The sequence below is a fragment of the Mytilus edulis genome, chromosome 14 (genome assembly GCF_963676685.1).
Source record: "Mytilus edulis chromosome 14, xbMytEdul2.2, whole genome shotgun sequence".
NCBI classification, from domain to species: domain Eukaryota; kingdom Metazoa; phylum Mollusca; class Bivalvia; order Mytilida; family Mytilidae; genus Mytilus; species Mytilus edulis.
The window spans coordinates 59695645-59839823 of record NC_092357.1 but is presented as its reverse complement, the minus strand read 5'-3'; the positions used below and the strand labels follow the sequence as shown (position 1 = coordinate 59839823).

At 32.6% G+C, this 144179-nt stretch overlaps 6 protein-coding genes and 1 long non-coding RNA gene across 11 annotated transcripts in view; 3 read left to right on the top strand and 4 right to left on the bottom strand.

Annotated features, from left to right (window-relative positions):
- Window positions 1-10971, bottom strand: part of LOC139502666 (uncharacterized) — an 11679-nt gene extending 708 nt beyond the window's left edge. Inside the window, exons 1-3 of one of the 2 annotated variants that reach the window (XM_071292194.1) lie at window positions 10866-10971; window positions 3666-4007; window positions 1-1836 (exon numbers count right to left, since the gene is read on the bottom strand). The exon at window positions 1-1836 is cut by the window's left edge and continues 708 nt beyond it. In XM_071292194.1, the coding sequence (XP_071148295.1) occupies window positions 1-1836; window positions 3666-3993 (2164 nt within the window). In that variant the 5' untranslated portion in view covers window positions 3994-4007; window positions 10866-10971. Of the gene's footprint in view, window positions 1837-3665; window positions 4008-10750 lie in introns of both variants that reach the window. The other variant, XM_071292193.1, reaches the window with a different exon arrangement.
- Window positions 10972-17950: 6979 nt separating this feature from the next.
- On the top strand, window positions 17951-40833 carry LOC139504466 (salivary peroxidase/catechol oxidase-like). 2 transcript variants are annotated; one of them, XM_071294567.1, is made up of 15 exons: window positions 17951-18066; window positions 18797-19446; window positions 20595-20771; window positions 21286-21415; window positions 23026-23204; window positions 23822-24001; window positions 26948-26996; window positions 29545-29657; window positions 30386-30487; window positions 33332-33493; window positions 35393-35888; window positions 36856-37083; window positions 37961-38130; window positions 38801-38903; window positions 40489-40833. In XM_071294567.1, exons 2-15 carry the CDS (start codon window positions 18798-18800, stop codon window positions 40610-40612), a joined length of 2862 nt encoding a protein of 953 aa, XP_071150668.1. In that variant the 5' UTR covers window positions 17951-18066; window position 18797; the 3' UTR covers window positions 40613-40833. The 2 variants fall into 2 exon arrangements, with proteins under 2 accessions (XP_071150668.1, XP_071150667.1); XM_071294566.1 differs by having other exon boundaries at window positions 17954-18066; window positions 18720-19446.
- Window positions 40834-55528: 14695 nt separating this feature from the next.
- On the bottom strand, window positions 55529-65770 carry LOC139503559 (ras-related protein Rab5-like). Its single transcript, XM_071293360.1, has 6 exons — window positions 65392-65770; window positions 62116-62301; window positions 61068-61219; window positions 59896-60021; window positions 57589-57682; window positions 55529-56451 (listed from the first exon to the last, which is right to left on the bottom strand). The coding sequence occupies exons 2-6, from the start codon at window positions 62273-62275 to the stop codon at window positions 56357-56359; spliced, it is 627 nt and encodes a 208-aa protein (XP_071149461.1). The 5' UTR covers window positions 62276-62301; window positions 65392-65770; the 3' UTR covers window positions 55529-56356.
- Window positions 65771-71306: 5536 nt separating this feature from the next.
- On the bottom strand, window positions 71307-74827 carry LOC139503203 (uncharacterized). The gene is made up of 2 exons (XR_011659061.1): window positions 74676-74827; window positions 71307-72402 (listed from the first exon to the last, which is right to left on the bottom strand). It is a non-coding gene; the product is annotated as an uncharacterized lncRNA (long non-coding RNA).
- A 2142-nt stretch (window positions 74828-76969) lies between these two features.
- Window positions 76970-81060, top strand: LOC139504347 (uncharacterized). The gene is made up of 3 exons (XM_071294420.1): window positions 76970-77834; window positions 77968-78957; window positions 79256-81060. Exons 1-3 carry the CDS (start codon window positions 76970-76972, stop codon window positions 81058-81060), a joined length of 3660 nt encoding a protein of 1219 aa, XP_071150521.1.
- Window positions 81061-82901: 1841 nt separating this feature from the next.
- Window positions 82902-100996, bottom strand: LOC139503754 (ras-related protein Rab-5B-like). Of its 2 annotated transcripts, XR_011659185.1 has the most exons (7): window positions 100841-100996; window positions 92836-93053; window positions 91787-91938; window positions 89881-90003; window positions 88876-88969; window positions 83940-87180; window positions 82902-83763 (listed from the first exon to the last, which is right to left on the bottom strand). XR_011659185.1 is itself a non-coding variant. In XM_071293608.1 (6 exons), the coding sequence occupies exons 2-6, from the start codon at window positions 92996-92998 to the stop codon at window positions 87065-87067; spliced, it is 648 nt and encodes a 215-aa protein (XP_071149709.1). In that variant the 5' UTR covers window positions 92999-93053; window positions 100841-100991; the 3' UTR covers window positions 82902-87064. The 2 variants fall into 2 exon arrangements, 1 of the variants encoding a protein (XP_071149709.1); XM_071293608.1 differs by having other exon boundaries at window positions 82902-87180; window positions 100841-100991.
- A 4647-nt stretch (window positions 100997-105643) lies between these two features.
- LOC139503062 (ras-related protein Rab-5B-like) lies at window positions 105644-124800 on the top strand. 2 transcript variants are annotated; one of them, XM_071292737.1, is made up of 6 exons: window positions 105644-105704; window positions 114744-114845; window positions 115517-115668; window positions 120616-120741; window positions 122119-122212; window positions 122943-124800. In XM_071292737.1, exons 2-6 carry the CDS (start codon window positions 114791-114793, stop codon window positions 123041-123043), a joined length of 528 nt encoding a protein of 175 aa, XP_071148838.1. In that variant the 5' UTR covers window positions 105644-105704; window positions 114744-114790; the 3' UTR covers window positions 123044-124800. The 2 variants fall into 2 exon arrangements, with proteins under 2 accessions (XP_071148838.1, XP_071148837.1); XM_071292736.1 differs by having other exon boundaries at window positions 114744-114953.
- The last annotated feature ends 19379 nt before the right edge of the window (window positions 124801-144179 follow it).

Sequence of the window (144179 nt, the reverse complement as noted above, 5' to 3'; positions counted from 1 at the left end):
AATTTTCTACAACGAAATATCTTTTCTCTATTGTAACTAGTAGATCTTGTAAAGACTGTTGTCTGTTGTAAATATCATGTAAATGATGGTAGCAGAAAAAACGCAAACAGTGTGACATCACTACAGGTGGAACTATTAAGCTCCGTTTCTGTACCTCATATTGTAATTCTGTTGGTATCAATGCAGAGTTTTTAACATAGTTTATATTCGAATAAGTTAATAATTTCATCCGGTCATTCAATGTCAAACTGTTACATGCAGCAATATTTTTGTAATTACTAGTCTGCTGGGAATTATAAGAGCTCACTAATAAAGATAACATTCCAGGTTCACACCGACTTAGAACATAATCCACAATTTTCAAAGCTGCGGTATATTGTTCTCTTAAGTAATAATATGATGCATAAAACAACCAACCAGACACTGCATCTGACTTCGTACCATCTAGTAACATTTTACGACGTAGATAATAATGAGTTTTGTTTGATTTATAAGAAAATATCTTATGACGAGGACAACGCTCATGATTAGTTCCCAATAATACTTCAGACAAAGGAAAAGACTGTACGGTATGTTGGCTTATGATACTATGAAAAAACTTACAAATTCCGTGTATAAAAGTTGAGGATTCGAACATCAGCAGGTTGTTAATTCTTATTAAACTTTCAAAACCGTCGTTGATATCCATAATTGTAGGCTCCCGATTAACCTTTAAAAACATGAGTTCCAATGTTGAAATCTGACAAACAGAGTTTGTGGCAATTGTCCAATTCAAAAACTCACCAAGTATGATTTCCAAATTCTCATCTCTAATCTTTATAAGTATCTCTAAAAGCTGTGTATTGTTTGAAGCGGTAATTTTTCCTTTAAACATATTTTGTTCCGGAATAAAATAGTTAGGGCAATAACATTTATAAACCCATTCAATAAGTTTATCAAGACATAGCTTTAAGCATTGTGCGATTTTGTATACTTGAAATTGATCTTTAGAACATTCTTCCGATACCCAGAACAATGAAGTCTTCAAAAAGTACGAACATAATAATTCTTTTGTAGTCTCGTTTTTGTCTATTATTGTTTTCAATAAAGATTTCATTGCAGTGTAACACATAAACTGAGTATAATTGAAACTGTGAACTAGCTTTTTTTCTGCTAATGAAAATGAAATTCTCCAGAATAATTCATTGTCAACATATTTTGGGCCAATAGCTACAAGTAAACATCCATCACTAATTATGCTGTCAATCAAAGTTCCACCTGGCCACTGTCTTAGTCTATGCCGATAGATCCAGCCTTTGGCTACGGAAGGCCATTCGTGCAATTGAAAACAGAAGGCTATATCTTGCATCATCTGTTTATCAGACACACACGGACCATGTATTGATAAATCATACACTGAATGTTTGTTCAAAAAGTAATTAAGATATCGACGATTTGAAAAATAAAGTCCATTGTCTGTTTTTAAACAGAATCTTGTGACGTAAACATTATCATTGGAAGTTATCAATTTCAATTTAGTAAATCCATAATGTTGATTATCCTTTTCCATAAGTAATATCAATTTCTGTGAATGTAAATAGATTTTTTTCAAATTTTGCACAATAATAACAGTATTGTCAACAGTCATAGCATCTCTATCACTACCTGGCAGGTCTAACCCTTCTGCTAAACTTCCGCTTGTGATAAAGGTATAATGATTAAGAGTTCTTTGTCGTAAAAGATCAATAACCTTTATTATTTTTTGTCTCATTCTAATAACTTTTTCACTTTTTTGTGAATTATGAAACTGGAGCTTCCTCTGTATGTCGTCTGTTGGAACCCTTGTGCAATTTTCTCCTGTAGTATATGAAAACAGACTTTAATATGTAGATCAATTATAATACAATTTACGAAACATTTTTATTAAAATATGGAAATAAATTGGTTCAATTCAAATATATGTTCTTATAAAGAAGATTTCAGTCTTAACGCCATAAATCTAATCGTGTTACGTGTTTTTCATATTGACTAACGACACACTTTTTAATAACTACCTTTGAACAGGATAGCAGTTCTGGATGTTTTTCTCCGCGTGATTTAAATTGACCAATCATATTGCACTTTGATCCGTTATATCTTATTTCGGTCAAGTTGCATTTATATATGAATATACATGTATACTTTTCAGTTAAATATGTTTTCTTGTGTTGTATTATGTTCATCTTTTTAGATTTTTGTGTTCTTCTTTTATCATCGTTTAATTATAATTTTTAATTTTTTCTTAAAATCACACGGGACCTGAATAAAGTAGCGGGTTTAGTGAACGTGATGTTGAGGAACACGTTGATACCGTGACAGATGCCCGATGTCTAATATATTTTAGAGCTTTATTAAAAGTATTTGATCAAATTTAGGGGATAAAAGTCCATCTGACAATTGAAATCAGGTCATTGACCTAGTTCAAGATATATAACATAGTTTAACGTGATTTGTTATGGATTTTGCGAAATGGTGGTTGCATTTCTAGTGGTGTCGGGAATTTAACCCGGTGCTTCTAACTCAGCCTGTTTCGTGTTATTTATAACCTACCAGAAAAACAAGTTATATTTTTTAAATATGACGTCACTTGAGGTTTTAACTTATTCGGATGTGTCTATATTTTGTCGGGTTATGTTATGTATTTCAGTTGTTTCCTGTAATTAGTTAATACTTCAGTTTTATCATATATCTTTTGTATAGTCATTTTACAAAATTTACTGTTTGCAAAAGAATAAATTATTCTAAATAATAGGGATGTTCTGGTACCTAACAGAAAACTCTGGCCGTTTTTGGCACAACTTTTTTGAACTTTTGGTCCTCGATGCTGTTCAACTTTGTACTTGTTTCGGCTTTCAAACTTTTGTATCTTAGCGTCACTAGTAAGTCTTGTGTGTACAAAATGCACTTCCGGCGTATCAAAATTTTGAACTTGTTGCCTTTTGTTAGCTATTATTCGTGTGTTTCTTTGTCAATTGTGTTCTCCTATTTATTTATTTTGTAGTCATGTAATGTTGTGTTGTCATTTTAGTGTTATATTTCACAATGGCCATAAAAGAGGGAGGTTTGACATGCCACAAAACCAGGTTCAACCCACCATTTTTTCCTTTAAAAATGTCCTGTACCAAGTCAGGAATATGACCATTCTTATATTATAGTTCGTTTCTGTGTGTGTTACATTTTAAGGTTGTGTTTCCGTTGTGTCGTTTGTTTTCTCTTATTTTTGAGTGTGAATTCACATTACTATAAGACGTGTCACGGTACTTATCTATCTCAAATTCATGTATTTGGTTTTGATGTTATATTTGTTATTCTCGTAAGATGTTGTCTGATGCTTAGCCCGTTTCTGTGTGTGTTACATTTCAATGTTGTGTCGTTGTTCTCCTCTTATGTCTAATGCGTTTCCCTCAGTTTTAGTTTGCTACCCCGATTTTGTTTTTTGTCCATGGATTTATGAGTTTTGAACAGCGGTATACTACTGTTGCCTTTATGTTTTAGCAATGACATGTTATTTTGCAATACAAATTGAGAAAAAAAATCTTAGTTCTTCGTTTTGTAGTAAAATAAACTAAATGTTCTTTAATCCTGCAATTTAAACATATTCATATTCAAAATAGAAAAATTATTTTGTATCCTTGGTGATGTCATACCTTGCTCATCACAATTTTCCAAATAGTCTAGATATAGATCAGAGGTTTTGTCAGGATAGCAAATATTGATGATCTGGTCTTGGTGTTGTTTCCTTCGGACGAGGCAGGCCTTGAATTCTTTTTCAAATAGGTTGATTAAAAGTTTTATCAAATTATTTCGTAACACAAGCGTTCCATCAAAAGTTCTATGCAGACAAACACTATGTTTTCCTTTGCCTTGGTATCTTTTTAGGTCATACAAATCCCAAAAGGTTTTTTTCCTCATGTTGATGAAGTCAATTCCATGATCAAATTCCATGTTTTCTGAAACTTTATTTATGGTATCCATTTCAGTGATTTAATCTGTAACAAGACATAACTTATTAAATTTTATGAATCAATAAAATATCTGCAATGCTTAAAAATTTAAAAGTTATTATAGGATTAAACACATTTTTTCTAGAGGTTATTGATGTGTAAACCGGGGCGATTAACTCACAAACTGAATAAAAGTCCGAAGGACTTTTATGTTGAGTTTGTGAGTAAGAGCCCCGGTTTACACATCAATAACCTCTAGAAAAAAATGTGTTTAATCCTTATAATTCTTCAGCCAAACATATTTTTTTTTTGGTGGCTACTGTATATATTTACCATCAAAAGCACAATGGCAAGTCGTAACTAAGGAGTACGCCGCCATCTTGACTTTCTAAAAACCATAAATGTCCGATAAATACAACGGAATCTTAAATGAAACAGTACCTACCTCAAAATATTCATTTTAATTAAATTTTATCCGAATTTGAAGTGTACACGTAACGAAATAATCTTTACCTTGAAAATTACCATTCGTATGACGTCGTGTTTTGCCATGACGTAAATTCGCCAAATCCTTCATGAAATTTCGCGGAATTTTATTAAATTTAATTTTTGTACATTTTCGAAGCTTTAGTGCAATAAATTTATTTCTTTTTTTGTTATATATGCACTAGAATAGTCACAACTGTTATGCAATTGTTTTTTAATCTCAATTTGCTGAAAATCCCGGGATCACTGCAAGCTTGTGTATCGCGCATGAATAGATTACAAAAGTAGTTTCGGAAACATGGTTTATCGAAGTGTAAACTTAGAGAAAAATTCTAATTGACCAATCCAATTCAAGTATTTATAGATATGCAAATCATATAAGAATTATGAATAGCTAGTATCATAAACTAGTAACTTATAAATATATTACTTTTTATCATTTAACATGCACATGTTTGTATGTGCCCCTACTTTTATATGCATGTTGGGTTGATTAAACAATTATTAAAATTTATAGTCGATAATTTGCCATTGAAAATTTTATTTCCGCAAACTAGTTGAGATTTCGACTTTTATTCATACAATCTATCTTTAACAATATTGATCAAATGCAGTATCCTGCTTACCTTTTCAGCGAGTCACAAATATCGATTGTATGTAATATTCCATGACACTTTCCCCATTTTATTTGAATTAATTATCCTCCATAACTTTAGATTGTCAGTAAAATACACCTTTGATTAGCAGTAGATGCATATATAAATTGATTATCTTGGGTAAAAAGGTTTTACCTATGTGAATTAAAAAATAACACACATATGTAAATATGGCGACATCTAATAAAATTGAGAATGGAAATGGGGCAAATGTAAAAGAGACAACATCCTAACCAAAGAGCACACAACAACATGACCAAAGAGCAGACAACAGCCGAATGCCTATGTTCTTAAGCATGGTATACACTCAAAACTACTGAAAAGTAAATATTAAACACAAATAAAACTTTACCTTTCTCATCTGATATCATCCCGATAAAAGGATAGTTAATCGACGTTGTCAAGTGATATAAAATATTGAACGCAATGAAATGGCAATTTCATTTCATTTTTATGTTAGTTATACCTTATATCTAAAAATAAGATATAACATTTTAATTTTATCAAATGACAGTTGTAAATGTGATGTTAATATTACTTCTTTGCTGTATTTGTTTGCACTACTTAATATGAATCTTGCTCACTTAGGAAAGTTTAAATGGCGCGGCAGTATCTTGATATTTTAAAGTTGTTACAGATTCAACCTTTTTCGAGGATTCTGATATAAAAAAAAAGCTGTAATGTATTTGATACTGTCCACTCATTTACACAGATTAAATCACCCATTGTTCAAAGCCAGTAACGGGTTCACATCGAAAAGTGTTGGTACAGGGATTTTGTTGCAGTGTTATTTTATTCATTTCAGAGTTTTTGAAACAAATATTCAACAGGTCGGGACCACTACCATATATGGCCATGCATAAATTAGCATATTTATGTCCTCGCACATGTAATTGTTTATTTACGTATAACGCAATTTATTTTTACCTAGGTTTTTGACCAATCCACTAAATGAGTAGCAATGCATGATGGACTACTACGTGATAACAATCAAACAAGAACACGTGTCATTTACTGAAATACAACACATTTTTTCGTGCAATGCGCGGGATTAACAATTTTGCTTAGTTTTTCATTTTTTGTATCCAGATTAATAGTTCGTGATATAAAGTATTCGTTCCATGCTCAGATTAATGAAGAGTTGTTTCTATGCGAGGAAATAAGTGTTTGAACTATCCGATATATAGCCATATATATCACGGTTTGGTGATGACACGGAGATTTTATGTAGTCGTCCACCAGACAGCAACAAACAACAGTGATACACACAATTACCCCTAAGACAAACTTAGTTTAGTAGATTACGTCTTGGGTGGAAAGAGATCTCATTTGGCACTCATACCTTATCGTCTTCTTTCTATATACAAAGCACGTTTTCAGGAAACTTAGAAGGTAATATAGCATCAAATTTGATCCACAGGGTTTAGATAATTTGAGACATTGCACATACGTCAATAGGACAGCAGCCGAACGATTAAAATACCTCTGAGGTATATTTTAAAACCGACGGACTTTATCAATGGATGAAACAGTACAAAATATGTTTAAGCTATAATTTACCAAGAGACAACAACCCAACCATAGAGCAGACAACAGCCGAAGGCCACCAATGGGTCTTCAATACAGCGAGAATCTCCGCACCTCGAGAAGTCCTTTAGCTGGCACAAATATGCATACTAGTTCAGTGACAATGGACGTCATACTAAACTCCGAATTTTAAACTAACTTCATTTCAACAAGTTTAAATTACATGTTCTAAAATAGAGCTAAGAATTGTTTGCATTGTAGTAAATTTAAGTCTTTGAAATTTTATTCAAATACGCTATTGAACATCACCAAAAGCCAATTAATACAATAATTTTGTGTTTTATAAATTAGTGCCTTCAATAAATAAAAGTGGTCATAGAACAGTCTCATTTTCATACCGGTATTCGAAATGACTCTTTCATTGCTATTAGAACAAATATGTCATAATAACATGACAGAGAATTTTTGTTTCGGAATATTCTAGATAAATATACAAAAATCAAATTTTGAACAAAATGTACCCTCCTAAGCCTGGAAATGGCTAGTCACATATAGTAAACGGCGTTTTTCTCACAATGACGTTCTACCTCCATAAGCCTGGATATGTCGTGGCTGGTCACATATGAGTACACTTTCTACACGTTTTTATGAAATAATAGTGATCTTGTATGGAAAAGATTCAAAAGTTTGATACAAAAATTGAAAAAAAAATTGTCAAATAGGAAAGGCATAAATTATCTGCAAGACGCCTGTATGTGAAACAAATTGGACGTTTGCATGTTGAACAGGTCGAGAACTCTAGATTTCCTGACGTCAGAATATATTTGCATAGTAATTTCCCAAACACAATGCAAATGATGGCCTTGAAAAACTGACCAATCGACTCAATGAACTACAATGCATTGTGGGCTACTACGAGTGTACTATCACTTGACAACACGTGGAATTAATGGAAAAACTGAAAACTAATATAGTGTCTGGGATTCTCTAAATAAATGTTTTTGTTCTGCAAATATGTTTATTGATATATATATAACATAATCTTCAATTTGCATGCTCAGATTAAAAATGTATTGTTTACGGGCTTCACAATTCGACTTTCTTTTTCGGCTTGTAAAAGGTGTTGAACAGGTTTGTTCCATAGTTATGTATTGTACATGTACCTGTGCACTAATTTCACGGCGTGAAACAGTGGAATTTCAGAACGTAAATATTTTGAGCTCTTTAAACCTGTATAATGTCCTTTAAAAACATTTCTGCCTCGAAAACAAGACAACTGGCACAGAAACACGTCTATCTGTACTGGATGTGTAAATTTTTTAATCAAGACCTGAACTATAAGTGAGAACATCATAATATTCACCCATGTTAAAATAAGTGTTATAAAATAGGGTAGGAATTGTGCTTGATATTCGAGGGATGAAGACATAATCTTTCAATCAGTTTACAGCCGATTGCAGGTTAGGTAAACTGCCATCCTATAAGAGTAGACAAGTCCGAGTATATCTAATTTACATGTCTGAAAGTCTAGACTAATTCGAAAGGAGGGAAGTATACCTTACATAATAACGACTTTACGGTTCAGCTAACAAGCAAGCTAACCAAGGATTCTAAATTTTATTACACACTCAATGAAATCGGTTGTAACTGAGGTCTGGAGCTGGCATGTAAGTAACTGCTAGTAGTCCTTTGTTAATTTATGTATTATTGTCATTTTTTTGAGTTTCTTTTGTTACCTATTCATTCTGACTCGGACTTCTCTTTTACTGAGTATAACTGTGCATATTGCTGTGTGTTTGTTTATACTTCATTGGATAGATGTATAAAAGGGGGAAAAGGGGGGGGTTAAGATCTCAAAAACATGTTCAACCTCGCTGCATGTTTGCGCCTGTCCCAAGTCAGGAGCCTTTGGCCTTTGATAGTCTTGACTGATTTTAATCTAAGTTTCTTTTGTATAATTTGTCAAAGTAAGCTTTAAGAATTCCTTTTTTTTTATTTAGATTTATTATGCATATCTCTAAACAGACGCGTAACAGTTTATAAGTAGGTGTTCTCATATATTAATTTGATACGATTATGGATATATTCAGACTTCATTTATGAAGGAAAAACTTTAGAGCAGAGCATTATTTGTTTGTGTGTAGCTCTATTTTACACTTTTAGGAATTTTGGATCTCAATGCTCTTCAACTTTGTACTTTATTTGGCTTTTTTTTAACTTTTTTGGATTCGAGCGTCACTGATGAGTCTTTTGTAGACGAAACGCACGTCTGGCGTATATACAAAATTTATCCCTGGTATCTATGACGAGTTTATTTAGAACATGTAATTTAAACTTGTTGAAATGAAGTTAGTTTAAAATTTAAGAATTCCTTTTTTTGATTTAGATTTATTATGCATGTCTCTATACATAGTATGCGACGCGTAACAGTTTATAAGTAGGTGTTCTCTTATATGCATTTGATACGGTGCATTTATTATGGATATATTTCAGACTTCATTTATGAAAGGAAATCTATAGAGCAGAAATTTGATTTTTTTTTGTATCAATTTAAAATGTAGATTCAAATATTTTTCACTTCAAACGATAAAGTAAAACTTCTTCTAAACTTATATATGATGTATAGTTCGGCGTGCGCAAAAAAGAAGCCAAGGAAAGTGTTTATCTCTTCTTCACAAATACATTGAATCTCGATATTTATCATGTTTATAATTTTTCTAACAATGGCGTTCTACTTCCATAAGCCTGCAAATGTCATGGCGGGTCACATATGTGTAAATCAAATGTGGAGCAGCATCTGATCACCCTTCCGGAGCACCTGAGTTCAACCCAAGATTTGGTGGGGTTCGTGTTGATTAGTCTTTAGTTTTCTATGTTGTGTCTTCTGTACTATTACTTGTCTGTTTGTCTGTTTGTCTGTTTTGAGTCATGGCGTTGTCAGTTTATTTTCAATCTATGAGTTTGACTGTCCCTCTGTTATCTTTCGTCCCTCTTTTATAATTACTGAACGCAACATATAAACAAATTTTAACTTGTGGTGAGCAACACGTCGAAGGTCACTAGTTAACAACAAAAAGAGATCATATTGACAATTCCCGAAAATAGAGTAAATTACATAAGATAAACCATATTCGGCCCGAATTATGAAGTTCAATGTTACAAGATAAAAAATGTTTTAAGTTGACTTAAAGACATATGAGAAAGTTTCGTGTCCAATACTCAATGGGAATTTAGCCATTTTTATAATTTTTCGTGGAAAATCTAAACGGGTCCTATTTGTGACGTCAGTAAGAAAACGCAAGATCGTAGATTGTCAATGAGTAGACTTGTTTCCTATCTAGCTATGATTCATAGTAATACTGGTCAATATATCCTATTTTAAATTTGAGCTAAATAAGGGGGCCATTTTAAGGTATTATCAAACCTTATTCTTTGATCTATAAAAGGAGTTTTATGACTGATGTTAAAAGCTTAAATTGGTATCCAACTTGCATATTTGGGTTTGAAACATAACAACTTTTTTCTGTTTTATATGCGGGATTTTCACGTTGAGTTGAAGACCAACTGGTGGACTTAGGTTGGGGTTTTTTTCTCCTCGGTCGGGTTGCTGTCATTTTGACACCTTCCCAATTTCCATTCTCAATTTTCTACTATATATGGAATAGTTTTACGTAATTAAATTGAAATGAAGCTTGTTAAAATATATTACAAATGTTTCAATAATGTGTGATATCTAGATCCTTAGTTGAAATATTGTTAAGTAATAAAACAAAAGCATAGGTCACTTGATAGGTTGTACTTCTGGTTATATATAAAAGTTAATTTCCCATTAGAACTTACTTTGCAGATAACACATGTGCCACTCTTGCTATGTTGTTCAGAGGAAAAATTTAATTCCAAAAATGGAAAAATGATATGCACTTTTATTCTATTCACATGTTAAAACATAGAGCTGCGCGGCACATTTCAACATTATATGCCTCGAGTTTCTAAGAATTTAAACTTATACTCAATCACTTCTTTTAGGACAATCTTCTTTGCTTAAATTAGCTAGGATTTCCACATTTTGTCATACATTATAGCTTTAACAATACCGATCAAATAAATAATTCTACCTACCGTCAGTGAGTCAAAACGACTAAATTGATCTATGATACTCTCCTTGTTTTTTATGTATATTTGTCCTCCCTATCTTTGGATTGTAAATCATATCTGTACTATTAAATGAGAATACCTCGTTTTGTGTGTCGCTTCTCTTCCTTCCACAATAAATTAATCATTATGCATTTGCGTCATATAGGTATCATGCATGGTCGCATTTGTGATCCTCGCTGATGATTATACCATTTGGGTTATTTTGGGAGAAAAATCGAAAATAAAGGGGTCCGGATATTGTTTCCTACATTGGACAAAGGTTTATGTCATAGACAAGACCTCCGTTTAGGACTGATTTAAATAACACATAACTTTCATAGGTTCTTAAAGGGACAGGATCATTTTTCGCTTTTTCTGTATACAATGAACATACATATTTGATAAAATTAAGTTCACACTGTATTTGATATTTACAAATGAATTCAAAGTTTACTATTAACGGGGGTCATATATATTATATATAGATTAAAGTATATGTCGTTTCACAGTACGTTAACAAATAAAATTGTGAAATTAATAGAAAATATAAAAAAAAAAATAGATTTAGAAAAAAAGGGAAGGGCTGATTTAAATTGTCCTGCCAAAAGTACCTATGACTTTTGATACCTTTCCTGAAATTCTCCAGTCATATATATTTTTTATTCATCCTACAACAGTTGCAGTTTACATACTTTAAACCACAATATAAATGCCCGCGATTTCGCGGGTGTGTTCTAGTACACTATGAATTAACAGTAGAAGCATATATAAGTTGATTCTTTCGGAGATTTTTTTTTACCAATATGACAACCGAATGTGTAGGCATGCATGTCTTTAATTAAATCAATTACATAGATATAGGTAGATGTGGTATGAGTGCCAATGAGACAACTCTTCATCCAAATAACAATTTATAAAAGTAAACCATTATAAGTTAATTTACGGCCTTCAACACGTAGCCTTGGCTCACACCGGACAGCAAGCTATAAAGGGCCCTAAAATGAGTAAAGTGAAACCGTTCAAACGGGAAAACCAACGGTCTTATCTATATAAAAACGAGAAACGAGAAACACGTAAGAACTACATAAACAAACGACAACTACTGTTCATCAGATTCCTATATCACAACAGCTCGGAACAAAACCTTAAGCAAGATGTGTAATTAAAACCAAAAAGCAATGGTCAAATACATATAAACTTTACCTTTCTTACATTTTATTTCACGATAATAAGATAGTTTATATTGGATGAAAAATTATACTAAATAAAGATCATTGTTAAAAAAAAAGTCCTTTCATACTGACAATTTCTATAGTATGAAATATGATCTTATATTTAATCTAAGATATGATAAGACAATTTCATCAGATGACCTATAAAACACATAAATATGTTGAAGTGATATGTTCTGTGTGTTTCAGAAAGATATAAATGTTATTTAAGATTTTTTTATTATTTTTTTCTGTTTCTTTTGAACGTTTGACTTTTGACATGACTCGGTATTAATGCATTTCTTAATCGTTTGGGTTTTTTTTAACTTTAGACGTTCTAGATGCAGGTTGGTCCTGATAACAAAGTTTCAACATTTTTTGTTTCCATTTTGTTTACGCTTTATCTTATACTTACTTTGTACTATCAAATTAATGTATGATATATACGATATATATTATAAACTACAAAAGTTTTCTATCGGCGTCATAGTAGACTTAATTTCAACCACAAACACATTTTGTTGACGCATCTTTGTCAAATTTACTATCAACTCCAGAACATTTTTATGCTGGCGTCTTTTTTTGGATATTGTTTTTATTATTTTGTAATCAGTTGTGGTGTTTGTTCTCTATCCCAAAAACTGACACATAAACCTACTATGACTGTTATGGTCCAATTTATATTGCATAAGGTTACTTGTACACTCTGTAATAAAATCATCATATAAAATCTATCAATTCATAAAACCTGTTTACACAGTTTTGGATGCTATATCCCAAAAACAGGCACATAAACCTATTATAACTGTTTGGGTTGCTCAACCAAATTTGTTAATATAACGGGTATAAAACAAATGCGTACAATTTAGAGGTTAATTTTCGCTCTCAACCCATATGAAATTTACTGACCCCATTTATATCTCATAAGGTTTCTAGTACACTATGTAAGTAAAAAAATCTTCGTAAAATCTTTTAATTTCTAAAACCTTTTTTACGAATTAGAACTTGACGATTTTATTTTTTTATGATTTCATGTTTATTTTAGTTCATGCCTCTTTTTTCGTTGATCTTGCTCATGTTATACAGCATAAGTAACGAACCGTTCAAAACGTTTAGCCATTCGTATTATTAGATTTATCAATAAATCGATAAGTTTTCATCTAGATCTGGACTTGCTACTTTTTTTTCCTTATTGTTCTCTGAACGTATCTTTCAGTGACCTCTAGCTAGAGGACATATTCTTTTTAAATTTTTGACCAATGTCAACCTGCGATATAATTTGATTTAAACTTGGCGCATTTTTTGTAGAACTGTATTATCATACCAGGCTGAACGGTCCTACCAAACTGCTTTGGTTATTAATAGAATGTATGCTTTTTAGGTTAACAAATGATATCGGATATGTTCCTTACGTCGTAACTACAATCCCCTTCCCTTTCATGAATGAGACCTATCGAATTAGACTATTTACCGGATTTGTTATCACATAAGCAACACGACGGGTGCCACATGTGGAGTAGGATCTACTTACACTTCCGGAGCACCTGAGATTACCCCCAGTTTTTGGTGGGGTTCGTGTTGTTTATTATTTAGTTTTCTATGTTGTGTCATGTGTACTATTGTTTGTCTGTTTGTCTTTTTCATTTTTAGCCATGGCGTTGTCAGTATATTTAAGATTTATGAGTCTTTTTTAAGCCAGGAATCTCTATAAACATGATAAATATCATTACAAAAGGAATGCCAAAATGACGCAAGCAACATGAACTTTGGTTGAGTTGTTACCCACCGTTTCAAGTTATGGATATGTTCAGCATTCACATCAATATTACCTCATCTCCGATATTGTTGTTCCTGAGCAAAACACGAAGACTGTTATCCATTAATTGTCGTTCGTTGCTGCCCGTCATAATTGTTGCATAACACGTATAAATCAGTTGTTTTGCTTTCTGTTTTGCACTATTAAACCTCTGATAGTCAGTCCGGGGTCCTGACATAATATTAACAATACCGTTAGCGGACATTCAGTTGAAATATATTTGAAATAAAACTTGCAAAATTGAATATATTTCGTCCCGATTCCAAGTTACTTTGACAGAGTTGTTGCCGTTCTGTTTTAGCCAAAATGTTTTAATTTTAGTTTTTGAAACCTTCCATGCAAAACCTGGTCACTTTTGTACAAGAAAAACGTGTTGGAAGTGTAGTCGGTATCATCTGTGTGAATACGATGTAACATTTGTCGAATAAAACGTATCATCGAATGTAACGTGCTGTAAAAAAAAAAACATCGAACTAGTGGAGAACAATAAAACATCTGAACAGGTTGAAAAATGCTGAAAATGCTTGCTTTGAATACAGGCAATAGTATTATACCATGTATACCTCTGTTGAAGTCATAAATCAATTGGGAGAAGAAAATTCGGGTTACAAAAAAATGGTGTTATAAAGAGACTCATAAAGGATGGGAGAAACATAACATTTCACGTAACAAAAGCACTAAAGTAAATATTGAATACAAAAATAGTTTACCTTTTTTATATAGTATTATCACGATAATAGGTTAGTTTCTGTTATATTCAAGGGACAAAAATATTGATCGCAATGAAATGGAAATTTCCTTTCATATTTATGGTAATATAAGTATTTAATAAAATTTAGTATCCTAACTAAGGTGAATATTTCAATTTCATCATAAGTTATTGTAAAAATGACATTGACCTTTTAAAAGTTTGTTTACACCACTTTAATAAATCTAGGTACAAATCATATCTGCACATGAAAAGGTTATCATTACGTAGGACCTTAATAGGTAACTGTTATAAATACTGTGTTTCAGAAAGAAAAATGCATAATTTTAGATTTATAAGTTGTTGTTCTCTTAAATAAAGATGCTAAATAAAACATACACTTTGATACTTATCACTCATTTACACACCTAGTACAGTGGTTTAGCTGCAGTGGGTTATGAATTATTTCAGTGTTTTGTGGTTAAAATAATACAAAATCTGGACATTCGAATTTTTTTTTAGAAAAAGCGTTATGAAATAGATTCGCATGGAAATTAGTCTTGTGTATATCTTGTGTATGTTCATGCATGCATATTTAATACATATGTTCCAGACCATATGAGAACTTAAACCGTACGCGTACGGGATGGACCGTATGCGTACTTTAACGAAATAAGCATACGGTCTACCTAATTCTAAGAAGCTAGTCAAGTTTATTAGATACAAATGTATATTACAAATCAACATAACTGAAATTCTAATTTTATATAAAAAGTTCAATTGTAATTGAAATAAAAACTTAAAATATTAGCTATTTAAAAAAGTCACGTTAATTTATTATGTTAATCTCTTGAAAAAAAAGGGACGAAAGATACCAGATGGACAGTCAAACTCATAGATTGAAAATAAACTGACAACGCCACGGCTAAAAATAAAATGACAAACAGACAAATAACAATACAGAAGACACAAACTAGAAAACAAAAGACTAAGCAAGACGAACCCAACAAAAAGGTGGGGGTGATCTCAGGTGCTGTGAAAGGGTAAGCAGATCCAGCTCCAGATGTGGATATTTACTTTATTCATCTTATTGTTATAATATTCGTAAAACTCATTAAAAACTTTCGATAAATATTTGTCCTAATACTACCTGTGTGGTCCAAATACATGCATGTATTGTCCAGCTCGTATCAGACCGCACGCGTATGGTCAAACCGTACAAGTTTACGTATACGGTCCGAACTGTACGCATACGGTCCAAATATTCATATGGTCTGGAACACATATATAAGACTCCGATCGCCGTTCGGTCTCAACTGTCAAGTTTTCGTCTAAGTTTTCGTCATTGTTATTCAAAACTTTGAATTTTTCGAAAATAACTAAGGATTTTCTTATCCCAGGCATAGATTACCTTAGCAGTATTTGGCTCTTCAACGTGTACTTGTTTTGCTTTATAAATATTTTGATATGCGCGTCATTGATGAGTCTTATGTAGACGAAACGCGCGTCTGGCGTACAAAATTATAATCCTGGTACCTTTGATAACTATTTAAAAAAAAGAAAACAGGTATCCTTGATATTTATGTACATAATGGGTTTTTTTTCTTTTCTATATTATTTATTTTTTATTCGATTAAAAGTCTAAGACTACAGGTCAACTCCTATTAAATTATGGATTTTCATGGAAATTTATACATGGTAGGCTACGCCATCAAATATTATAAATACAATTGATTCTTGAAAAAGAAACCATGAATTAACGCGTATCCATTGTGTCTCTAACTAAAAGTTTAGCCTATATCGCCTCTCTTTTAAAAGGTAACTTTTTTTAAATCAATGCCATAAGTGAACATTAATTGGTAAATTGTCCAATTAAAATTTGAAGAAATTTTCCACAAAAAGAAAACAATAAAATAAAACATATTCTAGAAAAAAGAAACTACGGTTAATGACTATGCTGAAAATGGTTTAAGTTTTATCAATTTCTTTACAAAAGGAATGCGATGATGACATCAACAAGCATTATTTTAGCTGCTCCACACTGTTACGGATGTGTTTTGCATTCACATCAATATTTATTCCCGCTCTTATATTGGTGTTCCTGTTAATTACTATCACTAATAAACTCATCATAGATACCAGGGTTGAAACCTTGTTTTTGCACCAGATGCGCGTTTTGATCACAAAAGACTTACCAGCGACATCTGACTACATCAAGCGCTTGACGTTGTCCGTAATAATAGTTTTATTAAATCAGTGTGTTTTCTTTTATTTTGAACTTTTATACCCTGTATCCCGCCACAATATTTTCAATACATACGCAGACCTCCGGTTCGAATATATTTTAATGAAATTATGCGAAGTCAAAAATATTTCATCAGGTCTAAAGTTTACTTGATTAAATGCCATTGAAATTGTTTAAAAAATAATAAGTTGTATTTAAACAGGCATAAACAAACACGTAATACAGATTTATTTAGTAGAGGCGAAAGATAACAATTTATTTTCAAACTTATTAGTATAAGTATAAGAAAATAAACTAACAAGGACATGCATGGTAAAAAAGAAAAATAAACTAACAAGGACATGCATGGTAAAAAAGAAAAATAAACTAACAAGGACATGCATGGTAAAAAAGAAAAATAAACTAACAAGGACATGCATGGTAAAAAAGAAAAATAAACTACAAAATGACAAAACAACAGTATATAGAAAAGTAGAGGCTAAATACTTAGGAACACGAACATCGGAAAAAAACATCCTGCCCTTCAAGGCTACATGTGGAGCCCATCGTGTTGATCATACAAGTACAAACCCGATATGTGTAAAAATAAAAAAGAAGGAAAATCACCAAAGTACTGAACTCAGAGGAAAATCTAATCGGAAAGTCCATTATTACATGGCAAAATCAAATGACAAAACCCATCAAAATCAAATGGACAAGAACTGTCATATTCCTGACTCGGTACAGGCATTTCCAAATGTAGGAAATGGTGGATTAAACCTGGTTTTATAGCGTTAAACCTTTCACTTTGATGACAGTCTCATGAAATTCCGTTATATTTACAATGATGCGTGGACAAAACAGACAAAATAAATAAAATAGTCAAAATATGGGTACAGCAGTCATCATCGTGTAACAATTTTGAAAGGAACTATTTAACAGAACACAAAAACATCTATAAATGATGATTTATTGTATGTACTTAAAAGGTGCATAAGAGAAACAGTATAAAATCAACATTAATAAGTCATACGATTCAATTACATTAATCATATGATTTAGTTATTGTTTTATAGATAAGGTATTTAAATGCCATTATGTTGACCACAAAACAAAAGCTATGCATATGTGTGTCTTTTTCCTTTAAATATCTAAAGTACATGCAATATTTGGTAAAGGTACTAGAAACATTTTGCGTTTGTATTTAAATAATTTACATCGCTGACTAGAAATATGCCAAGTGAATACATGTGCATTTGGTTGACATTTAGTGTCGTTTGAATAACATAAACTGGCAGATAACCCGTTAACCAGTATAGCATTACAGTTGATAGCGTTAACATAAGAATAAGAGTCTCACAGGTATTTCATAATTAATTGTATATTTAAAAGATATGAGGTGATGACTATTCCATTAGAAATTTTATAACAAAATCGCTCGAATATTAATTTTTAAGGTTGGATTTTTTCTGGTTTTTTTCTTCTTTCTATTTTCTGCATTAAAGGGGGAGATTATTAATTTTTAAAAGTCCCTTTAGCAATATCATGTATTTGTTTATTTTGTGATTATTATTATTTTATGTTTGTATTATTTTTTTCAATTGTTTGTCTTATCTCAAATAGATTTACGATGTTTGTAGTTTTACTTTTACTAATCTTATGCTCAAATTATGTTTTCAATCTCAAGTAGGTATAAAAAAAAATTAAAAGAACAAAACCAGTAATGCGGAAAATTAACATTTGTTTTTCGTTTTGTTATTTTCCATCAAATCCTTCTATGAAATCTGATGTTGGATTATTTGCGTGTGTATATTACTATTTAAATATGGTAAAAAATTCCAGAATGTAACGAAAATTTATGAGAATTTTATTTTAGGACAGAAATGCATTGTATAAACCTAAGCTGTATTTCACAAACTTTAACATAATGTTTGACCTCAATGCTGTTTAATTGCTTACTCTGTCTTGGCCTTTTCATTTTTTTCATTCGAGCATCACTGATGATTCTTTTGTAGACAAAATGCTCGTCTACAATTCTAAATCATAAGCCAAGTATCTTTGGTGAGTTTATTTCTTTAAAAATATTTGACAGAATGGTGATTTCACTGAAACCTTTGCTAGTGGTGCTCGTTTTTACTGTCGTGTTTGAATGTCACAAGTGGGAAACTTTTGCGAAAAGAAACAAGCATAACATTCAAGCACTTGATTTTGCGAAACTTCTGCAGATAAAGGAAGATGCATACAGACCAGAAAATAAGCGGAATATTTGGGAAGATACAAATGACCTTTCAGAACGACAACCGGATGAACGTCCAGTTGTTGAAACACGTTTTACAAGTCCTGACGAAAATCCGACTTTTTATTCAAATTCACTTCATTCTATAAAAAAGAAATTGAATGGAGAAATAATTGATTATCTACAAAAACGTCATCCTGCTAAACATCTAGGCGCTTATTCAAGTGCAAATTCAGCTTCCAATAATTATAGACAAAGGAAAGAGAAACTAAATAGACAGAATGATTTTTATTCCTTTCCACCAATCGAATCATATACTTTGGACAATCTGAACAGACAAAAACGGCACAAGCGCTCTGCGTTCAATATAAATGCACTGGTAGCTAATCTGAAAAAGCTAAAACAGCAGTCATCGCAACAGAAAACTTCACCTTCACATCTAAAGTCAGATGCGCAGAACGAAAGAAATGATTACGACAGAGATCGAAAAACTGGTTACCTGTTTGGTAAGATAAAGTTTTTTTTAGCATTTTGAATCGTGATTGACTTTGTTATCATAAACATTCTTAATGTGTAGGTAAAGGACTTCATAGAACGATTGTCAGGAATTTCCTGGACAAAATTAAGGTAGAATTTAGTATGCTTTCTTTAGTTTGGTAATTTTTTTTTTTATTTTTCCGCTATGTGCATTTGCTACATTATCTTCAATATTTGAAATATTGAAAGGCGGGTACGACCTTTCGTTTTAAAGTTTCGAAAATAGATCACTAATATGATACATATGTTAATAAACACATATAGTATCTACGTAACATTTTTTGTATTATATTGATCAAAATATTTCTCTCCATCAAGAAAGGGACAATTTTATATTATAACTACTAAACAATATAAAACATTTGTGTGTACGACTGGATCGATGCCAATGCAAGTAGTTTTCCTCCATGGTTGCTCAAGGGTATCACCAGTCCAGTTGTCTGATAAAGGAGTTAGCTATATATATTTGAGATAGAAGTGAAATGGTCTATCCCTATACAACTGTTATACGAAATTTATAACATGTGCGAGTTTTTGTCAGAACTACCCTGTTCGATCTCAACACTTTCATTTCATTATAAAGGCTTATTCCTCTAGCTAGTTTAGTCATTTTTAAAGTGTTGTATCCCCACTGTTTCTCATTCATGTTCATGTTGTTAAATAATTAATATCAAAATTATCTTATTAGCACTCGATTATATCGTTTCATGGTTTGAAGTCTGTCTATGATAAATTTTGAGCAAATCAAGTTGTTTTCTGTCCTTTGGTCGGGTTGGTGTCTCTTCGAGACATTCCCCCATTTCCATTCTTAATCTTATTTGGTTCGGTAAATTACAAGGTTTGAAAGCAATCCCATGGTCTATCTCTCATTTAAATATAGGTAAGTTTTACTGAAATGTCCGAAAAAGGAGATGCCCTATCTATCTAAATTTTACGTGTCTATAAAGAAAAACAATCGAGCAAAGAGTTAATCTTTATTATAATTATACCGGGGTGTTTAACGTTTAATGGCATAATATGCATAAAAGGATGATATGTGAATGCAATATAAATGCAATAAAAAGTATGAACTTTGAACGACACGCTCAGTCTGCCTTTTTACGTTCTTTTTCACAAGGTAACAGTCCGCAGGATGACATGCCACCGTACTGGGATATAAATGAACTGGTAGCTAATCTGAAAAATCTAAATCAGCAGTCATCACAACAGAGAACTTCAACTTCAGATTTTACGTCCGATGTGCAGACAGACAAGGATAGTTACGACAGAGATCGAAAAACTAGATTTCTTTTTGGTAAGATAATTTTTTATTAACAATTTGAAACGTGAATGCCTTTGTCATCTTAAATGACCTAGATGTAGGTACATAATTCATAATAAGATTTTTAAGAACTTCCGGGAAAAACATTAACGTAGATTTTAGTTTGCTTTTTAAAGTTTGGTAAAGTTGATATTTTCCGTGTTTGATTAATTTGTTTGTTTATTATTTTCTGTTTTGTGCATTTACTACATTATCTTCAATACTTTTTCTTCGTTATAACCATGTCGATTGCTTTGAAAAATCAGATGCAATGATTTGGATTTAAACAACTAACACTCAAGTACCACGTGAAAATTGCAGTATAAAAAGAGATATATAAAAAGTGTAATGTTCGTACAAATAAATGGTATATTTTCAAACAATGTCCATATATCGTATATATATATTTGCCGATGATAGTTAAGCGGCCATCCATGCATCATTCATATAAGTGATTGTTGTTTTAGAAAATATGAATTGAATTAATTCCGAATAACATTATTTGTAGGAGCACATATTCCAGTCTCGGGTGACATATTCCGTCAGGGATTTCTTTTAGGAAAGCCAAACAGAAATTCTGTCAGTACAGAAAGATGTTCAAATGCCTCTACATTCTTTTCAAAGGCGTTTGGTGGAAAGTAAGTATTATACCACTAGGAAGTTTCAGAACCTAAAGGTTTCTGAGTAATTACAAAAAATGGTAGAAAACGTTACACAATTGGTCAATGTGAAATGTTAAAGACGTCGTTAGCTAATCACAACACGTTTTAGTATAGGCTTTTAAAAAACATTACCCACAATGTATTTTATCTTACCTCCTATACATTTCTAATAATATTGGTTAAAAGCGTCCGCGTGGAGACCGTGAATATTCCATATTAGGTTAGTAGAGAGACGGGGCTTATTTCAATACACGGTTAGTAGTGGAGTTACGACTTTGGCACTATTTGATTATTTAAATGATTGAAAGTTCTGTTTAATATTGTTATATCAAGGTTGTGATATTAAATTGTTAGTGTTGCCATTCGTTCTTTGTTGTACAAATCAATAGAAGTAGATTCTTAGAATTCAACACTTGAACACTTTAATATAAAAGTAAGAAGATGTGGTATGATTGCAAATGAGACAACTCTGGTTTAAACTCAACAAATAAAATTGACGGTAAGATAAATTCGTTACATAGTGCGCCCTCTCATCCCATATGGAATTTACTGACCCCGTATATATCGTATTAGGTCACTAACACACTTATAATATTCTGAGACGACAAATTGTTTTCTACAAACAAGCATTTAACAAAATAATATTTTTGCACAAGTATTGTACATTGAAAAAGAGGGACGAAAGATACCAGAGGGACAGTCAAACTCATAAATCGAAAATAAACTGACAACGCCATGGCTAAATATGAAAAATACAAACAGACAAACAATCGTACACATGACACAACATATAAAACTAAAGAATAAGCAACACGAACTTCACCAAAAACTTGGGTTGATAACATGTGCTTCAGAAGGGTAAACATATCCTGCTCCACATCAATAGTAGACAATACAAACCAACAAATTAACCAAATTTTAAACAGTTCAATGAGTTCGATAAAAACGACCAGGTGGGTTTTAGCGTTCCCGATGAAGGTAATTCTAGTACGAACCCAAGAAATTTATGACGTGCTTATTTTGTTAACTTACACAATTTGTTAACAATACTGCTTCTGATGAACTGAGTATCCCCAAGGAAATCATCAGCTCAGTGGTCAGTGTTAGGGTACTGACATGATTCATTCTACGCTTTTTAAATTTTCCAATAAATTAAAATTATTTAAAAACTGATGTTTTAACTCCCTCAGGCAAAGTTGACCTAATATTGCTATACTTTTTTGGTTCCTTTAGGCTATACAGCTGCTCGTATTTTTATGTATGTATACATCCTTGGTTTTCACATGTTTGCGTTCTAGCGTTTTTTTATGAAGATAAATATGGAAAATCGTTTCTGAAGCACGAAATTTACAAAGTGGTATTTTTGTTTCGTATCTATTATGCATTCTGCTAAATCTTTTTCCTGTAAAATTGAGTAAAACTTTGAACCTTTGGTTTAATGAAAAGACAACTTGTTTACATTATGGCAATTCCTATAAAGTATGATTTATTTTCTGTCATTGAAATTCATTCTTAAAATATATCTTCCTGAAAATGCAAAAAACGTAATGACGGTAGGTGAATAATAATCAATCTTTGTTTTATAGGACTGATGTGATGCTTTCTGAGATCTGGAAAGATTGGTACCGGAAACATTGCAATCAGAAATGCGATGACAACAAACGTTACGCCTCAGCAGACGGTTCTTGTAACAACTTAGATCATCCATCTTGGGGCGTGGCTAACAGTAACCAAGGGAGATACGTCCCAGCAGAGTACAATGATGGTTGCATATTTATTTATCATGTTTCATAGACAAATATAAATTGCATATTAATTAGTTAGGTGCAGGTTCAAGAATATGATCGATAAGAAAATTTACTTTTGATTGATCAATTTGATACTTAACATATATTTAAAGGGTTATAAGGTTTTTAATTTTGTTTAATACAGTTCCCTTTAATTCCCATTTTCTTTATTTGTATGAAACGAAGCCAACACGATATGTCTTTTTTCAGTGTTCAAGGCTTTACAGTTAACTATCGTTGCTTTTTCTTCGGCATTTGAACTCTTGTGGATAGTTGTATCATAGACAATCGAAACCACATATTCTTATTTTTTTATATAGTCATATTGATTAAATTTTATGATTGCAAGCATTGGTTGTATAATTTTCGTTTGCCCAAAATGAATCTGACTAAATTAACCAATGAGCCCAAACACCAAATGATAAGTTTTCATGTCGAGGTCTTTAATAGCCGACCACACAGTATGGGTTTTCTCAATGTTGAAGGGCGTACGGTGGTCTATTATAACTTATAACTACTTCGTTCATGCTTGGTAGAAAGTTGTCTTATTGGCAATTATCGTGTCTTAGGCATATATTTTTATACTTTATCGTAGGGTTTAACGAGCCACGAATTTATGGAAAATATGGTACCAAGCTACCAGAGCCAAGAATAATAAGTAATATGCTATTCAGACCACAAAAATCAACGAAACTCTCGCAGGATCTCACGATACTTCATATGGCATGGGGGCAGTTTATGATACATGATGTGATAAAGACACCTATTACAAAAGGTACGACAAATAAAGTAGTAAACCTTTTTTATTTCAATCTTTTGTCATTTTTTAATCTAAAATGTTTTTACATATATGGCAGATTTAAAGCCATTTTGGATTGCATAAACCTATAAAAAAATCACAAGACGTGGATTAAATGTATTGCACTGTATAGACCTTTCAGAAAGGAGTAAATTGACAAAGGGTCTTCGTTGCCTTACATGATACAGACAATAAATCAAATTAAAGTCTGAAAACATTTGTGTACTTTATTTGGACTTTTTAACTTTTTTGGATTTGAGCGTCATTGATGAGTCTTTTGCAGACGAAACGCGCGTCTGGCGTAAATATAAAATTTAGTCCTGGTATCTATGATGAGTTTATTCGATACTTATAATTATTATTTTTAACAACGTCAACTTTAATGTTAACAGTTTTTCTTCAATGTCAATGGTCAGATGTAAGGATAAACAAAATGTAATGTTAGAATGTTCTTGTCACAAGGATGCAATGGATGACCAATTTATTTTGGAAGGAAATAGACTGTTGTACTTACGTGGTTGAACCCCATTTAATAGTTTAGGGGTTAAAGTTTATAGACCAAACAACAGTAGTACACTGCTTTCTAAAATATCAGAGTTTAAAGTTTATTGACCAAGAAACAAATATACACTGCGTTCTTAATAATTCACGGGTTAAAGGTTATAGACCAAAAAACAGTAGTACACTGCTTTCTAAAATATCAGAGTTTAAAGGTTATTGACCAAGAAACAAATATACACTGCTTTCTTAATAGTTCACAGGTAAAAGGTTATAGACCGAAAAACAGTAGTACACTGCTTTCTAAAATATCAGAGTTTAAAGGTTATTGACCAAGAAACAAATATACATTGCTTTCTTAATGATTCACGGGTTAAAGGTTATAGACCAAAAACAGTAATACACTGCTTTCTAAAATATCAGAGTTTAAAGGTTATTGACCAAGAACCAAATATACACTGCTTTCTTAATAATTTACGGGTTAAAGGTTATAGACCAAAAAACAGTAGTACACTGCTTTCTAAAATATCAGAGTTTAAAGGTTATTGACCAAGAAACAAATATACATTGCTTTCTTAATAATTCACGGGTTAAAGGTTATAGACCAAAAAACAGTAGTACACTGCTTTCTAAAATATCAGAGTTTAAAGGTTATTGACCAAGAAACAAATATACACTGCTTTCTTAATAATTCACGAGTTAAATGTTATCGATCAGAGACAATGATATACTGCTTTCTTAATAATTCACGGGTTAAATGTTATCTATCAAAGACAATGATATACTGCATTCTTAATAATTCACGGGTTAAATGTTATCGATCAAAGACAATGATATAATGCTTTCTTAATAATTCACGGGTTAAATGTTATCGATCAGAGACAATGATATACTGCTTTCTTAATAATTCACGGGTTAAATGTTATCGATCAGAGACAATGATATACTGCTTTCTTAATAATTCACGGGTTAAATGTTATCGATCAGAGACAATGATGTACTGCTTTCTTAATAATTCACGAGTTAAATGTTATCGATCAAAGACAATGATATACTGCTTTCTTAATAATTCACGGGTTAAATGTTATCGATCAGAGACAATGATATACTGCTTTCTTAATAATTCACGAGTTAAATGTTATCGACCAAAGACAATGATATACTGCTTTCTTAATAATTTACGAGTTAGATGTTATCGATCAAAGACAATGATATACTGCTTTCTTAATAATTCACGGGTTAAATGTTATCGATCAAAGACAATGATATACTGCTTTCTTAATAATTCACGGGTTAAATGTTATCGATCAGAGACAATGATATACTGCTTTCTTAATAATTCAAGGGTTAAATGTTATCGATCAAAGACAATGATGTCCTGCTTTCTTAATAATTCACGAGTTAAATGTTATCGATCAGAAACAATGATATACTGCTTTCTTAATAATTCACGGGTTAAAAGTTATCGATCAAAGACAATGATATACTGCTTTCTTAATAATTCACGGGTTAGATGTTATCGATCAAAGACAATGATATACTGCTTTCTTAATAATTCACGGGTTAAATGTTATCGATCAGAGACAATGATATACTGCTTTCTTAATAATTCAAGGGTTAAATGTTATCGATCAAAGACAATGATATACTGCTTTCTTAATAATTCACGGGTTAAATGTTATCGATCAGAGACAATGATATACTGCTTTCTTAATAATTCACGGGTTAAATGTTATCGATCAGAGACAATGATATACTGCTTTCTTAATAATTCACGGGTTAAAGGTTATCGATCAAAGACAATGATATACTGCTTTCTTAATATTTTCACGGGTTAAATGTTATCGATCAAAGACAATGATATACTGCTTTCTTAATAATTCACGGGTTAAATGTTATCGATCAGAGACAATGATATACTGCTTTCTTAATAATTCAAGGGTTAAATGTTATCGATCAAAGACAATGATATACTGCTTTCTTAATAATTCACGGGTTAAATGTTATCGATCAGAGACAATGATATACTGCTTTCTTAATAATTCAAGGGTTAAATGTTATCGATCAAAGACAATGATATACTGCTTTCTTAATAATTCACGGGTTAAATGTTATCGATCAAAGACAATGATATACTGCTTTGTTAATAATTCACGAGTTAAATGTTATCGATCAAAGACAATGATGTACTGCTTTCTTAATAATTCACGGGTTAAATGTTATCGATCAAAGACAATGATATACTGCTTTGTTAATAATTCACGGGTTAAATGTTATCGATCAAAGACAATGATATACTGCTTTCTTAATAATTCACGGGTTAAATGTTATCGATCAAAGACAATGATATACTGCTTTCTTAATAATTCAAGGGTTAAATGTTATCGATCAAAGACAATGATATACTGCTTTCTTATATTTTAGGGGTGAAAGGGTCAGATATACAATGTTGCGATGAAAACGAGGTCAACAGGTAACACATTTATTAACATTAAAAAAAAATAGGCGAAAGATACCAGGGTAGCATTCAAAACTCCAAACTTTCAAACTCAGAAATACGCTTAACGCACATACATTTAATCTTTGAGCTGCAAATAGGGAAAACCATAGTCATTGAAATGAATTTAACTGAAGTAATATGTTTTTCAGACCACAAAAGCCAACTTAACTTTCACGATACTTCAAATGGCATACGGACAGTTTATGACATTGCATGGGTATATTTTTAGGAAGGATAACCATAAAGACCTTTTTATAATTTGTCACCAGAAATCACTTTATTACTATATATATATACATGTGTTGTTTTAAAGCCAATTTCTGTTTGAGATGATACTTCAAAGTTTAAAAATCCACATGATATTTACTGACATATTAATTTCACAGTACGGATATTCTTTGACTCACCTATTTTACAGTATTGATTTGTAATCATATTACAGTCCCGATTGCTTAATCATTTTACAGCACCGATTGCTTAATCATTTTACAGTCCCGATTACTTAATAATTTTACGGTCCCGGTTGCTTAATCATTTTAAAGTCCCGATTACTTAATCATTTTAACGTCCCGTTTGCTTAATTATTTTACAGTCCCGATCGCTTAATCATTTAACAGTCATGATTGCCTTCATCATTTTAAAGTCATGATTGCTCTATCATTTTACAGCCCCGGTTGCTTAATCATTTTATAGTCCCGATTGCTTAATCATTTTACAGTCCCGATTGCTTTATCATTTTACAGTCCCGATTGCTTAATCATTTCACAGTCCCGATTGCTTAATCATTTTACAGCCCCGATTGCTTAATCATTTTACAGTCACGATTGCTAAATCATTTTACAGTCCCGATTGCTTAATCATTTTACAGTCCCGATTGCTAAATCATTTTACAGTCCCGAATGCTTAATCATTTTACAGTCCTGATTGCTTAACCATTTCACAGTCCTGATTGCTTAATCATTTTACGATCCCGGTTGCTTAATCATTTTACAGTCCCAATCGCTTAAAATCAATAAATGTGTTCGTAGATAGTAGATGTGTTTGTGTTTTGTTAAATTGTTCCTTTTAAAATTGTTAAACGATGATGACTGATGTACCCATATTTTGACTATTATATTTATTGTGTCTGTTTATTTAACGCATCAATGTAGAAATATCGAAAATTGATGAGACTGTCATTAAAGTGATATAGAACCAGGTTAAATCCACCATTTTCTACATTTGAAAATGCCTGTACCAAGTCGGGAATATGACAGTTCTTGTCCATTCGTTTTTGATGCGTTTTGTTATTTGATTTTGCCATGTGATTATGGACTTTCCCAATTGATCTTCCTCTAAGTTCAGTATTTTTGTGATTTTACTTTTTAATCATTTTACAGTCCTGATTTCTTCATCATTTTAAAGTCATGATTGCTTCATCATTTTAAAGTCATGATTGCTCTGTCATTTTACAGCCCCGATTGCCTAATCATTTTACAGTCCCGGTTGCTAAATAATTTTACAGTCCCGATTGCTTAATCATTTTACAGTCCTGATTGCTTAACCATTTCACAGTCCCGATTGCTTAATCATTCTACGATCCCGGTTGCTTTATCATTTTACAGTCCCAATCGCTTAATCATTTTACAGTCCTGATTTCTTCATCATTTTAAAGTCATGATTGCTTCATCATTTTAAAGTCATGATTGCTCTGTCATTTTACAGCTCCGATTGCCTAATCATTTTTCAGTCCCGATTGCCTAATCATTTTACAGTCCCGGTTGCTAAATAATTTTACAGTCCTGATTGCTTAATCATTTTACAGTCCTGAATGCTTAATCATTTTACAGTCCTGATTGCTTAATCATTTTACAGTCCCGATTGCTAAATAATTGTACAGCCCCGGTTGCCTAATTATTTTACAGTACCAATTGAGTAATCATTTTTAATCATTTTACAGTCCCGATTACTTAATCAATTTACAGTCCCGATTGCTTAATAATCATTTCACAGTACCGATTGCTTAATCATTTCACAGTACCGATTGCTTAATCATTTCACAGTACCGATTGCTTAATCATTTCACAGTACCGATTGCTTAATCATTTCACAGTCCCGATCGCTTAATCATTTAACAGTCATGATTGCCTTCATCATTTTAAAGTCATGATTGCTCTGTCATTTTACAGCTCCGATTGCCTAATCATTTTTCAGTCCCGATTGCTTAATCATTTTACAGTCCCGATTGCTTAATCATTTTACAGTCCCGATTGCTTAATCATTTCACAGTCCCGATTGCTTAATCATTTTACAGCCCCGATTGCTTAATCATTTTACAGTCACGATTGCTTAATAATCATTTCACAGTACCGATTGCTTAATCATTTCACAGTACCGATTGCTTAATCATTTCACAGTACCGATTGCTTAATCATTTCACAGTACCGATTGCTTAATCATTTCACAGTACCGATTGCTTAATCATTTTACAGTCCCGATCGTTAAATCATTTTACAGTCCCGATTGCTTAATCATTTTACAGTCCTGATTGCTTCAGTTTATCGATTCCATCAAATGATCCTTACTTCAGCAATGATCGTCGATGTCTGAATTTTGTCAGATCGCTTCCAGGAAAACCAGACGAAGATTTGCCAGGTTAGTTTAGGGTTTGTTGTTTTATGCCCAGCCTACCGTAGAATAAGGCTTACAATTGTCCTGTCTGGTTTCTCGTCAGTCCGTCAGTTCTTTGTGTTCAAATAAATTGGCTAAGAATGTTTACCATGAAACAAATCGCAACAACTTGAATCGTAGTACACTTGTCCATAATGAAGTGAATGGGTTTTTTTTTGTTAGATTAAAGATTGTAACCTACATTGCATGGTTCACTGAAAATAGAAATGTCATAGCGGAGATTTTCGTTTTTAATTAATCCTTAAATTTTGATACCGAATTACAATTTTGACCTGGCTTAAACGGAATAGAAACAGAAAAAAGTAAAGGGCAATCCGGGCTTTGTTCCATTTGAAAACATATTGTTCATCTGTTAAAACGTGTATAAAAAAGGAGATATGGTATGATTGCCCATGAGACAACTATCCACAAGTGACCAAAATGACACAGAAATTAACACCTATAAGTCACCGTTCGGCCTTCAAAAATGAACAAAGCCCATACTGCATATTCAGCTATGAAAGGCAATGAAATGACAAATGTAAAACTCATTAAACGAGAAAACTAACGGTCTAATTTAGGTACAATAAAAATAACGAAAGCCAAATATGTAACACATAAACAAAATTCAACAACATATTCCTTCATATTGAAATTTACAAATGTTATCAAAATATTAATCGTGTTATATCAATTTATTTTCGCCATGTTAGGTATAAGAGAACAAATAAATGAAGTAACATCATTTTTGGATGGTTCTGTTATATATGGCTCTAGTGAAGAGCAGATGAAGGATTTGAAGATGGGTTATAAAGGTAATAAAAATGTTAACCATATATAAAGACACAGTTCATAAATGAGAAAAACTAACGGCCTAATGTATGTACAAAAAATGAACGAAAACCAAATATGCAACACATAAACAAACGACAACCAATTAATTACAGGTTCCTGACTTGGGATAGGCACATGCATACAGAATGTAGCGGTGTTAAACATGAAAGCGGGACCAAACACTCTCCCAACCAGGGACAGTGGAGTAACAGTACAACATAAGAACGAACTACAGAAATCAGTTTAAAGTTAAGTTAACTATCGATGTGGGTAGAATATAGTATCGACTTAGTTTATCCATCCTGATTTTTTTAAATGCAATCATTCCGTTTTGTATGATGCAATAATTAATAAATTCATTTATGGTTTTATTATAATGAAAAGTTGTACAATGTTTTACCATGTTTTACCATGTCAACAATGTATATAGATGCTGGACATTCACTTTCCGTTTAAGGATTCTTCGAATTTCTATTAATATATATGCATTGATATTAAAATAAGAACACATGATTGCTAATACGACAACTCTTTACCAAAAACAAGTGACATACAAGTTATTAGAAACTATGGTTCATAGTATGGCCTTCAAATTTGCAAACATTAGCAAAACCAATATCACATAAGAAAATAGGCAATGTAACAAATGCAAAGCAATTCAAGTATCAAAGGTACCAGGTTTATAATTTGATACGTCAGACGCGCGTGTCGTCTTTACAAGACTCGTCAGTGATACTTAGATCAAAATAGTTATAAAGCCAAACAAGTACAAAATTGAAAGCATTGAGAACCCAAAGTCCTAAATTTCGTGCCAAATACGGCTTACGAAATATATGCCTGGGATTAGGCAATCCTTAGTATTTCGAAAAAATCATATTTATGTAGACAGGAAATTTATGAAAAATTATCATATGATTAATATTCAATTCAACACCGAAGTGTGACTACTGAGCTGGTGATACTCGAGGGTATCACCTCAAACAAGAAACCAAAGGATACATTCATATACTAGTATGTACAAAAATTATTAAAAAAAACCAACCATATATGCAAAAACAGACGACAACCACTGATTTACAGGTTCAAGACTTGAAGTTTGGTCAGGTACAGACATAATAAGGCGGTTTTTTTTTAAATGATTTTATTACTTGGCATGAAACTTTATAATGTTACTTCGTACGCATTTTGGGCATCTTCAACAGCCATTTCCGGTTGGATAATATTTTGACTTGTTCGGCATTCTCACGTAATGAACTAAAATATATTTTTCACATAACTTCTATTTGATAAAATACATAAATAGCCAATATACATTTTGATAAATATATTTGGATAATGTCTAAAGTAGAGCTCCTTCTGTTGGGTTTTTTTGTGTTTTTTTTTATATTTTTTATAGATAAAGGAAGATGTGGTGTGAGTGCTAATAAGACAACTCTCCATCCAAATAACAATTTAAAAAAATAAACCATTATAGGTCAATGTACGGCCATCAACACGGAGCCTTGGCTCACACCGAACAACAAGCTATAAAGGGCTCCAAAATTACTAGTGTAAAACCATTCAAACCGGAAAACCAACGGTCTAATCTATATATAAGAAACGAGAAACGAGAAACACGTTTAAATTACATAAACAAAGGACAACTACTGTTCATCAGATTCCTGACTTAGGACAGGTGCAAACATTTGCAGCGGGATTAAGCGTTTTAATGGTACCAAACGTTCTCCCTTTTTCTGAAAAATGCATTTAAATTATAAATCTGTAAACTGTCATCTGAGTGTTCATTTGGTTACCCGGCCGGATAGGGCAAACCAAGATATATCTGACACTATAATTTGTTTTTGTTGATAAAATAGTTTAAACCAGTACAAAAAGTTTCTGTACTAATATGAAGTATTTTACTTTCAAGTTTTAAAAAAATTGGGAGAGGTGGTGTTTATTGTCAATGAGTCAATTTTCCAACAGAGTTCAATGAAGTGGATATAACAATTATAGGCAACAATGAAAAAAGCAAAAATCATTTAGTCTAAACGTCCCCGACAGGAATATTATGAAACTATTCAAACAGCCTGAAAATGTTCAAAACACTAAATGAAAACAATGATTGATAATAAATTGCAAATATAACAACCACTTATTTACAGGCTCATAACTTGAGACAGCTAAAAATAGAATAAAATATTACATGAAGTATGTGGATAAAGTTGTTATTTATGTGAATACAGTGTAGCCTGCCTAAACCGACACCTAAGTATTGCAACATCCTGCTTTAACAGACACTTTTTTATGGTCCCCAAAATATACCTATCCTTGTAGAAAAAAAACTAAGTAGTCCGACAATCTGCTTTATCCAACATTTATTCTGTTCCCCAAGTGTGTCGGATTAGACAGGTGACACTGTATTAACAATAACCTTATCCAGAATAGGAGATTTAGGAATTATGATTGCCCATATGTTCCTCGTTCCTGTTTAGCACTTATAATGAGATGAAAGGGACTTTATATGAAGATATGGATGAGTTTCAGTAAATTGCAAAAAGGGGTCAATACTACGCAAAAATGGTTCGATAAATAACGATAGGGGGGATCAAAGAATAAAAAATAATGGGAAGCTGAAATATAAAAAAGATAGAGAAAAATAGCAAAAATATAGAAGAGAGAAAAATGTCTAACAAATAAAGACTATAGAACGATCCCAATCCAACCCTCACATGTTTTTTTTTCTTTCAAATTAGCCTTATCGGTGATATGTGAACTAATATGAAAGTCTGCTAAAACATAATATTAAAATATCTTCTTCATATAAGTATGCATGTGTTTTACAGGTCTGCTAGCAACAAAAGAGTGTCCATTTTCACAGAGAGTCTCTAATTTTATGCGAAAACCGCCAATTGAAACAGAGGGTTGTAGGACTTTAGCAAAAGGACCTGACACGCCTTGCCTGGTGCTTTCTAAAGGAGATTACCATGATTACTGTCAAAAATCAGGTTAGACTATTTTACAAGTGAGACTAGACTGCGCTAGCTTTAAAACCAGGTTTAATCCACCATTTTCTACATAGAAAATGCCTGCACAAATTCAGATATATAACAATTGTTATCCATTCATATGATGTGTTTGAGCTTTTGATTTTGCTATTTGTACAATAACACATGACGGGATGTATAGAGCCTAATTACACCTTATATAAGAATGCCATCTTTTGATTGGCTGATAGCCAGTGTATTTTTCGCATATTCTAACATTTTTTCCTCATTTCGAACGAATCTGACTGTTTTTCACCACTGCCGGTGAATATGCCTCAAATACCATGGTATTTGCCATTTTGGATATTCTTTTTTTACCCTCGCGAGCATGTTCCCGCCAATTTTTTTCAGATATGACGTTACATAAAGACAGCGCGAACGCGTATAAGTACATGTATAGTTCCCGCGGTATATTTTATGATAGTACTTGTCCTCAAATAAATATTTCCTTTTCCTAGTACAGAGAGTTTAAATTAAAATTAATTCGGTGTAATTAAACAGGTATATCATGTTATGGAGGAGTATTTGCAAAAAATACAAGTCTTGGGACAAAATTTCCCTTGCCTAGCGGCTCGGGAAATTTAAGTCCCTCGACTTGTATTTTTCGCAAGTACCCCTCCATAACATGATATATCTGTTCAACATCATATATGTAACAAAGAAACATAAACAGGCATATAGACAAAGCACATAGCAAAAATGAAAGACAAACAACAAACACGTTTTCGAAGTTACACCAAAAGGCATATAAACGAAGCACATTAGCAAAAATGAAAGACGAAAATACAAAAATAACATAAACAATAGTGACAGGATGTACTAGTACCTCAAGTATCTTAATAACAGTAAAAACAAATGAGGGCCCTCATTGGGTTTTTGATTATGTGATTACTTGGCCGTTTTTTTAATGATTATTTGATTATTAAGCCAAATATTTCATGATTATTTGATTACCTAGGACTGTATTTTTAGTTTATGATTATTTGATTACTAAAGATAAGCAAATATTTAATGATTATGTGATTATATTGGCAAAAAAATGGTGATTATGTGATTACTAGGACCCCCCCCCCCCCCCATGAGGGGCCTCACAAATTAACTAAGAAGCATAAAATGGTATTTATCATATTTAACATTGCTTTCGTATTTTTTAATTATATTTATGTATGTTAAATCCACTCATAAATGATTGAAAGATTTTAAACATTGGGACCGAATGACCAGATCAACATGGCTCTAAAGTATAATCGCGCGTTTTCCGTCATAATGTAAACGTTACATAGTTAAATATATAAAATGATTTTGTCGTTCAAAGTATGAACAAAATATAGTTCTTATTTCTTTATTCACACCTCCTGGTGCAGGATTTTTTCACTGCATCGAAGACCCATCGGTGGCCTTCGGCTGTTATCTGTTCTTTGGTCGGGTTGTTGTGTCTTTGACACGTTCCTCCATTTCCATTCTTTTATTTTATATCATCTGCAGAATGTAAATTAAAAGTTTACATTTCTTTCTTGCCGCTTGTTTATAGGTTACTAGTAATTGAGTATTTCTTCTAATAAAAGAGCCAGGTAAGTGGGGAGTTGAGAGGCCTTTTATATAAAAAAAAATCAAATATCAAAGGAAATATTATCACTCTATTTAAAAAAACAAATCAGGACAGTATAACAAAAATACAACAATGAAAGGACAGAAAGTACAGTATGTGATAGGAATGTTGAATAGTGTTGGGGGGAGCTTTTTCTCGTGTATTTGTTACTTTCTTAATAGTGTAAGTTTTTATGTTACTAGTTTCATATGAAATTTGAGACACCAGTATTTACAATTATTTTACTTAATGGTTTATATATTGAATTGTAGGTGATAAGCGAGTTAACGTTGTCCCAAATCTATGCGCTTTACACAATCTTTTCATGAGATATCACAACAGAATCGCTGAGAGGCTTGCACAAGCTAATTTCATATCGTGGTCTTCAGATCAATTATTTGAAGAGACAAGAAAAATTGTTACCGCCATTTTACAACATGTAACATATAACGAATACTTACCATTGGTTATTGGTAAAAAGAACATGATAAAATACGAACTATTTTCTGCGGAAACCGGTTTTGACACTGTCTACAACAAAATGGTGGATGCCACAGTCAAAAACAGTTTAGGAGCAGCTGCTTTCAGATTTGGACATTCTCAAATTACTAATTTCCAGTCAAGGATGAATTCTCAATACCACCGTTACTCCGAAACACCGATTGAACAGACATTTAACAGACCTAGAATGTGCACAGCACAACACGGGGAAAATATTCCTGATCTTCTAAGATGGCTGTTCACTGACAAGTCTGCAGAGGCTGATAGGTACTATTATTTATCAACATACAGTGAAACCTGTTTTAGGAGACCACCTAAGGGAAAGCAGAAAAGTAGTCTCTTAAGACAGGTGGTCTTTTGGTATAAGTTAAATGAACTTCAGCGGGATCAACATTTACTGGTCTTATAACATTGGTTTTTGCTTAATGGAGGTGGTCTCTTAAGGAGGGTTGACTGTACTTTAAAAATAAACGAATGGCCCTCGATTGATTTTGTTTGTCCTTACTAGTCTTATGTTTCAACCATCAAACCCTGCGTGATTGTGTGTTTCAACATCTGGAGCTCATCCAAATTTGGCGTGGTTGGGTATTTACTAATTAAACCTCTTGACTCTGAAACTGACGTGGTTGTGTATCTGTACATCCTGCATTCAAAAGAACGGCATTTGTTAAAATTCTGCCACAAATGTATTTTATTTTGACTGAGTGTCCCCAGTCGGTCAAAACTTAGTGTATATTCGTGTACCCCGCACAGCCAAGTGCAACTCAATTGTTATTGGTAGTCGTTTAGGTATTGTGAAATTATTAGCGTTCATTGGATTAATATGTTCATGGAAACCACGAATTTAAATGTTCAACGACTTGCAATTTGCTGTATGAATAAATTCAAACTTTTGAAAACCACGAAATCAAATATCCGTGAAATTGCAAGTTTTCCTCAATCCACGAAAATTCCTACCCAAGAAAATAAATGAATCCACAGTATACTTTTTCAAACACGTCATTTTTATTGTTTTACATTGTAGTTAGATTACTGATGCTGGTTTGCACAACAACTATCTAAAACATGAATGAAGAAGAAAATATAAATCCTCAGTTGTTTCGTAAATGCATATTAGAAAAGACTCTTCGTTTTAAAACGAACCTTGACAGTTTCAAGTTACCATGAAAATCACGAAACCATAATAAATAACATATGTTTGACTTTACAGATTATTATTGTAATTTTATTCCAGATACTTTGAATCTGGAGTGAGGGATAAATTATTTTCTAAACAACAAGGGAAAACCCTAGATTTGCCTGCTATAAACATTCAACGAGGACGGGACCATGGACTCCCTGGTTACAACGCTTTCCGAAGATGGTGCAATCTTGCTGTGGGCTACAGTTTTGGAAGAAGAAATACATGGTCACTGTCCGACCATTCGTATTCAAATACACGACTTTTAAGGAAAATATATAGGTAAAGATAGTTTCTTTCGACGTTTTTGAATCAACTCACTTCTAAAAAGGACGTGTTATATTTTTTTCAGGACAAACGCAATATCAATTGTTATGAGAGGCAAAAGATACCATGTGAATATTCAAACTCAAACTCAAAGTCGAAAAAAAACTGACAATAACAGGGCACAAAACGATCAAAAATTAAAAAAAAACTCAGCATGCAAACAACAGAGAATATAAAACTAGAGCAACAGGAATCTAACCCCAAAACCGGGTTAACATTTGAAAATGATTGTTGCATTATGAACGTTAGCAGGCTCTACTTTAAAAGTATAGATGTATTCTCATTCGGTCATCAATTGACACACTTCCTTAATTTTTCAAACTATTTATTTTATTTTTTTTGTAAAATATGTAAACATAATAAAGGTATTCCCGTAACAGTTTGGACAACCGCAAAACTCATGTTGATAATAGTAATGAGTCATCTACTTTGACTTGTTTGTCACCGTCTATTCATAATATTGATTTTACGCTCACTCAGTCTGTTCATCCAGTACGGATTTTAATAGAATAATAGAGTAAAGTTCATATATGTTCATGAGAAGAAAAACAATAATGTTTAAGCATTCAACATAAAATCAACAACAAGGTTCCGTCCTCTGCTAGTTATTAGTATAATTTAATTTATCCTTTCAGAACCTTTGGCGACCCCACATTCAAATTTCTATAACAAGTACGATAATCTATAGTTACCAAGGAACATTCACCTAGTTTGACCTAGTCAATTGATAGTCTCAGCGCGTAAAGAAACTGTCTCATCCATACTGTTTTGAAAACGATCCTATCTTAATATCAATTATAATGTAAAGTAGTATATTTTTTTTTCTCGACAGACATCCGGATGATATTGACCTCTTTGTTGGTGGAATATCTGAAAATCACTTAACAGATGGAGTGGTTGGGCCAACATTTGCGTGTATCATTGGTCGGCAATTTAGAGATATTAAACTTGGAGACCGGTTTTGGTATGAGAATAAGTTTGCAGTTACAGGTTTTACTTTGGGTAAGTCAATTTAAAATATGGCTTTTGGATTGATTACGAAATTCAAATTATGATGTTACTGTATTGTATTTGAAATTTTGTGCACGTCTATCGGTAGTTTTACTGTCGCAATTGAATTGACATTTCGAGGTTCTGTGTTTTCGTCGTAATGATACACGCTTTTAATACATAAACGCAGCAATGACACTTGCTAATGTTATTGTTAACAGAACAGAACCGAGCGTTGGTATGTCCTTGTAAGCGAAGCGTAGACACGTGGTCCAATATCAATTTCAATTTTCAATTTCAAATATTAATTGCCGTATAAACTTTAAACATAAAGTTTGTGACATACAAAATAAGTAAACAATATAACTATAATTCACACATAACATATATGTATATATATACAATCATTCAATGTCCTCTGTACTCAGTTCTCATTACTTTTTGATGTAGGACCCTAATTTATTTACTTGTGATGGTGTTGATGGATTGAGCGTAAAAATATACTTTTCTTCATCAGATAAATCTTTAACAGAAAAGTATAACTCAAAATCGTTGTTTCTTAGTTCCCTTTTTAATTTACAATCTGATATAAAATGTCAATCCGAAAAGATTTCTGATATCTATCTCTAATAGACATTAATACAATCATGTAGGTGTAACATAATTTGTTTTATGAATGTAGATCAAGTGAACGAGATCAAAAAGGTGAAATTATCTCAGGTTATTTGCGAAGGAAGCGATGTAAATAGTGTCCAGGAAAACGCACTTAAAGCACCGTCATCCGAGTAAGTAATTTGAAGTGGAAGTACTTCCTTAATATACAACTGATCTTCAAATTTTTATGAGATGTTTGTGTGTCGAATATCCGTTCCGAAATTATCTACATAAACATTTTTAAGACTAATTTTATACAAGATGTATATATATATATTGATAGAGCGTATTTTATTTAGTAAAATTGAGAATGGAAATGGGGAATGTGTCAAAGAGACAACAACCCGACCAAATAAAAAACAACAGCAGAGGGTCACCAACAGGTCTTAAATGTAGCGAGAAATTCCCGCACCCGGAGGCGTCCTTCAGCTGGCCCCTAAACAAAAGTGTTTCCTATATTCTACCTAACCAGCCACAATGACAACAGTAAATAAAGACAACAGTAGTATACCGCTCTTCAAAAGTCATAAATCCATGGACAAAAAAAACAAAATCGGGGTAACAAACTAAAACTGAGGGAAACGCATTAAATATAAGAGAACAACGACACAACATTAAAATGTAACACGCACACACACACAGAAACGGACCAAGCACTAGACAAAATCCTTTGAGAATAACAAATATAACATCAAAACCAAATACATGAATTCGGGATAGATAAGTACCGTAATGTGAATTTACACTCAAAAATAAGAGAAAACAAACGACACAACGGAAACACGACGTTAAAATGTAACACACACAGAAACGAACTATAATATAACAATGGCCATATTCCTGACTTGGAACACATGCAATTTCCTTGTTGTCGTGATTTAAATTTATAAAGCTTAGTATTGCTGCTTACCTGCTTACCTGCTTACCTGCTCAGCATGCGGCACTGTTATTATAGACTGTTGAAATAGAATCCAGCATCACGTGATGATATATTTTTCTTTACTGTGATGATCCCGTAAAGTGATATATTTTTCTTTACTTCATTATGAAGAGGCACTTAACAAATTCGAATTCTCGTGTCGTTCAAGTACAGCTAGCATGCAATATCTCTTTTGTCGTATGCTTTGAACTTATCAAATGTGTTCCGCTTTTTAAAGCTATAATTTAAGAGTTATTAGCAGAACCTGCTTCACATGCATTATCCGTTGTGTTTTTCGTGACGAGTAAAATTTCGATTAAAAAAGTCTATGAATGGTCAGCGCCTTGTTTCACAAACAAAAACTTACGCATCACAAACATTTCAGTATTACAAGCGATCAATTTTAGTCAAATTATTGTGTTGGTGAAAAGTGCACTAAAACAATAAAATCAGTTCTTGTCAATCTCTTTGACCTGTCAGCGTATCAGAATGTACTAAAAAGTAAACAACAAAAAGTATACCGAATTCCACAGATATTCTAAACGTAAAGTCCCTAAGCAAATTGGAAATTCCACTACGCTCAAACACATCAAACTAATGGAAAACAACTGTCAAATTCCTGACTTAATACAGACATTTAGAAGATTGTGGATTAAATATTGTTTTAAAGATAGCTAGACATGTCATTTGTATAAGAGTCGCAAATAATTCTAGTCTATTGACACGATTTGTGAAGAACACAAACAAAGGTTACAAAACATTATCTCATCAATGAAAAAAAGAAACATTTCTTACAGGAACCCTCGGCGTGAATGCAGTGATTTTCCAAACATCGACTTAAACAAATGGAAAGTGCCTGCTAATGGAGAATCATTCACTATATTTGGAAAGACTTATCAAAAGAATGGCGGCATTGTGTGAACCTTCAGGACATGCAAGATCGTCTGATTCCGAAAAAAAACAAGATACTGAATAAGACCTGTTTATTTATATTTATATTTTTATAGATAGATAAATATATATTCTGCGTGATGTTTGGAAATAACTTATCCTCGTAGTTTCATATTATTCGAATCATTTTCCTGACAAAATATATTGTAAGCTTATAGTTATGGCATTTGTAATAGAAATTTAAATTTAGACCATGATAATTTTTTTGTTTTTTTGTTTTTTTGGGTTTTTTTTCTTGTTTTCTTCATTGTAATCAACAATTTTAACTCAATATTAATCATATGTATATATCATAATTTATATTATTGCATATAAAGCTATTCTTATTCTAATTTAAATTCTATAATTCATTGATTTTTTTTATGTCGTCCCTAAAATGTAGTTAAACCAGGATGTTGACAAAAAAACAACCTTCCGCAAAGTATGTTTAAATATTATTAACACGATACCAACACTATCAATTTGAAGCACACCAAACCATGCACTTACTTACAGGATATTAAAATGACAATTAAAAACGAGAAAACAAGAATTTTTTTTCACAATTTGTTTCTTTTTATGTAAATGCAATGCAATCATCTTTCCTGCCTAGGCTGCTGCATCTTTGCTAGCCAAGGGTCTGGAGGGAAGTGGACCGTAACCCTTGGCTAGCGAAGATGAGGTTTCTGCATAAATGTAAAGGAAAGGACGAACTATTAGAGAAATTTTAGTCAAATATATTTAATATGATTTTTACCACTCTTTACATTCAGCAGGGTAAAACCTGAAAATTAAGGCAGTACATACCTAGAGAATATTCAAATACATGAAGATATAGTTTCTTTTCTACATTGGTTAGAGGTATAGGGGGGGGGGGGTTGAGATCTCATAAAAATGTTTAACCCCGCCGCATTCTTGCGCCTATCCCAATTCAGGAGCCTCTGCATTGAAGACCTATTGGTGACCTTCTGCTGTTGTCTGTTATATGGTCGGGTTGTTGTCTCTTTGACACATTCCCCATTTTCATTCTCAATGTTGTGTAGATATAACATGTATAAGATGTGGTAAGAGTGCCCATGATACATCTCTTCATCCAAGTCACAATTTGTAAAAAGTAAACCATTATAGATCAAAGTACAGCTTTCAACACAGAACATCGAACATCAATCTACAAAGGGCCCGAAAATAACTATTGTTCAACCATTCAAACAGAAAACCCAACGGTCTAAACGAGATAAACTGACAAAGCCAGGGCCAAACCAAAATACAATCAAGGTCTCAAAACCATAGAAAAACTTAGCAACAAGATCATAACACAATCTAAAATCTCTGACTACCTATTTCGCAAAAACAATCTGTAAATTTAAACATCCTCTAATACTTCCATACTAAAATACAATTAATAGAACATGAAAAATATCGAATGATATCAAAAGACCTAGCAATATTAAAACTATATCCGGATACGGTCCTCTCATATCAATGTTTGGACCTAAAGACTCCAGATCATTCTTAATTACCTGTATTTGAATTCCTACGGTAACAATTAAATATGAGGGTGTGAAGGGGATTTACAAAAAAAAAGAAATATGGACAAAAGAAAAATAAAGATTGCAGACATAAAGAACACCTATATATCCTGACACTTCCATAAGAGCAATTTAAGGGGGTAGACCTTGGTTCAGGGAGATAACTCTATAAATCAGTAATGCGTTTGTAAAAGCCAAGTTTCATCAATGTTTTTTAAGCATTTTTCTGAAACAGAGTGGAAATAATCTATGTTACCTAGAAGCTTAGAAGATATTTATGAAAGTGGTTGACACAAACATACTGATGATTTTATGAGTTATCTCCCTTAACCTAGGTCTACCTCCTTAATTTGTATGTCACTAAGTTTAAGATTTATGGTAAGGATGGCGGAGAATTAATTCATAGTTTATATTTTGTGATTCGCCTTTTTGTATTTAAAACTTCCATCCGAATACTTTTTAACTTAAATATATATATATAGAAAGTCAAACCTTGAAAACGTAGCTACAATTTTAAAAAAGGTTATAAAAATATCAAAAATAAGTACCTTGCCTGCTGAAAAGATTTCGGTATTGAGGCTACAACCTAGATTCGCATTGGAAGTTAGTTAATAAAAATAGTGGTCAAACTGTCCGATTTTCTACAGCATGAAATTTATTTGCGTAAACCATCTGCCAGTGTATAATGTAGTTCTATTCAAGCAATTCAACGATGAGAATAATCCCACAACTTTGTTTAGAATAAGAAAGAAAAAACGAAAATAGCACTTTACAATGGTCATGTATCCGAAACTTTCCTCTTGATTTACTTTATTTGGTCAAAGCCACATATTTGAAAGCCTAGGTTGCACACAAAAATCGAAAAAGTTGAAGTGCTTTAAGACAGAAAGCGACATTAAAATAGCTTCTTTGGAAGAAAAGAAAGAAACGAATTTAGTATTATCTTTTTACTTCACTATCCGCTATATACATGATGTTCTCTCACTACATAATTCAAAGCTCGACGCATTTATCCCATCGATTTTTAGATAAAGAATACAACAGATACTATAAAGTCTGCATATCTTGAGATCTCATAAACATGTTTAACCCAGCCTCAATTTTGCGCCTGTCCCAAGTCAGGAGCCTCTGGCCTTTGCTAGTCTTGTATGATTTTTAATTTTAGTTTATTGTGTATAATTCAGAGTTTAGAATGACGTCCATTATTACTGTACTGGTATAGATATTTTTAAGGGGCCAGCTGACGGACGCCTACGGGTGCGGAAATTTCTCGCTACATTGAAGACCCATTGGTGGCCTTCAGTTGTTGTCTGCTCTATGGTCGGGTTGTTGTCGCTTTGATACATTCCCCATTTCCTTTCTCAATTTTATATTTTATATCTTGACTTACATCTAGAAATTGAATTGAGGGTCGGTTGAAAACAAAACTTTTCAAATTCTATATTGCAATATTCCAGCTGGTCATGATCTTATTGATACTGAGAGGGTTGATGGTCACTAGGAAGCTATAAAATCACGAGTCCAAATAGTGAAATCATCTGTTCCAAAATTTTGCAAACGCCAACACGAGTTGATTGTTACGGAACATTTGTTTAATATAAACATTGAACGACATCATTTCTTCCTATGTGACGTATAAATTTTCTGATGTCAGACACGCGAAGCAATGATAGTTATCAAAGGTACCATGATTATAATTTAGGACGCCAGACGCGCGTTTCGTCTACATAAGACTCATCAGTGACGCTCATATCAAAATATTTATAAAGCCAAACAATTACAAAGTTGAAGAGCATTGAGGATTCAAAATTCAAAAAAGTTGTGCCAAATACGGCCAAGGAAATCTATGCCTGGAATAAGAAAATCCTTAGTTTTTCGAAAAATTTAAACTTTTGTTAACAGGAATGTGTTTTTAATTTGATAGATGCTTTTGTCTTTTTTATAAAATTGTTTTTTTTTAAATTATAACACAGTGATGACTGCAGTACCCATATATTTGACTATTTTATTTATTATGTCTGTTTTGATCACGCATCGTTGTAAATATAACGGAATTCAATGAGACTGTTGTCCAAGTGAGAGGTTTAGCGATATAGGTCCAATCAACCATTTTCTACATTTGAAAATTCCTGTACCAATAAAGGCAACAGAGGTATACCGATGTTCAAAACTCATAAATCGATAGACAAAAACAAATCCGGGTCATAAACCAAAACCGAGGGAAACGCATTAAATACAAGAAAATGACGACACAACATTAAAATGTAACACACACAGAAACGAACTAAGCATTAGACAAAATCCGATGAGAATAACAAATATAACATCAAAACTAAATACATGAATTTGGGATAGAAAAGCACTGGGACACGTCTAATAATAATGTGAATTCACACTCAAATATAAGAGGAAACAAACGACACAAAAGAAACACAACGTTAAAATGTAACACACACAGAAACGAACTATAATATAACAATGGCCATATTCCTGACTTTGTACAGGACATTTTTTAAAGAAAAAAATAGTGGGTTGAACCTGGTTTTGTGGTATACCAAACCTCCCTCTTTCATGGCCATGTGAAATATAACATTATAAGTCAGGAATATGACAGTTGTTGTCCATTCGTTTTTTATGTGTTTTGTTCAGAATTTTAGTGATTTTACTTTTTGTTTTACAGATGAGGATGGATGGGTCGTTACTACAATCCCGTCATCTTTTCCCCGAATGTGATCTTCAGATTAAACTTATCATAGAGTGTGTTCTAATAGTTATCAAAGGTACCAGGACTATAACTTAATACATGTAATACGCCAGACCGCGTGTTTCGTCTACATAAGATTCATCAGTGACGCTCAGTTCAAAAAAAATATAAAGCCGAAAAGTAGAAAGTTGAAGAGCATTGAGGACCCAATATTTCAAAAGAAGTTGTGCCAAATACGACTAATGTAACCTATTCCTCGGATCAGAAAATGCGTAGTTTTTTGGAAAATTTTAAGCAAAATGGCTTGTGCCACATGTGGAGTAGAATCTACTTAACCTGAGATTACCACGGTTATTTTTATGGGTTCGTGTTGCTCAGTTTGAAGTTTTCTAAAATGTGTGTTTTGTACTGTTGTTTGTCTTTTTGTCTTTTTCTTTTATGACATCACGATTCAGTTTATTTTTTAGTTATGAGTTTGAGTGTTCCACTGGTATGTTTCGCCTCTCTTCTGCCTTAAAGAGTTGAAACCTAAGTATCTGTTTAATTTTTAAACATGGTAGCATGGTGTCTGAAATAAACCCATCCTTATTTTCAATAAAGGCAACAGTATTATACCGTTGTTCGAAATTCATAAATCGATAGAGAAAAAATAAATCCGGGTTACAAACTCAAACTGAGGGAAACGTATCAATTATAAGAGAAATACGACACAACAGAAATACAACATTGAATGTAACACACACAGAAACGAACTATAATATAACAATTGCCTTTTTCCTGACTTGGTACAGGGCATTTTAAGGGAAAATGGTGGGTTGGACCTGGGTTTGTGGCATTCCAAACCTCCCGCTTTAATGGCAATGTTAATTATACATCAAAATGACAAATTCAGCATTATCTAAATAAATGCATATTTGACACTAAATATATTGGTTTCATGGGAATCGAATACATTTTCGCTTAAAATGAAACATGTAATGTTATTTAAGGAATGACTATTATTTTTCATGTCCATTCAAAATAACATAAAACATGTGGTGCAATGCTGGTTATTATTAAAGTGTGCACTACATTTTTTTAGGTTATTTTGAATAGAAGAAACGATATTACAGTCATTCCTTATCATTAAATTCCAGATTCCATTTTTTATAAACAAACAAAAAAACGTTGATGACGTAACGGCCACATGAAAAGATTATGTCTTTGAGCCAAACAAAAGTCTAAATCATATACATTGTAACGAGTTGACTGCATACGACGTCATGATATTTTATTACAATTAAGTTTATAAATATGCTCTTGGTTTGATATCTATCTTATAGTTTATAAAAACAATATGTACATTATTTATAACACAATCAAAATTTGTTTCTCATAGCAAAAAAAAATATATTTAAAAAATTAATTAGGATTACAGGTAAAGCTAAAAACAAATTATTATTCAAAACGCATGATGAAAATTCATTAAACTTCTTTGATTAATGTGCTTTTTAAAAACATTTTTTGAAATTACACATGGCAGTTAGTAGTCTACCTTAATTTTTAATCAACAACCATTTATACTGGCTAATTTTCTAAAAACAAAATTCACACAAGATCTAAGGAAATCAAAATGAATTATAACTGTAAATAAAGATTAGCAATTGTTTTCTGTCAAACTTCAAAAAAATAGAAAATAACTTTATTTTTTTTCTATTGAATATTAATCAGAAATCATTTTCAAAATCTACGTGAATTGACTTTTTTTAAACAGAAATGACTGCTCTCTCTTTACCTGAAATATTAAATTATAAAAATGGCCAACTCATAAAAATAAATAGAGTATTTTGATGAAGTCTGTTTTTTGTAACAGTGCACAAATACAAATGTACGTATTGCCATTTATCCCCTACATATCCGTATTCCGCATAATGTTAGGAAATGATAAAAAGTCAATAATAACTTTCCAAAATGACTGACAAGTGTAATGAAGGTCAAGGCAAGGTTAATATTTTAAAAACAAAGTTGATATCACAGTAGGAATGTTTGCCTGTACCACGTAACCTGTACCACGTGGCCTGTACTAACAACATCCACCCTTCTTGCCTGATTCTTCTAATCGGACATTTTCTTCTATGTCGTTGCCAGGTGACATCGTTGTGGCAACAATTTTGGCAGCTAGAAGTGAAAATACAAATATGTAAGTACTAAAAACATTGAGTAACAAAATTCTTTATAAACTTATGGTAAAGTTGATCTATGGGAAGATAACTACAAGGGATTTTGTTTTTGAAAGATCTATTTTATGCAGTGGTTCAAGCGACAAAGTCGTCAAATTGCATGTATTAATAAACAACTCTCGAGTTCGATGCGTTTCCGTCAAAAACTCTGGTTTTAATCATCATTCGAGCGTTTAGGGGCATCGTAACTTCCGTTCCAATGTTGATCGAGCTAGTGGTTGGAAAACTATAATACTATATTGCACGAATTATTCGGCAAATTAAATTCTCATAATTGACAATCAGCGCTGCTGTCATTAGGGAATTGTGGTTAGGTACTTACAAAACAAACATTATTTCTTATTGATTCTGCACAATAACGATCACTCAGACGCTTGATGAACGTTAATAGTGCAGGGATCCTGCCGGTAAATGACGTCATAAAAGCGCGCATAATTGACCAGTTTTTTCCCGGTGACGGATGAATTCAAAAGTGGTCTATTTGCTCATTATTACACAAAAAAATCATCAAGTTATATTTAATTGCTCTGAAGGTCACCTGGGAAACTAAATGAAAGATCAAATCACTTCTTTCCATTTGTATGTTTGGCACTGTACTCTTCAAAATACAGTGAAACCTGTTTAACCCGAACCTCATCGGGACTTACTAGGATTTGGTTCGGTTTTGGTCGATGTTCGGGTTCACAACGCACATAATTTGATATGACGGTGCTTACGAACATGTTTGGTTTATACAGGTTTTCGGTTTATACAGGATTCTGTTTAGTCAGGTTTCACTGTACTAATAGTTTCAACAGTAGTGGACACAGGAAAGAGCTCATGCGTCAGACAACCCCTTTTTAATAGTAAAACAATACAATTCATGTTTCTTTCGATTTACATGATTTTTATACCATAAAATCGTCCAAAATAATTTTCGCCTTGCTCCATTAAATTTTCTGCAATTCTGAATTCCCGAATTACGATGACCTCATAATAACAAGAGTCGACTGTATATCATTTTTGCCAACCCCATGTATCAAGTAATAAGTTCTAAGACCGTGAAGTGGTATAAATGATATAAATAACAATTTACCTAAATTAATAAACATATCCTCTACATTCAATCCAGTTTTGGCAGACGTCTCTGTGAACAATAAACCATGTTCTTCCGCGTGATCTTTTCCTTCCTGAAACAAAATAGTTCAAATAATAGTAAATGGAAATATATCAACATAATTTCATTCACAAAATAAATAAATAATATATTAGTATGTTATCTATGATAGATGCGCTGTAGCAAAGTGGAACGTAAATTCAGAAATTATTGCATGCAATTTATCATTGCGATTTTTAAAGAATGGACAAACATGCGAGATACATTATTGCCATTTTAGGTAAAGTTGAATACATGTTTATATATGTTGTGTAAGTTTGTACAAATAATAATTTGTACAGGATTTTTGTACAAGTTATAAGTTTTTTGATACACACCTTCTTGCACCAGGTGATAAAAGTTTATCTTCTAAAATGTATCGATTAAATGTCTTAATTTCAAATTTATATACTTCACCCTAACATTAAGTGCTATTCTCCTTGTCCTAAAACAGTGAATAAGGATACCTGAATGATTTAAGTTCTTACATTATTTTCTTCGTTATACCAAAATCATATACGTAAAAAGTCTGTTTGTGTTCATATAATGTGTTTGTATCAATGCTCAGTTTTAGACTGTACAATGAAGTTGTGGAAATATGACAGAAATATACAATACAACACACACAGAAACGGACCAAGCACTAGACAAAATCCTTTGAGAATAACAAATATAACATCAAAACCAAATACATGAATTCGGGATAGATAAGTACCGTAATGTGAATTTACACTCAAAAATAAGAGAAAACAAACGACACAACGGAAACACGACGTTAAAATGTAACACACACAGAAACGAACTATAATATAACAATGGCCATATTCCTGACTTGGAACACATGCAATTTCCTTGTTGTCGTGATTTAAATTTATAAAGCTTAGTATTGCTGCTTACCTGCTTACCTGCTTACCTGCTCAGCATGCGGCACTGTTATTATAGACTGTTGAAATAGAATCCAGCATCACGTGATGATATATTTTTCTTTACTGTGATGATCCCGTAAAGTGATATATTTTTCTTTACTTCATTATGAAGAGGCACTTAACAAATTCGAATTCTCGTGTCGTTCAAGTACAGCTAGCATGCAATATCTCTTTTGTCGTATGCTTTGAACTTATCAAATGTGTTCCGCTTTTTAAAGCTATAATTTAAGAGTTATTAGCAGAACCTGCTTCACATGCATTATCCGTTGTGTTTTTCGTGACGAGTAAAATTTCGATTAAAAAAGTCTATGAATGGTCAGCGCCTTGTTTCACAAACAAAAACTTACGCATCACAAACATTTCAGTATTACAAGCGATCAATTTTAGTCAAATTATTGTGTTGGTGAAAAGTGCACTAAAACAATAAAATCAGTTCTTGTCAATCTCTTTGACCTGTCAGCGTATCAGAATGTACTAAAAAGTAAACAACAAAAAGTATACCGAATTCCACAGATATTCTAAACGTAAAGTCCCTAAGCAAATTGGAAATTCCACTACGCTCAAACACATCAAACTAATGGAAAACAACTGTCAAATTCCTGACTTAATACAGACATTTAGAAGATTGTGGATTAAATATTGTTTTAAAGATAGCTAGACATGTCATTTGTATAAGAGTCGCAAATAATTCTAGTCTATTGACACGATTTGTGAAGAACACAAACAAAGGTTACAAAACATTATCTCATCAATGAAAAAAAGAAACATTTCTTACAGGAACCCTCGGCGTGAATGCAGTGATTTTCCAAACATCGACTTAAACAAATGGAAAGTGCCTGCTAATGGAGAATCATTCACTATATTTGGAAAGACTTATCAAAAGAATGGCGGCATTGTGTGAACCTTCAGGACATGCAAGATCGTCTGATTCCGAAAAAAAACAAGATACTGAATAAGACCTGTTTATTTATATTTATATTTTTATAGATAGATAAATATATATTCTGCGTGATGTTTGGAAATAACTTATCCTCGTAGTTTCATATTATTCGAATCATTTTCCTGACAAAATATATTGTAAGCTTATAGTTATGGCATTTGTAATAGAAATTTAAATTTAGACCATGATAATTTTTTTGTTTTTTTGTTTTTTTGGGTTTTTTTTCTTGTTTTCTTCATTGTAATCAACAATTTTAACTCAATATTAATCATATGTATATATCATAATTTATATTATTGCATATAAAGCTATTCTTATTCTAATTTAAATTCTATAATTCATTGATTTTTTTTATGTCGTCCCTAAAATGTAGTTAAACCAGGATGTTGACAAAAAAACAACCTTCCGCAAAGTATGTTTAAATATTATTAACACGATACCAACACTATCAATTTGAAGCACACCAAACCATGCACTTACTTACAGGATATTAAAATGACAATTAAAAACGAGAAAACAAGAATTTTTTTTCACAATTTGTTTCTTTTTATGTAAATGCAATGCAATCATCTTTCCTGCCTAGGCTGCTGCATCTTTGCTAGCCAAGGGTCTGGAGGGAAGTGGACCGTAACCCTTGGCTAGCGAAGATGAGGTTTCTGCATAAATGTAAAGGAAAGGACGAACTATTAGAGAAATTTTAGTCAAATATATTTAATATGATTTTTACCACTCTTTACATTCAGCAGGGTAAAACCTGAAAATTAAGGCAGTACATACCTAGAGAATATTCAAATACATGAAGATATAGTTTCTTTTCTACATTGGTTAGAGGTATAGGGGGGGGTTGAGATCTCATAAAAATGTTTAACCCCGCCGCATTCTTGCGCCTATCCCAATTCAGGAGCCTCTGCATTGAAGACCTATTGGTGACCTTCTGCTGTTGTCTGTTATATGGTCGGGTTGTTGTCTCTTTGACACATTCCCCATTTTCATTCTCAATGTTATGTAGATATAACATGTATAAGATGTGGTAAGAGTGCCCATGATACATCTCTTCATCCAAGTCACAATTTGTAAAAAGTAAACCATTATAGATCAAAGTACAGCTTTCAACACAGAACATCGAACATCAATCTACAAAGGGCCCGAAAATAACTATTGTTCAACCATTCAAACAGAAAACCCAACGGTCTAAACGAGATAAACTGACAAAGCCAGGGCCAAACCAAAATACAATCAAGGTCTCAAAACCATAGAAAAACTTAGCAACAAGATCATAACACAATCTAAAATCTCTGACTACCTATTTCGCAAAAACAATCTGTAAATTTAAACATCCTCTAATACTTCCATACTAAAATACAATTAATAGAACATGAAAAATATCGAATGATATCAAAAGACCTAGCAATATTAAAACTATATCCGGATACGGTCCTCTCATATCAATGTTTGGACCTAAAGACTCCAGATCATTCTTAATTACCTGTATTTGAATTCCTACGGTAACAATTAAATATGAGGGTGTGAAGGGGATTTACAAAAAAAAAGAAATATGGACAAAAGAAAAATAAAGATTGCAGACATAAAGAACACCTATATATCCTGACACTTCCATAAGAGCAATTTAAGGGGGTAGACCTTGGTTCAGGGAGATAACTCTATAAATCAGTAATGCGTTTGTAAAAGCCAAGTTTCATCAATGTTTTTTAAGCATTTTTCTGAAACAGAGTGGAAATAATCTATGTTACCTAGAAGCTTAGAAGATATTTATGAAAGTGGTTGACACAAACATACTGATGATTTTATGAGTTATCTCCCTTAACCTAGGTCTACCTCCTTAATTTGTATGTCACTAAGTTTAAGATTTATGGTAAGGATGGCGGAGAATTAATTCATAGTTTATATTTTGTGATTCGCCTTTTTGTATTTAAAACTTCCATCCGAATACTTTTTAACTTAAATATATATATATAGAAAGTCAAACCTTGAAAACGTAGCTACAATTTTAAAAAAGGTTATAAAAATATCAAAAATAAGTACCTTGCCTGCTGAAAAGATTTCGGTATTGAGGCTACAACCTAGATTCGCATTGGAAGTTAGTTAATAAAAATAGTGGTCAAACTGTCCGATTTTCTACAGCATGAAATTTATTTGCGTAAACCATCTGCCAGTGTATAATGTAGTTCTATTCAAGCAATTCAACGATGAGAATAATCCCACAACTTTGTTTAGAATAAGAAAGAAAAAACGAAAATAGCACTTTACAATGGTCATGTATCCGAAACTTTCCTCTTGATTTACTTTATTTGGTCAAAGCCACATATTTGAAAGCCTAGGTTGCACACAAAAATCGAAAAAGTTGAAGTGCTTTAAGACAGAAAGCGACATTAAAATAGCTTCTTTGGAAGAAAAGAAAGAAACGAATTTAGTATTATCTTTTTACTTCACTATCCGCTATATACATGATGTTCTCTCACTACATAATTCAAAGCTCGACGCATTTATCCCATCGATTTTTAGATAAAGAATACAACAGATACTATAAAGTCTGCATATCTTGAGATCTCATAAACATGTTTAACCCAGCCTCAATTTTGCGCCTGTCCCAAGTCAGGAGCCTCTGGCCTTTGCTAGTCTTGTATGATTTTTAATTTTAGTTTATTGTGTATAATTCAGAGTTTAGAATGACGTCCATTATTACTGTACTGGTATAGATATTTTTAAGGGGCCAGCTGACGGACGCCTACGGGTGCGGAAATTTCTCGCTACATTGAAGACCCATTGGTGGCCTTCAGTTGTTGTCTGCTCTATGGTCGGGTTGTTGTCGCTTTGATACATTCCCCATTTCCTTTCTCAATTTTATATTTTATATCTTGACTTACATCTAGAAATTGAATTGAGGGTCGGTTGAAAACAAAACTTTTCAAATTCTATATTGCAATATTCCAGCTGGTCATGATCTTATTGATACTGAGAGGGTTGATGGTCACTAGGAAGCTATAAAATCACGAGTCCAAATAGTGAAATCATCTGTTCCAAAATTTTGCAAACGCCAACACGAGTTGATTGTTACGGAACATTTGTTTAATATAAACATTGAACGACATCATTTCTTCCTATGTGACGTATAAATTTTCTGATGTCAGACACGCGAAGCAATGATAGTTATCAAAGGTACCATGATTATAATTTAGGACGCCAGACGCGCGTTTCGTCTACATAAGACTCATCAGTGACGCTCATATCAAAATATTTATAAAGCCAAACAATTACAAAGTTGAAGAGCATTGAGGATTCAAAATTCAAAAAAGTTGTGCCAAATACGGCCAAGGAAATCTATGCCTGGAATAAGAAAATCCTTAGTTTTTCGAAAAATTTAAACTTTTGTTAACAGGAATGTGTTTTTAATTTGATAGATGCTTTTGTCTTTTTTATAAAATTGTTTTTTTTTTTAAATTATAACACAGTGATGACTGCAGTACCCATATATTTGACTATTTTATTTATTATGTCTGTTTTGATCACGCATCGTTGTAAATATAACGGAATTCAATGAGACTGTTGTCCAAGTGAGAGGTTTAGCGATATAGGTCCAATCAACCATTTTCTACATTTGAAAATTCCTGTACCAATAAAGGCAACAGAGGTATACCGATGTTCAAAACTCATAAATCGATAGACAAAAACAAATCCGGGTCATAAACCAAAACCGAGGGAAACGCATTAAATACAAGAAAATGACGACACAACATTAAAATGTAACACACACAGAAACGAACTAAGCATTAGACAAAATCCGATGAGAATAACAAATATAACATCAAAACTAAATACATGAATTTGGGATAGAAAAGCACTGTGACACGTCTAATAATAATGTGAATTCACACTCAAATATAAGAGGAAACAAACGACACAAAAGAAACACAACGTTAAAATGTAACACACACAGAAACGAACTATAATATAACAATGGCCATATTCCTGACTTTGTACAGGACATTTTTTAAAGAAAAAAATAGTGGGTTGAACCTGGTTTTGTGGTATACCAAACCTCCCTCTTTCATGGCCATGTGAAATATAACATTATAAGTCAGGAATATGACAGTTGTTGTCCATTCGTTTTTTATGTGTTTTGTTCAGAATTTTAGTGATTTTACTTTTTGTTTTACAGATGAGGATGGATGGGTCGTTACTACAATCCCGTCATCTTTTCCCCGAATGTGATCTTCAGATTAAACTTATCATAGAGTGTGTTCTAATAGTTATCAAAGGTACCAGGACTATAACTTAATACATGTAATACGCCAGACCGCGTGTTTCGTCTACATAAGATTCATCAGTGACGCTCAGTTCAAAAAAAATATAAAGCCGAAAAGTAGAAAGTTGAAGAGCATTGAGGACCCAATATTTCAAAAGAAGTTGTGCCAAATACGACTAATGTAACCTATTCCTCGGATCAGAAAATGCGTAGTTTTTTGGAAAATTTTAAGCAAAATGGCTTGTGCCACATGTGGAGTAGAATCTACTTAACCTGAGATTACCACGGTTATTTTTATGGGTTCGTGTTGCTCAGTTTGAAGTTTTCTAAAATGTGTGTTTTGTACTGTTGTTTGTCTTTTTGTCTTTTTCTTTTATGACATCACGATTCAGTTTATTTTTTAGTTATGAGTTTGAGTGTTCCACTGGTATGTTTCGCCTCTCTTCTGCCTTAAAGAGTTGAAACCTAAGTATCTGTTTAATTTTTAAACATGGTAGCATGGTGTCTGAAATAAACCCATCCTTATTTTCAATAAAGGCAACAGTATTATACCGTTGTTCGAAATTCATAAATCGATAGAGAAAAAATAAATCCGGGTTACAAACTCAAACTGAGGGAAACGTATCAATTATAAGAGAAATACGACACAACAGAAATACAACATTGAATGTAACACACACAGAAACGAACTATAATATAACAATTGCCTTTTTCCTGACTTGGTACAGGGCATTTTAAGGGAAAATGGTGGGTTGGACCTGGGTTTGTGGCATTCCAAACCTCCCGCTTTAATGGCAATGTTAATTATACATCAAAATGACAAATTCAGCATTATCTAAATAAATGCATATTTGACACTAAATATATTGGTTTCATGGGAATCGAATACATTTTCGCTTAAAATGAAACATGTAATGTTATTTAAGGAATGACTATTATTTTTCATGTCCATTCAAAATAACATAAAACATGTGGTGCAATGCTGGTTATTATTAAAGTGTGCACTACATTTTTTTAGGTTATTTTGAATAGAAGAAACGATATTACAGTCATTCCTTATCATTAAATTCCAGATTCCATTTTTTATAAACAAACAAAAAAACGTTGATGACGTAACGGCCACATGAAAAGATTATGTCTTTGAGCCAAACAAAAGTCTAAATCATATACATTGTAACGAGTTGACTGCATACGACGTCATGATATTTTATTACAATTAAGTTTATAAATATGCTCTTGGTTTGATATCTATCTTATAGTTTATAAAAACAATATGTACATTATTTATAACACAATCAAAATTTGTTTCTCATAGCAAAAAAAAATATATTTAAAAAATTAATTAGGATTACGGGTAAAGCTAAAAACAAATTATTATTCAAAACGCATGATGAAAATTCATTAAACTTCTTTGATTAATGTGCTTTTTAAAAACATTTTTTGAAATTACACATGGCAGTTAGTAGTCTACCTTAATTTTTAATCAACAACCATTTATACTGGCTAATTTTCTAAAAACAAAATTCACACAATTTTAATCAACAATTGCAAGATCTAAGGAAATCAAAATGAATTATAACTGTAAATAAAGATTAGCAATTGTTTTCTGTCAAACTTCAAAAAAATAGAAAATAACTTTATTTTTTTTCTATTGAATATTAATCAGAAATCATTTTCAAAATCTACGTGAATTGACTTTTTTTAAACAGAAATGACTGCTCTCTCTTTACCTGAAATATTAAATTATAAAAATGGCCAACTCATAAAAATAAATAGAGTATTTTGATGAAGTCTGTTTTTTGTAACAGTGCACAAATACAAATGTACGTATTGCCATTTATCCCCTACATATCCGTATTCCGCATAATGTTAGGAAATGATAAAAAGTCAATAATAACTTTCCAAAATGGCTGACAAGTGTAATGAAGGTCAAGGCAAGGTTAATATTTTAAAAACAAAGTTGATATCACAGTAGGAATGTTTGCCTGTACCACGTAACCTGTACCACGTGGCCTGTACTAACAACATCCACCCTTCTTGCCTGATTCTTCTAATCGGACATTTTCTTCTATGTCGTTGCCAGGTGACATCGTTGTGGCAACAATTTTGGCAGCTAGAAGTGAAAATACAAATATGTAAGTACTAAAAACATTGAGTAACAAAATTCTTTATAAACTTATGGTAAAGTTGATCTATGGGAAGATAACTACAAGGGATTTTGTTTTTGAAAGATCTATTTTATGCAGTGGTTCAAGCGACAAAGTCGTCAAATTGCATGTATTAATAAACAACTCTCGAGTTCGATGCGTTTCCGTCAAAAACTCTGGTTTTAATCATCATTCGAGCGTTTAGGGGCATCGTAACTTCCGTTCCAATGTTGATCGAGCTAGTGGTTGGAAAACTATAATACTATATTGCACGAATTATTCGGCAAATTAAATTCTCATAATTGACAATCAGCGCTGCTGTCATTAGGGAATTGTGGTTAGGTACTTACAAAACAAACATTATTTCTTATTGATTCTGCACAATAACGATCACTCAGACGCTTGATGAACGTTAATAGTGCAGGGATCCTGCCGGTAAATGACGTCATAAAAGCGCGCATAATTGACCAGTTTTTTCCCGGTGACGGATGAATTCAAAAGTGGTCTATTTGCTCATTATTACACAAAAAAATCATCAAGTTATATTTAATTGCTCTGAAGGTCACCTGGGAAACTAAATGAAAGATCAAATCACTTCTTTCCATTTGTATGTTTGGCACTGTACTCTTCAAAATACAGTGAAACCTGTTTAACCCGAACCTCATCGGGACTTACTAGGATTTGGTTCGGTTTTGGTCGATGTTCGGGTTCACAACGCACATAATTTGATATGACGGTGCTTACGAACATGTTTGGTTTATACAGGTTTTCGGTTTATACAGGATTCTGTTTAGTCAGGTTTCACTGTACTAATAGTTTCAACAGTAGTGGACACAGGAAAGAGCTCATGCGTCAGACAACCCCTTTTTAATAGTAAAACAATACAATTCATGTTTCTTTCGATTTACATGATTTTTATACCATAAAATCGTCCAAAATAATTTTCGCCTTGCTCCATTAAATTTTCTGCAATTCTGAATTCCCGAATTACGATGACCTCATAATAACAAGAGTCGACTGTATATCATTTTTGCCAACCCCATGTATCAAGTAATAAGTTCTAAGACCGTGAAGTGGTATAAATGATATAAATAACAATTTACCTAAATTAATAAACATATCCTCTACATTCAATCCAGTTTTGGCAGACGTCTCTGTGAACAATAAACCATGTTCTTCCGCGTGATCTTTTCCTTCCTGAAACAAAATAGTTCAAATAATAGTAAATGGAAATATATCAACATAATTTCATTCACAAAATAAATAAATAATATATTAGTATGTTATCTATGATAGATGCGCTGTAGCAAAGTGGAACGTAAATTCAGAAATTATTGCATGCAATTTATCATTGCGATTTTTAAAGAATGGACAAACATGCGAGATACATTATTGCCATTTTAGGTAAAGTTGAATACATGTTTATATATGTTGTGTAAGTTTGTACAAATAATAATTTGTACAGGATTTTTGTACAAGTTATAAGTTTTTTGATACACACCTTCTTGCACCAGGTGATAAAAGTTTATCTTCTAAAATGTATCGATTAAATGTCTTAATTTCAAATTTATATACTTCACCCTAACATTAAGTGCTATTCTCCTTGTCCTAAAACAGTGAATAAGGATACCTGAATGATTTAAGTTCTTACATTATTTTCTTCGTTATACCAAAATCATATACGTAAAAAGTCTGTTTGTGTTCATATAATGTGTTTGTATCAATGCTCAGTTTTAGACTGTACAATGAAGTTGTGGAAATATGACAGAAATATACAATACAAAAGACTGTGTGATTGCATCATCCATTTGTGTTAAGCGGTAAATAAAACGCTGACAACTTGTACAAAATATCTGTACAAATTATAATGTGTACAACATTACAACTTGTACACAACATATATGTATATGTGTATCAGATATATATCCCAATGTGATTTTTTTATTATTGGACTTGATACTTCCCCAGACGCATTTTTCGCCTTTTTAATTTAAGCATCATAATAATTTCTGAATTTACAGTACTTTCATGTCACATAGCAATTCCTTTCATCGTACTCATTTGTTAAAATATTGTTGAACTAGTCTTTATAGGATAAGTGAGCTATCATTTGACTTTTATAGGGGGACTAGGATGAAAATTTTTGTCCTGTATTATTTTTAGTTTTTATCTCTGTCCTGCCTTTTAATTTTTTACTCTAATTGGTCCAACCTTTGCTGTAAGTTTATCTGACTTATTTTACATAAATGGTCTCCCTGCTTGCCTTTTTTTTTTTTTTTTGCCAAGTTGCTCATTCTGCCTTTTTGTTTTACTCAAAACTCCTGCCCTGCCTTTTATTTTTAATTTCATCATAGCCCCCCTAAAAATCAAATGGTAACTCTTTATCCCACGTGTTGACTCAGTGGAAGTAAAGAAATATAGCTCCCTTCCTCCTTAATTATCTAACTGCCATTATTAAAACGTCCTGGCATCATTATACATGTGATTAGGGAGCTACCATTTGATTTTAATGGGGGGGGGGGGCTAGATGAAATTTGAAATAAATAGGCAGGACAGGAATTTTGAGTAAAAAAAAAAGGCAGGGTGAGACACTTGCAAAAAAAAAAGTCAGGATGACATTTAAGTTAAAAGAAAGTCAGGATAAACTATAAAAAAAAAGGCTGGACCGAATAGAGTGAAAAGTAAAAAGGCAGGACAGAGATTACAACTAAAAAATGCAGGACAAAATTTTTCATCCTAGCCCACCCCCCCCCCCCCCCTTATAAAAATCAAATGGTAGCTCCCTTACGGCAAAAGGAACTCCTAAAGTGCACATATTTTGTAACAGTCAACCAAATTAGAAGGATGCTTATGGTGTTGTTGAAACCAAAATGAGGTTAAAATTGATAAAATAAATGAAAGGCAAATACTACACTGGTGTCCTCACCCAATCTTGATAGTCTACTGTTGAGCAGTGAACCAGAATCCTAGGCTAGGCAGATACTAATATGTATATTATCGAGCCTGTTTTGTCAATGTATTACAAATTACTTAATAAATGAGCAAATTTTTCCTCCTATCTTAACTCGAAAACACTTTAGTAAAGGTCAGAGACCTCTTCTGTCTTTCGTAATATAACACAGGAGAGAAGGAGGTCGGAGGGGGTCCTGATCTCGAAATCCCGGACTTAAAAACATGAAATCACGAGGTCCCGAATTTAAAAAAAAATGAAAGAAGAATTCCCGGATCCAGAAAGGGTCAATCCCTAATCTTAAGCTTAAAAACAACCGATCCAGATATCCCAAAAAGGTCCTGCCCCCTCAGAAATATTTAAAAAAAAAAAAAAAAAAAAAAAAAAAAAAAATCAATGTTCTGTTAACACATTTCTACTGAACTTCAATTGACATTCTAATTTGTTGTAAGATACCCACCTCCCTACTAACGGTACGAGTTTCAGACACCATGTCAGCTTTATTTCCTGCTAAACAAATCACCATTTGTGAATTCGCTTGCTGAAGTAGTTCCTTAATCCATGCTTGTGCTCTGGTAAAAGATGACTGAAAATTGGTTAAAAAGATGTAATCATGTTGAATGTTTCAAAAGCAAAGCCTTTTATAGTTCGTTCTTATGTTGTACTGTTAAACCACTGTCCCAGGTTAGAGGGAGGGTTGGGATCCCGCTAACATGTTTAACCCCGCCACATTATTTATTTATGTGCCTGTCCCAAGTCAGGAGCCTGTTATTCAGTGGTTGTCCTTTGTTTATGTGTTACATATTTGTTTTTCGTTCATTTTTTTACATAAATAAGGCCGTTAGTTTTCTCGTTTGAATTGTTTTACATTGTCTTATCGGGACCTTTTAAAGCTGACTTTGCGGTATGGGCTTTGCTCATTGTTGAAGGCCGTACGGTGACCTATAGTTGTTAATGTCTGTGTCATTTTGGTCTTTTGTGGATAGTTGTCTCATTGGCAATCATACCACATCTTCTTTTTTATATTTATTATCAACAAAATAACAGGACAAATCAAAAGCAAAGACGCAGGCGTACGTACCATCAAAACATAAATTACAAGCAGTGAGAAAGTCGTAGGGAACAATGAAACATAGAACACATTAAAAGCAGATAATCGAACAGACAGTCGCACGGGTCAACAAAACAACAGGACATATCAAAAACAAAGACGCAGGCGTACAGAACATCAGCACATTAGGATAAATCACATGCAGTGCAAAATTCGAAGGGTACAAAAAAAAAAACAGTACAAAAGATGACTGAAAACTGATTAAACAAAAAATCAATCATGATTAGTTTTTGAACATAAAACTTTTTAAAAATGTCTTGTTGACTTTTGAGTTTTTTTCCAATTACACATCAAAAGAAAGAAATACTTCAAAAGTTGATAATCAAGATAATCCGTATGCCAGGCTTTAAAGAGTTTATTTGATTTTTTCTTGCTCCCTAGGTAATTTCATTTTTTTTTCCATCTTTTGAGCTCTGGTTTTTGTTTGTAAAATGTATATCAAGAAATGAACGGTATTTTTCGTTTAAAAAATTCTTCCGTGCTCTTTAAGTATGGAATACAAGGGTTCATTTATGACTCACCTTACTCGTGACGTCGTACACAATAATTGCTGCTGGTGCCCCTCTGTAATACATAGGAGCTAAGCTGTGATAACGTTCTTGTCCAGCAGTATCCCAGATGTCAAATTTTACACTTTGACCTCTCACGTTGACGGTCTTTGTTAAAAATGCAGCTGTAAAATCAAAGGATAGCATCTATTATACTGGTTTTCACGTTTGAATTGTTTTACATTTTTCATTTCGTGGCCTTTTATAGCTTGATATGTAAATGGATTTTGTTCATTGTTGAAGGCATTGCGGTGACCTGTATTTATAAGTTTATTTTTTTACCTCAGTTGATCTATAGTTGAGGGTTGTCTCATTTGTTATCATACCACATCGTTTTATTTTTTAAGTTAAATGCTTAAATGTTTGTCTCAACTTATTTTCAGATATTGTTTATTTAAATTGATTAACCTTCAGCGGCAAATATGTCAGGCATGTGCATGACGATCGTTCTAAAGAAGATTTGCATTTAGAATCGAAGTAAGCCGATCAGTTGCTGTACTTATTTTTCTCGTGTTTTACACTGTTATATCAGTCGTTTGAGGCTTTTATCTCGTGTTTTACGCTCTTATATAAGTCGCTGTACTTATTTTTCTCATTTTTTACACTCTAATATCAGTCGCTGTACTTATTTTTATCTGTTTTACGCTTTAATATCAGTCGCTGTACTTATTTTTTCATCATGGTTTTTTACACTCTAAAATCAGTCGCTCTACTTCTTTTATCATGTTTTTACACTCTAATATCAGTCGCTGTATTTTTTATCTGTTTTACGCTTTAATATCAGTCGCTGTACTTATTTTTTCATTATGGTTTTTTACACTCTAATATCAGTCGCTCTACTTCTTTTTATCATGTTTTTACACTCTAATATCAGTCGCTGAACTTCTTTTTATCGTGTTTTGCGCTCTAATATCAGTAGCTGTACTTCAGATTTTAAGCAGGAAAATCATCTGGACAAAATTTACATTCATTTGTTAGAATTTTACAATAGATTATACATAATACACAATGATATACTGACCACCAATAGTAGCTTCGCCGTTCTCGTTGAATTCTCCCCTCACATAACGAAGGGCTATACTCGATTTACCAACTCCGGATTCTCCAAGAAGCACCAATTTTATCTGCTTTGATTTTGATCCTCCTGCTGAAGGTTGTTTTGGCTGTGAACGTTGGGTCATGTTTTCTTAACATGGGGATCAAAGATCTTAATAAAAATAAAATATCATTGTATAATTATAAGCAGTATCGGATCCAAAAATATCTATAAGAGGTAGTCCACTGACTGCCTTAGAGGAGGCCCTCTCCAGTCGTGCGTCAGTCATTCCCTGAATAACCAACCAAATTTTTCACACAAAGGGGCGGACCCCCTGGGTCCAATAAATCCGCCCCTTGTAAAGGAGAGGCTAAAGATACAAATGCAAATGTTTGCACCTGTCCTAAGTCAGGTATCTGATGTACAGTAGTTGTCGTTTGTTTATGTAATTTATACGTGTTTCTCGTTTCTCGTTTTTTAAATAGATTAGACCGTTGGTTTTCCCGTTTGAATGGTTTTACACTAATTTTGAGGCCCTTTATAGCTTTTTGTTCGGTGGGAGCCAAGGCTCCGTGTTGAAGGCCGTACATTGACCTATAATGGTTAACTTTTATAAATTGTTATTTGGATGAAGAGTTGTCTCATTGGCACTCACACCACATCTTCCTATATCTATATAAAGAAATATTCAAATTCACAAGTCTGACATTAAATGACAATGACATGAAAAAAAAACAGAAAAACGATCAAACCACATACAGTTGTTAAAACACAACATCAAAAAGTAAAGACAGAGCAACACGAACCAAGGTCGCATGTGCTCCGGAAGGGTAATCAGATCATGTCGCGTGTTAAACGTTGGTTAAACCGGACAATACATGGTACACAAATGAGCAATCGACTATTTTGATTCGGGGGTTGCATAAATGCATAGAAATGGAAGAATGGGGAGAGACTGGTAAAATCACTACTCTCCCCCAAATTACTACTAAACAGAAGTACCAGACTGAACTTTACGTCAAAATGAACATCAAGAAACAAGAACAATCAGTTATGGCACAATTTCGCTGTGGTATTCTACCTTTACGCATTGAAACTGGGCGATTTATAAATGAGGCTCCTGATCAACGTTTTTGCACTTTCTGCGATGACGGATCTGTCGAAGATGAAAAACATTTGATTTTCTTGTTGTACTGTAAAGATTACCATAACTTAAGACATTTATTATTTAAATCAGTGAGCCTTGATAGTAATTTTATTGATAATAGAACATTTTCTAATTTAATGACACTTCATCAAAGACAAACTGCCAAATATTTAAATTCATTTGTTTGTAAAAGAAAGGAACTTCTTTATAAGTAACAATCACATTGCGTATTGGAAATTTGAACATTAGGTTTAAAGTGACTTATAGGTCCAACGGGCCGGGTGTAACTATTGTATTCTGATTATGTAATATTATCTATGCTACACATGTCACTATAACAAATGATATACTTACTTACTTACTTACTTACTTTGCATAGTAATGGCGGAATGGGGAGAGTGTCACATTAGGCATAATTCAAACCCAAATGAGTTATACTCACTTTTTAATTTGTTCTCAAATGAAGTTTTCATCCTTCATCCAGGTCGACCAAGTTTGAAAAATCTATCGATGACTTGTTTTTGTCCTGAATAGGCATGTAATATTTGTCACAGGCAATCACGCGTTCTATTATTCGTGGTCATCATCTGTATACCACTAAATAACATTTCCATGACAGGCAAATACAGAATGAGACGGGTTAAACTAGTTTGTTGTTGCCCCCCCCCCCCCACCCACACACATACACACCCCAAAAAAAAAAACCTAATTCAGTGGTGTAACAGTATAACATGTGAATTAACTTTCACAGAGTTGTCTCATTGACAATCATACCACATCATCTTTTTTATATATAAAAATCAGTTGAAAAGGGCTTAGCTCATCAGATCGATATAAATCAGTACGTCCTTTTCGAGTCAAAGTTGAGTTTATTCTTCACATAGTTCTTGTTTGGATCTGTGAATAACTGTAACTGTAGAAGTCAAATGTTTTAACGACCGGTAAGGCCAAATAAAAAAAAGATGCGTGTGTCATATTACCTTAACCTCCCTTTTTTATATATAAAAATAGCCTTCCCAAAAGTTTTCATTTTTCAATAAGCACTGTTAAAGTCACAAAGTCCCTCCCATAGACTTGATGTAATTAAAAAAGGTAAATTAAAAAAAATCCATACCGACCTACCTTATATTTTTAAAGATGTAATATATAGGAAACACATGTATTATAAATATAATGCACATGATGCACCAGGAAATAAAATTCGAAATGTATGTACCCTAATAGAGATTTCCGATAAAAAAAATAGTATAATGTTTTAGAATCCATATTATAACTCTGAAGATTTGTTTGACTTGTTGGTGGAATAAATATTTGTGATATTGAAAGGGACAATAAATTTGAAAGACTCAGCAAAAAAACTTGTTTGTAAGGACACTTTGCATAAATAATAAGCAGGATGACAATTTATGTTAAAAAAAGTAAGGACAAATATATTGAATAAACTGTTAGTAATTTTAAAAGAGATCAGCCAAGGACAATTTGACATACCTAGCTAGCCCATATATATTTATAAACATGTTTTTAAGTACCCTTATGTAATATAGTACTTTCATGAAGAGGGAAGGAAAATCCAGTTCGTCATCCTGATTGACCAATATCTGATCAAATCAAGGAGTTACAATGTTACCATTGTGTTACGAGTACTACGATCTGTATTACATCTAGTAGGGGGACATGTCAAAATACTATTGTCAAACTGACGTCTGTTATCTAAATATACCTACATTCATATACATACACATACCGTGCTAATGTGAATTTATTTACGGCTTCAGTTCTTCTGAATTGCTGATTGCATTTTATTTCTTTAAGTCCTTAAACATTTAGAGATATTGCTATTTAGTGAAGCATTTATATATAGTTTATTGCCACATTTTTGTTTTATATGTTATATATAACATAGCTCCCAACAGTAGGAAATTGTGGTATCCATCAAGCCTAGGGTTGTATAAAGCGTCAGTGTCGAGGAATTCCTTATTATAGTCTAAATTGAGCAATTGTGTGCATGTGTGCTCTGTATAGCTAGGTAGAATATACAAAGTGAACGTCCTCCCCCTTTTCGGTATTTAAACATTTTACTACGATTATTTATAAGTTTAAAATACACAACTTACCTGTAAAATATATCTATTTGCACGTATAGCTTCTGGTTATAAAAATGTCATTTTGTACATGGACATAAGTATAACATTACAAAGTACAATGCATATTATCGTCCGTTAATCAGTAAAACTTGTTGATGTATACACGCCCACTTTCTTAGTAGGTATCAGATGAAAAATAATATCAACAAAACTACTCTTTTGTAACGTTTTGTTATGAATGTAGCACACGAAAACACAATATAAGCCTTAATACAAATAATACAGTCCTAATCAACTTTTAGAAAGTTTATAAAGTTTAACATTTGTACGAGGAAAGTCACTAAATCCACTTCCGTGGTTGAGTGTTTACTGATAATACTATGTAATCAGAGGGGCTGTCTCAAAACACATAATAATTAGTTACTTCCTTTAGTACTTTGGAAATACGGAGAAGTGTCCATTCATTATTTTGTGTCACCTGGTGGTACAGAGAGAAGTGAACAATCATAGATTTATATAATTTGTCGTCTCATGTTGGAATGTATAGTGTACTCATGTTGGAATGTATAGTGTACATACAAGTTCCTGTTTTTAACTATTTTTTTAGTTTTATCCTATTCTAACCCTGTTACTATTATTTTTAAATTTTAACTAGTACATAAAATTTCAAATAACGCAATTTTAAAAATAGACAAAAAAATTTCAAGAAGAAGAAGAAGAAGAAGAAGAAGAAGAAGAAGAAGAAGAAGAAGAAGAAGAAGAAGAAAATGAGTTCAGTTTAACAAAATTTGTAGCATACTACAAATTTAAAATTTTGTCATACAAAATTATCTTTCAGTGGAAAAAGTTACTTCCGTCATGACAAAATTCATTTTTGTTACACAGACTTGACTTTTGTTACCTAATTTGAATATAGTTATCAAAGATACCAGGATTATAATTTAGTACGCCAGACGCGCGTTTCGTCTACATAAGACTCATCAGTGACGCTCAAATCAAAAATATTTATAAACCCAAACAAGTACAAAGTTGAAGAGCATTGAGGATCCAAAATTCCAAAAAGTTGTGCCAAATACGGCTAAGGTAATCTATGCCTGGGATAAGAAAATTCTTAGTTTTTCAAAAAGTTCAAAGTTTTGTATACAGGAAATTTATAAAAAAAAATGACCACATTATTGATACTCATGTCAACACCGAAGTGTTGACTACTGGGCTGGTGATACCCTCGGGGACGAAACGTCCACCAGCAGAAAATTGGGCAACAAAAGTCAATTTTGTATGCAAATTAGTTTAGTTTGGATTCTGTGAACTAATGTGCATACAAAATTTACTTTTGTGAGACAAAATTGACTTTAGTGAGACAAAATTGACTTTTGTGAGACAAAATTGACAAAATTCAATTTTGTCAATTTTGTGACGACAAAATCAAAATTCAATTTTGTCGACTAAATTGACAAAAGTCAATTTTGTCGTCACAAAAGTCAATTTTGTGAATTTTGTCTCACAAAAGTCAATTTTATTTCACAAAAGTCAATTTTGTGAATTTTGTCTCACAAAAGTCAATTTTATTTCACAAAAGTCAATTTTGTCTCACAAAAGTCAATTTTGTCTCACAAAAGTCAATTTTGTCTCACAAAAGTCAATTTTGTCTCACAAAAGTCAATTTTGTCACACAAAATTGAATCTTGTCTCACACAATTGACTTTTGTGTTTTAATTTCCATATCAGGTAACAAAAGTCAATTTTGTATGCAAATAAGTTTATATTTGCATAACTTTTGACAAAATTGACTTTTGTCATGACAAAAATGAATTTTGTCATGACAAAACCGAATTTTGTCTACAAAAATGAATTTTGTCATCACAAAATTGAAGTTCTCATAAAACAAGTCTGTATCACATAGTTTTGTAAGACAAAAATGATTTTGTTATGACAGAATTGAATTTTGTACAAAACCACAAGAGTCCCATTCGGCGCCCCGTAGTTAATGGGTATATATGCATGATTAAATAAAATAAAATATGTGTTGGCATTTTAATTGAATATGTATTTCATGTATATGGCAAATAGAACACGAATAAAAACCAACAAAAAAATACTCTTTTTCAACAATCAAATAAAAGATCAAACATTATACATGTATATCGCAGATGCGGATTTAACCCCCTATCCTTTTTTTTTTGATAGAGCTATGCATGTGTATGCACAATTTATAGACAATATAAAAGATATATACCTACTTTTGCTTCTACATCCCAATAATTATAACATAAATCAATTACTAATAAGTACATCACACTATTTTTTTTATATTAAAGCTGTTCTTTAAAACAATTTTCGAACTTTTCTTTTCTCTTGTTTATGTCGCGGTTCCACTCATGATATATTATCATTTATAGTAGGTGGTATTACGTTTTCTTATCTGTGCTTCCGTCCGTCTGTCTTTAAAACAATTTTCGAACTTTTCTTTTCTCTTGTTTATGTCGCGGTTCCACTCATGATATATTATCATTTATAGTAGGTGGTATTACGTTTTCTTATCTGTGCTTCCGTCCGTCTGTCTATCCATCCAAAATCAGGTTTAGGTGTTGGTGTACGGCTGGTTATAGTTTTCGTATAAGATGGCTAACCATGATGGCGTCATCGTCACTGTGGTCACTTCAACTTGAAGTTTATCGAACATTGATCCTGATTCGAATAAATTTAGAAAAGAACAGTTTACCTCGTAATCGTTTTTTGTGGTTATAATACTTGTTTATATCATAAAAATAAGATGTGTTATGATTGTCAACCTTTTTTTCTCTCTATAAAATGTTTTTTGAGTCTCCCGAATTTAATTTAATTTAATAGTTGCCATATTTGATTAGAAAACGTATTCATTACTGGCATATTTCAAAGAAAAAAATTAAAATACTCTGAAAATTAAAACGTATCTCCCTCATACAATATTGATGCTATCATTTTCTGAAGTTATATTATATAAAGATTTCTATCATAAAACATAGTATTATTTTAAACAATGGTGATCAGTTTTATAGTCAGATGAGGGACAATGCCACGAGAGAACCGCTGGCATTCGGAAAGGAAATTGAAGGAATGAAGAAACCATATACAGTGTAAAATAATGGGTTGAACAAAGGAAGATTGGCAAAATGAATTAAAAAAGTATATTGTAATATATCAGACAATCCAGCAACATTTTATAATTAACTTTGCACGACTTAAGAATAGTAAAATCAATACCTAAAACATGTAAGTGTTGAGTGAGATTCATAGTAACCAGAAGTTATCGCGATCACGAGTTGTAATACAAAAGTAGATGTAGTATCATATGAATGCCTATAAGACTATCTATCAGTGCTGAATTGAAGTGGGAGTAGGCCAATTATAGGCCCCAATACACCCTTTAACAATGAGAAAATCCCATGACATATAGTCTGCTATTAAAGTCCCCAATTTAATTAGAATATAGACCTCTGATTTCGTTATCCTCAAAAGACTGATCAAATCAGAGGACTATATTTTAATTAGATTGTAAAAGTCCCCGTCATGAATAATGTAAAACAATTCAATCGAGAAAATTGACGGTCTAATTTAGAGGCAAATGACGAAAAACAAATATGACAGATAATGAACCAACGACAATAAATGTACTACAGGATCCTACTCAACATAAATAATAGACCATATATCATATGGAGAAACCATTGATTTTTGTCAAAGAATGACGGGAGTTAATTATCATTCATGTTGGTCCAATGCACATTGACGGGAGAACCATTGATGTTAGTTCCAGAATGACAGGAGAACCCATTGATGTTATTCAAAAATCGCGAGAGAAACCACATTGATGTCAGTCCTAGATTGACGGTAGAACCCATTGGTGTAAGTCAACAAGAATGACTGGAGAACCCATTGATGTTAGTCGGGAATGACTGGAGAACCCATTGATGTTAGTCAAGAATGACTGGAGAACCAATTGATGTTAGTCAAGATTGACTGGAGAACCCATTGATGTTAGTCAGGAATGACTGGAGAACCAATTGATGTTAGTCAGGAATGACTGGAGAACCAATTGATGTTAGTCAGGAATGACTGGAGAACCAATTGATGTTAGTCAGGAATGACTGGAGAACCCATTGATGTTAGTCATGAATGACTGGAGAACCAATTGATGTTAGTCAGGAATGACTCGAGAACCAATTGATGTTAGTCAAGATTGACGGGAGAACCCATTGATGTTAGTTCAGAATGACAAGAGAACCCATTAATGTTAGTCAAGAACCACAAGAGCAACCACATTGATGGTAGTCCCATAATTATGAAAGAAACCATGCACATTTATGTTAGTTCCAGAATGACGAGAGAAACCGCATTGATGTTTGTCCAAGAATGACATATTTTTTAGTCTGATAATTCTATTCAAAATGATACTTTCTGTGCTCGGGATTGCACTCAAGTATCAAATTTCAAAGGTCCAAAGTTTCGTTTCAGGGGAAATTGTTATGTTACGTTTCCTTTATCACAAGCCCTGTTTTGAATTGTTTTATATATTCTTATAGATTATGCATATGCACTTGTAATAACCGTAATATAATTGTTATTTGATTTTTTTATTGTTTTGTCAACTATCTTTTCACTAAGGACATTTCACATCCTAAATTGGATAGCAATGTTATGTATTTAAACATTCTTTATCATTAAAAAGGATTATACAGGAACAAAGAACTATTGTGAACAAACAGAAAACTAAATCGTATTCTAATTTTCAAAATGAAATATTGATAGATGACTCTTTAAAAAAAAAAAAAAAATGTTTTGGTTTGTTTTTTAATATAAAAACCTCACCTCATTTTATCAAAATAAAAAAGATAAATGCGCAGCTACATTAAGGACGCAATTTTGTAAAAATGACGAAAAAAGTGGGGGGGGGGGCGTGGGGGTGGAAACGGAATTATCAGCCTTGGCTTAATGTGAAATATTTAGTAGTCGTACATGAGCATTAACGACGGGCGGTCTGATTTCTCATCACTGAACAAATACATAACGTCAATAGTCTACCCTAAAATTAGACACACTCATTTTCGTGTTATGTGACAAAATCAATAGCTTTATAAATCGTAGGCGAAGAAAGGTTCGCGATGTGTCCAAACATCGTTACTGAAAATTAGCATATTCAACAGTTACTGTTTATATAAATAAGAAGGTGTCGAGAAAACTCTACGTCCAAGTCACAATGCATGTAAAGTTAAAAATTAAATACTTGAACACTTATACATACTTTGAGCACCGTAAATTATCACTGTACATCTAGCAATAGCGCAACTCACTGAATGGACTGTCAAATATAACATTCTGCAACTAGCATCATTTTGGTTCTGTAGTTTTTTGGGTGTATTTTTTTTCTTCGTAAGGTACATGGTACTCAATTGTTTATTGTGTAAAAATATGTTGTTCTTCGTTACCTTTTTTCAACTATACCCCGTAAACGTTATTAGAACCAACTATTCAACCTTCAAATGGAACAGCAAAGTACTTTGGAATCAAAAGAAACATCAGTAAAATTGAGAATGGAAATGGGGAATGTGTAAAAGAGACAACAACCCGACCATAGAACAGACAACAGCAGAAGGTCACCAATAGGTCTTCAATGCACCGAGAACTCCCGCACCCGGAGGCGTCCTTAATTCAACTGGCCCCTAAACAAATATCTATACTAGTTCAGTGATAATGGACGTCATACTAAACTCCTAATTATACACAAGAAACTAAAATTAAAAATCACACAAGACTAACAAAGGCCATCAGTGTTTATATGAGGGGCAGCATATCAACGGTCAGACATTGAGGTTTGTTTGGGGATGTTCACATGACAAATATATGATGTATAGTGCAATGTGAACTATATTTATCATACAATGAAAAAAAAACATTATATTGACTTATTTATTTTTTATTTTTATAAAATATGAACATCGAAAACATGATGACTCAGAACATAATAAAATAAAATACACATTTATATAAAATCAATTGACTATATTAGCTTCAGATCCACATTATTTGATCAGGCCAGTCACTTATTTTGTACTTTTCTAAATTGACTAGTGTATTATTTAAATAGCAATATGGATGCAGACCCGTTTTCTTTAATATTTGAACAATGAAGCTACCCGATGGTTTCGATTTGTGATATTTAAAGTTTATTAGAACTCCTCTAACTTTTGTTTTCTTGAAAAACAAATGTGCTCCAGACAACACAATGTTTTCGTATCCATTCACATCAATGCTGACGAACACGTTGCTGGCTGACATGTTTGGAAGCATGTCAATCATATTGTCCATCATAAAAGGAACTCTACCCTCTAAACGCCAGTTTGATCCAGATTTTTGCGACCACGTGATATCTTCAGTATCTACGTAATTTCCGGAGTGGTTTCCATTGGTTTGATATGCCCACGTGACCGCCTTATGACTTATGCCTACGACTCCATGAATTATGACAACGTTTTTCTGCAAACTTAAATTTACTACAGAAGAACACAAGAGATTAAGATTCTCCTTATCTGCGTCAATAGCTACAACTTTTTTCCCCATCATAGCAGATAAAATAGAAATCGAACCTACATGTGCTCCAATATCGATGACGTAATCAATATCGGTGAACACGTCTAGAAATGCTTTAACCAGCTTTGCGGACGGAACGTCTTTTAAATTATTCGAATGGTACAATATTTCAGATATCTGATCCATTTTCGGAATATGAACAAACATATTTAAGTCGAAGTCGGTGTCATGCAAAGTTGTAATTTGCGCAGCAGATATTTTTGAAAAGTTGCATACTCCTCTGTGTTGCCAACCGTCATCATAAATAAAAGATTTTGGCATGACTCGATAAGGTTTCATATTGAGGTAGAACATGGGAAGTGAAAGCAGTAACACACACACTAATGTAAATTTAACCCATCTTAAGAAGTGCCGTGCTATCCAGGCTTTTCTTTTAACGTTCATTTCATAGCAACACTTATAGTTGAAGAACACCTGAAAAAAAGGAAAATAAAATACTGATATGAATTACTTTATCTTATTTCTATAACAGATAGTCTTTATGACAACCTAAATAGTATACAATTTCATTTTCACACTTTTTATGTTGGGTTCTTTTAAAGCAATCTAATTAAAAACCGATCTCTCATCGCTCCTGTTTCTGATATGTCGCGTGGGAGATCTAACGAAACCCGCTTTGAGGTCACATGTGAGTGACCTCGTAGGTGTGTCTTTTTCGACCAATGAAATTGAGTCTTCTACGATCTTGGAAGTTTAACGTAAGGCAAAGGGATGTAACTCATTTTATTTACGACGAAATCGTCAGTCATAATAATTCATAAACTTTTTTGATTGGCTTATTAATAGGTCGTCAACTCATTTGCATATCTTTATAAATTCATGACTTTTAGTTCACTCACATGGGACCTCAAAGCCGGTTTCGTTAGATCTCCCACGCGACATATCAGAAACAGGAGCGATGAGAGATCGGTTTTTAATTAGATTGCTTTTAAAGGGGACTATACGATATGAGGTTTTTTTTTATTGTTGAAGATACGGTGGCCTTCATTGGAACTCTGGTGTCGCATTGGCACTCATACGACATCTCCTTATATACTTTCTTATAAATAAAACCTGCATATTTACAACGCGCAAGTTTAATGGAGTTTCCTTTGGTCAAAATGTCTTTTGGTTTTTACATTTTTCTATCAGTTTTTCCGTCTATCGGAACATGCAGTTATTTATAGTTTATTTTAAGCCAGAAGCAATACATCTTATACCATAAATATATACATAGATCCAAGAAGTTGTGGTATGAGTGCCAATGAGACAACTCTCCATCCAAGTCACAATTTGTAAAAGAAAAACCATTATAGATCAAAGTACGGTCTTCAACACAGAGCATTGGCTCACACCGAAAACAGCAATCTATAAAGGGCCCCAAAAATTACTAGTGTAAAATCATTCAAACGGGAAAACCAACGGTCTAATCTATATAAAAAACGAGAAACACTTATGAACCACTTCATCAAACGACAACTAACTTAACATAACTTAAGGTACCTGACTTGGGACAGGTGCAAACAAATGCAGCGGGTTTAAACGTTTTAATAGGTACCAACCTTCTACCTTACCCGAAACAATAGTGTAACAACACAACATAGAAATTTCATAACGGAACATTTTAAATACATGCTGAAGAATGGCATTCATTTTTGATGTGAATGTATAAAACACATCAACGCCTAGTCGGAAAAGGGACGTTGAAATCCGAAATATCGTGTAGGAAGAGTTTTAAATTATCTGCATGTTACAGCAGATTTCATTGAGTATGTAGCTAAAGTTAAATATCTTTTATTAGCTTGCTTGCTAGATGAACCATGAAGTCATTGTTAGGTAAGGTATACTACCCTTCTTTCGAAGTAGCCTAGTCCTTCAGACAGATAGATTGGTTATCTGTTGGCTAGTCTACTCTTAAAGGAGGGTAGTTTACCTAACCTTACAATGACTTAAAACGATTCAGCTTAAAGAAGCAAGCTAACCAAAGATATTACCGTTAGCTACATCATGTACATACTCATTGGAATCGGCTGTAAAACATAATAGCAAACTACTTGTCCCTTTCCAACATACAAGTGTCCAATAACTTCTAGTTTTTCTCGTCTCGAATAATTATGAAGCATTACGGAAACTGGTCCTAAGTTTTAATATTTTAAATACTAAGTTTCGTATTCCTATCTTTATTAATCAATTAACTAAAGATTAAAACAGCATGCAATTGTTCAAATGGTATAATTACACTATGACCATCTATAACCATGAACTGGACAAGAAAATGGGTGACCCGTATTTAGCTTCCTGTCTTTAGATTAGGTAAAATTATTTCCGTCTTATTCTTAATTTAATTAATCTTTTAAACATTTAATACTGGTAGATAACTAAATAATTTTAGTCCAAACTATGACGCCTCAAAAATTAAAGATACGTTCTTCATAAAGTCATTTTGTCAATGCTATTTCAATTATGGGGTCTAATTAGATGTTTGATTTTAAACACGTGTAAGAATTTAGTTTCAATTTCGAGGTCAGTATGTGAGTACGTACATTGAAACAAAAAAAAATGTATTTTATTGTAATCAAAACCTCAAACTAGAATTCGAAAGTACACATGCGCATTTTGTAATGTATGTGATTGAATCATATGCAGTTGTGTACATGTCTGCACATTTGTAAAGAATGGTCATAAATTTTAAGTGAATGTGTACTTACCGTTTGACAAGTCGTACTATTTCACCCTTGGCGATAAGACAATGTTTATCGTTTTCTTTATCTGTCAACATTTAAAATGTCGATCTGAGATTAATAGGAAATGTTAAAATACCTCTACAGGAAACCTAAAAAGATCGATCGAAAAACTTTACTTCATTCGTTTATGAATTTTAAAAATTATCTGCCCTTTGTATATATTTTCAAAAGTGCATAATTCAAGACCGTAAGATTATTTCAAGCACAGAATGCATATGAATAGTATACACCAATGAAGATTTCGTCGATTTGTTAAAGTATTTAACAAAAATATTGAAAATTAGCAGCTTTGATTTTAGTTTCGTCTTCTATATTAATTTCGTTTTTATAAAAAATATATATAAAAGATAAAAAAGATAAACTAAACTAGAAGGTTTAAATTTGTCATGTATATTATACATGTATATATGCTGCACAAACTAGCAATGTTCCTCAAGGCTTTTTTATTAAGTGTCTTTTTCTCTTTAAACTTATGGACTAGATAAACGTAAAGTTTGAGATTTATAGCGCCAAATAGATTTGACCCCAACACGTTTTATCGTTAACATTTGTTGTAAATTGTTTTTGTCTTGGTTTAAATTTTATTCGCCTTGTTCTATCGTTTGATGTGTTCTAATTAAAAATGTTTAAAATGTGCGCAGAATCTTGCCGGAAGTGACTGTATGACATTTGTGGACTGTCGTTGTTCAGAGTATACAAAGACCACGGAAATATATTTTTTTCAAACCTTTCTATTACCAGTGGCGGATCCAGAAATTTTCATAAGTGGGGGCCCACTGACTGACCTAAGAGAGGGCCCGCTCCAGTCACGCTTCAGTGATTCCCTATATAAGCAACCAAATTTTTTCCCAAAAAGGGGGGGGGCCGGGCCCCCTGTCCCCCCCCCCCCTAAATCCGCCTCCGATTACTGTATACACAACTACTTTTACGTAGGTACTATTTCTGTACTAAACATATGTAGTACTGGAAATTTACTTTTAATATTTAGTACTATTTCTTTACTTTAAAATTATTGTAATATTTAGGTACTTGATTTGTACTAAATATTTTGGTACAACAATAAAACAATATTCCATTTTTGAAAATCAATATTTTAAGAGATTTGAAATAGAAAATCTTTCAAAATGCTGAAAATATAACGGTAGTAACCAAAAATCTGTATTACCTAAATTTCAAGTACAAATTTGCTAATAATTTGGCATGAAAGTTTGATTTATTGAAAGGGACTCATAGTTTTAAATATGGTATATTAGTATATATTTGGTACAAATAAGTGATATATATCGAAAAATCTGAGATTTATGATAATAAGGGGGAGGGACTATATGGGGCTCATACAGGATCCTGTCCTCAAGCACCTGTGGATTTGACTAGATGCCGATTTAACCAGGTGCCGATTTGACTTGTACATTTCAAATCCTCTGCGCTCGTTTGCGGTATTTTCTTGAGAAAACCTGTTTTCCGTCATCAAACAGAAGTAGAAACTGCTTAAAAATGATTCTAGAATGCTTCATGATTGTTAAAATAAGTTTAATTCACTTAAAAAACAATTTTGAAACTTGCGATGTTTAAACAGGAAGTTTAAAAAGCACGTGTAAAAGAAGAAATTAACCGGTGAGAGTCGGAATCCGTACATGATAGATATCACTATAATACGACTTTGAAAGTAAAACAGTTCCATCCTTGTGTAAAACAGTCTTTATTATACCTATCACATTAATGTTTGAAGGGTTTTAAGCTTACACAAACCATATAAGTCGGTATGAAACACCAAAACGGAATGAACAATAACCGATTACGTTTTGTAGTTTATAAATTCTAAGCTGGTTTACGGTTGTCTTTTTTACTATGATTGAATCGTTTCAATCTAGCAGATACCAGTTTATAGCATTGAAAAGAAACGAGAAAGGAGTATGTTCGATAAGGTCCTAAAATGGCCCCCTTTTTTAGCGTAAATTTCAAATTCGGATTTGTTTAACAATATCACAATAAATTTTAGCTAATACATTGACTAGATAGGATATAAGCCATTTTATTGAAAATTTCACGTTTCTGCGTTTCATTATGACGTCACAAGTTGATTCTTCCGGTTCCGGCGAAGACAGCAAAAGGGTTTTTTTTGGTGCCCCTAATTTTTTTTTTTAAATCTGAATCAATCCTGCATAAATTTGGTGTCCCTATTAACATTTTCTCCATGAAAGCTTCAACACAACATTGACACATCTTTTTAACTAACATTTCATTCAGAAAAAAACATAATGAGTAAAACAGCAACTCCAAAGACAGGCACCACGCCGACCTCAATTAACAACAAATCTTGTGCCCAATGTGAAGAAACATTTAAGAAAAATCAAAAATGTATGAACTGTAATATATGCCGATATTGGTTCTGCATAGAGTGTAGCCACGTTTCAGCAAAATTATATGAGTTACTGAAAACCGAGTCGACCCCTAATTTGCCATTTAACTGTGATGGATGTGTCCGCGTATTACCAAAATTAAATGAGTTAGGGTTACACATTGAGAGACAAAGGGTACTTTTTGAAGAACTTGATACTAAATTGAAAGTAGTTGAATCCAGCATGGATGTTAAAATTGACCAAAGAGTTGAAAGAGCCTTTGAGTCGTTTAGGGACAGAGAAGAAAGAAAATGTAACTTAATAATTCACAATGTCCCAGAACCAGATTGTAGTACTGATAATAAGAAAAGAGATGATGAAATTTCATTAAAAGATATATTGCACACTGTTCAGAGTGATGAAGTTGAAATTAAATCATTTATAAGATTGGGTAAACCAAATGAGAGTAAACCAAGACTGATGAAAGTAACTGTTGGCTCCGTTGTAAATAAGCATAAAGTTCTAGGGAACTCTAAATTGTTAAGAAGGAAAAACAGTGATGGGTATACTGTACATAAATGGAACAATATTTATATTACCCCTGACTTGACAAAAGAGGAGAGAGATATTAACACTGAGCTTAGAAAAGAGCTAGAGAGGAAGAAAAAAGCAACAAACAATGCAAACTTGGTAATTTTCCGGGGGAAAATCATTGAAAGAAAAGACATTTCTGGTCAGTCTAGTATGACAAATACAGCTAGTAGTGTTGAAAGTGGCGGTTTAGGTCAGACTGCCAATTTTCGACCGTAGACTTGCTATAGAAAAGATCAAACAACATGTAAATACGTTAATTCCAGTTGGTTTTTGTTACAGTTCAAATGTTACAGTTAATTTTTTTAATAACTTTGATAATGCAGAAAATGACAATGCAAGTACATCAAATGTTGATTCAGCAAGTGAATCTGATGATATATGCGAAAAGGGTGGTGAAATAAGATACAGTACATCTGAGAGTGCTAAAGATAGTACGCAAGATAATGCATTTTTTAATAATTTTGATAATGCAGAAAATGACAATGCAAGTGAATCTGATTATATAAGCAATGATGGTAGTGTGATAAGTGATAGTACTTCCGAAAGTACAGAAAATAACAGGCAAAATAATATTGATGATTTAGATCGAAATATTAACCCTTTAATTGTAAACAAAGTAAAGTGTATGTACACCAATGCTGATCAATTACGTAATAAAATTGATGAACTTGAAGCACAAATACAGGTCGTGAAACCAGATTTTATTTTTATAACAGAAGTTTTGCCAAAAACAAATATTGATATAGATTGCATTTCTCCATTATTTAACATTGAAGGCTATATAGCTTATCCGAGTAAAAATACAGGACGGGGAGTTATTATTTATGCAAAAAGTAATTTCTGTGTCTCACCAAATGAATATATGAATTCGCTTTATGATGATGCCTCATGGTGTAATTGGGTAAAAGACAATAAGACTGTATTGATAGGCTCAATATACAGAAGCCCATCAAATCAAAACTCATGTTTAAATATTATTGGACTTTTGAATGAAGCAGCTCGATTGTATAACAATATTTTAATAACGGGAGACTTTAATATGCGTGATATTGATTGGAACTTTTGGACTACGCCTCACTCTGAGGACCATTACGAACATACTTTTATTGAAGCTTTACGCGACAATTTTCTATATCAACATATAGATAAACCTACAAGATTTAGGGAAAATCAGATGTGTAGAACTCTAGATTTAGTTATTACAAAAGATGAAAGCAATATTGACAATATTAATATTGATGCTCCACTGGGACTTAGTGATCATGCTACCATTACATTTGACTTTTTGTACTCTTTCAATGAATATGAAACTGGTAAATCGAAATATAAATATTCAAAATGTGACTTCGAAAAATTTTCTGAAGACTTTAGCAATTTTGATTGGGATAGTTCTTTTGAAGATAAAGACATAAGCGAGATGTGGAAAATATTTTATGAAAAATATAAAAAAATGTGTCGAAACGTATATACCGAAAACTAATCCTAAACCGGGTTGTCAACCTAAACCATTATGGCTAACATTTGATTGTCTGAGCAATATAAAACGCAAACAAAAGGCCTGGTCAAGATACTTGGCTACTAGACGAGCAGTAGATTTTGATTTTTATAAAGTTGCTAGAAACAGGGCAAATGAGAACGTTCGAAAAGCAAAAAAGGAATATGAGAAGTTAGTGGCATCAAAAGCTAAAACTGAGCCAAAACATTTTTGGACATATGTCAAAAGTAAAGTGAAATCAAAATCAGCAGTATCAAACCTCATGAAACCAAATGGGAACTTAACTACTTCCGACAAGGAAAAAGCGACTGTATTAAATGACTTTTTTGCCAGTGTATTTACTGCTGAAAATCCAAATAATATACCTAATATTGAAGAGAGAAATTTTGAATCATCTTTAGACCACTTTGTGATCAATCAAGATACAGTTGAAAAATATCTACTTTTATTAAATGGAAGCAAGTCTATGGGTCCAGATAATATTCATCCGTTAATAGTAAAGAGTATGGCAAATACATTTTCAAAACCTTTGACTTTGATATTTCAAAAGTCCATTGACACTGGAAAAATTCCAAAAGAATGGAAAGATGCTAGAGTTACCCCACTTTTTAAGAATAAAGGTAGTAAACTGGATGCGGGAAATTACAGACCGGTCAGTCTAACTTCAATTGTTTGTAAAACTTTGGAAAAGGTTATACGGAAGGAAATGATTGATCATTTAATAACCAATAATTTGTTATCAGACTCACAGTTTGGTTTTCGCTCTGGAAGATCATGTATATTACAATTACTTGATGTCATGGAAGACTGGTCATTATATATGGATAATAATATATCCTGGGACACATTATATCTCGATTTTGCCAAAGCTTTCGATAAAGTGCCACATAAAAGATTACTAAAGAAACTGTATTCATACGGTATTCGTGGATCTATATTAGAATGGATAACTGACTTTTTAACTGGACGTCGACAACAAGTTGCGGTGAAAGGGGAAAAATCTGAATGGCAAAATGTAATTAGTGGCGTGCCCCAAGGCAGTGTACTTGGACCTGTTCTTTTCATTATATTCATAAATGATTTACCAGATGTTGTGGAGTCTATAGTAAAAAATTTCGCAGACGATACTAAAATTTATGCACCTACTTCTAAATCTGATGTCTTACAGAATGATCTAGATGCCCTCTACGATTGGTCCAAGTTATGGGACATGAAATTTAATGTGAACAAATGTAAACAAATCCATTATGGAAGAAATAATCCTGAAAATGTTTATACCATGAACAATATTGATATCATTAAAGATGAACAAGAAAAGGATCTTGGAATTATTTTTCAAAATGATCTTAAATTTTCTCAACATATATCAAGTAAAATAAATAAAGCCAATAGTATACTTGGGCTAATTAACCGAACTTTTATCTTTAAAGATCAATATACATTTTTAAGACTATACGTTGCGTTGGTACGACCACACGTGGAATATGGAAATACAATATGGTATCCGCATTTAAAGAAAGATATTAATGCTGTAGAAAAAGTGCAGATGAGAGCAACTAAATTAATTCCTGATATACGACATTTAAGCTATGAAGCCAGATTAAAAGTACTTAAACTACCTTCCCTAACTCACAGAAGGCGAAGAGGTGATATGATACAAGCTTTCAAAATATTAAAAGGATTCGAAGATATATCTTATGAAAGATTTTTTACTGTCATCAGTACAAATACCCGTGGGCATAATTGGAAATTAGCAAAACCTAGATGTAACACTTCTTTTCGATTAAGACATTTCTCACAACGAATTATTAATGATTGGAATAACCTACCAGTTGAAGTTATTTCATCAAAAACTGTGGAAGCCTTTAAAATTAGTATAGACCGTCATTGGGAGTCAGTCATGTATCAGTTAAGAAATTGATGAGGACACAAATAATTTTCTATATAACTTTTTAATTGTGTGAAATATTGCACCAAATCATGCAGGATTGATGATTGTATCAGTTTTGAAAGTGTACCAAAATAGGGTGGGCTAAAAAGGATAGGATCCTTCCATATGAGCCCCACAACGATCTTACAGGTATCTTACAGGTAAGTTGTACTCATATTGATTTTTCACGAAAAAATCAATGAAAATGGGTAAATTTCCATAGATTATTGGACAGGTAACATAGAGCGCATACGTCGACAACAAAGATCTTTTAAAATAATGTTTGTGAAGACATTTCACATGTCTTATTTGAATATTAAGCTTGTCGACGCCTGCGCTCTATGTTTCCTGGTCCTTTATTTGGTTGAAATCCAGCTGATTTTGTCAAATTTCACAAAAATCCCTTATCTTGACCTTTTTGGGATGTAAAAATCAACGTGTTAGAATTAAACTTTGACAAAAACAGTCTTGTTTAACTTTCTCACATGTCTTTAAGGCAACTTAAAGCATTTATTGTCTTGTAACTATGAACTTTATAATTGGGGCCAAATATGGCCCTTACCGAACTTACTCCTTTGTAATGAAAGGTTTAGTTTTTATATTAATCAGTTTTAATTTGATATTAAATAGAAATAACTTATAAATATGGATGAGTTAAAATTATTAGTTTGAAAAATGATGAGAGCGCCCTCTACAATATCAATGATGCCGGAACGTAAACAACCACTTCGCCGCGAAATTGAACTTGTTCTCTTATTTCTTGCTTATTGTTCTCTATAGTCCGCACCCCCTCTGGAAGGTCCAATTTTGGAGAATAAAACCATGGACTATACAAGTCTTTCTATGGACAGGTCAACATTTTTGTTGTAAATAAAATAAAGTATGTAAACTGGTTCCCTTCCGACTACAACACTTTGTTCGAGTGTAGCGGAATACAAGCAGATATCACTTAGTTTGTAAAATAGTAAATATGAAACCGAGTGCGGTAGGCGGAGGCAATAATCGACTTCCTGTTGTTCTGGTCAATGGTATCGGAACAATGCCGCCGAAGCGTAATTTTCCAAAAATAGAATTTTATTTTTACAAAATTTACTCCTGGATACTATATTATGAACATAAACAAGCAGCTGTCCAAGTTTGGTAGAAATCCAGGATATTTTAAGAAAGTTATTAAAATTGAAAAAACTTTAACCACAGAGTGAATATTTGTGGACGCTGCCGCCTCCGCCGACGGAATGTGGGATCGCTATGTCTCGCTTTTCGACTAAAATCGAAGGCTCTACAAAAATCAAAACAATTTTCTGAAATCAGACAAAATTCTTTGAATTAGCTTGTTTATGCTACATTGTGTAGCAGCATATTGGAAGGTTGAGATCTCATTATACATGTTTGACACCTTTCCCAGTCAGAAGCCTTTGTTCATAATCTTGTATCTTTTTTTTTTTTTAAATTGAGTCCTTTGTATGTTTCTGAGTTTAGTGTGACATATATTTACACTGAACTAGTACCAATTTTTGTTTACTGGCTAGCAGAAGCCTGCCTCAGGGTGCTGGATTTTCTGGTTGTGTTAAAGACACATTGGTGGCTTTAGGTTGTTTTCTACTCTATGGAAAGGTTGAAGTCTCTTTAACACTTTCCCTATTTCCATTCTCAATTGTATGAATGAATTACACAAGTTCACCAAGATTTTCTTTTCTATGGCAACATAAGTACTTTGTACTCTTGCGTGCCAACTATATGCTCCCATTCAAATGCATTGATCATCCACAAAAGGGGGGGTCCAGAACCCCCCTGGTTCTGCCACTGACTGATCTTTAAAGACAAACTAATAATGTTTCTATAGTCTCTTTATTACACAGGCATATATCACAATTGTTGAAATTGTACAGAAAAAAAATTGCAATTAATTCATTGTGGTAAATCTGTTATCTCGATTCTCTTCTAATGGAAATCATATACACTACAACCCAAGTGGATCATGTTCTTTCTACCTAACACAGTGGAGTAAACACAGAGAGGGGAATCATCAAAAATGTCTCTTGACCCTTGTGCCTTTTCTAAGGATTTGAAATATTATCATTTTGTTTTAATCACAGGAATTGACTCTAAGTATACAATTGACTCTAAGTATACTAATAAAAAATAAAGAAAAATTGTGTTTTGAATCAAATATTTTTTTCAGAAATCTATGAATAAATTGACCTGTCAAATGTGGACTGCCCACCTTGGCCAGGTGAAAATGACATGATCCACCTCAGTCATAGTGTATGTTACCTGTATCATATAACTTATAAATACCTAATTAATTCATATTTTATAGATTTTGTTCACATGCAAAATTATTTGTTATTTACCAACAAACTCCTGAGGGTACTCAAAGAAAATTTACATCATTTTTTACATGGCTTATTTTTGCAAATCTTGGCATGCACAATATATCAACTAACATTACAATTATTCAAAATAAAATGCTGTTAGAGCTAATTACCTACTGTATGAAGATTAAGACTTATGTTGATCTTGCTTGCTTAGTTTGTATAAAGGTTTGTGTAAACATTGTAACTAAGATTGGCATCTGCAAAAAATATAACTAGATGAAGTTAAACCTTTATATATCTTATTTGGATTTGATTTGAAATTATCAAATAATCAAACTAAACGCTTATACAAACAAAACAGCAAGCCAACCAAATTCTTTATCTACATGCATTAGGCAATTAGCTCTAAAAGGTTTTAATTCATCTTCTGCAAATGCCATTCTCAGATTGTCCCTTCTACATGAAAAGAACAAGGTTCCATAAGATTTTTCTTCTCAATTGCTCTGTAAGCCTCTGGAGAAGGTTGAAAAAATAATTATTGAAGGGTAAAACTTAATGCCCCCTCAGTTACAGCGAGGGCATATTCATTAATTCATTAATTAATGTGTGTATATTTTAATTACCAATCAAAGGATTCATGTAAAATTGATTACTTAACTGAATTGGCCGTTTCAGAATCTAATGCATTCTGGGTCATATTTTCAAAAGAGTAAACCAAAGCCTTGTGATTGGTTTAAAACGTTCTAAACAACGAAATTCAACCAATGACATAACGTTATTTTCATTTTGGGGTACAAACAATAAAATTACCCATGATGCTTTACTTTTAAAACTGAATTAATTAGACAGTATTTATTTATTAGAATGAAAAGATAATTTTTATATGTATGATTTCCATAGAAAAAAAAACACTCGTAGAAAACATCCTACCACAACTTTTGTTTACATAATTGACAACAAACAAACAAAAAGAGTTTCATGTTCTTAATGCAAGATGAAAATATCAAACGGTATATGAAATTAAATCATCATTAATGTATACAACAAATGTAGATAATTTTTTAACCTCATTTACCATGTATACTATCAGACTATATTAATGACCACTTCCTATTAAGTATGAAATTTGATATTAATAACATAAAATATTATCTCACTTTAAATTTATAAAACAAAAGGAGGGAAAGCACATCTGAGAATTTGAAAAACGGATATTTACTTTTTTTCTGGTTCTATTTAAAATCAGTGAAAATCATCTATAAGCTGTAAGATCAATCTTGCATTAATCACTAAAAAAAACTTTTTTATTTCTCACTAAACACATGTCATCCAAGCAACCATTTCTTATCATTTACACTTTGTTCAAAATGGACAAAAACAATAATATATTAATTCTAAAAGTTTTCTCTTCATTTGTACAGCAGAGGAGTTGTCTTTTTTTTATTATGACAAGTTACCTCCCATTTATGTAGTCTTGATCATCCAAATGCTTTAGTTGTGGTAAAGACAAAGATTTACAAAGTGCAAAAAAGGATTGATAATTATAATTTAACAAGGTGATTCTTGTTTTCCTACAATAAGAATTTATATTGCTTTTAATGATGAAATCAAATTTTATTCAAGATCTGTTGCTATTGGAAAACTGGACAAGAAAACAATAACACCCTTCAAGCACTTGAATGATCCCGATTGGTTTGCTGTGTGTTTTACTAAGGGACACAACTCTTACTGTACAAAAAGTTAAAGATTATGTACACGTGTCATACACAATTTATTTTTACATGTTTACATTAATAAATTGTTTTCATTTTCAACAAAATCAGACAGGAATTTTTATTAGTACATTTTTTCTTACTATAAATATGGTTATTTTGTGAAGCATTCTGCATTTATGACATTTTTCTGGAGTATAATACACATAATTTGTGTATTGATTTAAAAAAAAAAATAGTGCATCAGTTATGTATATTCTTTCCATTTGCCCTCTAAACAAAAAAAAGTTAAAAAGGACCACTAACAATACTCTAAACGTTTTACAAATATTGTAAACAGTCATTTAACATGTTTATAGAAGAAAAGATCTACATAGGATATTTTCAAATTTAAGTGTGTAAGGTAAATTAAAATAAAAGCAAATAACAATAGAAATTTATGTGATTTTCTTCAGAAATAAAATGCAATCAATAACCAGTGGCTTTTATAAATACTAAATTAAAATGCTCTATCACCTTTTTGCACTTTGGAGTGTATTTGATGTTGGCTAAACTAAATTAGCCCACATCCCTCTTTTATTTGCATAAAATTACAGGATATTATTACTGCCCTATCAAATATTCCCAAGACCAATAAGTCCATAATTAATTTGAATTTTTAATAACAATTCATGACATTGACTTAAGCTAAAAGTTTATGTTAAGAAAAGGAGAAAAAAGGGGGGGGGGGGGGGGATTTTGGCATCTTATGTGTTTTTATTCAAGTAAATGTTTTTTCTTAAAAATAAAAAAAAGTATGTGTTTGTCTGTGGTTTAATTTCTACTCTTACATGTATCAAAGACTGAAAATATTTAGTTTGTATGTTATGGTGTCATTTTGTCTTTAAATTTTGTGAGTCAGTGTAACAGGTTAGAAATTATGAATTGAAACAGCAATTTATAATTTCAATTTGCTAACGTACAGGAATTAATGGATAATATTTAACATATGAGAGAATCAATATTTATTTCAACTTTATGAATCAAGTTTAAATTATTTTTGAAGCATTTATTGTCTGGTCATTAAACACTTAATGTGAATGTATTATAGGTAGAAACTTTTCTTTACCACCTGTGTAAATTGGACCAAGATCAATCTATATCAGATTCTAACATTTCTGCTCGGTCACATAGACCATTTTCTATAAAATGTATTGTTTCAGTAAATGCATGTAATCTGTAGCAATATAATCTTGATCTTAATATAAAACATTGACACATCCAATATAATCTTGATCTTAATAATTTTTCATGACATGTCCAATATAATCTTGATCTTGATAATTTTTCATGACATGTCCAATATAATCTTGATCTTGATAATTTTTGGTGACATGTCGAAAATAATCTTGAACACAATAATTTTTCAATACATGTCCAATACAATCTTGAACTTCATAATTTTTGGTGACATGTCCAATGTAATCTGGATCTTCATAGTCTACTGTGAAACGTCAAATGCAAGACGATGAATTCACCATGTAATTTTAACAAATCAAAAGAAATAATTTATGATGGTCACTTGGAACCGTTTTTGTTCTGTTTATACAAATAACATACATACAGAGATAATTTCTGAGGTTGAATGCAGAACACATACAGATTTGAATCATGGGATAGCAAAACATCTTGCCACTAATCTTTTAGATAGTGTTTAAACAAAAACAATGAACCTTTAAAATGTATACAGATATAAAATGTAACATATAAATAAATGAATTATTCCCAGATAGGAAATTCACTCAAGATCCAGATAAAACCAGTATAATCCAGATGGTTCTAGAATGATCCAGTAATTCCTAAAATGTCTAGCCTTGCCCACTCCATTTTGGTGTCCACATTAAGGTCTATGCTCGAAAAATAAAAATGAGTGAACTTTAACATGTACGAATCACATTTTCTAAAAACAACCAATCATTGTTCTTGTTACTTGCAGCATCCGCCGCCTTCTTCTGACCGATCATGTGTTCCATTTAAGTTTATATTTCCACCAACTCGCTGTTGACCTGCTCCACCAGACTCATTTTTAGGTAATTTCTTTGCTACAATAAAAATAAGATTGTCTTTTAAATATTTTTCTTTAATGTTAAACAGAAATTAAAATCAACTTTGTTATCGACATAATAATTGCTCAATAAAAATATGCTTAGTAAAAAATCCTTGAAAGTTCAAAAGGTCAGCTGCTCTCATAAACTGTTGAAAAATTGACCCACCACTATGGTTCTAATCACAAACTAATACATGAAAACTAAGTAAATTGCAATTAACCCTCTTGCTGCCAGTTGTTTTTCAAGGTTGCATTTCATATGCCAGAAAATACGACTGCTTGACGTTTGTGAAGTGACATGCACAACAATGACGTCATTCGATATATGACTTCATGTCCTAATGACCGTTACATTTGGGAGCCATTGTAGAAATATATTTCACTTTTTAATTTTCGGTCTTTTATTTGAAAGAGGTACAGCAGTGATGAGAATCTTGCATAAATTTAAACATTGATATATGTGTCCCTTCGACAGTCGGTGTGGGCACATGTCCCTCCAATAGTAAGAGGGTTAGGTGGACATTTGATTTAGTGGCTTTTGCAAAGTATGCATATATTCATATAATTACATAGATGTGTGTTTCATTATAATACTTTATTCTGATTGGCTAACTGCACATCACATGTTATTCCTTAAGCAATTGCATTACTCAATAAAACTTATCATCCATGATAACACGTGACCCCACAATAAAGTGCACAGGTGAATCAAATAATTTTTTTTATAAAATTCATTTTTCATGATCATAGCTAAAAAAAAAAGTATTGAATGCTTCTTTTTGTAACTTCAAAGGGTTGTAAAAGCGTTGACCGTGCGCACATTTTTAGAATGAAGCGCTTCCTACAAAATGTACTTCGGTCAACGCTTTTACACCCCAATAAAGTTACAAAAAGAAGCATTCAATTCTTAAATAGAAAATTTGTATTTCCTTGTAGTATTAAATTTGTGGTTCCCTGTTCCCGCAAAATCCGTGAAAATTGGAATACAAAGAATAATAATGAATCCACAGTAGATCCACAGTAACCATGGTAACCTGTATGGTAGTTCATCAAATCACCGACAAGATTGACAACACGCTAGCTCACAAGGTCATTTTATGAAAGGAGACACTTGTATGACAGGAGACACCAAGCCAGTCTGGTTATAACCAATCAGACTTAGTTTTTTACTCCTTAATTCAGTGTTGTAGTTTGAATAGCAACAAATACTAATTTTGATGACTTTGGTTTGACCAAACGGAGCATCAACCTACCAAACGTAAGACGAATCAGACTTGTCTGAGATGAGTACTATATATATCATGGTTCTTACGAGTTAACATATTTAAACAAACGAATACGAATTTTTAATGAGTTAGACACTTGTTATATATTATTTGTAATATAAATAAAATGATTGAAATGTTTTCGGATTCCAGTTTATACACGGATTAAATAATTATTCTAATGACGGTAAGTTTTTTTTTATGGTTTTCAAGATATCATACAAATAAATTATAGTTAACAGGTTGTTTATCTCACAAACGCACATTCATACATTTAAATTGTTCGTACAAACTGCTTTTATTTATTATTTTATTACTTCCATAAAAAGATTATTTTAGAACAGAACACTTCACAGTGTCTGAGATAACAGGTAATTAGATTTACTGTGTATAAGCTATTCATAAACCCTACAGTTCTTTCTTACCTATTGCCAAAAATATATCATTTACATTCATGGCTGTCTTAGCTGATGTTTCCATAAATAATAAACTGTTTTCTTCAGCATACGCTTGTGCTTCCTAAAAAAAAATATAAAAAATAAACATAAATAACAATTCTTTTACATATATCATGTATATAGATATAAGAAGATGTGGTATGAGTGCCAATGAGACAACTCTCCATCCAAGTCACAATTAATAAAAGTAAAGAATTGTATGTCAAAGTACGGTTTTTCAATACAGAGATTTGTCTCGCACCGAACAGCAAGCTACAAAGGGCCCATATTGGAATATATAAGAAAATCTTTGCCTCGCACAACTCATACTTGATAAAGATTTTAACTGCCACAATAAAAAGCTTGACAGTATATAAAGACACTTATCTTTCGTTGAAGACTTTTTTACATCTATATGCCATTTGGGAGTTTTTGTTGTTGGATTGCTGTCCCATCATGAATGCACATATCAATGTTGATCAGTTATGAATTGAATATTTCTCAATATCTTTATTTATTGGACATGCAAGATTAGATATTCTTTTTATTACATTGACCAAGGACATATGGAAATGAAAAAGAAAATCACTATAAATATCTTTTTCTAGACATTCTTATTTATTTTGAAACATCTTGACATAAAGTATCTATATATAGCGGATAATTTACGCAGGTGTAAAATTTCGAGATTTTCATTGAATAAGGTATACCAAATATTTTGGCGGTTATCATTTTGGCAGATTTAAATTTTTTAACAATATCATTGCATGTACACTTTAAAATTGGAGAAATTTATTTTGTCAATTTTTTCTATCGGCGAAAATAACCCACTATATGTTACCCATTGTTGTATGACTTTTTTTTTTGTTCTGTGCTGACCTGCCCTCAAATTCTCAATGATCATGATGATTATTGCATTTTGATTAATAAATCTTCTATACAAACTACAAATATATGATAATTATTTCAGTGGAATTAGAAGAGAGTACTCACATCAAATTCTACCATTCTTTTGTTGGCCAGATCTGACTTGTTCCCTGCTAAAGCAATAACAATATTGGGACTAGCTTGTCTCTGTAACTCTTTCACCCATGTCTTGGCCCGTCCAAATGTGTCCTGGAAAGATAAAACATACACAATTATTGTAATCCAGAACAGTAGAGCATCTAAAGGTTTGTATAACTAAATGTCTATTACATTATCAACCAGTTATGAAAAATGTTAATTTAAAGGTACCAAGACTGTGTTAATATATATTCTGTATAATCTTCACTGATATAGCATGATGGTCTTAAAGTATACATGCTAAGTACAGACGTTGTTTTTCATCTTAATAACCTCTTAAACAGTGTAACCTGCCTGATTCGACACCTGAGTATTTCAACATCCTGCTTTAACCAACACATTTTCATGGTCCCAAAATGTGCCTATCCTTGCAGAGTATACCTACACCCTGCTTAATCCAACATTTATTTCTGGTCCCCCAGTGTGTGTCAGATTACAAAGGTTGCACTGTAGTATTCTTTTATTTTTCTTTTAGAAAATTACTTTTATACTGTTAATTCTAATTTTGGTGATATACATTTGAGGTGGCTTGGTACTTATACATCCAGTCATTGTGTTATGGTAAATTTTTGTATTCTTGTTATTCATTTTTGTTTATGTGCTTTGTTTATATGTGATCAAGTTTATAACACAATTGTGACTGTTGTACCCCTATTTTTGTCATTTATATCTAATATGTCTGTATTGTTTTGTTCACACATTGTTGTCAATATAATGGAGTTTTATGCAACTGTCATACAAGTGAGCTAGTTAGCTATAAAACTAGGTTTAATCCACCATTTTCTACATTTTATTTACTTTTTCATATACTATAAATTCACACATACTCAATATGTCAATAAACATGATAAAAGATTTAGAAATTTGTACAAGACCTTGATCTTATTTTTGAAATAAACATAAAATTCGAACAAATAATGTAGTCATGACCGTGCTTACAATGCTTTCAAGATAAATAATATTTCAAAGGGAATATTTTCTCTAACAATTATTTATCAGTCTGAGTCTTGACATTACTGATATAAACTTTTGACATAAATACTTCAAAAATCCTACAAAAATTATGAACTGACAGGCAGAAAGAATTTTTACAATTAACTCCTGAAAAGTAGCATTGATTTTCTATTGACACCTGAGGCCCCTCATGGGGGGGTCCTAGTAATCACATAATCACCATTTTTTTGCCAATATAATCACATAATCATTAAATATTTGCTTATCTTTAGTAATCAAATAATCATAAACTAAAAATACAGTCCTAGGTAATCAAATAATCATGAAATATTTGGCTTAATAATCAAATAATCATTAAAAAAACGGCCAAGTAATCACATAATCAAAAACCCCATGAGGGCCCTCACACCTGGACTCGCCTTCATGAAAACCCTGAGCCTAAATAACCATTCATATCCTTACCATTGTACATGTGTAATATTTAATATCCATCAGTCAACACTTTTATAAGGTCATGCATACTGAATCTGCCTTTATGACCTTTTTGAAAGAATAGTAAAGAACAGATGTCACACAAAATGCAAATGTCTTTTTATAACTACTTGTTGAACTTGAGAAGTGTTTGGAACCAGTTTAAAGTTACCGTATAGCGGGTTATTTTCCCTGGTGTAAAATTTTGTGATTTTCATCGAATAAGGTATAAGAAATATTTTTGTGTTTAATATTTTGGCAGATTCAAAACTTTTATCAATAACTTTGCATGTGCACTTTTAAATTGGCAGAATTTTTTTGATGATTTTGTTTTATCTGAGAAAATAAGCGAAATTTACACCCCGCGAAAATAACCTTCTATACGGTATTTAAAGTTAACATTATGTACTTGATTAGTGATGTCATAAACAACAATGGCGGCCTGTGCGCCTCTGTAGTACATTGGTGCTAAACTGTGGTATCTTTCTTGTCCAGCTGTGTCCCAGATTTCGAACTTTACTGTTGTGTCATCTAAACAGACTGTCTGTGTTAAAAATGCAGCTGAAAAAAAACCAAAAATAATAAAATATAAAGTTAAAATCCAAGAAGTCACACATGTAGGTTTTATTAGAACTGATAATTATCTGTCGTTGTCACAAAATTGAGTTCAACATATGGTGATAGAATATTATGTAATAAATTTGAACTTCAATTTTATATAACATGTATAAGGCCATAAAAAAGTATGTGTGTTTACTGTACTATTATTGTGTATAATTCGGAGTTAAGTATGATGTACATTATCAGTTTACTAGTATAGATATTTGTTTAGGGGCCAGCTGAAGGACGCCTCTGGGTACGGGAGTTTCTTGCTGCATTGAAGACCTATTGGTGACCTTCTATTGTTGTCTGCTTTATGGTCGGGTTCTTGTCTCTTTGACATATTCCCCATGTCTCAATTTTATTAGATAGTATATAAATTCTACGTCCCATTCTTATTTCTGGGGTTTAATTTAGACAGAAAGCTATAATATACAAAGGCTTACCTCCAATTTTGAATGGTACTACATGGATAAAACCAGAGGACTCCGAACATCTTGCAAAAATTCAAAAACATTAGGAGCGAACTTTTTTACAAATTACAAATTGCTGACTATGCGGTATGGGCTTTACTCATTGTTGAAGGCCGTTCGTAGACCTATAGTTGTTAATGTCTGTGTCTTTTTGGTCTTTTGTGGATAGTTGTCTCATCGGCAATCATACCACATCTTCTTTTTTAAATACTTGAATAGAGTTGTCTCATTTGCACTCATACAACATCTTCTTATATCTATTTTGATCTGTTTATAATAAGAACTATATACATTTAATTAAATTTTACCTTGCATTCTTCATTGTTCTTATAAAATTTCCCCAGGGTTTAATTTAAACAGAAAGCTATAATAAACAAACACTCACCTCCAATTGTACTCTCCTGGTATTCATGAAATTGTCCTTTTACAAATCGTAGAACCAAGCTAGACTTGCCTACAGCAGATTCTCCTAGAAGTACTAGTTTAAACTGACATATTTTGCCTTGTGCTTGCCCATTTGGTCTTTGGGCACCAGGACGGTTTGCCATCCTATGGCTGTTCCCTCAGTATGTCTTGTAATCGTTGTATGTAACGCCTATCTAACTAAAATGATAAAACGACTGTTAATTATATATAAAGTCCATCAAATATTCAGCATTTACATTAACTTATTGTTGTTGGAACAAACTTTTATTGATGAATATTTCTAATTCTAATTCTAATGCAACAACGTTTGTAATGTTCATTTTGATTGGATAATGTCACTTTTCTTTGACAATTGATGCTATGGGACGTATGCGCAAGCGCAGACGGCATATGACAGATTTTAATTTATACATGTTTTAACATTGTTTTCTGTCAGTTTCATTAGAATGGAGATAACAATATTGTATTCTAAGCTCCGACGGCATCAATTGGGGAGCGTCGCCAGTAAACTTAATTTGCGACCATCAAATCCCCAATTGATGCCGTCGGAGCTTAAAATACAATACAGTTATCTCTTAAGTAGTTTGCTTATATCATATATATGTTTTGGGGAATATGTAACATCACAATCCCAAGTTACATAGTAATTGAGTGGTTTCCATTTATTGCTAATTTTCGCATTTGTTTTTCGCATAGTGCGCAATTTGCTCTCGTGTTCATGGTGTTGTACTGTTTCACCTCTGGCCAAGGTCAGGGATTTGTATTGTTTACTATTTTGACATGTTTGAACTTTTTATTATGCAGCTTGCTATGCAGTGCCAGTATGATATTTTCTTTTTCATGTTGAAAGGCATACCATTATGATAATGAGACCTATAGTTGCTCACATTTACATGTATGACTTTTGGTCTTTAGTAGAGTATTGCCTTTAAACATGTTAAAATAGCAATCCTACCACATCTCTTTATTTTATACACGGTTAAATCTACTTGTTGCTAAATAATTTACACAAATCAGTAAGCACTTCAAAGGAAGAGAAGGAATAACAATGACGTGTGGACTTACAAAAAAGGTTTGGCTGATTATGGATGATATTGATTGCCATGCAAAGCGATCATCACCTATTGTGAATGATGAGAATAACAGCCTGCGTAGATCATCATGATCATGTGAATCCCAACTTTATAATGATATAGTCACTATTGCATATTAAATTTTGAAAATTTAAGGGGAACGCGGAGAAAGGCATGAAACATTGACAACATCAGTAAAACATTGTAAATAATTCGCCGTTTCAGAATCTAATGCATTCTGGGTAATATTTTCAAAAGTGTACACCAAAGCGTGGTGATTGGTTTAAAACGTCCCAAACAATTAAAATGCAGCCAATGACGTGACGTTATTTTCATTTTGGGGTACGAACAATGAAATTACCCATAGTGCTTTAGATTCTGAAACGGCCTATTAAAGTTTACTCATGCCCATCATGTCTTTCATGTGTGACAGGATTGCATCTCTTAACAAATGTGGTAGATACTTAGTCAGCAGTTACTTAATGCACTGCCTTGTAACACAAAGGTATGTTTGAGACAAAGATGATTTTGTATGTAGAATCATGCTCTCCCATAGTCCAAGATTACTTTGGCTGTTTTGCAAGACAAGCTGGGGCCATGGGACGTCAGAGCTCCTCCCATATCAAAAAGTGGATATTTGCCCACCCAAAATAGATGTGCTGCTTCGTCACTTCTGGTCAGGGTTGGCAAAGTATTACCCGCCCAGGAATTCCTGGGTGGGAAAACCGGGGTTTTCCCGGGCTGGGCAATACTCCCAGAAATGGGGAATACTGGGCATTACTGGGCAATATGATTTTTTAAGCTTATTTTAACATAAAATAGTAAAGTCTTGGTGTAATTTTATAGTATAACAGCTAAATATATACTTTTTATACTGATAACCATTGACAGTCATTTCTAAAAGAATGAAAAATTCAATTTCATTCCCTTCTATGTAGACAGAATACAAGATTTGCACATTTAAGGAAACCTTGTTAATTACCAAGCATTGTTTCAATAATCCATACTTTGAAAAAAAAATTATTGCAATGTTTAAGTGAATTGTTAATTTCAAATGTTTTACATTCATACCTTTGTGATATTGCTAAATAAACACCCTAAGGGGTCATGCTATTAATACTTATAGAATTGAAAGGGCTGATTATTGTTACATAAACAAATCTGCATTCTAATCTGAATAATTACTTACTAATTAGTGACAGTACATATACATTATTTAAATGTACTTTTTCTTACATGTAATTGTTAATTCTTAATAGGAGTTATATTTATTTAAAAAAAAGTTTTTTGCTTTATGATTTACAGTTTTTACCAATACAGACAAACAAAAAAGGTTATATATATATCTTAAATGTATAAAATTTGTGTTTGATCACTGAATCCTCTATAAAATTCAGACCAGTATTTTATATTACCCGATATTGCCCAGTATTACCCACAAAAACCCAGTAAAACCCGGGTTTTCCCAGTATTTCCCACTGGGCTGGGCAATACTCATAAAACCCGGGTTTTTGCCAACCCTGCTTCTGGTGCCGACTGGCGGCCTTGGAATAATAAATATCGGGCATTAATCTGTTCATTTTTCATTTATCTCTTCATTTATGTAAGTTTCACCTACATGTACCTGCCAACCTTTATTTTCCCTTATTTTAACAGTTTTCACAGAGACCCATCGATTTCTGCATTTTGACTTTCATTTTCAAAGATTATCATGTGACCTTTTCAAAGATTATCATGTGACCTTTTCAAAGATTATCATGTGACCACGAGAAAACAAGTGATGATTTATGCAAATGACCATATTCTAACACCTCGTTCATTTACAATGCAAGTAATCTTAATGTCCGAGAGCTTCCAATTGTTAACATGGTTGGCACTAAATGCTTAATACCAGTCTCCTGTAAAGGAGGTGAAAATCGTGGTTGGTTACTATATGTTAAATATCGATCTCCCATAAAGGTTTTAAGTAAATTTATGAAAATCTAGAATAATACTGATGTATAAGTTTATGGTATCAATATCAGTTTATAATGTAATGACATACATAGAATTGTCTTATGACTTGTTGTTACATGCATCTTTATTTCATTTATATGTTGTTTTAATATATTATAATTTATGTATTTGGATCAAGCCTCTATTGTGCTCTTTCCAATAAAATATTGAATTGAATTGAATAAAGGAGGTGATAAAAGAATTATTATTTTGCATATTTGAGTCTCGAGGTCGCAAAATCCCACATAACTTGAATGAAGTCCATTTGAAAATAAAAGAAAAATGTCTGAATCAAATGTCTCGAATTTGACTTACACAGTCATCTCAGTACCAGAATCTATGACAAACGAGACGATTTTAATTTTGAAATCATAAATTTCCCCCACCTTAGTAGCAATATACCAACTTCACCTGCATATGGGATATATATTTCCCAACTTATTCGATATTCAAGAGCTTGCAGCTCCTACTCAGACTTTGTAATATGTCATCAGTGTCTGAGTAGAAAGTTGATGAAACAGGGGTATGTCAAAGAACGTCTCGTTCTTTTTCTAAAAAAGTTCATCGGAAGGTACCAAGACCTTGTTGATACATGTAAATATTCCGTATCAACTTCTCAAATAATACACGATGGTCTTGATGTATAGATTCTTCGTACTGATGTTGTTTATCATCTTAACAACGTGTTTTATAGTTCTTTCATTTGTCTTTGTTCTATTATTAATATTACTTTTACTGTTGAATGGTTTCATGTGATATCCGTTTCACGTGGCTCGGTACTTATACATCTCGTCAATGTGTTTGTATTGGCTTTCATTTTTTTGTGGTTTGTTTTGTATTTGCGACTTTTTGTATTTCTTCGTTCTTATAACGTGACTCTGTACTTTAAAAGATCCTGTCAGTATGATATTGTTCTATTATATGTCATTATGATATATTTCTATTATGAATTACAATATACGTTGAACCACAAACGTCAAAATCATTCAATCGCGTAGTGGAATTAACTATTTTTGGATTCTTATAAATTCTATATATAACTTTTGGACTAGTTTAAATCTCGGTCTATTTCTTAAATTTATTCTTACATACTTTTGATTTTTTAACCCTGTATGCTAACATTCCCATGAAAATTTTTAAAATTGTTTGTACGCACATTGAACGACAAATTTATGTGACGTATAAAATTTTCTGACGTCAGACACTCAAATCAATAACTGTGTTCGTAGATAGATGTTTTTGTGTTCTGTTAAATTGTTCCTTTTAAAATTGTTAAACGATGATGACTGATGTACCCATATTTTGACTATTATATTCATTGTGTCTGTTTATTTAACGCATCAATGTAAAAATATCGGAAATTGATGAGACTGTCATTAAAGTGAGAGGGTTAGCGCTATAGAACCAGGTTTAATCCACCATTTTCTACATTTGAAAATGCCTGTACCAAGTCAGGAATATGACAGTTTTTGTCCATTCGTTTTTGATGCGTTTTGTTATTTGATTTTGCCATGTGATTATGGACTTTCCCAATTGATCTTCCTCGAAGTTCAGTATTTTTGTGATTTTACTTTTCACCAGTCAGAGCTCAGACATAAACAAGTCTATTTCTGTTTTTGACTTAAAGAAGTCAAAACATGTATTCTTTATAAAAATGTGTTTTCAATTTTAGACTTATCTAAGTCACAAAATGACAGACTTGTTTAGGTCTATTTATGTTGATGAAAAAACTTAACTTGACTTGGTGGCCAAACTACACCACCTTTGACAGTAAAAACCTGTCTGAGAGTTCACAAGGACTTGATCTATTTATATTTAATTATCTAATTGAACATCCTTACTAAACACAGATGTTTTACCTCATTAAGTGTGGATCCAGGTGGTTGCATTGTAAGGTTAATTAACATGATCCCTGATTTTTCAGACTCTCATTCATATTTTTCTTTAGAAGACAAGGCATTGGCTTTCAATGTTGTCATTATTTGATTTAGATGCATGACCTTTTTATAAGTATGCGTGGGTCTTGAAGTTGACCAATTTTGGTAACTTATCGACTTGTAGGAGTTGATATTTGCAACTTTTTGATTCTGGTCAATCATTTCTTGCTTAACAATATTTGACTTATTTAAGTCGTATTTTGTCTTGCATTAAAGGGAGACAAATCTTAAAACTTACAAATTTAGACATCTATAAGTCAAAAGCAGATTCAGACTTATTTATGTCTGAGCTCTGACTGTTCACTGTGAAATCTGTCTAAATATGAGAAAATATAGATTGGCAGGTAGGTGAAACTTACATAAACGAAGAGATAAATGAACAAGAGCTGTCAAAATGACAGTAAACCGGTTTCTTTAACATTTATTTGTGTTCTGGCATTTATCAATATTACAAGGACCAAAACTCCTAATGGGAAATTTTAAAAGGTTTGGTTGAACGGTTCATGAGTAAATGCATGGACACAACATTTTTTAAACTTTCAATAACTGTAACTCCTGAATGGTAAAAGTCAAAATCGTCATTATTGAACTTGACCTCCATTTTGTTGTCAGTAACAACATATTAAAATTTTAAAAGGTTTGGTTGACTGGTTCATGAGTAAATGCACGGACACAACATTTTTTAAACTTTCAAGAACCGTAACGTAACTCCTGAACAGTAAAAGTAAAAATTGTCATTATTGAACTTGACCTCCTTTATGTTGTCAGTAACAACACATTAAAATTTTAAAAGGTTTGGTTGAACGGTTCATGAGTAAATGCACGGACACAACATTTTTTAAACTTTCAAGAACCGTAACTCCTGAACGGTAAAATTCAAAATCGTCATTATTAAACTTGACCTCCATTTTGTTGTCAGTAACAACATATTAAAATTTTAAAAGGTTTGGTTGAACGCTTCATGAGTATATGCAAGGAAAACATTTGGTTGCCGCTCGCCCGCCCGCCGTACATCCCCAAATCAATAACCGACATTTTTGACACAAAAATCCGGTTAAAAATGAACAGATTAGGCCACACCAATTTGATTCCTTGTTCGACGGACCCGCCCGCACCTATTATTTTCAAAACAGATTTTTTTTATTTTTTTTATATTCCCGCTTCCCGCATCCGGATATGTAAACATGTCTATTTCCCGCACCGTTTTTTTGAAAATATTATAAAAAGATATCAACATTGGTTTCTTTCCCCTTACTTATATTCCCTATCCAAAATGTTCCGTTGTTAGAATAAAGTACAAAGAACTTCTGAAGGATTTGCCTTCAACTGCAATTATATTGTATGCTGGCAAAACAAAACTATCTATAGCCGCTGCATGTTTATGTACCTGTCCTGATTGATTCAGGGGCCTGTCGTTCAGCAGTTATTATCGTTTGTTGATGTTGTTCATTGATATTTTCCCGTTGAATATATAAATTAGATTGTTGGTTTTCCTGTTCGAATTGTGTACGCTAATAATTTTGGGATCCTTTATAGCTTGCTGTTTGGTCTGTATCAAAGCCCTGTGTAAAAGGCCGTACTTTGACCTGTGTTTGTTATTGTCAGGTTGAGAACAACCCTCCCTCAGACAAGGGGTCATTTTACTGATGTAGAAAAGAAAATAGAAATACCAAGGATTTGTATAGTTCTTCTATACAAAAACTTTGAAAATTTGGAATTTTGTACTCAAAAAGGGGAGAGTTACATCATATTTTAAACAACTTTTTCTAAAAGAGGGGTTTACTTATTTTGAATAATATTAAACTGTTTAAGTAAATGTGTTAATTTAACATGGTTAAAGTCCAGGAATATTACAAAATTCTTGGCCATGTTTTGACCATTTAATACTAGCTATAGATAGATATATAGTTCTTTGAGAAAATATGAGCCCTTTTGTACAAACAAATATATTATAACTTATATGATCCATCATAAAACATGTAAAAGGGATATTTATAAAATTAAGAGGTTGCCCCCAAACTGATTATGACTTGGATGGAGAATTGTATCATTGTCAGTCACACATACATAGACCAGATTTAATTATTTCTTGGTGAACAGGGAAAAAATACTTCAGAAATTAAAAAATGTCAAAGTACAAGTTATAAATCAAGTTTTAATATTATCAAAACCTACTATTTTATGTTTACAAAAAAAAAATATAATCGCTCGCCTTAACTTTTCAAGCTTCGCCTCAAAAAATTTCAAATTAAATATTTGTTTATTAAAATTTTCAAATCGCTCGCTCGCCCCAAATTTTGGAGTCCAAAAATCTGTAGAACAAGAAATTAATTTGGTGTGGCCTTAATGCCCGATTTATATAATTCCAAGGCAGCCAGTTGGCACCAGAAGCGACGGAGCAGCGCCTCTATTTTGGGGTGGGCAAATATCCACTTTTTGATATGGGACGAGCTCTGATGTCCCACAGCCCCAGCTTGTCTGGCAAATCAGCCGTTGGACGTCAGAGTAATCTGGGACTAGCTCTTCGGTTACTGTACTCATGGCATCAGACAACATTCCAGCAAAACATGTGGAGCGGAAATATTGTGACGCTATGATAGATAATCACCAACTATTTTTTATCTTTAAATTATAGTTCTTTAAAATTGGACAGATCACTGCAAAGATATTTTTTGTCATTAGACATATAACAGTTGTGATACAACATAAAAACTGCTTGTTGATGGTGCCAGCAAGAAGTGTTAAACGCATTCAATGGCAAGTCTATGTATAATTTATCGTTTCACGCGATCTCGGTTGTTTGTTTGATATATTTTGGAGGCTAAAACACATGATCAAAAAATGTAAACACGGAAGACGGGTTATTTTTGGCATTGACATTTATCGATTTAGCTTATAAAAATGTCATGATTTGTGGGCTTCGTGGACTAATTTTGGACCATCTTTGACATTTTCTTACCAAAAATAAAATAAATCAGCTATAAGGGCTTTGACTGTCAATGTACAGATGGCGAAAATGTCTAATTAATTCACGTAATGCCCCCTTTCTACGTAGATACACCCTCCTTTGAGATGTAGCCAAATCACTGCTTACCGGAAAATGGTCCGAATAAACTGAAATCGTTTTCAAATTAATAAAAAACAAGGTAAAATTGTTGGAGTCGATTTTTATTTTGGATTTCTAGACTTTAATCGTTTATTTTATATACGAGTTTTGTTTATAACCATTGTGAAATCACTGTAATCAAAGTTACATTTTGCGTAGTGATATCATCATATGACGGACACCATGATTTATCAAATTTAGACCCCGCATTTATGACATCATACAGGAAATCGTGTTTTCTTCTGCTATTTGTTTCCATTACGAGGTTTACCGAGTGTTTTAAATTTAGAACATTTGTGTCAAGGATGCCATCGTTGGCCGTTCCACGGAGGGATCATGATAATTATAGACCAATAGCAGTTTTGCCTTGTCTCTCAAAAATCATAGAACGACATATAGCTAATAGTTTGTATATATATTTTTAAATAGTAATGACCTTCTTAATACTACACAGTCAGGTTTCATACCTAAACATTCGTGTACTACTGCACTTACTAAATTAGTAGATGAATGGTTGGCAAATATAGATAATGGAGAGATAAACGGAGTTATATTTTTAGATTTAAAGAAATTTTTGATCTGATTTTAAATCATATAATTTTATTGAAAAAACTTGAATATTATAATGTTTCAAATTGTACACTAGACTGGTTTAAGTCATACTTGTTTGAACGAAGCCAACAAGTTAAGGTCAATAGCGTCATGTCTAATACTAAATGCATAAAAACTGGGGTACCACAAGGTTCTATCCTGGGCCCTCTGTTATTTATTTTATATATCAATGATTTACCACTTAATATAGAACATTCATTAATAGATTTATATGCAGATGATTCTACATTACATTGTAAAGGTAATAATTTACTTCAGTTAACTTCTAACCTTCAAAATGATATTCATGTAATTGAAAACTGGTGTTCGCAAAATTGTATGAAATTTTAAATGCCAAAAAGTGTAAATCAATGATTGTTGGTTCAAAACAAAGACTTTGTTCAACTGGAAACAGTTTAGATATCAATATTTCAAATGAGCAAATAGAAAATGTAGATTGTGAAAAACTTCTTGGTTTATATATTGACAAAAAACTAAATTGGAATCAGCAGATAGATAAAATGTCATGTACTATATCAAACAGAATCAATTTATTACAAAAGATAAGAAAATATTTACCTATGCATATACGTATTATCTATTTTAATGCTTATATTCTGCCATTATTTGATTATTGTTGCAATATATGGGGAAGCTGTTGTGAAAGTGGAATAAATAAACTTAATAAGTTATTAAAGAAATCTGCTAGGGTTATAGTAGAAGCTGACATAATGACATCATCCAGTTTATTGTTTAATAGTTTACGCTGGTTAAATGTGGAAAAACACATTCAATACCAAAAGGCAATACTTGTATTTAAATCATTAAATGGATATAGGAAGATGTGGTGTGAGTGCCAATGAGACAACTCTCCATACAAATAACAATTTAAAAAGTAAACCATTATAGGTTAAAGTACGGCCTTCAACACGGTGCCTTGGCTCACACCGAACAACAAGCTATAAAGGGCCCCAAAATTACTAGTGTATGGTTCCTAACTATTTACAAGAAAATTTTCATTTTACTGATAATCAAAATTATAACTTACGTTCAGCTGATGAAAAACTATTAAATCTTCCAAAACCAAAAAACAAATTTTTTAAAGAAAACATTTACATATTCAGGTTCTCAAATATGGAACAGTTTACCAAATGAAATAAAAATGAGTAATACACTTGCATCTTTTAAAACAAAATGTTACAAATTTTTCATCAATTGTGCAAATTAATATGCTTTTTCATTATTATTTAAATACAATTGTATATTGTGTATAATATAACTTTATAATACTCTATGTACTTATAAATATGTTATTATTATATTTTGAGGACTCTCAGGAAGATTAGTTTTAACTAATGGGATCATCCTCTTGAAATAAAGATTATTTATTTATTTATTTATCAGACGATCAATGGGAGCATATAGTTGGAACCCCCCTTCCACTTACTCTAGGTTGGGAACCCGGGCCCCTGTTTTTAAAATGGCTGGATCGCCCCTGTACCAGGATTGTAATTTAGTACGCCAGACGCGCATCATTCAGTGATATAGGCACTTGTCTCACAATTTTCCCCCTTTATACCTTAATTTATAGAATTTTTTTTCTGAGACGATTGCCTGTGATCAGTGACGCTCATATATTTATAATTAAAGCCGAACAAGTACAAAGTTGAGGGGGCAGGACCTTTATCGGGACTCCGGGATCGGGTGTTTTTAAGCACGATATTTAGGGATTGACCCTTTTTGGGATCCAGGAATTCTGTTTTTCGGATTTCGGGATTACGTAAGTTGAGGCCCGGGATTTCGAGATTACTTGGTTTTATGCCCGGGATTTCGGGATCAGGACCCCTCCTACCCCCCCCCCCCCCCCAATCAAAGTCAAAGAGCAGTGATATTGGTGGTCCACATGAAAATCTCAAGGCCATAGGCGGCCCCAGGGGGTTTCGTGGGAAAAATATGGTTGATTATATAGAGAATCATTGAAGGCTGACTGGAGCACCCCCCCCCCCTTTTGTGGGTCAGTCAGCGGGCCCCCTTAGGAAAAGTTCTGGATCCGCCACTGATTAGGCTGCTTTTGGAGTCACAAATAAAGAAAATTCGATTTTTAGTATTAAGCATGACACGTGCGTACGTGCAAGTCAAATTATTTTGCCGCGAAAACGGGAAATGAAGTCTAGCGGCGCGCGCGCGGAACTCGGGAAATTACAAAATACTGAGAATTGCTTACGTACATAGTGTAAGCGGGGACGGGAATCTGACAAAACAGTAATCGGGATCTGGGATCAGACCCTCCCTCCAATGAGACCCCCTTAATTTATAGGGGATGTCGCTGGAGTTCTGTTACCCTACTCTTTTCATATATATCTAATCATTCAAATTTTAAAAATGTATACCTTTTTATACGCCCGTCGTCTTTTAGACGGGACGTATTATGGTATACCGTTGTCTGTCCGTCCGTCCGTGCGTCTGTCCGTCCGTCGTCCACACTTCGGACAATAACTCAAAAACACTTTCACCAATTTCCATGAAACTCAAGTGAATTGTTTATATCTATTGACGTAAGCTCCCTTTCGTTTTTTTTTTAATGTCAGATTTTAAGTTTTGGATTTATTGGGCTTTATTCATAAAAAAGGGGGGATTTTCAACACTTCGGACAATAACTCAAAAAGGCTTTCACCAATGTCCATGAAACTTTGATGAATTGTTTATATCTATTGATGTAAGCTCCCTTTCAATTTTTATAAATTTCACATTTTAAGTTTTGGATTTATGGGGCTTTATTCATAAAAAAAAGGGTGATTTTCAACACTTCGAACAATAACTCAAAAAGGCTTTCACCAATGTCCATGAAACTTTGGTGAATTGTTTATATCTATTGATGTAAGCTCCCTTTCAATTTTTATAAATTTCAGATTTTAAGTTTTGGATTTATGGGGCTTTATTCATAAAAAAAAGGCGGATTTTCAACACTTCGGACAATAACTCAAAAAGACTTTCACCAATGTCCATGAAACTTTGGTGAATTGTTTATATCTATTGATGTAAGCTCCCTTTCAATTTTTATAAATTTCAGATTTTAAGTTTTGGATTTATGGGGCTTTATTCATAAAAAAAAAGGGAGATTTTCAACACTTCGGACAATAACTCAAAAAGGCTTTCACCAATGTCCATGAAACTTTGGTGAATTGTTTATATCTATTGATGTAAGCTCCCTTTCAATTTTTATAAATTTCAGATTTTACATTTCCGTGTTATGAATTTTTATGCTTAAAAAAGGGGGGATTTTCCAATTTTGGGACAATAACTAACACTTTCACAAAATTTTATGCAACTTTGATAAATTGTTTATATCTATTGACATAAGCTCCCTTTCCATTTTTATAAATTTTAAGTAATGAATTTTTATACTTAAAAAAGGGGGATTTTATGAAACTTTGGTGAATATATTAATGTAACATCCCTTTTGATTTGTATATATATTTCTAGTTTATCATATAAATTCATTTAAAGCATAAAAGACAAGTTAAAAGAGCAACGGGCGTATCATGCGCTAAAGCGCAGCCCTTTATTATATATTGTGTAGGTAAAAATGTAACCTCTTTGGTTTCAGCTAGTGGTGTGTAATGTATATATATACGATTGGAATATCAAAGTGTAAAAAAGAGAAAAATTGGTTGATAAAAACGTAATACATGGTAGATGTAGAAAATCTGACATGATCAGCTCTTGAATTGTTCAGAATGTTGATCTCTTCCTATAAAGAAAAACTGTTCACATTAGGGCTACTGTGACACCATTTAATTAGAAGTCCTGAAAAGACATGTTATTTTTTTTATATTATATGTCCGTATCCAAATTAAAACATACAAAGTTGTGGTAAAAACATTCAGTTTCTAGCAAGTAGTTATCACTTTATGCACATCTTAATTTCATACATATGCTGAGTGTCCCTCTTTTTGAAATAAGAACATATCTTCACCTAATAATAGTAATAAGATCAACAAACATTAAAACTTCAAACTGTTATCAGACTTATTTATCAGTGTTTATTTACTGTACATGTCACAACTGAATCAGTCTCTACCAACCTCCATTCCAGAAGTCCACATTTAAATAAAAGTTGTGAAAGGTAAAATATTATGATCTTGCAAATACATGTAATAATATATTTCAGCAATCAGGTATACATACTTTTAGTTTTTATTTTGTTTATTGTTTGAGATTGTAATGTTCGTTTAATTTTCATAATATTTTGACAAAATATGACAAAATATTTGCTTTGATCCTTTGACAAAAATGTAAAAATTTCAAAAAATTTAAACCAACCATTTATCAGAAAAATTACACTGGTTATAGCAGTTTGAATTGTTACGAAATAAAACAAAGAGGAAAATATCGCTGTCACATATATACATTACATACCATTTGGTTGAGGGAAATTTAAGCTAAAGAACGGAAACAAAAAATCCAGCAATATTTCTCATTTCTTAAGGGGCATAACTCTAGAACGGTATAAGTGACGCCAATAAAAATTCAAACTTGATTTGTGTTTTGTGGTAATAAGCATTGTGTATACAATTCATAACATTTGGTTGAGTAAAACTAAAGTAAGATATATAAATGAAAAGATAAGCAATTGTTCAATTTTTAAAGGGCATAACTCTAGAACAGTAAAAGTGATGCCACCAAAATCCAAACTTGATCTGTGTTCTGTGGTAAGAGGCTTTATGTATACGTTTCATAACATTTGGTTGAGGCAAACTTAAGCTAGAGAACGGAACGAAAAACCAGCAACTTTTTAATTTGTAAAGGGGCATAACTCTAGAACAGTAAAAGTGACACCACCAAAATTCAAAGTTTATCGGTGTTTTGTGGTTATAACCCTTGTGTATAAGATTCATAACATTTGGCATTCGGCAATCCTCGGTAGAATCCGCTACTCTCATATGAGGGTACGGAATCGGCCGAGTTGAGACGAATGAACATTTGGTTGAGGATAACTATAGTTGGAGAACGGAAACCAATTTGGGGACGTACGAACGGAAAAGGGTAAAACTTAATGCCTCCTTCGCTACGGAGTATTTTTTTTTCAATTTTAAAGGATCATACCTCTAAAATGGTAAAAGTGACGCTACTCGAATTTTAATACCACCTCTTTTACGACCCGGGGGTAGGGGGAGGCATAAAAAAGAATATCACAATAAAAATTGTTGTAACTTGCGAGAGCTCTTTATTAATTTTTCATCAATATGATTATTAAAGTTTAAAATTTTAGATGAAGGTATTTCACAAATATTATACTTTAAGTTTTATCTTGCCAGTTTTTACTTGACTAGTTTCTCAGTGTTATAACTATTGATTAAGTAGTCCGGCATTTATAAGCATTGGGTTGTGGTCAATGTCAGGTGTTTATATCTTAAACATAATCATTTGCAACACATACTTTGAATCTTGGTGGTTGGTTGCTTGATGTACAGTCCCAAATATAGAATGCTTGATGTACAGTCCCAAATATAGAATGCTTGATGTACAGTCCCAAATATAGAATGCTTGATGTACAGTCCCAAATATAGAATGCTTGATGTACAGTCCCAAATATAGAATGCTTGATGTTTGTAAATACTAATTAAAACACTTTTTTTATACTTCTATATAACGGTCGAAAAAAAAAGATATCAGTATCCAAAGATATTTCGGCTAAACTGACATATCTAAAAAAAAAAAAACATAGCATAAGGACAAGCCAAATTATGACCTTTACACATTAAAATTTCATCACCTTAACTGTACTGATGTCTTACTCTGCATAATTTTGATAACTAAATGCTCATCGTTAACAATAAAATCGTTACATCTTAGCTGACTTACTCATTACAACGTTAAAAAAACCCACCGAAACCCAGGAAAATCATCAAAAGATCCCCAACTACTAGTAAATCTGTAGAAAATTGAAACATAGAACATAACCGAATTATCAGTAGTGACTGTATCTTTCTTATTAACAACCGGTCTAGTAATTCTTTTAACTAATAAATTTAACTTTCAACAAAAGAATTATTTGAAGGGTCAATTTGACCACAAATTTCATGTGCCCACTTAATCGAATAAACAGCAGACGATACCGTACTGTAAGTAGATCCGGAATCTAACAAATTAGACAAATACAAAGCAATACATCTGTAAAGGCGAGGCAGACATTGAAATTAAGCAATAAAATTGAGAATGGAAATGGGGAATGTGTCAAAGAGACAACAACCCGACCAAATAAAAAAACAACAGCAGAGGGTCACCAACCGGTCTTCAATGTAGCGAGAAATTCCCGCACCCGGAGGCGTCCTTCAGCTGGCCCCTAAACAAATATATACTAGTCCAGTGATAATGAACGCCATACTAATTTCCAAATTGTACACAAGAAACTAAAATTAAAATAATACAAGACAATGTTTATTAACAAATTTTTCCCACTTTAAAAAACCATAGTACTATTTTTTCACAGTACTGTCTCTTGATTCCAATAAATGTTTCGATAAGCTGCCAACGGAACTGTATAAAAGACGAGTTTCATCAATTCCACTGTACCACGGCGTCACGGCGTCACAGCGTCACGTACAAACTGATTTTGCTTTATTCTTGTGCAAAAGAAATACTTCAATCAAAATCTGATTTTAAGAGCAGACAATGCGAAATTCAAAGGATATGCTCCAAAAACACCATTGTAACCTGTCCCTCTTACAATTAAAACGCATCTTACGCAACACGACGGATGCCACATGTGGATCAGGATCTGCTTACCCTTCCGGAGCACCTGAGATCACCCCTAGGTTTTGTTGGGGTTTGTGTTGTTTATTCTTTAGTTTTCTATGTTGTGTCATGTGTACTATTGTTTGTCTGTTTGTCTTTTTCATTTTTAGCCACGGAGTTGTCAGTTTATTTTCGATTTATGAGTTTGACTGTCCATGTGTCCCTCTGGTATCTTATGTCCCTCTTTTTTTACTTTCAACAAAAGTACAATTCAAATAGACTTCTTATACGTTCAGGTATTTCACATACAATTTTTATGGAAATATTCTTTATTAAGCACAAAAATGTCAGTATTCACCTCAAAAGCTAAAAAAAACCTTAAAATAGACTTATTAAAGAAGCGATATAGATACGATACTGTTGTCAGGTCATTAAAGATTGCATATTTTGGCGTTAATATTGGTTCACTTATAGGGTCTTTGCATCGGAACTAAACACATTTATTTAAAAACCAGTTATTGGCATGATATGGGTTATGTTCTTCTCATATATATGTTATGATGGAACTTTATTTGGCGTTTAACTTTTTCGGATTCGAGCGTCACTGGTGAGTCTTTTGTAGACGAAACGCGTGTCTGGCGTATAGACTAAATTTAGTCCTGGTATCTATGATGAGTTTATGATACTAAACCCCTAACGGGAAGGATTGTGCCTGATATTCATATGATGAAGAAATAGTCTTTCAATCAGTTTAATAGAAGTCTGGAGCTGGTATGTCAGTTATCTGCTAGTAGTCTGTTGTTATTTATGTATTATTGTCATTTTGTTTATTTTCTTTAGTTATATCTTCAGACTTCTCTTGAACTGAATTTTAATGTGCGTATTGTTATGCGTTTACTTTTCTGCATTGGCTAGAGGTATAAGGGGAATGTTGAGATCTCACAATCATGTTTAACCCCGCCGCATTTTTGCGCCTGTCCCAAGTCAGGAGCCTCTGGCCTTTGTACTATTTTTAATTTTAGTTTCTTGTGTACTATTCGGAGTTTAGTATGGCGTTCATTATCACTGAACTAGTATATTTGTTTAGAGGCCAGCTGAAGGACGCCTCCGGGTGCGGGAATATTTCGCTACATTAAAGACCTATTGCTGATCTTCTGCTGTTGTCTGTTCTATGGTCGGTTTGTTGTCTCTTTGACACATTCCCCATTTCCATTCTCAATTTTAATAATGCCCAGAATGGAGCTGATTTCCAAAATGGAACATTAAGAGAACTCTGACATCTATCGTCACATACTTTTCTAATGACATTGTATACACAATTTGGTGGTGGTGCTAACCAGTTGGTTTCAGTACCTTTGTACCAATATTTTAAATTAAACCTAAAACATTTACTATTATTATCAGTAGCAAATCTATCTAAAAAAATGTTTTCCCCAAAGCTCATCAAGCATGTCAAACACTTCAACATTCATTCCCCAATCATCACAATCTGAATATCTACTTAAATTATCAGGTGTTTTGTTTTGTTCCCGAGGACCCATTGTGTGCTTAATACTTATATTGTACTAGTATTCTGTGCTCAATTCATTTAAATCACAAGTAATACGATGAAGCTTAAACTTTCTACTACCGATTTTTATTATGCTTGTAACGTTTTTATTATCAGTATTCAGTTGTACTGTGCGATTTTTCAGGATCGTAAAAGAACTTTTGACATCTCTACTTACTGCTTCAAGCTCTCACCATGTAGAGCTTTTAACACTTTCAGATACCGACCAGTTTCTAGTCACAGTTATCAAACTGGTATTTGGAACTTCTAGACCACAATCAGTCATTTTCATAATACAATCAGAGTCACAGACAGACTCTGTATTAGCTGGGACTACCTAATCCCCGAAGCCGACACCTGAAGCGTCAGAATACGCCATAAAAATCTGAGTCATGTGGATTAAAACCCTTTCTATTGACAAACCAAAACTATAGCTCTTCGATAGCTACAGAATTCAACACTACAAGTGAGTTCCAACTTGCTCGCATTATAAGACAATTGTAAAGTTCTAAGTCTACGAACGTTTCCATTACATCATTGATATTATTTGTTGAAGAATACCAGCCACAAATCTACCAATACTAGTAGAGTGGGGTGCTCATTTTCGCCACATCTTTCCATGTTTTCTACAGTTTATGTTCAGGTCTAAATGTTTTTGAAGTATACTGATATTTCTATATGAAGATAACTTCAAATGCAAAATATTCTTAAGCTTGAAAACCGGTTTGTTTTAAGAAAATCATCTGAAAAGTTAGATTAAACGGTGTTTGAAATTTCCGGATGTTTTGTCAATGGGGGACACATATTCGCCGTTTTTACACATCTATTTAAAACCAAATAACCGCAGCTTTTAACAATTTGATAAAAATCAATTGCATTATAGATGAATAGCAGACATTTCAAAGGTATAAAGAATTCAAAATTAGGGCATTCAGTCAAATATTTACTTAGAAATACTTCTTTGAAATCGTGTTTTTTATTCAGGAAATTGTCCGAAAATCGTTGTCCGTTTTTCGGTCATTTTCGGTAGGAGCCGCAATTTTGTCTCAGTTGAAAAAAATATTATATTTGTTATAAAAATATAATTTACGGGTACATTTCTTCCATTTCAGCCATCCTTTGAAGTTTTTACACCTCAAAATCCTAAAACGGCGAAATTGTGTCCCCGGCGAAAATGAGCACCCCACTCTATACAAAAGCTTGCCTATACCTACACTATTCAATGTTTTGCCAATAACCGAAGGAAGTTTTTCCCAAAATAAACATATCCCAGTAATATTCTGTACAGGCAACCAAATACATGTCTCTTTTGCTATTAAGAAAAGAAACTCTGTATAAAAAGATTGTCTTACAAAAGTGCGAACAGGGTGTGCGCAATCGAAATTACTGTCTCCGCCCAAACCATCATCTAAATGCATTATGATTCTCAAACCTTGACTACTCCAGTACTTAACATCTTCTTTTGAAAATTTGGTAAATATATGACCAGCACTAGCAATTCCAAAAGGAAGAACATAACTTAATATCTGGTTGTCCCTTCAAAATGCCACATAAAACCTAAATACTTTTTGTGATCTGAAAATATTTCTATGTGATGATAGGCGCTTTTTAAATCAAAGCGAAACAGATAATTTACTTTATTAAATAGTTGCTTTGCAACTGATCCATTCTCAAACTCAAATTTAAACTGATGTATGCACTCATTGATGTGTCTGCAATCAAGAACAAATCTAGTTTTTGTTGATCTGTACATAAGGTTAGTTCGTGTACTTCTAAAATACACTTCTTATCTAATAATTTAGAAATTGCACCATTTACAAAAAAGAGTTATCTCAAGATGATTTATTATTTCTGAGAACACAGCTGTCTGGAAGACTTTTAAATGGAATACCATAACCTTGCAATAACTTTTAAAATGTACTCACTTCCATTTTTGTATTGCCTTATTTAATTTACCTACTGGTGTCAAAACGTTCACCCGTAAATTTAAATGAACAGACGTCTGGTCATTTACCTCGTCATACCTGACTGAGCCGTTAACACGATTGACCATTGTTTCGTTTACCTCTTTGTGAGTGATCAGAATTCACTAAACGACTCCCCCTTCTAGATTAAAATTTGTAGCTTAAATCCCAAGCTAAATTAAAACAGTTATCAAAATTTTTACTTAACTTTGGACGTTTCTTTTCAGGACGTACACTCATTCTGTCAATGACCAAGCCTGTAACAATTGAAACAAACACCATGCTTCCTTGATACTGTCTGTCGATCTCTGCTACCACAGGAACTCGCGTGTTTTACATAAGGGTCAGCGCGGGATCTCCTCTTCACTCTCTCTGCTTTGGTCTTCCTTTCCGATCTGTTTTGTGCCCGAAATATCTTTCTGTCGTCTTCCGAATCACCTAAAAATATCTATAAAAAAGTCCTTGTCCCTTTAAAACTATAAGACAATTAAAAATGATTTAGCTTCTTTTTCTATTTTAAAGTTTTTCAAGTTTTATGTCTTGAAATCAAAGAATAGACTTTGGTGTTAATACAAAGGTTAAAATGTGCTAGTTAATTCCATATATATGTATATATTTATGTATGTATCAGAATCATACATTTTATTGTTTTTTAAAACCAGTATAAATATAAAAGTACAGATTTGATTTTATATGTGCAGCCTCAAATACAATATTGATTTAAGATAAAGGAAATAATTTAGATTAAGGGACAATAACTCTTGGACTAGTTAACATATCATATGCTGAATTACTTATTATTGTCCTAATAACAGAGCATGGTTATAGTTCACATATCAATGTCCCTTTATCTCTTCTACTTTTTCAAAAAAGAAATTATGGTCTTTTTAAGCAAATATAGGCAGACATGTTTTTGACTTTGATGCAGACTTTTTCGCCTATTAATTCATTCCCTGAAATTTTACAACTCAACAACAAACTACCAAACAACCTGCCATTCAGTAAGATCAATATATAAGTGAGATAGCTGTACAGTTATATGAAAATCTAAGTTGATTTGAAAAAGTTATAAAAAAATTTCAAGGTGACCATCTGAATTTAGTCTAAACTTAAAATTGTAGCTTTTTTTTTTAGCCTATTAAGGGTGTACACCTCTGAGGAGCCAAACATTTCTAGAATTAAACTTTTTTCTTAACCTGATTTTTGGGTTTATAAAACTGTAACAAAATAATTGGTGAAGAAAAAATCATATGGTGGTGCACTTCTTTTTTTGCTTCGGCCCTATGAAAATGCCCAGTGTTGATGATTTTCCCATTTTCATCGATTTTTACCTATTTTTGGGCTATTATCGTGAAACAAATTACAGTTCCGCAATTAAACTTTTTTTCATATTTTCTATAAAGATGAAGTCAACCAATCTAGCTGAATAAATTTTCTTTAAAAAAAACTATAGGTAGATGTTAACATAAGAAAGTTTTATCATATTTCGACGCTTTTTTGTTTAAAATTAAAGTTTCAGTCAATTTTGTATTTTTGTGATTTTTCTCTGTTTTTAGAACATGTGTAGTATTTCAACTTTTTTGTTATAAATGATTGAAAAAATACATATCTAAGAAATTTGAAACGCCCAAAATGATATGGGATGTACATGATTCTTGTAAAATCATTTTTTGTATCCCTCACCCATTTTCGCAAAATTTGGGCTAAAAATACTGACTTGATTGGTCGTAACATTTGAAAACCGGATTACTCAAAAACCATTCATTGTAAATACACAATTTTTTCACAGAGTTATATTTGATTACATTTTTTTTTTAATTCATTGATATTTTCCACTTGTATCACATGATTTGGAAATAATTCAAGAACGAGATTTCAACGAGAATAAACCAAACTCAAAAGTCAGAAGAATACATCCGTAACTAAGTCCATAAAAATGACAACAAAAAAAACAAAGTACTAAACAGCCTTGCATTCAGTAAGATCTATATAAAATATAGCAGTAGCGTTTTATGAAAATGCAAGTTGGTTTGAAAAAGTTCTGAAAAAAATTAAAGATGACTTTCTTGAAATAACCTAAAACTAAAATTTTTAGCTTTTCCTTAAACCTTTTGATTAAATCCATCAGAATGACAGCAACACACCAAAACTACCAAACAACTTGGTATTTTATAAGATCAATATATAAATGAAATAGCTGTAAAGATTTATGAAAGTCCATGTTGATTTGAAAAAGTTATAAAAATATTTAAAGATGACTATCTGGATTTAGCCTAAACTGAAATTTTGAACTTTTTTTTACCTTTTTAAAGAATCCATAAAAATGACCTGGCTTTCTAAAAGATCAATATATAAATGAGATAGCTGTAGAGTTTTATTAAAATCCTTGTTGATTTGAAAAAAGTTTTTTTCTTACCTATTAATTATTAATTAAATCCATAAATCTAACAGCAATACACCAAACCATTTAACAACTTGGTATTCTATAAGGTCAAAATAATTTAAAAGATAGTTCGAACATAAAATTCTAGCTTTTTTTTCCTTAATTAAAATTCCTATAAAATACGTTCTTGCCCATCCACTAAATATTTAAAAAAAAGTTCTTGCCCATCCAAATATTTCAACAAAAAAATGCTTGCCCCGCCAGATTGTGACACATAATATGCAAAAGGAATATATGTAATACACACCTTGCAATTGCCTATCACATCAGTACATGCAGTTGGTATTGCGTTACACAGTGCAGTGACTTTCTACACTAACATGTGACCTCTAACACCTTCGATCGGAAAGATTGTCACATAAAATGCAGACTTGTTGTCTCTTTGACACATTACCATTCTCAATTTTAATTTTAGTCAAATCGTTGAAGGAGTATTTAGAAATTTTGATCAACTATTTTTTTATTTTGTAGACGTTACTTACAACGATTACAAGACAGACTGAGGGAACAGCCATAGGATGGAAAACCATCCTGGTGTAAACAAAACAAATGGGCAAGCGCAAGGCAAAATATGTCAGTTTAAACTAATATTTCTAGGACAAAGTGGTGTAGGCAAATCTAGCTCTGTTCTACGATATATAAATGGACAATTCCATGAAAACTATGAAGCAACATTGGGATGTAATATAATTTTGACACTTTTAGATTTCTGTTCAAAATAAAGTTTAACCCCTTAAAATTGGAGTGCACAATTTAATGTATAGGATTTCTTATAATTATGAAAATATTTTTTGTTATATTATAGTTCGTTTCTGTGAGTGTTGCATTTTAGCGTTTCTGTGAGTGTTGCATTTTAGCGTTTCTGTGAGTGTTGCATTTTAGCGTTTCTGTGAGTGTTGCATTTTAGCGTTTCTGTTGTGATGTTTGTTATATTCGTCTTATATTTGATGCGTTTTCCTCAGTTTAAGTTTGAAACCCGGATCTGTTTTTTTTTCAATCGATTTATGAATTTATAAATTTTGAACAGCGGTGTACTACTGTTGCTAATTACATATATAAATTGATTGATATATATCTGTACTGTTTTAAAAGCAATTTTCTGCCTTTATATATTATATATTCTTTCACCATATGTTGAATTCAATTGTGTGACAATGACAGATAATCATCAGTCCTAATAAAGCTTACAAGTTGGACTTCTTGAATTTTAACTTTATATTTTATTATTTTTGTGTTTTTTTCAGATAGATTTGTAACGCACTCCGTCTGTTTAGATGACACAACAGTAAAGTTCGTAATCTGGGACACATCTGGACAAAGTAGATACTTCAGTTGCGTAGCAGATAAAACCAGAGGCGCACATGCCACTATTGTTGTTTATGACATCACTGCTGGCGTAAACAACGTTTGTTATAATTAGCACGAAACTTCAAATAATTTCTTATGACTGGGGGAAGCAGGTTCCAAACACTTGAAATCTCAAGTGAAACAAGATTTAAATTCATATTGGATTTTGAGGACATTTTAGTACTGAATAGACATTTGCATATTTTTTTTATGACATCCGTATATGTTCTACATACTTTATCAAATTACTATTCTTTCAAAAAGGTCATAAATTTTCGTCCTCGAGGGTATCACCAGTCCAGTAGTCAGCACTTATGTGTTGACATGAATATCGATTATATGTTCATTTTTTTTTATAAATTTCCTTTCAAATTTTTCGAAAAAACTAAGGATTTGCGTTATCCCAGGCATAGATTACCCCAGCCATATTTTTGCACAACCTTTGTGGAATTTTGAGTTCTCAATGCTCTTCAACTTTGTACTTATTTAGCTTTATAACTTTTTAGCTCACCTGGCCGAAAGGCCAAGTGAGCTTTTCTCATCACTTGGCGTCCGGCGTCCGTCGTCGTCCGTCGTCCGTCGTCGTCGTCCTGCGTTAACTTTTACAAAAATCTTCTCCTCTGAAACTACTGGGCCAAATTTAACCAAACTTGGCCACACTCATCATTGGGGTATCTAGTTTAAAAAATGTGTCCGGTGACCCGGCCAACCAACCAAGATGGCCGCCATGGCTAAAAATAGAACATAGGGGTAAAATGCAGTTTTTGGCTTATAACTCAAAAACCAAAGCATTTTGAGCAAATCTGACATGAGGTAATATTGTTCATCAGGTCAAGATCTATCTGCCATGAAATTTTCAGATGAATCGGACATTTCGTTGTTGGGCTGCTGCCCCTGAAATGGTAATTTTAAGGAAATTTTGCTGTTTTTGGTTATTATCTTGAATATTATTATAGATAGAGATAAACTGTAAACAGCAATAGTATTCAGCAAAGTAAGATCTACAAATAAGTCAACATGACCAAAATGGTCAGTTGACCACTTAAGGAGTTATTGCCCTTTATAGTCAATTTTTAATTATTTTTCGTAAATCTTAGTAATCTTTTAGAAAAATCTTCTCCTCTGAAACTACTAGGCTAAATTTAACCAAACTTGGCCATAATCATCATTGGGGTATCTAGTTTAAAAAATGTGTCCAGTGACCCGGCCAACCAACCAAGATGGCCGCCATGGCTAAAAATAGAACATAGGGGTAAAATGCAGTTTTTGGCTTATAACTCAAAAACCAAAGCATTTAGAGCAAATCTGACAGGATAAAATTGTTGATCAGGTCAACATCTATCTGCCCTGAAATTTTCAGATGAATCGGACATTATGTTGTTGGGTTGCTGCCCCTGAAATGGTAATTTTAAGGAAATTTTGCTGTTTTTGGTTATTATCTTGAATATTATTATAGATAGAGATAAACAGTAAACAGCAATAATGTTCAGCAAAGTAAGATCTACAAATAAGTCAACATGATCAAAATGGTCAGTTGACCACTTTAGGAGTTAATTTTTAATTATTTTTCGTAAATCTTAGTAATCTTTTAGAAAAATCTTCTCCTCTGAAACTACTGGGCCAAATTTAACCAAACTTAGCCATAATCATCATTGGGGTATCTAGTTAAAAAAATGTGTCCGGTAACTCGGCCAACAAACCAAGATGGCCGCCATGGCTAAAAATAGAACATGGGTGTAAAATGCAGTTTTTGGCTTATAACTCAAAAACCAAAGCATTAAGAGCAAATCTGATAGGAAGTAAAATTGTTGAACAGGTCATGATCTATCTGCCCTGGAATTATCAGATGAATCGGATAATCGGTTGTAAGGTTGCTGCCCCTGAATTGGTAATTTTGAGGAAATTTTGCTGTTTTTTTGTTATTATCTTGAATATTATTATAGATAGAGATAAACTGTAAACAGCAATAATGTACAGCAAAGTAAGAACTAAAAATAAGTCAGTATGACCAAAATAGTCAATTGACCCCCTAAGGAGTTATTGCCCTTCATAGTCAATTTTTAACAATTTTCTTAAAATTTGAAGATTTTCAATAACATTTTCCACAGAAAGTACTATTATAGATAGAGATAATTGTAAGCAGCAAGAATGTTTAGTAAAGTAAGATCTACAAACACATCACAATCACCAAAACACAATTTTGTCATGAATCCATCTGTGTCCATTGTTTAATATTCACATAGACCAAGGTGAGCGACACAGGCTCTTTAGAGCCTCTAGTTTAATGTGAGCGTCACTGATTAGTCTTACGAAGACGAAACGCGCGCCTGACGTATTAAATAATAATCCTGGTACATTTGACAACTATAAGGAAAGGTTCAGTATGCATAAGCTTATATAAGTGTCATTGAGGCGATATAAGAATTTAGTAAACTTTTGAACTGATGGATATTAGACATTCACATGAACATAAATGATAAGGGTACGAATGGCTATTCAGATTATTGAACCTATTGACATGAAACATGTTTCTTTCAATACAGGTAAACCTGGCTACACCAAATCCTGCATAAACCGAAAACCTGTATAAACCAAACATGTTCTTAAGCACCGTCGTATCAAATTGAATGCGTTGTGAACCTGATAAAACCGAACATCGGCTAAAACCGAACAAAATCTTAAGTCCCAAAGAAGTTCGGTTTAAACAGGTTTCACTGTATTTGCTTTTATTAGAAACAAGGTGTAGCTATAGGGGACATAGAAAATCAATGCTACTTTTCAGAAGTTATGTGTTTTGAAATGTCTATGGACAATCAAATTGTTAATGCCCATAAGTCCATTATTTTTGTAGAAGTAAAGAAATATTTATGTCAAAAATTATATCAGTATTGTCTTAGACAGTTTTAGAAAATATACCTGATAAATAATTGTAAATAAAGACAACAGCAGTATACCGCTGTTCTAAATTCATAAATCGATTGAGAAAAAAAACAAATCCGGATTGTAAACTAAAACTGAAGGAGACACATCAAATATAAGAGACACAGCTACGACACAACAGAAACACAACAATAAAATGTAACACACATAGAAAAAGAGCTATAATATAGAAATGGACGCTTTCCTGACTTGGTGCAGGAAATTTTATGACAAAAATGGTGGGTTGAACTTGGTTTTGTGGCTAGCCAAACCTCCCGCTTTAATAGTAATGTTAAATATAACATTAAAATGACAACATTACATGACAGGACTACACAACAAATAAATGGGAGAACATATAGGACACAGAAAAACACGCGTAATAGCTATCAAAAGGTACCAGGTTTACAATATAATACGCCAGACGTGCGTTTCGTCCACACAAAACTGACCAGTGACGCTTAGATAAAAAGAAATGTGTAAGCCAAACAAGTATCGAGGACCAAAAATTCCAAAAAGTTGTACCTAATACGGCTTAGGTTTTCTGATAAATAATTGTAAAAGGAAAAATTCCCTTTGAAATTTCATTTACAATGTATTTGAAAAGCACCCTCATGACAGCATTTCTTGTTGGAATTTTATGCGTATTTCATAAAAAAAAAAGACCAAGGTCTTGGTAGAATTAGATAATCAGCAATGACAACATTTTTTTTTATTTAAGTTATGCTTCTGGGAAATAAAAAAAAATGTATTAAAAACTGATACATGTATCTGACACCTAGATTTCTGTAAAAAGTTAAATCACAAAAATACTGAACTCCGAGGAAAAGTCACAATGAAAAGTCCCTAATAAAATGGCAAAATCAAATCATAAAACACATCAAACGAATGGACAACAACATAATACCGGCGATCCCCTCTTTTTGGTAAATGACGTCATAAAGGCACACATAATTGACGATTTTTCCTGATGAAGAACATGAAGGATTTTTATTAAAAAAAAAATAGCTAAAAAATATAGTCATGATATTGGAGGAACATTAGAACCTGTTCTTTTATGCATTTGTTTCATTTCTCGTAACATGTAAAATATCGTCTTTACATCATCTCAACATTGCTCAATGTATATTTATTATTTAATTTCACTTGTTTTATTTTAAACATGTTTTATTGACATTTTGTGTATATGTGAATAGATAGTTTATAGATTGTTCCTAATAGACAACTTTTACCATTTCTTCAAATACTTTGGTTTTAATAAACAGTATTCGTGTGTTTAGGGGCATGGTCACTTCTGTTTCCCGTTTCCATGTTCAGAAAGTGGTTTGAAAAGTATGATGCTATATTGCACAAATTATGCTGCAAAGTATTTCGTATAAATGACAATCAGCACTGCTGTCATAATTGGGAAATTGTTATTAAGAACCTACGGTGCAAACCTCGGGCGAATCCGCTACTCTTTCTATCCTTTATATAAAGGTACGGAGTCGGCCGAGTTGTGACGAATAAGAACCTACGGAACAAACATTATTTCTAGTTCTAATATTACGTTCTTCGTTAGCTTTGGAAACAAAGCCATGTTCTAATTAGAACATTAGCTGCACGTGATTGACGTCACAATTGAAATTGCAACGTTCTTCGAACAACGTCAGATATCAAAATAGAAATTTTTGTTTGTGTAGGAAATTAATAAGAACATTCTATGCTCTATGCTCATTTTAACATTGGTAGGCATTATATTTGATAATATCTTAATACCGAGCGCTATCGAGGTATTAAATGTTTACAAATATAAATGGCTACACATAGAGCACGACATGAAAGATCTATTTCTTAATTTATCCTGCACAATGAAGACCACTAAGACTCTTGATGAATGTTAATAGTGTATGAATACCGTCGATCCCCTCTATTTGGTAAATGACGTCATTAAGGCACACATAATTGACGATTTTTCTCGATGAAGAATATAGGACTAAAATTGTCTATTCATTTAATAAATATCTAGTTCTACAAACCTCTAAAGGTCGCAGTACTGTCTTGGATTATTAAAACCGTGTACTATTTCTTTTTCCAGAACACATTTTCTAGGGTCAGGGAATGGGTAGATATGTTAAAGAGCCGGCAAACTAGTCCAAACATTGTTATTGCTTTAGCAGGAAACAAGTCAGATTTGGCCAACAAAAGAATGGTAGAATTTGATGTGAGTACTCTCTACTTATTTCACTGAAATAACTTTCATAGTTTGTATATAAGATTCATTAATTAAAATGTAATAATCATCATGATCTTTGAGAATTTGAGGGCCGATAAGCACAAAACTAAATATCGGATAACGTCACTCCGCTGATGTCATACAACAATGGTGTATCAAAATAAATAAGAATGCATAGAAAAAGATATTCATAGTGATTTTCTACTTCATTTCCATTCAATAGTCTTTGGTCAATGTAATAAAAAGAATGTCTAATCCTATAATTAAAATATTGAGAAATATTCAATTCTCAACTGACAGACACTGATATGTGTATCCATGATGAGACAGCAATCCAACAACAACAAATGTCAAATGGCATCTAGATGTAAAAAAAGTCTTAAACAATAAATAAGTGTCTATAGAATAATGTAAAAGCTCTTAATTTTAGCAGTTTATATCTTTATCAAGTAAGATTTGTGCGAGACATAGGTTTCATGAAAGAGAATTGTTTGTATGCCCCACCAAAAGGCATAATATTTTAGTCAGCCTCCTAATTTAAGGTGGTACCCAACACTTTAACTAAAATTAATTTGGCTCGTTTAATTTTCTGAAAATTTTGACAAAGTATTTACTTTGACCCTTTAACAAAATTATAAGAATTTCAAAAAATTTGAACCAACCGTTTTATCAGAAAAATCACACTGGTTATATAGCAGTTTGACAAACACTTATTTTGATCATTGAGAAGCTTAATATTCCCTTAACAACACAACGTAATTAAAACGTTCAGCTGATTTTACAGAGTTATCTCCCTGTAGTGTTAGGTACCACCTTAAATGGCAAATAAACTTATCATAGATACCAGGACTAAAACTTCAAATCTACGCCATACGCGCGTTTCGTCTGCACAAGACTCATAAGTGACGCTCGAATCCAAAAAAGTTAAATAGGCCAAATAAACTACGAAGTTGAAGAGCATTCAGGACCAAAATTCCTAAAAGTTATGCCAAATACAGCTAAGGTAATCTATGTCTGAGGTAGAAAAGCCTTAGTTTTTAAAAAATTCTATAAATTTTGTAAACAGTTGATTTATCAATAAAACCATATCAATGATAATGCATGTCAAGTTAGAGTTTTAATCCCAATTTGATGGTTCACTGAACATAGAAAATGATAGTGCAAGTGGAGCATCAATGGACTTAGTCTGAATAATTATGACGTCTTAGAAGGCTAATTAAAAATTTTGCTTTCACGCCTTCTCGCGACGATACAAGACCTCAAAGAAAAAATATATAATAGCCTTGCAAGACGTCATAATTATTTGGAATACCATAGACTATGGACCATTTCTTGTTTAAAAGTAATTTGATTTTTGATTTTTAGAAAGCACAAGCGTATGCTGAAGAAAACGGTTTATTATTTATGGAAACATCAGCTAAGACAGCCATGAATGTAAATGAAATATTTTTGGCAATAGGTAAGAAAGAACTGTGGGGTTGATAAATAGCTGATACTCAGTAAATCCGATCAAAGTATTTTCTATATATTGTTATGACACGAGCAACACGACGTTTGCTACATGTGGAGCAGGATCTGCTTACCCCTTCCAGATCACCTTATATCACCCCTAGTTTTTGGTGGTGTTTGTGTTGCTTATTCTTTATTTCTATGTTGTGTCATGTGTGCTATTGTTTGTCTGTTTGTCTTTTTTCATTTTTAGCCATGGCGTTGTCAGTTTATTTTCTATTTACGAGTTTGACTGTCCCTCTGGTATCTTTCGTCCCTGTTTCCTAGTAGACTTTATTTTTAGACAAGAGATGCCAGCAATCTTTATAAACAGTCTCATTGGTCTTTTAAGTTTATATAAACTACGGATCCTATCTAATGCATCTTGGGTAATATTTTCAACAATATACACCGTTTCAGAATCTAATGCATCTTGGGTAATATTTTCAAAAGTATACACCAGAAATGTCCTGGTTGGTTAAAATGTCATAAACAATGAATCTAAATTAAACCAATGACGTGGCGTTATTATCATCTTGGGGTACAAACAATGAAACTATCCATGATGAGTTATGTTCTGAAACGGTCATTTTTGACTTTTTTTTTTGGTATAGTCTAGAACAATTATCGTGTGGATTACAAAACTTTACTTTAATTTCGATAAATAAATAATTTAAAAGACAATCTTTTTTTTAATGTAGCAAAGAAATTGCTTGAAAACGGGTTAGGTGGAGCAGGTCAACAAACACTTGAGAAGTCAGAAGAACGCGGTGGATGTTGCAATATGTGCAAGCAACAATAACAATGTTTGGTTGTTTTTAGAAAATGTGATTCGTACATGTTTTACTCATTTTAATGTTTAGAGCATATATCTTAATGTGGATACAAAAATGGAGTGGGTTAGGCTAGAAATTTTAGGATCATTCTACGACCATCTTGAATATACTGGTTTTATCTGGATCTGTAGTGAATTTCCTATCTGAGAATAATTCATTTATTTATATGCTACATTTTATATCTGTATACATTTTAAACACTATCTAAAAGAGTAGTGGTAAGATGTGTTGTTTTACCATGATTCAAATCTGTATGTGTTCTGCATTCAGACTCAGAAATTATCTCTGTATGCATGTTATTTATATAATCAGAATGAAAATTGTTCCAAGTGACAAAGTAATTTTTTTTTATATTGATTAGTACAAATTTTAAGGTAAATACGTCATCTTGTATTTGACATTATACCAAAAATTATAAAGTTCAAGATTATATTGGACATGATACCAATATTATAAAGTTCAAGATTACATTGGACATGCTACCAAAAATTATAAAGTTCAAGATTATATGGAACTTGATACCAATAATTTTTAAGATCAAGATTATATTGGACATGACTTTTTTGTCACAAAACATTTTCAAGATCAAGATTATATTTCTGCAGACTACATGCATTTAATCAAACGCAAATTTTTTTTGAAAATGGTCTACGTGACCGAGCCAAAATATTAGAATCTGATAAAGATTGATCTTGGTCCAATTTTAAAGGATTGAACAGACTATAAACGCTTCAATTATTAAATAAGTTACATTTGATTTAATAAGTTGAAATAAATGTTGATTTACTCATATTTATGAAATATTATCCATTTTTTTTTCCTGAATACGAAACGCGCCTCTGGTGTAAATATAAAATTTCAATCCTGGTACCTACGATGAGTTTATTTACACGTACTCACAAAATGTATAGACAAAATGACGTCATAACATACAATAAGTTAATTTCAGTCTTTGAGATGAGCAAAAATTAAACCACAGATAAACAAATAATGCATATACATGTCTAACAATTTTGTTTTGCGAAAAGAAATTTTAAAAGGAATGGAACAAAATTTGTGAAAAATATAAATAAATTGCCAAAATCTTTTTTGTCCCTTTCTAAACATAAACATATAGCTAAAGTTATTGTCAAGAATTGTAATTTAATAAATGACATACATTTTTTTCAGGTTAAAAGGTCTTGGAAAGAAAAAAATATAGGTAGACTTCTTAAAGTCATTTCGTGTGATTTTATAGAAAGAAAGGGTAGGGTAGGACTAGGAATGGGGGCTAATGTAGTTTAGCCAACATCAAATACACTCCAAAGTGCAAATAGGTAATAGAGCATTTTAATTTAGTATTTATTAAAGCCATTGGTTATCGATCGCATTTTATCTCTGAAAAAAATCACATACATTTCTATTGATGTTTGCTTTTATTTAATTTTACTTACACACTAAAATTTAAAAATATCGTATGTAGAATTTTTTCTTCTTTAAACATGTTAAATGACTGTTTACAATATTTAGAAAACGTTTAGATTATTGTTAGTGTGTTTACTCCACTGTGTTAGGTAGAAAGAACATGATCCACTTGGGTTGTAGTGTATATGATTTCCATTAGAAGAGAATCAAGATAACATATTTACCACAATGATTTAATTGCAATTTTTTTTCTGTAGAATTTCAACAATTGTGATAATAATTTATATGCCTGTGTAATAAAGAGACTATAGAAACATTAGCTGTTTGTCTTTAAAGATCAGTTGTGATAAATAAATGGGGAATCTGTCCATGGGACACAGATGATGCCCCTAATTGCATATCATATTAAGTTATAAAGGGACATAACTGAAGAACGATAAAAGTAAGAGAACAGATAAGAAAAACATTTCCATTTGTAAACAGGTATAACTCTAGAACAGTAAAAGAGACACCGCTAAAATTCTGTATTTTGTGGTTATAAGTATTGTGTATAAGTTTCATAACATTTGGTTGAAGCAAACTAAAGCACAGGCACTTGTTTCTATACATTGGAAGCTCCACTATCAACGGGCTTCCAATGGATAGAAACAAGTGCCTAGCTGTGAACTAAAGTTAGAGAACGGACACATAGTCTTTGATGTACGAACGGACGGACTTAAAGAAGGATAAGAGTTAAACTTTATGCTACCTCCTCTACAGTGGGGCAATACAAATAAGTTGAAGCTTACTTACAAGTTTATAAATTTGTCTTTAAAGATCAGTTGTTGTGATAAAAATAGTTGAAGCTTACTTAAAGTACTGCAGGGGTGATTAGCAAGGGAGGGAGTAAGATACCAGAGGGACACTGTCAAACTCATAGATCGAAAATAAACTGACAACGCCATGGCTAAATATGAAAAAGAAAAACAGACAAATAATAATACACATGACACAACAAAGAAAACCTAAGACTAAGCAACAAGAACCCCACTGAAACTTGGGGTGATCTCATGTGCTCCGGAAGGGTAAGCAGACCCTGCTCAACATGTGACACCCGTCGTGTTGCTCATAGTATTACAAACCCAGTAAATAATTCGGTAGGTCACATACATGAAAAGAGAAGGGGATTGTAGTAACCATGTAAGGAACATATCCAATACCATCTATGAAACGGTTATTCCATAACGAATTTAAATTTGCCTTAACCAAACGTTATGAAACTTACAAACAACGCATGCTTAATACCACAAAACACAGATTAATTTTTTTTAGTGGTGTCACTTTTACCGTTCTTTAGTTGTGTCCCTTCACAAATGGAAAAATTGCTAAACTTTTCATTTCCATTCTCTCACTTCAGTTTTTCTCAACCGAATGCTATGCAACCTATACACAATGCTTATGACCACAAAAAAACAGATCAAGTTTGAATGTTGGTGGCGTCATGCACTTTTACCGTTCTATAGAGATAATTCCCTTCTCTAACTTAAGTTTGCTTCCACCAAATGTTATGAAAAGTATACGCAAATCAAGTTTGAATTTTGGTAGCGTCACTTTTACAGTTCTTGAGTTATGTCCTTTAACATTATAAATGCCAACGGGGGCATCATCTGTGTCCAGGCCATGAACACATTCCCTATTTATTTCTACATAAATCAGGCCGTTTATAGATTTCTCGTTTGAATTTTTATATACAATACTAGTAGTCATTTCCTGTACATTTAAATTTTACTTGGTGATATGGGTTTTGCTCATGGTTGAATGCCATGCAGTGACCTTTAAATGCTAGCTTCTACATCATTTGGTCACTGTTTGAGAGCTCTTTTATTGGGAATCATAACATTTTTATATGGAGAAATTATTGTGACGGCTCTTCTCTCATGGGCTGGAGAAATTATTGTGACGGCTCTTCTCCCATAGGCTGGAGAAATTATCGTGACGACTCTTCTCTCATGGGCTGGAGAAATTATTGTGACGGCTCTTCTCTCATAGGATGGAGAAATTATTGTGACGGCTCTTCTCTCATGGGCTGGAGAAATAATCGGACGGCTCTTCTCTCATAGGCTGGAGACATTATTGTGACGGCTCTTCTCTCATAGGCTGGAGAAATTATTGTGACGGCTCTTCTCTCATGGGCTGGAGAAATTATTGTGACAGCTCTTCTCTCATGGGCTGGAGAAATTATTGTGACGGCTCTTCTCTCATGGGCTGGAGAAATTATTGTGACGGCTCTTCTCTCATGGGCTGGAGAAATTATTGCTAAATTAACGTTGTGCACGATGTTCCTACAACACGACGTTACACTAAAAATGCGGCGTCAAAGAGGGTTTTTGACTTTGTTTAATTTTTGCAAGTTTTATTCGTTTTGTTTAATATGTTGTTGGTTAATTCTGGTTCTGTTCAAGTTGTGGAAATCGATTTAATAATGTTTACCTTTTAAGTTATTTCACCTAAAAATGCAGGGCTTACTGTCGCAAGTAATGTAGGAAGGAAAAATTGGACGGAAGTACATGTATACGGTTTCCATAAATAATGTGCAAAACTTTTATCATAGGATGTTTAACTTTCATGGTGCATATCATCTGTTATTGTAAAATTTCTATATCTTAATTCAGCCCCAATACAAATATATCTGACACTCTGCAAGTAAATCGAAACATTTTTAACCTTGATTAATTTGAATAGAATTGTATTTTTCTTGGCACATAATTTGTCGAAATACACCCCTTCAATTTCTTGAATCTTGGCTTGAGAATTATTTTCCAAGTCTTCTAAAGTTGCTTGCTTAAATTGTTTAACTTCTTATATACATTTTAAAATAAAGTAATCTACTCTTGAAATGTCCGTAAAAACGGCTAATATAATCCCGGGTTTTATTAATTCAATGAAACGGTTTTCGTCGCTGTTTTGGATTTGTCTTTCAATTACCTCAATTTCATGCACAAGTTAATATTGACGAAAAGTTCCGGCTTCGCTAGTACATGTAGTACAGGAATAACTTTCAGTTATAACATGAATAGCAGGACAAATTGCAAGGTAAAACATTCCGTGGACTTGTATTAAGTCTTTTATTATATAATAGTCCTTGAATAACTGGTCATTATCGTGATATATGGACTGCCCACAGGACAGTGGTATTGACTAAGATAGTGATAATGACTGAGCCGAAGGCGAGGTCATTATCGCTGTCACAGTCAATACCACTGTCCTACGGGCAGTCCATATATCACGATAATGACCAGTTATTCAAGAACTATTATGTTTATTTCATTGAGAAACCATGTTTTTGAAAATTTTCATAAATTTAAAATGTCCAAAGCAAACTTGAGTAGTTGTACAATTTCTATGACAAAGAGGGAAAACCAGTCGTAGAAATAATGCCATTCATTTTAGTGCAATTTTTCAGTATATGAATAATTAATCAAGTTCTCTATAATTTTAGAATTTACCAAAACATATGGTAAACAATTCAACAACTTAAATATAATTATTATATTGAAAACAGGAAAATGTTTTATTAAAGGGACATCTCTTCAAACAGAGAAACCACGCCCCACCGGTCATTAACAGAGAAACCACGCCCCAACGGTCATTAACAGACGGAAGCCACGCCCCACCGGTCACTATCATGTAAAAATTCGTTAATGACCGGTTTTCTGGTCCGTTTTGTTCTGTTAATGACCGCTGGAATTTATTACTGAGGAATAATGAATGTCATGTGACCCCTTTTTATCCAATACGAGAAACTTATTCTCAACTGATATGAAATAAATATAATTGGTGAATGCACCTTACTGAAGAGACTACTTTAAAAGATCTATTTCGAAGTCCTTCCGCAACATAAATTAAAATTCGCATTTTACATTTAGAGGATTGTCTTGATGTTTCCAATTTGTCTTTGCAAAAGTTGAACGAAGTTCATGTAATGCGATTAAACTTCCCTTTTCACGATTCTTTTAAATAAATCGATAAAAGCTATAAACGATCAATAAAAATTGTAAAATTTAACCTGTGTCGAATCTATGTCCCGGTCGGAGTCTATACATGTAACAACATGCACTAATGATTCTTTTTTTTCGACAGCCATCAACATCTTTTTCCAAATTTCACCAAACGATTTGTTTTAATTATCATGAACATTTAAATGAAACTTTAGGACATGTAACGTCGGAAATTAGCGTTTTTCGTATTTTTCGACGTTTTTCGACGTTTGGACAAAATGGCTACCGTTTTGTAATGTGTTGAAAAAATTTATTCCTTAAAGACCCAAATATGTTGTTAATAAGAAAAGAATTTTGGCATTTTGTACTCTTCGTGTATCTAACTTTTGTTTTGATCAATTATAAATAACTTTTTGAAATATCAGTTAAAAAATACGCGTTAACTGCTATGAAAAATGAAATATCAACTTGGACAAAATGGCTACCGCTTGAAAAACGACTGTGTAGAGAAGATTTTATAAAATCTGCAATATTTGAATTCACGAACAATGAGGTAAATATTTGTACTTTTGGTAGATGTTGTTATTGTCTTACTCTTTTTATTCGTTTTCCGCTATATCTACTTATAAAATTCACTTTCAGTCGTTAGGTTACCGAAAAACGTCGTTGGACATTTTTCTTATTCAAGCTTAATATGCGGCCACCGAGTCAAATGAAATTTGGCAAAATAACGGCTTTAACGCCACAAAGAACCGACACATACCGTTGTTCCTGCCAAGTTTCCGGAAGATCAGAGAATAAGAAATATGATCACTATACATAAGAGTCAAAACAGTTTTTCATAAATGTAACGTTGGACATCCGTTTTTTTCACATAGCTTTGTTATTTTAATCCTCAAATATACTAGATATTATTTAGTATATGATCAAGAGCTATAAAAACATAATTTAAAACATATATTGAATTTGTTTTATAGTGGTTCGTGTTTGCTAACATTTTTATTTTGTTTTGGGGAGGAAATTTGGAAGATTGTGTTACAAATCCTAGGGGTTGTAGGAACAGCGTGCGTAACTGTAAATTCAGAAAGTATTGTGTTGTTTTTTTATTGCGGAAAATGCGACGGGGTTATAATAGCAATAACTTAAAATCGCATTTTTTATTTTGTTATATGAATTAAACTTTGACAGGATTTTTCTCAATTACGCAAAAATTAAAATCGCATTTTAGTCCAAAATGACAAAATCGCAATAATTTTTAAATGTACAGTAACTGACGTCATACTTACCTGTAGTCAGGACTGGGTTGCACAAACGTCTATTAAGTTAATAGACTATTAACTTCTAATAGACTATTAAATATCTAATTGACAATTAGTTAATAGAGTGATTTAAAAGCGTTGCACGAATCACTTTTAAGGATACTATTAACTAATAGACAATTAAGTGACTATTAACATTTTAATAGTCAATTAAGCTCCATTTCATTCTGCAATTTTCATCATTTTTTCACAACGTCATTACGATTTTCTCGATTTTCATCATTTTCACGATTTTCATCAATTTTTCATGACGTCAACACGATTTCAGAGATTTTCATCAATTTTTCATGACGTCAACACGATTTCAGCGATTTCATCATTTTTCAACGGGGTTGTGTTCAACATTGAAGCAGCTAATTAATGCTAAGTAGTGCTACGTAGACTTATGACTATTAAACGTGTAGCAAGCCTAGCTGCTATCAATATCTACGTAGCTGCTATAACTTTAGGCTAGCTACACGTTCAATAGTCATCTACGTAACCGCTAATATATTGAACGCAACCCTGGGTCTACTTTCAATTAACACCAAAACATGTCGAATTTCAAAATACAAAAAAATGCATATGTTGTAATAAAAAAGATAGAAAGTCTCGAAAAAAGAGGGGAATAGTCTTAAATTCCATTATGTTACTAATTTAATATAAAGTTTATTGTCGACGTCTACAAAAGAAAATTGACAACTGCAGCCTGCTATATTTATATCTTCCATTTCGAGAGACTGACTCAATCTGAGTCGATTTTTCACTTCGTTTTTTAACTCGAATAAATTACTATAGTATTTGGCACAATCGTGGTAATCTCCCATGAGAGAAATTTAGCCGCTAATTTATTTCAAACAAGATACAAGAAATTGCTTGTGTTTTCATTGAAAGGGATTGAAAATTCTCGGAAAAAAATACACGAGGGGAGAAATTAAGTATCATAAATCAGGGCAGCCCCGTTATTCAGATGTCCCATTAGTCCGACACCCATTTGGTCCGACAACCCAATAGTCCGACGCCCCATTAGTCCGACACCCCATGATAGTCCGATACCCCAAATAGTCTGACATGGAATAATTCAACAACTTTTTTAAATAAATAATTTTGATTTCAAGAGAATAATCCCATCAGTTAAACTTATTCCTCCTGATAGTCCTAAAAATAATAATACAAGTAACATATCATAAAGTTCTTACAATTTTGCGTGATGTCCAGTGTCAAATATTACTGACATGTATGTTCAGGCCGAGAACAATCAGTTGACAGTAAAAAAAAATAGATAGACCCTGTAATAGTTGCCATCCGGCATGAAAAACGGCCAATGACACTTGAACTGCCACTAGACAATGAAAGTACATACTTGTATTGAATAGGAACCGCAATTTATCACGGTTGGTTGGTAGATATGTATTAGTGAAAGTAGTCGGATATATTCACCCCTAAAAATAAAGAATAGAACTTTGTTAAGTTTGCCGCGTTCTCTGTGAGGAATCTGTTATAATAAGTTTACAACAGCAAAAAATGCTCGTAAATCGGCATAGTAAAAACTGGCACCTTCCGTTGTGAGTGTCAAAAGAGGTGGTGTTGGTTGCTAGAGTAATTTTTGTGTCGCATGTTTGCATGTGTTGTTTAACTCTATATAAGGTATGGGGGAATCTGCATTCAAAATAAATTTTTTCGTCTCCTTGACCAGAAATATTTTTGTCCATCAAAAAATATTTTTTTTAGGAAAAAAACATAACCCCCTTGAAGTTAAATGGTCATTCCCTGATCACGTGAACATTTTTCTTTATGAAGATAGACTGCACTGCTGATGACATTTCTTTTTTTTAGTAGAATGTGTTCCTGTTTTCTTATACCAAAACTTGCAAAGTTTTCAGTGTCTTTATATGCATATGGTCATGGTATTTCTTTGATAGTTATATCCGATAGGTGGCATGCTAAAATCTGTTTCTGTGATATTAGAACGAATAGTTCAAATACCATGTTAACTATTATTCTACCATGGGGTGTCTGGATTGGGGAGGAGGGGGTCTTTCATATCTGTATTCTTTAAAATGTTTGCCATTTTCTCTATACTTTATACTTTTTGCCCATTATTTTAGGACCTCATTTTTCTCTATAATTCTTTAACCCCCCCTCCCCCCTCATTATTCTCTATTCTGTAAATCCCATCAACACCCTCATGAAGCTCTACTCATGAAGTATATTTTCTATTACAGCAGTTATTAACCTTTGTCGGACTATTGGGGTGTTGGACAAGTGGGGTGTCGGAATATCTGGGCAACCCCAAATAAGTCCAATAATTGTTTATGTTATTTATGAACCCTATCCCATGTCAATATCAGATATTTGTTTGAAGTTTATACCCAAGATATACAAAAGTGTCGGATAGTTTCGTATTACAGTTTTCAGTTGCAAAAAAAAATGTTAGATATGTATTATTGGTTATAAATATTATGGACAATATACACTTTGCCATCTTTATTTAAAAAAAACTAAATTAATTCACTGTGTAATACCGGTATATCAAAATTATCACGTAGTTTCTCTTTATGTCCTACGAATAACAATGTATGGTATTGTGCACTGTTCTGTTATTTGTGTTTCTTATCTGTAGTAATCATTAAAATGTTAACTTGGCATGCCATACTTGATAGAAATGCGGACGTGAAAGAAAGCACTCTTTATCAAAACGTCAATGGAGATTACATTTACACATTCTTCGTTTATACATCTTATTTCAGAGAAAATGTGTATTAATTTTCAATGTGGACACCAATATCGATCTGCTGGATGTAGAATTTTACGAAGAAAAACTAGGGCTGAAATTTAAAACTGCCATATTTGTTATTGCATAGCAAAGACTAGTTAAATCATTGACAATATTATAATATTGACCTATAGTGGGAGATATTATGGACATAATTGTGCAAATCGTGATACAAGCATGAAATTTGGTAAAAAGGTTAACTAAATGATACTTATAAAAAATCCGCTGCTGGCCAGAAAAAAAAATCATTTTTTCAAGATGGCCACCACACATTTTGAAAATGGCGTAATAACAAATTAGCCATTATTTGTTTATTATTTGAAAGGTGTGTTATATGTAAAATCCATTGTTAAATTTGATAAAAAGAAAATGACAGTTCATAAATAACGACTAGACAATACATTAATGAAACTTTAGTGACTTCCGGTTTCAAAATGTCGGCTAACGAGTCAAAAATTTCGATTTTTTTTTACTTTCAAGCAATTTTACAAGGGATTTTAATCCTTGAAAGATGTGTCATGTATAATCCAATGTAAGATATGATAAAACGTCAAAAACAGCTACTTAGTACGACAAAACAACACATAAATGAAAAAAAATAGTGGTTTCCGGTTCCAAATTAGAGGCAATTACTTAAAAAATATTTTAATAATTTTCATCAACTTAACAAGTAATAACACAAGCATGAAATACAAGCATGAAATTTGGTATACAGGTGGACTAAACGATAATTAAAAGAAATAAGTGTGCTGGCCATCAAAATTTTCCATTTTTTCAAGATGGCCACCGATCATTTTGCAAATGGCGTCATATCCAGAAGTAAATCTTTGAAAGTTGTGTTATAGGTATAATCCAATGTAAGGTTTTATTAAGCGTAAATTACAGTTCTTAAAGTACGAAAAAAACAACACATAAATGACAAAAAAGAGTGATTTCCGGTTTCAAAATGGCGGCAAAATTTTGGAAAACGTATTTTTTTTTTTATAATTTTCATCATTAAACTTAACAAGTGATATCACATTCTTTGTTAAGATTAAATGCCTAGTTTTGTTAGAAAGACAGGTTCGGTATCTTAAAATTATCGGACAGTAGCCAATAACAAAACTCGTACAAGGAAGGACAGAACGGTACATGTAGCATTTACAGTCACCTACACAATAGGATATTTCGCCTCCTCATTTCAAAAGTTTTCGACAGGAGGATGAAACTTTAACGGGAGCCGAAGAAGTCCTCGATTTTTTTCTTTCATCCAACCCCAGTGTTCATGAATTGGTACATAAATCAGGCTGAGCCCAAACTTATCCTCCTTGATACGCTGCTCTTTGGATGTCCTCCGAAAAAAACCTCTTGTAGGCGGAACTACATCACAATGCCGCTGCTTCCTTGGTAAACATTTACATCGTGCCTCGTTAACAGCAAATATTGATGTTGTTCTGTCATACATGATGCAAACAAATGCTTATTTTGTGTCCTTGTATGTGTCTTTATACTTCAGCAAAGAAATAAGTACGTCCCTTACATGTTGAAATACTTCCCATGTCATCCAAACTTACCTATTCCCTTAGTGTCACATGCACTGAATGTATGAATGAAAGGAAGAGTAGCTACACGAGGACCAAACGCATTTGATATTTCACGTACAGGAAGCCATCAAAAGTCTTCATTCCTGCCAAAACCTATTCACAGTTTGTTCCACCATATTTTTGGAGTGCTGCAATTTTTAATACTACTACATCTGTGTCGGTGCTACCTTAAATTACCGTCCTACAACAATTTTCATTATCAGGCCGAACATGGACAAAAATTCGTATATCTGCTTCTCCATGCTTACAAGGGATAGATGGAAAGTATCCTTATTAGTCTCTACAGAAGCATTTCTGTCGGCAAGACACTTCAAAAATTTCGTTTCGTTGTCATCTTCATAGAGAAAACTACTCCAAAACCCAACTTTTGTCTTCTCACATCTAGCCTTTCAATGATCCATTTAGTAAATCTAACACAATATCTACTCTTGAATACTTATCGATGCAATATTTTATTTAAGGCCGTATAACAAAATTGCAAAATCATCCAATATTGTTCCCTACAAGGTGGCCTGGAATTACCAATTGCTGCTCTATCAACGATAAATGCGTCAGAATTTGGATCTGCAAATTGCAAAATGTTTCAAGTTTATCCATTTGCACCGATTTAATACCACTGTTTAAAATGACATCCGAAGACAAAAAACGGAGGAGCAGTTTGTCTTTATAGATTAAGAAATATTCCAAATCAATTTGTCCACTGCGACAAGAAATAAAAGTCTAGAAAAGATATCTAAGGTTCTCTAGCTTTGTTTTTTACAAAAACGTTTACAGTTTTATTTTACCGACATAATAGGAAGTTGTTCTTTTTGATATGGTTATAAGAAACCGGTTCTCCTTCGTTTTGTATTTGCTTCAAACGATCTACAAATTATTTGCCTTTGATCTTTTTAAAGAAATCCTTTTGTGTTCATGAAGTCGTCATCTATTGTAGAATGCCTCAAACCACTAGATCTTGCAAATTCATCTGATTGTCTACTGACTTCTGGTCTAGCTATCATCAATACGTCTAAATGAGGTCTTCGGTTAAACCTTTGACAACACATCGCCCTTTACAATTGCATTATTCTGTTTTTGTCTGATCAATTGTGTTATAAGAAAAAATATTTTCTGGTCTTACGTACAATAAAATTATCATTTTCAAAATCAATTGCCACCTGTGGGTGACTTAAGAGAAGGAAAGCCATATCTTGGAGAAGGTCGGTCGCGATCGAGAATATGTTACACGATCAAGACCTAAATGAATACAGCATCATGCTTTATATGGACTGTTTGTACAAAATCTGACTTATGAAATGAGCATACTACCAAATTCACAAGAAGTTCTTTTTTTTATAATTGAACGCCAGGAATTGAACTGTGGTAGAGATGACTATATTTTCTTACGTCAGTCTATCAAATCATTGAACGTCACAGAGTCATGACATGATTATAATTTCTGTGTTTAGCTTTCTTAAGCCGATATATACCTTTCAAGCTAAAACACATAGAGTTATCTGATACGCGTGTCTAGTCCTAGGTACATTTGAACATACATACAAGAATATGCCGTTCTATGTGTTGCAATAATGGTTTTAGTGAGGACACATGACACATGTGTCCATCTACCTTCACGTAATATATCACCCAGAATTTTATAACAAGTCATTTCAATGTGAAATCCACCTTACATGACGATAAACTTATCTTCTCTGTACAAATCAGGCAATTCCCACTGAATATCCATTACCAAAAGTGGCTGATCTGCCGTTACTATTGATGTTTTTCTCGTTTTAACCACATTTTCCGTCTTATCCATCAAATACCTGATCATTGCAACTGAATGGGCTTGTTTTTTAAACAGTGGCATCATAGATTTTACACTTACTTGCTTTTTAGAGTAATGAGATGAACTACGATTTATACCAGTTTGCCCTGGTAGTGCATACAAATCACTCATTATGTCTATAAATAGTTTGCGCATGCGCAAAATTGTTAAATCATATGTGTCATAACCTTGAAAAATGTTATCAAACCAGATCATAATATCATTGAAAATCCCAAATCACTTATTTTATATTGAATAGTTGAAATATTTTTAAATGAATTTTGTTACATTTTCGCGCATGCGCAAACACTGTATGTGTCAAATATTCATGTCTAGTGAATTATTCACATGTAAGGAAGGTAGCTACCAAACCTGACAGTAGTTTTCACTAAAAGAAGGTAAACGAAAAGTTTTCTAAAAAAAATCAGTATTTTCAAACTGAAAAAAACAGCCATTTTAGAAAACGGCGGTGGCCATCTTGAAAAAAAATGATTTTTTTTAATGGCCAGCAGTTGTTTTTTTAAAAGTATATAATAATGATGCTTTGTGGTAATTTTCATGCTTGTATCCTCATTTGCACAATTCCCTCGATTTTACCTGCTAATATCTTCCACTACTAGTCCAAATAATTATGACGTCTGGCAAGGCTATTTTAAAAAAAAATTCTGGGACGCCTTCCATTGACCTAATATTGTTATCGTACGATGCAGTCCGGTGTATCCGCGCATTACAGAATTATTTTGAGAAGTACATTAGTTTAGTTTGTTCATATACAACAAGGTTTATACACTACTTAATTGAAGAGTTAATACGTTGAACTCTAAAGACAGTGTTAAACCAAATAGAACTTTGAAAAATTTACCGCGGTCTATGCATATGAGGAATCTGTAAGAACAAGTTTACAACAGCAGAAAATGCTGGTAAATCGGAATAATGAAAACTGGAACCTTCCTGTGATTAGTGCCAACTATTTTATGAAGTGGTGTCTGGATTGCGGAGGAGGGGGTCGTTAATTCCTATGTGTATTCTTTATACTTTTTGCCAATTATTCTCTAATCTTTATATTTAAACACCTCATTTTTCTCTATTCTTTGATATTGGTCCATTTTTCTCTATTCTTTAAATTTCCTCCCATTATTCTCTATTCTGTAAACCCACTTCCACACCCTCGTGAAGCTCTCCTCATTAAGTATATTTTCTATAACTTCAGTTATTAACCTTTGTCGGCCTATTGGGGTGTCGGACCAGTGGGGTGTCGGAATAATGATGTGTCGGAATATCTAGGCAACCCCAAATAAGTCCAATAATTTCTATGTTATTATGAACCCTATCCCATGTGAATATCAGATATTTATTTTAAGTTTATATCCAAGATATAATACCAAAGTGTCGGATAGTTTTGTTTCATCTTTCATTACAGTTTTCAGTTCAAAAAAAAAAATTGTTAAATATGTATTGGATATAAATATTATGGACAATATACACCATGCCATCTTAAATAATAAAAAAAAAGAGATCAAAATAATCACGTAGTTTTTCTTATCTCCTACGAATATCAATGTACGTTATTGTGCATTGTTCTGTTATTCATTTCTCCAATCTGTAGTAATCATTTAAAAAATGTTAACTCGGCATGCCATACTTAATAGAAATGCGGACGTGAAAGAAAGCACTCTTCATCAAAGCATCAACGGAGATTGCACATTCTTCAGCCCTGTTATAAAAGGTTTTCAAATGTCCAATGCTTTCGTCCATGCATGCCTTCTAAAAATTATTAATTTTGGAGAATAGATTTTATTCTAAGAAATATATTTCAGTTTGAACAAAGCATACTTCCAAGGATGAGGGCAAAAGTTTTTTTCTTCAGTTTAATGACATTTTTTCTCTAATACATTGTAATAGATTCATAATGAAAATGGCTTATCATAAAAAAACGATTCTTCATTTATGCTTCAAAAACTTATCAATTTTTATCTTTTCTTTCTATTATTATTTTAATAATAACAAAAACAATTCTTTTTGTGACAAAATCATACAATGTGGGATATCAGCGGCTGTGCGAGGCTCTCAGTCCGTCAAATCATCGAGTTGAGAAGCCTGTCACGGTATTTTTCGGCTGATTTTGAGGTAGAAGTAATCCAAGCACTTGCATGGCATCCATTTTAAATGTACAATTAAGGACTTAATAGCGCTCCTTCGTTCAATTAAATTTAATAGTGAGTTAATAGACTTTTAACGTTAATTAAATTTTGTGCAACGCAAGTAATAGACTATTAAATTTAAGTGTACTTTTAATAGACTATTAACTTTAATAGACGTTTGTGCAACCCAGTCCAGAGCTATATTTTCTTTTAATTTTAATTTTGCGAGCTTAAAGTGAAAATCATTTGTGAAATTTAAATATGATTGATATAAGGTAAACTCAACAGGACAGCAACCCAACAAATACCCAGAAGACAAAGTCCTACAAAAGACAGATGGACATGGCAATATAATATATCAAGCTCTAAATTTCCTAAAATCTGGAAAGTTACATGTTCTGTTATCAACACAAATGAGGGCCATATTTTGTCCAAAATTTAGTACAAATTAAAAAGATATGGTATGCATGCCTGCCAATGATACAACTCTCCATCCACGACACAACTTATAAAGAACGTTATACATCTGCTTCGAATAAGGGAGGGGGGAATAATGGATTATCACTGCCCATGACTCATTTCTGTTAACATTTTTTCTCAGCAATTGCTTAATAAACAAGGTTATCAAGTATGTTTCTCGGATGATATAAAAAAGGTTATCAAGTATGTTTCTCGGATGATATAAACAAGGTTATCAAGTCTGTTTCTCGGATGATATAAGCAGCTACAGTATGTCAAATAAAAATTGTTATAAATTTATGCAAGGGTTTTATTGTGTACAAATGCGTCTACCAGATTCATCCGTGACCTTGAACTTGCTGTTCATTGGTTATTGAATATGTTTTGACGTTATGTCTGTTTCTCAGATACTATAATCAATAGGTGAGGGCCCTCATGGGGTTTTTGATTATGTGATTACTTGGCCGTTTTTTTAATGATTATTAAGCCAAATATTTCATGATTATTTGATTACCTAGGACTGTATTTTTAGTTTATGATTATTTGATTACTAAAGCTAAGCAAATATTTAATGATTATGTGATTATATTGGCAAAAAATTGTGATTATGTGATTACTAGGACCCCCCATGAGGGGCCTCATAGGTAGATACATAGAATTGTGAAATTGTTGTATCAAAGTTGTTAATATCCATCTTGCACGTTTAAACTGACCTTGACCCCATGTTCAAGGTTCATTGAACAATGTTAATGTTATCTCTCGTTGTTAGGTCTGTACACGTATGACTTTCTGTATGAGTACATTCATGTTGTATCATGTTGTCTTTCATATTTAAACATTTATATATGTGATTAGAGGAATTAGACAACAGTAGTCCTTTAACTAGAGGCTCTAAAGAGCCTGTGTAGCACACTTTGGTCTATGTGCATATTAAACAAAGGACACAGATGGATTCATGACAAAATTGTGTTTTTGGTGATGGTGATGTGTTTGTAGATCGTACTTTTACTGAACATTCTTGCTACTTACAATTTTCTCTATCTACATAGACTTGGCCCTTTAGATACAGAGGAAAATATTTTGTAAAAATTTACAAAAATTTACCAAATTAATGAAAATTGTTAAAAAATGACTATAAAGGGCAATAACTCCTGAAGGGGTCAACTGACCATTGTGGTCATGTTGAAGCATTATTATATCTTACTTTGCTGAACATTATTGCTGTTTACAGTTTGTCTCTATCTATACACATATAAAAAAAGTATTGCAATACCTTGATTTTTTAAAACTTGAAAAATCAGCCTCTTATTTTGGATCGAATATGATAAAATATTTGTAGAACTATATAGAAACGTAGTGAATGATAACATTGGCATTAAAACGAACAATAAATGTATGAAGAAAAAAGTTTTATCTAACCAAAATTGTAATAACAAAATGAAGTATTTTTTGTACAAAAAAAATGCATTTAACAACTTTTACTGTAGTCGAACTTGACAATGTCAGACATTTTAAAATTAATCTTTAGATGATTGTCCACATCATGGTTGATCGTTATACACCAAAGAATTCGTACTTTATGCGCAGACTCCATTCAAACGGATAACCGTCTTTTAAAGTCTTCTAATTCCTGCCATCAGTCGACTTATTTGTTGCTAAGGAAACAGAAACCATTCCTGACGAAGGGTATTGTTTATTTCATAACGTGTTTGAACTTGGGTGTCATTTCGTGCACTTTACACCCAATAGTGTCCCATATATGCTCGATATGGTTCAAATTTGGGCTACGATCGGGCCAAGGAAGATAAACCGAATTCCATTGGAACAATGCATCTTCCTCTACGATGCTAATTTCCAACTTTGGCGAGCTCTGCACTATATTGGATACGGGCAACTGTGTGTCTGTTCGTAGGCAAAGGTCCTCGAAATGGTCTTATCGCACGATAACTAGTAGCGATCAGCCGGTCTCGAACAGTTCTTGTTTAAAGGCTCCTGTATGGTCATCACTCTCTTTTTAGGATTGTATTGTTTGAAATAGGTTTCCTTCTGATTAACCTTCATTATGCTTGATTTTCGCTAGCAGATTTTATAGGGGGTCTTTTTGATCTCAGAAGGGCTTTAACATCGTTTGTTGCCTGATTTTTATTCTCAAAACGACTTATAGTGGAATGGTGATGACCAACAATATATGCAATTGTCACAGCGACATACCTGCTTCGCTCATGCTGATTATCTGCCATCTTGCTGCAGTTATGAGTTGTTGATGACCAATTACAAGGTATCAATCACATAACTTCATAAACTTGGTTATTTAAAGTGTTGAAGACAATGAGGATAAAAACATCTGTTTTATTGTTTACGAGTACAGTAGCTGCATGTGCAGATAAGAACTTATCGAACCGATATTTATTGACTCAGGTGATATTTAAATAATGTTTAACTAGTTCTATTTCAACAAATCATATCACAAAAAAATAAAGAGTGTTTTTTCAATTTGAATTTCAATTTGGTGTTGCAAAACTTTTTTCCATTTGTATATAATAGTATTCAAGATAATAACCAAAAACCGAAAATTTCTTTAAAAATTACCAATTGGGGGGCAGCAACCAAAAACCAGTTGTCCAATTCATCTGAAAATTTCAGGACAGATAAATATTGACCTGATAATCAATTTAAACCCATGTCTGAATTGCTCTAAATGCTTTGGTTTCAGAGTTATAAGACAAAATCTACATTTTACCCCTATGTTCTATTTCTAGCCACGGCGGCCATCTTGGTTGGTTGGCCGGGTCACCGGACACATTTTCTTAAACTAGATACCCCAATGATGATTGTGTCCAAGTTTGGTTAAATTTGGCCAAGTAGTTTCAGAGGAGAAGATTTTTGTAAAAGTTAAAGTCGACGACGGACGACGGACGCCAAGTGATGAGAAAAGCTCACTTGGCCCTGTGGGCCAGGTGAGCTAAAAATAAAAACGCTTTTTAGTCTAAAATGACAAAATCGCAATAAATGCACGCAAGAATTTCTGAATTTACTGTATCTATCAAGGAATTTTTATTTGTTCTCGTCTGGAAAGTTCATAAAATATTTGCCGCTGGACGTATATGTAAAAAAAAAACACCCAAAAAAACGACGATGCGCTGCAGTTTTAGGTTTAAAAAACAATCAATCAGTCGAGACTAAATTCTACCGCAAGGGAAAATGGTTGGCTGTATCTCTATTCGAGGAATAAGTTGCATATTTTGTTGAATTCAATTATTTTAAAATTGTCTTGTTGATGTGAATGTTCTCATGCACTCAGAGGACGATCATTTCAAGGATTGCAAGGGAGAGATTCGGATCTCCCCTCTCCCGCCTTAAAAAAAATCGAAGTAAAAAAAACCAATCAAAATAGAATCAAAATAATGGTCGTCCCCTTAACATAATTATATTACACAGTATGTACAGTTCTATCACTGGGTCAATCCTTCAGCAATAATACAAATGGTCAAGCTTTACTTACCTACGTTTACCTACGTTTACCTACGTTTACCTACGTTCGTTATGAAAGCAGGAGCTGCCGCTGTTCCTCTATGTTCATCTCCATCCTTTTTTTTCTACCATAGTGTCTTCTATTCCGGTTACTCTAATTGTGTGTTGTCCATACTCAATTGTATACTCATATATTAGTCCAATTGCATATGATGATCTTTCCAGTAAGTGTCTAGTAAGATTTCAAAGGTTTTCACTTTTAAATTTAGTGTTTTTTACAATTGTGTTTTGGTTAGTTGTTCCATGTGTCAACTGTTCTGTTGGTGAAGAATTTTAAAGTGTTTACGCACATCCAATTTGAATCTTTGTTTGTTAATTTTAACTTGATGTCCTCTAGTTGTACTGTTTTTAGAGTACTGTCTATCGTTTATTACAGTCAGTATTTTGAAAGCTGCTATTATTTTCCAAAGCATTCGTCTTAATTTCAGTGTTGTCAATGTCAGTATTTGTAGCCGCTTATTATGAATTTTGTCTTTCAAGTATGACAGCATATTAGTAGATCGATCGTCTGTGGACATTTTCTAATTATTCAATGTCATTTACTGACTTACCTTTACCAAAAATAGCGACCTGACGTACACCTTACCTTTACCTATCCTGTATTTGCCACCTCTGTCAGATGAACCACTGGCACTGTTGTCGTTTTGTCAGTGTAGATTAAAATTGATTTTGTTGATTTTGAATCGTATGAATTGTCACTATATACGAATCCACGGTCACAATACCAACGGTGCAATTATAAAATCAGATAGTTAATAATATTGAATCAATACTGTATATGGATTACATACACTAGCTACTGTATTTTCTAAGTGTGGTCTCAGTGGCGGATCCAGGGGGGGGTCCGGGGGTGCGCACCCCCCCCTTTATTTTTGCCGATCAATGCATTTGTATCGGGACATATGTTTTGCACCCCCCCTTTGCCCTGGGTGCCCTGGGTTAGCAACCCCCCTTTCGAAAATTCCTGCATCCGCCCCTGGGTCTTACCAGTATAGTACCTTTATTTACTCTAAAAACTTTTGATAAATTTTGATGCTGTTATTGTTTATTGTGCATATTTTATACTTTATATGTACATAATTATGTGTATTGTGTTAAGGATGATTGTATTCTTCTGACATTTCAGTCTCATTCAGTCTCATTGAAATCTCGTTCTGGAATTATTTCAAAAAAATGTGATACAAGTTGGAAATAGCAATGAATTTAATAATTATCAAAATCAAACTTAACTCTGTGAAAGAATTGTGTATTCCAATAAGTAGTTTTTGAGTAATGAAATTTTCAAATTTTATTACTGATCAAGTCAGTCTTTTTTAGTGAAATTTTGAGAAAAATGGGCGACATAAAAATTCCAATTTTTTATACACTTATGTTTTTTACTCATAATGTCTGCCCATATGAATTTTTTCTGTTTAAACGGTCAGAACTCATATTGTTCAAACGGAACCATAGTCGAATTAAGCATTGCCATGCCATACATGTTGGTCACAAACTCAAAGTTTATACGACAATTCAATATTTGATTTAATTTGAACTAAAATGTTTTTATCTGCTATAAAATGATTAAGGATGTACTTAGGTGAGGTTTTGGAATTTGTGTCAAATGTTCGGACTCCTTGGTGTTTTCCCATACAATACAATGTAAAATATTTTGCCCCATAACACCCATTTATTTTTTCATATAAGACTTAATAGCTCATGAAAGGTCATTTAACAAAATTTTAGAAGATTCTTGATTTTCTTTCTTTTGTTTTGAGACCCAAATAATACCCAATGCAAATATAAGGTAAAAGTCCGAGTCAGTCTTTTCCCGCCATATTTAAAATCTCAAATATCTCGAAAAGGAGGTCCATGACCTATCAATATTTTTAGCTTATCTTTATCCTTAATTCAGGGGCGTTGCTAGAAAGAAACGACGTGGAAGCAACTACCGCCGAGCGGAGCGATGCGAAAAAATTTTGGGATCCTATTATGCAGCAAATTTTTTTTTTTCGGTTTTCGGTCATAGGACGGTTAAAAGAGGAGCTATATGTAGATAAAAATTTATGAATGTAACACTATTAATAAATCTTCTGAATATAGTAATACATAAACAACACATAATTGTGATACAGAATTTACTCAAA

Excerpts from the sequence above, each read along its gene's own strand:
- LOC139504466 (XM_071294567.1), top strand. The coding sequence starts at position 18,798 with ATGGTGATTTCACTGAAACCTTTGCTAGTGGTGCTCGTTTTTACTGTC. Across the intron at positions 19,447-20,594 it reads AAAAACTGGTTACCTGTTTG|GTAACAGTCCGCAGGATGAC; the intron begins GTAAGATAAAGT and ends CTTTTTCACAAG. Across the intron at positions 20,772-21,285 it reads AAAAACTAGATTTCTTTTTG|GAGCACATATTCCAGTCTCG; the intron begins GTAAGATAATTT and ends CATTATTTGTAG.
- LOC139503559 (XM_071293360.1), bottom strand. The coding sequence starts at position 62,275 with ATGACCCAACGTTCACAGCCAAAACAACCTTCAGCAGGAGGATCAAAA. Across the intron at positions 61,220-62,115 it reads CGGCGAAGCTACTATTGGTG|CTGCATTTTTAACAAAGACC; the intron begins GTCAGTATATCA and ends TTGATTTTACAG. Across the intron at positions 57,683-59,895 it reads CTCGTACCGTTAGTAGGGAG|GAAGGAAAAGATCACGCGGA; the intron begins GTGGGTATCTTA and ends ATTTTGTTTCAG.
- LOC139504347 (XM_071294420.1), top strand. The coding sequence starts at position 76,970 with ATGAGTAAAACAGCAACTCCAAAGACAGGCACCACGCCGACCTCAATT. Across the intron at positions 77,835-77,967 it reads TGTTGAAAGTGGCGGTTTAG|AAAATGACAATGCAAGTACA; the intron begins GTCAGACTGCCA and ends TTGATAATGCAG. Across the intron at positions 78,958-79,255 it reads TTTCAATGAATATGAAACTG|TTGCTAGAAACAGGGCAAAT; the intron begins GTAAATCGAAAT and ends ATTTTTATAAAG.
- LOC139503754 (XM_071293608.1), bottom strand. The coding sequence starts at position 92,998 with ATGGCAAACCGTCCTGGTGCCCAAAGACCAAATGGGCAAGCACAAGGC. Across the intron at positions 91,939-92,835 it reads CCAGGAGAGTACAATTGGAG|CTGCATTTTTAACACAGACA; the intron begins GTGAGTGTTTGT and ends GTTTTTTTTCAG. Across the intron at positions 88,970-89,880 it reads AAAGAATGGTAGAATTTGAT|GAAGCACAAGCGTATGCTGA; the intron begins GTGAGTACTCTC and ends ATTTTTTTTTAG.
- LOC139503062 (XM_071292736.1), top strand. The coding sequence starts at position 114,791 with ATGGAAAACCATCCTGGTGTAAACAAAACAAATGGGCAAGCGCAAGGC. Across the intron at positions 115,669-120,615 it reads TTTATGACATCACTGCTGGC|AACACATTTTCTAGGGTCAG; the intron begins GTAAACAACGTT and ends TTCTTTTTCCAG. Across the intron at positions 120,742-122,118 it reads AAAGAATGGTAGAATTTGAT|AAAGCACAAGCGTATGCTGA; the intron begins GTGAGTACTCTC and ends TTTGATTTTTAG.